This window comes from Cervus elaphus, chromosome 2, assembly GCF_910594005.1.
Source record: "Cervus elaphus chromosome 2, mCerEla1.1, whole genome shotgun sequence".
NCBI classification, from domain to species: Eukaryota; Metazoa; Chordata; class Mammalia; order Artiodactyla; family Cervidae; genus Cervus; species Cervus elaphus.
This window is the reverse complement of record NC_057816.1, coordinates 23,009,933-23,154,111: the sequence shown is the minus strand read 5'-3', so window position 1 is coordinate 23,154,111 and position 144,179 is coordinate 23,009,933. Positions and strand designations below refer to the sequence as shown.

The window sequence follows — 144,179 nt, the reverse complement described above, 5'->3', positions numbered from 1 at the left end:
GAAAGATAAAGATCATTACAGCATACTAACACATATATATGGAATTTGGAAAGATGGTAATGATAACCCTATATGCAAAACAGAAAAAGAGACACAGATGTACAGAACAGATTTTTGGACTCTGTGGGAAAAGGCGAGGGTGGGATGTTTCGAGAGAACAGCATGTATACTATCTATGGTGAAACAGATCACCGGCCCAGGTGGGATGCATGAGACAGGTGCTCGGGCCAGGTGCACTGGGAGGACCCAGGGGAATCGGGTGGAGGGGGGGGAGGTGGGAAGGGGGATCAGGATGGGGAATACATGTAACTCCACGGCTAATTCATATCAATGTATGACAAAACCCACTGCAATGTTGTGAAGTAATTAGCCTCCAATTAATAAAAATAATTGAAAAAAAAATTTATGGTAGGCCATATATATTTCATACTGTCTTTTTTCATTACTTTCTCCAATTAGCTACATATGATTTTTAAAAGTTAAAAGTAATTAAATTTATGTTTGAAGAGTTCTTCAAAATCTGCAGTAAAACTGATGACATCCTAAATTATTTCTCTACAAAAATTTAGAAGCATGAACTTGAGTACCTTCTGTATAAAACCCGAGTGCAGGGAAGGTAACTTGTGAACACCTGATTTCTTAAGTCACTGAATAAAGTCAGACACCCAAAATCCTTGAAGCAAAACTCTTGGTTATCAAGCATATGACACACATGCCTTTCAAAATAATATGCATATTTGTTTTCTGATGGGTCAACACAGCAAATCTGGAGATACAGTGGTACCTAGAACTCTGTGGGGCTGCCTGGGCTGGCAGGCGGCCCTGACCTGGGTTTGGGTTTCCCCTGAAATGGTGGAATTCCCCGCCCCCATCAGGTAACCTGGAGCCAGCCAATCAGTATGTGCCCAGTAAGAAACAAAGGGAGAGCTGAAAAGCCCGCGGATGCCTAAGTTTGAACAAAAGCCCGCGAAAGTTTGTACCAATAAAATTGCTTTGCAAACATGTAACCAATCCGCTTAAGCCAGCTACTAACCGCTTATGCATACCTTATAAATTTGGGTAATCGCCTCTGCTCAGGGCTTTCTGACCCTGCACCACTGCGATGGTTGTGGCAGAAGGCCCTGGCTCGAGTCAGTAATAAACTTCCCTTTTTTTGCGAGTTGCATTGTCTTGGAAGCCTTCTCTCTTCCCGCTCGGGGATTCGGACATCGGGCATAACAAACTCGAACACTCCAGTCTAAAATACCATGGTTTCCCATACCTATACTGGAAAAAAACTTCACTTTTATTGACATTGAGGAAATTCTTAGTATGTAGAATATTATCCATGTAAACTATAGTTCAATAAATTTAGTTTAAAGATTAAAAAAATAGGAGTTATATATACTGTTGCAGTCAGAGCTGTAGATCTTCCTAGATTGCCACATTGAACCAGGACATGATTTTTTTTATTACTCTATATGTTAAGCAAATTGTTTCACATTAAGTGACACATCTCTATATTATTCCTCAATATTTCTTTTATTTATAGAGTTAGATAAATTCATTAACTTATTCTACTTGTTAGGAACTTTTCATGGGGTAATGGCAGCAACCAGTTGAAACCTTCCTGCAGCCTAGCATGTTAAAATATTTCAAGTACTACTATTTTATAAATGTTTCATGGTATCTAAATATAGTTAAATATAGGTCAGTGAGAAAAAAATCATTCAACTATTGCACACAAAGATTTTTTCTGATTTTTTGTTTATCTCTTGAGTGAAATCACTTTAGAATGTTCCTTTAATACACGTCTTAAATATTTCCTAAAATTTTGAGTTTTTATATAGCTTGACAGGAAATTCACCAGAGTTCTAATAAGATCTATCACAGCCTTGCTTTCAACCTATAATCTAACGAAAAATGATAAATTACAATGATATGACACTATTAAACACCTGAGAGTCAAAGGAAGAAAAGGGAACTGCTAATTGCAACTTATCCCAAGAGTTGATACTTGTGGGATATGATCCTAATGGGAGATCATTAGCATTATCTGTTCCTCATCTGACTCTTAGCATCTATACTTAGAGTATAAATCACCATTCATATCAACCACCCTTTGCAGAGGGCCATTGACTTCAACAGAAGTCAGGACCAGTGACTCAAAATTTTTACAACAGTATCTTCTATGTTATGACACTACAAGAAGAAGTCCTACAAGGTTAGTACTCAGAACTATCCACCTGCATCACCAGACCATTATTCCATTCAGAGAAATAAAGGAGAAGAATACAGAGCACTGGTGTACTGGGGAGCAAGAGGGATGTATCTGAATCCCAGTCCTGGACTTTAAAAAGTTAGATCATCTGTTCTAGCTCCCTCACAGTGCACTAATTGATGTGAGTAGCTATTTTTCTGTCTCTATCTCTCCTCACTCTGATATTCACACTCCCTGAGGAGCTAAGGTTCCCTTATCATCTCTCTGTCCCCGCTGGAGAAAGTTTTGGCCAGTATTTCTTTGTTTACTCACCTCCACTCAGGCAGTGTGAGAGCTTTGTTCACTTGTGTTGGAGTCTATGTTAACTTATTACTACAATCCTTTCAATAATTTTATTAAAAAATCATATTTATTGATATTTGTATATAAGGCATTGTGCCAAGCACTGTATTGAGTTTACAGTCTAGTACAGAAGAAAAGCCAATAAGTAACTCCTAATAATTGATGCAGAATGAAGCATGTACTAAATGTAAACATGAGAAAGGTATCCTCAGCACATAGAAAACGGTCTTATTAACTGGGGTTTCCATTATTAAAGTCCTTAACTTAAGGGCCCTAGCTATTTCAGATTCACTGGGAATGTGTGAGAGAAGATAAGGAAATATAATGAGTCAAAAAAAAAAAGAGATTCTACCAAATGCTGTTTTGTGCAATAGTTAAATCATGTGATACCTGGTGGGACATAAAAATAAAATATTTTGTTGTTGGGTGAAATAAAATCATTGAATGACAGAAATTTATTCAAACTTTATTTGGAGACCTTTGAGAATATTGATATTTAAGAGTTAACATTGAGTAAAAATTTCCAATTTCAGTATCATTGTATATATTTAGGTAGAAAGGAGGAACAAGAAAATGTCTTGAGGAAAGAAAAAAACAAAAATCCCAGCCATCATAGCAGGAATGAAAATGCCACTGAAACAAAAGTTAAAATGGGAAGCAACTCAATAGATTAAAATTCAAATAACAATGACAGTAATAGGGTCTTTCCAAGGGTATGGGACTGTGCTAAACATTTCATAGGAATCAGTATTGTGAATTTACACAGAAGGTAGATTTTAGTGTTTCTGTTTTTTCAGAAAGTTGGAGAGTAGACATATTATCTCCAGATCACACAGCAAGAATGGGGTCGATCTGAGGCTTCAGTCCTCTACTGTCTACCACAATCAAGATCCATTAGAACGAAGATAATAGAAGTAATCTAATCCAACTACCCATTTGGTGTGTCCTTAAAGAACATCTATATGCACATGGTTATTCAGTCTGTGCTCCAACTTTTATGACAGTCAGCTAGGGTGCGTCTGGTGATAGGGATATTTGTCTTTGCTGTGAAACCAAATATTTCTTCCCACAGTTTGAAGCAGTTAATTTTACCCAATCTCTTGAATGTATACAATAAGTTCAGTACCTCTCACTGCCATGTGATGAACATTGAGATAACTTTCCTTTGCCACATGAATTTTTGCCTTGCTAGAAAATAATATCCTTGGTTGTTTTAGCCATCTTAAAATAATTGATTTCTTGATGACATTTTTTTATGAAACTGTTCAGCTTTACCTGTATCACACACAGTATTTTATTTCAAACTGAACACAATAGCCAAATACTACTTGAGTGTTAATATGAATTTCTGTGTTCTAGAACCTACTCATTTCCTTTGCAAATCTTAACTAAAGATATATTGGTCTTTAGAAAGCACATCACAATGTTGACTAGTATTGAATTGACGTTAAAATTACTTATTTTATTTTGCATGTACTTTACTCATCCACATCTCTCCCATCTTTGAATTCTATTGTGAGCACATGCAACATGCATGACTATATTTTTAAAAGGTCAGCATATCAAACACCTAGTGTTGTGTTCAAATGCATTTTACGATTTGGAGAACAGAATCATTTTCTCACCTCCACCATTTAAATCATGAAATCCAAATTGCACAGATCAATCTTGGTACACTGATGCCATAGTCACAGTGGTGGAGTATGTGACTTGTACTTAGGGCATTGTACTCTCACCCCTAAGATTACCCAAATTAGAATAAGAAGAATGGTTCCTGGGGTGGAAAAACCTATGGAGGTATAAGCATGATGTCTGCCAAGCAGTTACATTTCTGTCCCCTGGGGTAAAAGTCCAGGGAGAAGAAACTGGAACATTAAATCTTCAGATCTCAGGTGAATAACACTGGTCATCACATTTCAGATATTTTCAGTTGAGATGTTACTAAAGAAGACAGCCCCAACTAATATAACTACTTTCCACAGACTTGTGAATCCTCTCTGTATTAATTATAGAAAGCCTATACAACTATTAATTATTATAAAAGAAAGGAGAATGCTATGCCATTCAACAGACATGAAATTGATATATAAATATAGAAACTCGGAGGAAGGAACAGTACTCAGAAATAATACTAGAAATGTTCATGTTGACAAACTCTATAAATCCATAAAGTGTTGTTTCTTTTAAACTTTATGAAATTTCTTATTTGTAAATTTCTTGATGTTTATAATTTCTTTTCTAGTTCAACCAGATTCACTGTTTGTCCTAGAGTAGCAGCAAGAGATACTGGAGAAATCCCTGCATTATGTATGTCCTCTGCTGAAAGATAAAGAATGAGCTCCATAGAATTACTCTCTACCTCTCTCTCATACACACAAACATACACACATGCATAAACCACTCTCTCTCTCTCACACACACAAATATATACTCATTTTCTGATTTTTTTTTTTGTTTCGTTTTTTAAACTTAGAACCTGTGGAAAAGGTAATGGACCCTAGAAATCACACCTCAGTGACTGAGTTCATCCTCGCTGGGCTCACAGAACAGCCACAACTCCAGCTGCCACTTTTCCTCCTCTTCCTAGGAATCTATGTGGTCACGGTGGTAGGGAATCTGGGCATGATCACACTGATTGGGCTCAGTCCTCACCTGAAAACCCCCATGTACTATTTCCTCAGCAACTTGTCCCTTATTGATCTCTGTCAGTCCACTGTCATTACCCCCAAAATGCTGGTGAACTTTGTGACAGAGAAAAATATCATCTCCTATCCTGAATGTATGACTCAGCTCTATTTCTTTCTTCTTTTTATTATTGCAGAGTGCTATATATTGGCTGAAATGGCATATGACCGCTATGTTGCCATCTGTAACCCCTTGCTTTATAATGCTATCATGTCTTATTATAGGTGCTTCCAGCTCACAGCAGCAGTTTATATCTTGTGCATCATTCAATCGACATTCCATACTTGCCTTATGTTGAGACTCTATTTCTGCAAGGCCAATATTATTAACCATTATTTCTGTGATGTTTTTCCACTCATGGAGCTATCCTGTTCTAGTATCTATTTCACTGAGTTATTGGCTCTAGTCGGCAGTTCTTTCAATGCCCTGATTCCTGCCTTGACTGTTCTTATCTCCTACATCTACATCCTCTACAAAATCTTCCACATCCACTCCACGGAGGGAAGGTCCAAAGCCTTCAGCACTTGCAGTTCCCATATCTTGGCTGTTGCTGTTTTCTATGGATCTGCAGCATTCGTGTACCTGCAGCCATCATCTGTGAGCCCCATGGACCAAGGGAAAGTGTCCTCTGTGCTTTATACCTGCATTGTTCCCATGCTGAATCCTTTGATCTACAGTTTGCGGAATAAGGACGTCAAATTGGCCCTGAACAAAATTCTGGACCTTGGAAAATACAGATGAATAAACTCAATGTTGGTATCATATCAGAAATAAATGTTTGTTTTGCTGAGATATACAATGTTTTAGTTTTATTGTTCAAATTTTTGGAAATTCAGGATCATTTCCCCATACAATACATTTCCCAAATTCTTTCCAGGCTAGTTCCTTTGAATTTGTGTTATATTGATTATGTATGGAGAAATATCAAGAATAATGTCAGAGACTCTTGAGAATTACAGAAACTCCAGTGCAATATAAAAAATACAAATAACAAGAATATGATGATCATAATGTAATAATATATTATTATTGAGATAGTATAAAATAGCAAGTGCTTTACATTAGACAACTTTCTTTAATATTTATATCTCTCAAAGCAAGCCCTAGTATTGTTTCCATTTGAAAGATGAATAAATTGAAACTTGTTTACTTTGAGTAAATGCCCATAGTCCCAAACTTAATAAAGACAGAGGCTAGAATGGAACCAGGCTTCAGGAACTGTGAGTTTACTCAAAATAATCTATTGCCCCCAGGTAATTGTGGGTAAATGTAAGGTCTTCCCAATAATTTCCTTCTACATATTAAGCTTCTACTTTTCCTGTGAGATTGTATTTCTTTCTGCTAGATCTCTTCAACGTGATGTTCACTTTTATTTCATTTGATTTAATGAAAATAATCAAAATATTTCAAACTTGTGTTGATCAAGCAAAAAGACCAAATGCAGAGTTAATACAGAATCTTATGATAAGACTTATCAAAGAGATTCAAATTATCATGTTCAATACCAACCGTTTTTATTAAAATTGCCCAATATATTTTTATCTTTAAACCATTAGTGCTATACTATTTATGTAACAGGGCTTCCCTGGTGGTTCAGTGGTAAAGAATACAGTTGCCAATGCAGGGGATGTGGGTTCAGTCCTTGGGTGAGGAAGATACCCCGGAGAGGGAAATGGCAACCCACTCCAGTATTCTTGCCTGGGAAATCCCATGGAGAGAAGAGCCTTGCAGGCTAGAGTCCACAGGATCACAGAGCGTCCATCCACCACAACCTTACCACTAAAGTACAACAGTAAATTTATGTTAACAAGTGCTCATAATAAACCAATATTATGTAAGTTGCATCACTTTCATGAGGTTCATGCACTTTTGCCATGGAAGTTATAAACAATTGCTATTTCTTTTTTTATTTTTTTTTTATTTTTTTATTAGTTGGAGGCTAATTACTTCACAACATTTCAGTGGGTTTTGTCATACATTGATATGAATCAGCCATAGATTTACACGTATTCCCCTTCCTGATCCCCCCTCCCACCTCCCTCTCCACCCGATTCCTCGGGGTCTTCCCAGTGCACCAGGTTCGAGCACTTGTCTCATGCATCCCACCTGGGCTGGTGATCTGTTTCACCATAGATAGTATACATGCTGTTCTTTTGAAATATCCCACCCTCACCTTCTCCCACAGAGTTCAAAAGTCTGTTCTGTACATCTGTGTCTCTTTTTCTGTTTTGCATATAGGGTTATCGTTACCATCTTTCTAAATTCCATATATATGTGTTAGTATGCTGTAATGTTCTTTATCTTTCTGGCTTACTTCACTCTGTATAATGGGCTCCAGTTTCATCCAGCTCATTAGGACTGGTTCAAATGAATTCTTTTTAACGGCTGAGTAATATTCCATGGTGTATATGTACCACAGCTTCCTTATCCATTCATCTGCTGATGGGCATCTAGGTTGCTTCCATGTCCTGGCTATTATAAATAGTGCTGTGATGAACATTGGGGTGCACGTGTCTCTTTCAGATCTGGTTTCCTCAGTGTGTATGCCCAGAAGTGGGATTGCTGGGTCATATGGCAGTTCTATTTCCAGTTTTTTAAGAAATCTCCACACTGTTTTCCATAGTGGCTGTACTAGTTTGCATTCCCACCAACAGTGTAAGAGGGTTCCCTTTTCTCCACACCCTCTCCAGCATTTATTGCTTGTAGACTTTTGGATAGCAGCCATCCTGACTGGCGTGTAATGGTACCTCATTGTGGTTTTGATTTGCATTTCTCTGATAATGAGTGATGTTGAGCATCTTTTCATGTGTTTGTTAGCCATCTGTATGTCTTCTTTGGAGAAATGTCTGTTTAGTTCTTTGGCCCATTTTTTGATTGGGTCATTTATTTTTCTGGAATTGAGTTTCAAGAGTTGCTTGTATATTTTTGAGATTAATCCTTTGTCTGTTTCTTCATTTGCTATTATTTTCTCCCAACCTGAGGGCTGTCTCTTTACCTTACTTATAGTTTCCTTTGTAGTGCAAAAGCTTTTAAGTTTCATTAGGTCCCATTTGTTTAGTTTTGCTTTTATTTCCAATATACTGGGAGGTAAGTCATAGAGGATCTTGCTGTGATTTATGTCGGAGAGTGTTTTGCCTATGTTCTCCTCTAGGAGTTTTATAGTTTCTGGTCTTACATTTAGATCTTTAATCCATTTTGAGTTTATTTTTGTGTATGGTGTTAGAAAGTGTTCTAGTTTCATTCTTTTACAAGTGGTTGACCAGTTTTCCCAGCACCACTTGTTAAAGAGGTTGTCTTTTTTCCATTGTATATCCTTGCCTCCTTTGTCTGTTTTTTCATTGTTAGTATATAGGAATGCAAGGGATTTCTGTGTGTTAATTTTATATCCTGCAACTTTACTATATTCATTGATTAGCTCTAGTAATTTTCTGGTAGAGTCTTTAGGGTTTTCTATGTAGAGGATCATGTCATCTTCAAACAGTGAGAGTTTCACTTCTTCTTTTCCTATCTGGATACCTTTTACTTCTTTTTCTGCTCTGATTGCTGTGGCCAAAACTTCCAACACTATGTTGAATAGTAGTGGTGAGATTGGGCACCCTTGTCTTGTTCCTGATTTTAGGGGAAATGCTTTCAATTTCTCACCATCGAGGGTGATGCTTGCTGTGGGTTTGTCATATATAGCTTTTATTATGTTGAGGTATGTTCCTTCTATTCCTGCTTTTTGGAGAGTTTTAATCATAAATAGTGTTGAATTTTGTCAAAGGCTTTCTCTGCATCTATTGAGATAATCATATGGTTTTTATCTTTCAATTTGTTAATGTGGTGTATTACATTGATTGATTTGCGGATATTAAAGAATCCTTGCATTCCTGGGATAAAGCCCACTTGGTCATGGTGTATGATTTTTTTAATATGTTGTTGGATTCTGTTTGCTAGAATTTTGTTAAGGATTTTTGCATCTATGTTCATCAGTGATATTGGCCTGTAGTTTTCTTTTTTTGTGGCATCTTTGTCTGGTTTTGGAATTAGGGTGATGGTGGCCTCATAGAATGATTTGGAAGGTTACCTTCATCTGCAATTTTCTGGAAGAGTTTGAGTAAGATAGGTGTTAGCTCTTCTCTAAATTTTTGGTAGAATTCAGCTGTGAAGCCATCTGGTCCTGGGCTTTTGTTTGCTGGAAGATTTTTGATGACAGTTTCGATTTCCTTGCTTGTGATGGGTCTGTTAAGATCTTCTATTTCTTCCTGGTTCAGTTTTGGTAAGTTATACTTTTCTAAGAATTTGTCCATTTCATCCAAGTTGTCCATTTTATTGGCAGTTGTCTTCTGCCTCTTCTCAGTTCAAACCCTCTTATTCATTACTGACACATCGACATTCTTTGGGTAGTGTGCTGCCTTATTCACCTGCAGTGTCCAAATATACCACTAATAAATAAAACATAATTTTACTTACCACACACGTAATTTTATTATCCATTCTTTCATCAATGTCAAGTATTCATTTTCAATTATTTCATATTATTTTACTTAAATTTCATATTATTTGTCTTATATTTTCATATTATTTGACAATTTTCATCAGTACTATAAAAAGAAGGTAAAAAGGGTACAATTACAAATAGGCATGATTTGTAGTCTGCTCTATATAGTCCAGAATATATATAAATCAGCTAAATCAGAACATATACCCTGTCTGGACTGAAAGAATGGCTTCTATGGGTCTCTTCAAATTTTTAATTTCTGAATAATTATAGGAATGATTTGTTTACTCCTTGTTTACATTCTTTTTATATCTGACCTTTACCAAACTCCAGCTCTCTTTCTCACTTCTTTTACTTGGCACACTGAAGCAGCTTCAACCATCGTCTGTTCACTTATAAGGTGACATTCCAGACACACAGTATTCTTCTCCAAACATATCAGAATCCTGAAGACACAGCAAACCCTTAGTTAAAGTTTTTCAATGCATGGGTATGGTGGATTTTCCTTGAATCTGAAAGAACTCCAGTGGAAGGTATTTAAAACAAGAGATCCTCTAGCACCTTGTTTCTCAGAGTTGTCTATAGATGAGAAATAGTGGAAAAATCTGAGAGATTTTATTTAAAATGTATAATCTCAAAAAAAAAATGTATAATCTCAAGCCATACAAGAGACTGACTATCAGAATCTGCTTTTGATCAAGATCCTTAGGTTATTTCCATGCACATTAAAAGTTGAGAAGCTTTTGAAAAATATTGATATTTGACCTCACACACTAAAATTTTGACTTAATTGGTATAGTGTTCACCTTCGGTATTGAAATTAAGGAAAATTAAAACACTCCCTTGATAATTTTTTAAATGAGTTTAAATGAGTATCTAAAACTGAGAAGGACTAGCTTCCCTTGTGGTTCAGCAGGTAAAGAACCCACCTGTCATGTAGGAGACCTCGGTTTGATGTCTGGGTTTTAAAGATCCTGGGGAGAAGGGAAAGGTTACCCACTCCAGTATTCTGGCCTGGAGAAGTCCATGGACTCTAGAGTCCATGGGGTCACAAAGAGTCAGACACAACTGAGTGACTTTCACTTTCAATGTAACACAAGTATAAACTTTAAAAATAACTAAATCTTCTTATATTTAACTATAAGATCTCTCAATTGGAGTGTGCAATTTACCTTGACTCAATAATTTTATGTATACTTCCAAATTTCCTATTTGAGAATAAAAATTGAAAATCTGATATGTAAGAATAGAAGAAGCATGAAACATAAGTGCCTATTAAAACAGTTTATATATGCAACATAGAAGCTAGAATCATTAACAGTAAGCACCTAAAATATAAAAAAATTAAGCTAATATTCTGAATTTCTACCCCATAACTTTAAATCCAATAACATATAGATTTCACTTTGAATTAATATGTATATTACATATTTACATGTAAAATGGATAAAATACATTTTTGTACAAGGATAAGTGATTTGTTCATCATTTTAAAATTTGTTGCCTCATTAACATTAAGATAAGTTTTCAGAATGTTGTTTGATCCTCTAAAACCTTTTATTCACAGAGTGAACTGGGAACTGGTAACTCTGCCTAGGAGCCTGTAAAGATGCAGAATCACTAGGAGTTTTCAAGTTTCTGGTCTTACATTTAGATCTTTAATCCATTTGGAGTTTATTTTTGTGTATGGTGTTAGAAAGTGTTTGAGTTTCATTATTTTATAAGTGGTTGACCAGTTTTCGCAGCACCACTTGTTAAAGAGATTGTCTCTTCTCCATTGTATATTCTTGCCTCCTTTGTCAAAGATAAGGTGTCCATCGGTGTGTGAATTTATTTCTGGGCTTTCTATTTTGTTCCATTGATCTATATTTCTGTCTTGGTGCCAGTACAATACTGTCTTGAGGATTGTAGCTTTGCAGTATAGCCTGAAGTCAGGCAGGTTGATTCCTCCAGTTCCATTCTTCATTCTCAAGATTTCCTTGGCTATTCAAGGTTTTTGTATTTCCATACAAATTGTGAAATTATTTGTTCTAGTTCTGTGAAAAGTACTGTTGATAGCTTGATAGGGATTGCATTGAATCTATAGATTGCTTTGATTAATATACTCATTTTCACTATATTGATTCTTTCAATCCATGAACATGGTTTATTTCTCAATCTATTTGTGTCTTCTTTGATTTCTCTCATCAGTATTTTATAGTTTTCTATATATAGGTCTTTTGTTTCATTAGGTAGATATATCCCTATGTATTTTCTTTTCGTTGCAATGGTGAATGGAATTGTTTCCTTAATTTCTCTTTCTGTTTTCTCATTGTTAGTGTATAGGAATGCAAGGGATTTCTGTGTGTTAATTTTATATCCTGCAACTTTACTGTATTCATTGATTAGCTCTAGTAATTTTCTGGTGGAGTCTTTAGGGTCTTCTATGTAGAGGATCATGTCATCTGCAAACAGTGAGAGTGTTACTTCTTCTTTTCCAATCTGGATTCCTTTTATTTCTTTTTCTTCTCTGATTGCTGTGGCTAGAACTTCCAAAACTGTGTTGAATAGTAGTGATGAGAGTGGGTACCCTTGTCTTGTTCCTGACTTTAGGGGGAAATGCTTTCAATTTTTCACCATTGAGGATAATATCTGCTGGGGTTTATCATATATGGCTTTTATTATGTTGAGGTATGTTCCTTCTATGCCTGCTTTCTGGAGGGTTTTTATCATAAATGGATGTTGAATTTTGTCAAAGGTTTTCTCTGCATCTATTGAGATAATCATATGGTTTTTATCTTTCAATTTGTTAATGTAGTGTATCACATTGATTGATTTGTGAATACTGAAGAATCCTTGCATTGCTTGGATAAAGTCCATTTGGTCATGATGTATGATGTTTTTAATATGTTGTTGGATTCTGTTTGCTAGAATTTTGTGGAGGGTTTTTGCATCTATGTTCATCAACGATATTGGCCAGTAATTTTTTTTTTTTTTTGGTAGCATCTTTGTCTGGTTTTGGTATTAGGGTAATGGTGGCCTCATAGAATGAGTTTGGCAGTTTACTTTCCTCTGCAATTTTCTGGAACAGCTTGAGTAGGATAGGTGTTAGCTCTTCTAGGCAAAACACTCTCTGGCATAAATCACAGCAGGATCTTCTATGACCCACTTCCCAGAGTATTGGAAATAAAAGCAAAAATAAACAAATGGGACCTAATTAAACTTAAAAGCTTTTGCACAATGAAAGAAAACTATAAGCAAGGTGAAAAGACAGCCTTCAGAATGGGAGAAAATAATAGCAAACAAAGCAACTGACAAAGAATTAATCTCAAAAATATACAAGCAGCTCATGCAGCTCAATTCCAGAAAAAATAAATGACCAAGTCAAAAAATGGGCCAAAGAACTAAACAGACATTTCTCCAAAGAAGACCTACAGATGGCTACCAAACACATGAAAAGATGCTCAACATCACTCATTATCAGAGAAATGCAAATCAAAACCACAATGTGGTATGATCTCATGCCAGTCATAAGGGCTGTTATCAAAAAATCTACAAACAATAAATACTGGAGAGGGTGCAGAGAAAAGGGAATCCTCTTACACTGTTGTTGGGAATGCAAACTAGTACAGCTACTATGGAGAATAGCGTGGAGATTCCTTAAAAAAAACTGGAAATAGAACTGCCATATGACCCAGCAATCCCACTGCTGGGCATACACACCGAGGAAACCATAATTGAAAGAGACACATGTACCCCAACGTTCATCACAGCACTGTTCACAATAAGCTAGGATATGGAAGCAACCTAGATGTCCGTTGGCAGATGAATGGATAATAAAGCTGTGATACATATATATAATGGAATATTACTCAGATATTAAAAGGAATGCAATTGAATCAGTTCTAATGAGGTGGATGAAACGAGCCTATTATACAGGGTGAAGTAAGTCAAAAAGAAAAATACCAATACAGTATAATAATGCATATTTATGGAATTTAGAAAGATGGTAAAGATGACCCCATATGCGAGACAGAAAAGAGACACAGATGTAAAGAACAGACTTTTGGACTGTGTGGGAGAAGGCGAGGGTGTGATGATTTGAGAGAATAGCATTGAAACATGTATATTACCGTATGAGAAATAGATCGCCAATCCAGGCTTGATGCATGAGACAGGGTGCTCAGGGCTGGTGTTACTGGGATGACCCTGAGGGTTGGTTGGCATGGGGAGGGAAGTGGGAAGGGTTGTTCAGGATGAGAAACATATGTACACCCATGGCTGATTCATGTAAATATATGGCAAAAACCACTACAACTTTTTGAAGTAATTAGCCTTCTATTAAAATAAATTAATTTACAAAAAAAAAAAATATTCAGAATCTCAAATGCTCCTCAGAACTGCTGGTGAGGATCTGATTTTGAAAAAATCTCCAGGTAATTCTGTGAAGAAATCTTGATCACTAATTGATGAGTTCAGGATTGACAGAGAGCTCTTGAAGGAAAAAGTTAGACAACTGGGCACATGTCAACTGCAACTGCTTCTTTTCTCAACAGTTTGTCTCTTGAGAAATGGAAATCCTTGGAGAGTATTTGAATCCATGTTAATTATTGCCTGGCATATATGAAATCCAGAACACACCTTCATAACACAATGATCACAACCACTCAGGGGAGAACTGAGAAAGGTGCAGATATTTGCTACCTTGAAGCTGAAGAAACACACACTGAAGATTTAGAATTAGAGATGCTAACCTGTGATGCAGACTACCTTCAAAAGGGGTTCTGAGACCTGGGCTGTGCCGGCCCTCTCGACACTAAAGACAGCAGAATGCTGGGTACCTATTATTCCTGACACCAACACAGAGCTTTCTTCTGAGTCAAAGGAAGCCTGTTGAAAATAAAATTTGGTGTTGAGATTTCCAGCAAGGAGAAAGGTGAGTGTATTCATCTCACATTTGTGACTTGAGGCTATTAAGACTGGAAATAATACCGTGAAAATTCAGGTAAATATTCATCATATATTCATATATGGAATTACTTATAAAATCCCATTTATATCCTCCTATGTCCTAAACACTATGCAACTTACTTCTTATACAGAGGAGAATAAGTTTGATTCAGTGCCTCATATGACTTACAGTATAGCTCAGGTCTAAATATGTGCTGTTTAGAAATGACAGTTTTCTGAATTTGAAGTAAGAAGGTTAAATCAATTTCAAGGTGTTGAGAATGTTTTCACGATGACTTCTAACTTAAAGAAGATTAAAAAAGAAAATAGAACATATTTGCCACACAACAGAGACAAAGAGAGTTGCTAGGATTATTTCATGTGAGAAAAACAAATAAAAAGATAGACAGCTGAGAAAACATGACATGGTCCCCAAATTGAAAGAATTTGAAAGTTGGGTACCAGAGGAATTTGACTACAAAAACTAAGGATGTAGAGGGGCAAAAGAATGTGGCATTTTTTACTTTATTCTAAAATCATTAAAGGAAGTCTTTTCTCCAGTGTCCCTGAATGTGGATCGTCATCTGGTTTAGGGTTGAGTGCATTTTGTGATGAGAATTAGTAGTTCATTCCAGTTCTAGGCATTCAAATGTTAAAATATTTTTCTTACTTTGACTAAAGAGAGTGGTTTAATTCTTTCAAATACCATTCACAAAAAAAAAAAAAATTCTCTCTTTTTGCTTCTCTTAGAACATATGAAGATGCCTGCAAATTATCCCATTGCCTTCAAATATTTTCCAAGCTTTTCATAGGTGTTTGTATGTCCTCTCACTTATCTCTCCTTCAAAAAGATATCTGTAACTCAATACAGGACTCCAGATATAAGTCCAGTACGGTGTTTCCAAATCACATGGCACACATGTTCTTATTGTTCATCAGTCACTAAGTCATGTTGAATTCTTTGCAACCTCATGGACTACAGTAAAACCAGGCTCCTTTGTCCTCCACTGTCTCCCTGAATTTGCTCAAAATCATGTCAACTGAGTCAGTGATGCCTCCAACCATCTCATCTTGTACTGCCTGTTTCTCCTTTAGCCTTCAATTGAAAGAGTCAATTCCTAGGCAGGTTGATAAGAAGTCCTGGGGTCCCCAAGGAGATAGGGATCTGGAATTCTCAAGGAAGAGGAAAGGACAAGCATTTCTTTTCCCTTTCTTCATTCCTTATTCTTAGCCACATAAAACGTTTTTATCTTTAAGCCTTGACCTGATGATTACACAACAAGCAACTCAGTTTAAACTCTGTACTAAGGATTATATAACAACAACATATTCCTCTTGAGGATAGTTTCTCCTTCCTGAAAACCTTCTGGTTAATCATATTATCCTAAAAATGTAAATTGTGGGAGCGGCTCTAGTAAGATCTTTACAATCTCTAGCCATTCTTTTGATTCATTGCAATAACTGATTAAAAAGTCTATAAATCCATAGCTAACGCTACCGAGGGGGCACTCTTTCCGTCCTCTTCTGATGTCTACCTCAGAAGCTTTCTCTATCTCTTTTATACTTTAATGAAACTTTATTTCACAAAAGCTCTCAGTGATCAAGCCTTGTCTCTGGCCCTGGATTGAATTCTCCGGAGGCCAAGCATCCTGGCGTCTTTCGTGGTTCAACAACAACCTTTCACAATCTTTCCCAGCATCAGGGTCTTTTCCAATGAGTCAGGTGGCCAAAGTATTGGCGCTTCAGCTTTGGCAACAATTCCATCCAATGAGTATTCAGGGTTGATTTAGATGGCACACATCAGTCCAGTTCAGTCACTCAGTCGTGTTCAACTCTTTGCGACCCCATGAATCGCAGCACACCAGGCTTCCCTGTCCATCACCAGCTCCCGGAGTTTACCCAAACTCATGTCCCTCGAGTCGGTGATGCCATCCAGCCATCTCATCCTCTGTTGTCTCCTTCTCCTCCTGCCCCCCAATCCCTCCCAGCATCAGGGTTTTTCCAATGAGTCAACTCTTCGCATGAGGTGGCCAAAGTATTGGAGTTTCAGCTTCAGCATCAGTCCTTCCAATGAACACCCAGGACTGATCTCCTTCAGGATAGCCTGGTTGGATCTCCTTGCAGTCCAAGGGACTCTCAAGAGTCTTCTCCAACACCACAATTCAAAAGCATCAATTTTTCAGTGCTCAGCTTTCTTCACAGTCCAACTCTCACATCCATACATGACCACTGGAAAAACCATAGCCTTAATTAGATGGATCTTTGTTGGCAATGTAGTGTCTCTGCTTTTTAATATGCTATCTAGGTTGGTCACTGAAGAGTTGACTCATTGGAAAAGACCCTGATGCTGGAAGGGATTGGGGACAGGAGGAGAAGGGGATGACAGAGGATGAGATGGCTGGATGGCATCACCGACTTGATGGACATGAGTTTGAGTAAACTCCGGGAGTTTGTGGTGGACAGGGAGGTTTGGTGTGCTGCGATTCATGGGTTGCTAAGAGACAGACACAACTGAGTGACTGAACTGTACTGAACTGAACTGAGGTTGGTCATGACTTTCCTTCCAAGGAGTAAGTGTCTTTTAATTTCATGGTTGTGATCACCAGCTGCAGTGATTTTGGAGCCCCCAAAATAAAGCCTGATACTGTTTCCACTGATTCCCCATCTATTTCCCATGACATGATGGGGCCAGACGCCATGATCTTAGTTTTCTGAATGCTGAGCTTTAAGCCAACTTTTTCACTCTCCTCTTTCACTTTCATCAAGAGGCTTTTTAGTTCCTCTTCACTTTCTGCCATAATGGTGGTGTCATTTGCATATCTGAGGTTATTGATGTTTCTCCAAGCAATCTTGATTCCAGCTTCTGCTTCTTCCAGGCCAGCATTTCTCATGATGTACTCTGCATATAAGTTAAACAAGCAGGATGGCAATATACAGCTTTAACATACTCCTTTTCCTAGTTGGAACCAGTCTGTTGGTCCATGTCCAGTTCTAACTGTTGCTTCCTGACCTGCATATAGATTTCTCAAGAGGTAGGTCAGGTGATCTGGTATTCCCATCTCTTTCAGAATTTTCCGCAGTTTATTGTGATCTGCACAGTCAAAGGCTTTGGCATAGTCAATAAAACAGAAATAAATGTTTTTTTGGAACTCTCTTGCTTTTTCGATGATCCAGTGGATGTTGGCAGCTTAGAAAATGCTAATACTGATATGGCATCATGGGGTAGATGGCTGAGGCAGTTTGTGCCTGATGGTGACCAGTTAAAAGATTCTGAATGTCACACTTTAAATCTCATCTATAGATGCCGTCTGTATATGTCTCTATATAAGTATATCTATATCTATATATATATATATGCACACATATCCACATATGTATGTACATATCACACATGTATATATGTGGATATGCATTTGTTTATTCATTTATGTGTGTATACCTGGACTCATTTATCAGTTGATGGACATAAATCCAAATTATTTCCAAATTGGATTGTTATGCATAGAGCTGCCATGCACCTTTAATGATTATGCTGCTGCTGCTAAGTCACTTCAGTCATGTCTGACTGTGTGACCCCATGGACAGCAGCCCACCAGACTCCTCTCCACAGGTTTCTCTATGCAAGAATACTAGAATTGGTTGCCATTTCCTTCTCCATTAATGATTATACACATGGCTAAATTTTTAATAGAAAATATATTTATTATATTTGAAAATTTGGCTTTAAAAATATTGGATTGAGATATACTTGCTTACATGAGTGGACCCAGAGTAAAGTGATTATATAGGTCAAAAGGATGCCTAAACCATGAATCATTTATATGAAACACCCTATTCCCAATGAAAAGGAAAATAATGAATTCCCTCCAATGACCGTGTTTTTCTCTTTCCCCTCCAGAGACAATGCAGAGGGAAATGGCAGCAGAAAATCACTCTTCAGTGACTGAGTTCATCCTCACTGGGCTCACAGAATAGCCACGACTCCAGCTGCCTCTTTCCCTCCTCTTCCTGGGAATTTATGTGGACAGGGTGGTGGGGAACCTGGGCATGGTCATACTGACTGGACTCAGTTCTCCCCTGCACACCCCCATGTACTCTTTCCTAAGCAGTTTGTCCTTCATTGACCTCTGTCAGTCAGTCCACTGTCATTACCCCTAGAATGCTGGTGAACTTCATGACAGAGAAGAACATCATCTCCTACCCTGAATGCATGACACAGCTTTACTTCTTCCTCCTTTTTGCTATCTCTGAGTGTTACATATTGGCTGCAATGGCTTATGGACACTATGTTGCCATCTGTAGCCACTTGCTATATAATATTATCATGTCCCATCTGGTCTGTTTCTCCCTCATTTGGGGGGTGTATGTGATGGGGCTGATATGTGCATTCTTTCACACAGGCTGCAAGCTTAGGGTTCATTTCTGTAAATTAGATGGGATCAACCATTATTTCTGTGATCTTCTGTCCCTTCTAAAGCTCTCCTGCTCTAGCTCCTATGTCAATGAATTACTGGTTCTGTTTTAGTGCACTTGACATCTTTGCGCCCAGCCTGATCATCCTCAGCTCCTACATCTTCATTATTTCCAGCGTCCTCCACATTCCTTCCATGGAGGGCAGGTCCAAAATCTTCAGCACATGCAGCTCCCACATCTTAGCTGTTGCTGTTTTCTATGGGTCTGGAGCATTCATGTATCTGCAGCCATCATCGGTCAGTTCCATGGATGAAGGGAAAGTATCCTCTGTGTTTTACACTATTGTTGTACCCATGCTGAACCCCCTGATTTATAGTCTACAGAACAGGAATGTCAATGTTGCCCTAAAGAAAATGCTAGAGAGAAGAATATTCTTTTGATCAGAAATAATATGAGAATGATTTTTTAGTCTATATAACTGGCTATTTTATTGTGTACACTGATATTTAATTTTAGCCCAAATGCCAATACATATTTATCAACATATATACATACATTTAGTGGCATGTGGCATTATATTGACATTATTTCATATTGATTTGGCCTGTGATGCCATTTGTCTCTGAGTTTTTTCTCTCATAAACATCTCTGAGACACAGGATGATCTGGATCCATGGACCCACTAAAGTCATCAACACCATCTCTCCCTCTGTTCTTCTCTACAACTGATAAAAACCTTCAGTCGGTACCATACTGTCTTGATGACTGTGGCTTTGTAGTATAGTCTGAAGTCAGGCAGGTTGATTCCTCTAGTTCCATTCTTCTTTCTCAAGATTATTTTGGCTATTCGAGGTTTTTTGTATTTCCATACAAATTGTGAAATTATTTGTTCTAGTTCTGTGAAAAATACCGTTGGTAGCTTGATAGGGATTGCATTGAATCTATAGATTGCTTTGGGTAGAATAGCCATTTTGACAATATTGATTCTTCCAATCCATGAACACGGTATGTTTCTCCATCTGTTTGTGTCCTCTTTGATTTCTTTCATCAGTGTTTTATAGTTTTCTATGTATAGGTCTTTTGTTTCTTTAGGTAGATATACTCTTAAGTATCTTATTCTTTTTCTTGCAATGGTGAATCAAGACAGTATGGTACTGGCAGAAAGACAGAAATATAGATCAATGGAACAGAATAGAAAGCCCAGAGATAAATCCACGAACTTATGGACACCTTATCTTTGACAAAGGAGGCAAGGATATACAATGGAAAAAAGACAACCTCTTTAACAAGTGGTGCTGGGAAAACTGGTCAACCACTTGTAAAAGAATGAAACTAGAACACTTTCTAACACCATACACAAAAATAAACTCAAAATGGATTAAAGATCTAAATGTAAGACCAGAAACTATAAAACTCCTAGAGGAGAACATAGGCAAAACACTCTCTGACATAAACCACAGTGAGATCCTCTATGACTTACCTCCCAGTATATTGGAAATAAAAGCAAAACTAAACAAATGGGACCTAATGAAACTTAAAAGCTTTGCACTACAAAGGAAACTATAAGTAAGGTAAAGAGACAGCCCTCAGGTTGGGAGAAAATAATAGCAAATGAAGAAACAGACAAAGGATTAATCTCAAAAATATACAAGCAACTCTTGAAACTCAATTCCAGAAAAATAAATGACCCAATCAAAAAATGGGCCAAAGAACTAAACAGACATTTCTCCAAAGAAGACATACAGATGGCTAACAAACACATGAAAAGATGCTCAACATCACTCATTATCAGAGAAATGCAAATCAAAACCACAATGAGGTACCATTACACGCCAGTCAGGATGGCTGCTATCCAAAAGTCTACAAGCAATAAATGCTGGAGAGGGTGTGGAGAAAAGGGAACCCTCTTACACTGTTGGTGGGAATGCAAACTAGTACAGCCACTATGGAAAACAGTGTGGAGATTTCTTAAAAAACTGGAAATAGAACTGCCATATGACCCAGCAATCCCACTTCTGGGCATACACACTGAGGAAACCAGATCTGAAAGAGACACGTGCACCCCAATGTTCATCACAGCACTATTTATAATAGCCAGGACATGGAAGCAACCTAGATGCCCATCAGCAGATGAATGGATAAGGAAGCTGTGGTACATATACACCATGGAATATTACTCAGCCGTTAAAAAGAATTCATTTGAACCAGTCCTAATGAGCTGGATGAAACTGGAGCCCATTATACAGAGTGAAGTAAGCCAGAAAGATAAAGAACATTACAGCATACTAACACATATATATGGAATTTAGAAAGATGGTAACGATAACCCTATATGCAAAACAGAAAAAGAGACACAGATGTACAGAACAGACTTTTGAACTCTGTGGGAGAAGGTGAGGGTGGGATGTTTCGAAAGAACAGCATGTATATTATCTATGGTGAAACAGATCACCAGCCCAGGTGGGATGCATGAGACAAGTGCTCGGGCCTGGTGCACTGGGAAGACCCCGAGGAATCGGGTGGAGAGGGAGGTGGGAGGGGGGATCAGGAAGGGGAATACGTGTAAATCTATGGCTGATTCATATCAATGTATGACAAAACCCACTGGGGGGAAAAAAAAAAACCTTCAGTCAATGAAATATCTTCTAGCAGTTATCACTAATGTTCTTTCTTATATCCAATAAAAAACAACAAAACCGATATCAGTATAATGACTATAATCCCTAACTTTTGCACATCTAATCTGGAAAAGTATCTTTCCCAAATCATAACTTGTGAATATCTGACTTCTTAAGTCATTAAGTTGTGTTGAGAACCAACACTGGACTTGGAAAAAATTTCTAGATATGACCCCGAAAGCATAATTCATAATAATTGATAGTGTGAATTTCATCAAAATTAAAATATTTTGCTTTTCAAAGACAGTGTTAAGTGAATAAAACATGGTTTTAGGTAAGTGCATACACATATTTTTACATATATATATGTAGATAGATAAACAGTAATTTCTAAGTTTCATATTTTGTTTTAAGTTGCACTTTTTTATAATAAATGAAGGCTGTCTGACCTGCTATAATGCATTATCCTGTTTAGCACATCATGTATTCCTTTAAGTCTTTTTACAATATCTTTTTTTGTTAGTGTTAGGTGATACTTAAAGAATCCTAGAGTTTGCCTTGTTTTAGATGTGTGACTGGACTCTAGAAAACAAGTGTGAATCTATTGCATACTTCTGGCACTATACCAGAAGCCACATCAGCCACAATACATAGAGTGAACCCTAGATCTTCCTTTCCAAACTAGGATATTTCTTACATATGTATAACCATTCATATTTATTAATCATATGAAAAAGTATTCTTCCCTTCTGAGTCACATTCAATTCAACATCTTTGAGGTATCAAAAAACCATGCTTAACTTTTTCCTCTTTGATTTTCTTGACCAATTTCTACCACCCACCCACTTATAAAAGAAATAATATGTGAATACTTATTTTATATATTCATCATGTCAGGCTTACCATTACCAAGTCAGTGGGTTGCTAATCCAGGCAACTCAGGGTTACAAGTTGAAGATGCTGTCACTGGATGTGTGTGTGTGTGTGTGTGTGTGTGTGTGTGTGTGCACGCGCGCTCAGTTGCACAGTCATGTCCAACTCTTTGAGGCCCCACGGACTGTAGCCTACCAAGCTCCTGTGCCCATGGAATTTTTCAGGCAAGAATACTGGAGTGGAGTGCCATTTCTTACTCCAGGGACCTTCCAAATCTAGTATCCAACCCACGTCTTCTGTGGCCCCCAAAAGAGGAGCATCAAATCTATCATTCTATTTGACTTAATAATAGCTTCAATTGCTTTCTCACAAGCAGTTATTTATGCTGATGAGAGAGAACTGAATTACAAGTGGATTTTGAAGGTCATTTTAATACATGGAGGAAGTTAATTAGTACAAATTATTTGCGAAAATTTATTTCCTGTTGCTGGACTTAGGGTATTTCAATGCTCATACTCATAATTCACAAATCATCATGGATTCAATCAAGTCTGTTAGAATGTGAGAACCAGACACACTCATTTCTGTACTTTCTTTGTTACCTGATAATTCAAGGGTATCCAAAACCACTGGAAAGTGGCTTCAGAAATTTAATCAGAAATAGAGAAAGTTAATATTGTGATACATTTGGACTGAAATGCATTCATGAGCAGAAATCTTCTTCCTTCAGCTTTCTCATATTCTGAGAAGGGTTTGTTAGGTCAGTCATACATATCCTTAAAAACTTTATTACATAATATAACCTGTGATCTGCAAAATACATAGAATATAATGAAGATCTATATAAGATATACTCTGTATAGATCTAGAAGACAGATCTATAGACTCCTGAAAATAACTTGATTGCTGCCTAATTGGTATGTGAAAATAACATGATTTATAATAGATGCTACACTCTTACATTAGCACACTAAGACAAGTTGTTATGGACCAATGGTATCTCAGGAATAGTTGGAAATGTGTATAACATTTGAGATGTTATAGTTTATGAAATGTGGAAAGAAGATGACTTATAATGGCAAATAACAGTGTTTGCCCCTGCAGCCTCTTTTGTTGATGAAATTAGACATTTATTATTATAAATGAGTTTTTACAATGACAAAATGAGAGACATTTAGGGAAGGTAGGTATTATAATAATTAAAGTTTTGTACTTAAATGTTTGTGAAACTTTCCTTTTCTGAATTGTGCAAGATACACTACACTCAACTGTCTCCGTGATGTTGGTTAGAATCATAAGGATATATCATCTATTATGAAGATTTAGCCAGATCAGCTTATCTTCTTTTTGCTTTTCAGGAATGCTTGATGTCTATAAACCAAGGGAAGAAGAACTATGGCATTAATTGGTATTAATTCTGCAGCATGCTCATTCAGAGTTTCAGCTTTTATCCTGGAGAGGATAACATACAAATCTATACCATCATCCACAATACCTAGAGTGAACCCTAGATTTTCCTTTCCAAATTTGGATATTTTTTCCATATGTATAACGTTTCACATGTAAGAATCATGAAAATGTATCCTTCCCTTCTGATACACATTCAATTCATCAGTCTTTAAAGTATCAGGGTTCAAAGAACCATGCTTGACTTTTTCCTCTTTGATTTTCTTGACCAATTTCTACCACCCACCCATGCACTTATGAAATAAGTAAAACGTGAATACTTATTTTATATAAATGCTTTTGTGTTACTATAAATACACAGACTTGCACAAGTGAAACTTCAACTCCCAATTATAGAGGTAGGATTTATTTCTACGAGTGAGACCATTTCAGGCCAGTTGGGTGGGGAAAATATCTGCAAAACTTAAAAAATATTGCAACTCATAAATAGAAGTGAAATAAAGGGACAGGCTGGTATTTCTTAATGATGAAAATTTTCACTGATATTGCACCATAATCTGCGATATTCCCTTGGGAATCATCCTCAGGAAATGAAATTTCTCTGTAGCTATGGGACCTATTGAAATATAATATGGTATTGAGAGACTCACCTCCCTCTCTGGAGCTACAATCTAGTACCATAAACGTTTCAGTGAATAGTAGATAAAGACAGTTAATGGTTCTAGGGTGCCTGGAAGACTTCTCCAAATCATAAGAATGAATCTGTGAGTGGGTTTTCAGTCATAAACGGGCAATTTGCTTCTGTATTGTCTTTTCTTTTTGGCGGGGGGAGAACACTAAACTTGGAATCAGATTTGAGTATGACTTGCTCTTCACTTTTCAGTTTTAGTAAAGTTTCTAACTTTCTGAATGTCAGTGTTCTTTTTTAGAAATTGGGATTCATTACCACTACTTCACAAGGATTTTGCAAGAATTAAGAGATCATAAAATTACATTATAACAAATAAGAAATATAAACATATCTTTATTTTAAAGGTATTATTTTGAATGAATGTTAGAAAGGCAGAATTAGTAACTCAGCAGATGCTCCTATTGTTCTTTGTGGGAGAGCCAACTCTACCATCTAACAGATGTAAGAACTTGGTCAATTTTCTTAAACTCTTTGTGCCTCAGTTTCCTAATGTAAACAGGAATTAACCCTACCTGCCTCAGAGAATTGTAGTAAGGACTAAAGGTTGTAATGTACATGAAGTATTCAGTAGTGCCTGGACATATTTCTATTAACATAACTCAGGCTTTATCTCTTTTAATTAATTTTTATATTTTTTAAAAATTGGATTATAATTACTTTACAAGCATGTTGTGTTACTTTCTGCTATATCACAGCATGAATCAGATACATAGACATGTTCCCTCCCTCTTGAGCCTCCCTCTTACCTTCCCATCCCACACCTCTAGGTCATCACAGAGCACCGACCTGAACTCCCTCTGCTATACAGCAGGTTCCTACTTGCTTTAAAGAAAAATAAAAAACTACACACCAAACACAAAAGCATCCCAAAGAGTTTCTGTCATTTTAAAGGACTCGCTTAGTGGCATTCTGGCCTTCCCCATGGCATGTGTCTATCTTTTATTAAGATACATTAAGAATGGTAGTAAGTTGTTATTGTAACTTTTATGACTAAATTCATAATTCTTATTGTTATAGAGGCAGATAGATTTATCATATTTAAATCAAAGTCATCTGCTCACTAGGAGAATCACTTGTTAAATTTGTGCCTCTTCAGATATATTTGAGAAAATGAACAAAGCAATAAAGGCAAAGAATTACAGAGGATATTAAGGGTGCAGGTGGGAAAAAATTGCATTTAAATTGGGAATGCAAGTTCTTCATATCTGAAAGAATATCACCCTATAAATAATCAAACCCTTATCATGATGAGAACACAACACTTAACAAGGCAACTTAGCCATTAGCTTGTTCCTATACTGAAATAAAATCTAACTTCTTAGTTTAGATTTAGTTCCACTTTTGTATACATTATTTGCTATGGATGAGCACCCAGCACATCTACATAGCAGCTCTTCAATTACTTGAAGATGAAAATCAAGTCTCAGCTTCTCTAAGTAAAAATTCCTGGGAGCTTTCACAGTAGAAAAGTTAGAAATTTGACTCTGCAAACATGAGTTTTAATCTCAGATCAGTTATTTTCTAGCTACATGATCAGGTTACTAAAAACTCTCCATGCTTTTTATGTCTTCTTTAACTGAATAAGGTTGTTTCTGAGACTCAAATTTAAAAATAAAAGAAATTAGCATAACACTTGCAACTAGTCAAAAGCTGTTATTTTAATTAAAGCATTTTCATATGGAATAATTTCACTTAAATGGAATAATTTCAATAAAGTCACTTTATATATTTATAATGTTGCTTTAAAAGTACTTAGTTTATTAATGATGCTTTGTAAATTACACCTGCTAGAAGGACACATAAGGTGATAATTAAATAATTGCTTATCCTTTATTAAATAGCTTCTCAGTTTGACATCAGTGCTGACACTTTGGAGACCTGTATTCTATGTTGAAGTCCAACATTCTAACACAGATGAGGAACGCCTCACTGGTGACTGAGTTTATTCTGCTGGGCATCCTGCACACAGACCATGCTCTTTGTCCTGTTTCTGTCCTTCTACATCTTCACCCTTATGGGGAACCTGCTCATCCTACTGGCGATTGTCTCCTCTGCTCGGCTGCACACTCCCATGTACTTCTTCCTGTGTAAACTGTCTGTGTGTGACATATTTTTTCCCTCTGTGAGTTCCCCCAAGATGCTCTTCTACCTCTCAGGGAACAGCCGAGCCATCTCCTACTCAGGCTGCGTGTCCCAGCTCTTCTTCTACCACTTCCTGGGTTGTACCAAATGTTTCCTGTACACGGTAATGGCCTATGATCGCTTTGTTGCCATATGTTACCCTCTGCGCTACACAATAATCATGAGTCACAGAGTGTGTGCCATCCTGGCCATGGGCACCTCGTTTTTGGGGTGTATTCAGGCCACCTTTCCAACTACGCTCACATTCCAATTGCCCTACTGTGGCCCCAATGAGGTGGACTATTACTTCTGCGATATCCCAGTGATGCTAAAGCTGGCTTGTGCAGACACCTCGGCACTAGAGATGGTGGGGTTCATCAGTGTGGGTCTCATGCCCCTCAGCTGCTTCCTTCTCATCCTCACCTCCTATAGCTGCATCGTTTACTCCATTCTTCAAATCCGATCGACCGAAGGCCAACGGCGTGCCTTCTCCACCTGCAGTGCCCACCTCACTGCCATCCTCCTCTCCTTTATGCCAGTGGTTCTCATCTACCTGCAGCCCACCCCTAACCCCTGGCTTAATGCAACTGTTCAGGTCCTGAATAACCTTGTCACCCCCATGCTAAACCCCTTGATCTACAGTTTGAGAAATAAGGAAGTGAAATATTCTCTGAGGAAGGTGCTAGAGGAGATGGCCCTCATTCATGAGAAGTGATAGAGGTCATATCGTATTGCTTATGGAGGACTTTGCACAGAGATATTGTCTCTGCTCCCTTTTACAGATGAAGAAGCTAAGATTAGAAGATATGAAGTGAATTGCTCCAGGTCACATAACTAATAAATTACCCTGCTCAGGAGGGATAATAGGATATCCTACTGCTCCCATTTGGCAATGAAAAACCTAGGCCTTCTGTCGCTCACTCTTTGTCTTCCTCTCCTCCTAATCCTCTCCTGTTCCCTTCTTCCTTACCCTAGCACTTCCTCATCTTGGCTGACATGATTATATGATTAACCTCTCAAATGTCTGCATCAGATAAGCCCTCATTTGATGGTCTAGGGATTGTAGAAAAATGGGAAGGTTTCAACCATATGGCTTCCAGTGGTACTCTGTGACCTCTGAAATGAAAAGAAATTGTGTAGAGGAAAAAGACCTCTGGGTGAGACCTCAGGCCCTTTATCTCCTAATGACTGAATCAGAGGTATCAATGTGCTGTATCACCCACAAAGACTGTCTATTGGTCTTCAACCTGAAAATAAGCCTTGACTGTGATTTGAAGTCGTAGATGAAAGAGAATGTGAAGAATAGATGAAAGAGAATGTGAAGAAGGTAGCCAGGGGGCGTCTGTGAAGGGGTGACTAGCTCTGTTGTTTTTCAGTATTAGAAATTTTAGGTTGTCTTTATAATCCCAAGCACAACCAGCAGTCCATGTAAAATCTAAGCTGCTATTGTTCCATGGTTTTGGATACTCTGCTTACCAGAAAGCTGTGACTTTAGTGCTGCCCCTCTAACTTCCTTTTTTCCTCTGTCTAATGAGCTCAGCATAAGATATGTGCTATTCTAGCCTAGGCAGAAATTTGAAGGAAAGTGAAGGGTGAGATGAGAATAGAAGGCAGTGATGGGAAGAGAACGGAGTGATTGGAAGGGAAGAGAGTGAGTGGTGATTAAAAGAGAAGGGGGTAATGTGAAGAGAAAGATGTGATGAGAAGTTAAATGGGCTCTGGGATGAGAAGAAGAAGAGGTAGAGGCCAGTTGGCTCTCCTTTTGTTTATTTTCAGGATCAGAGTTTAGTCAGGGATTCTCCCACACTTGAACCAGTCACAACATTGTGTTTAAAAGCTCATATCAGGGTGATGAGCTGATGCGTGTTTTTAAAGGGAAGAACATTTTTCCTGCTCATTTCTCTTAAACCCTGTGCCTTTTATTCTAACAGAAATGCTCCTTCCAGAGTCTTTAGTAGAACAATTTCATTCTCATCACTGTTAGTTGCTCAGTCATGTCTGATTCTTTGTGACCCCATGGACTGTACCCCACCAGGCTCCTCAGTCCATGGAAAACTCCAGAGAAGAATACTGGAATGGTATTTCTCTACTCCAGGGGAGTAGATCTCTACTCCAGGGGATCTTCCCGACCCAGGGATGGAAACTGGGTCTCCTACACTGGAAGCATATTCTTTACAGTCTGAGCCATCAGGGAAGCCCACTAAAGACCCAGTTAAAATATTTCCTGTGTGAAACTTTATACTAAGCAAGTCAGGCTCTCATTTCTCTGTGTTTAAAATCAGATTTAGCAAAAACATCCCTCCCTCCATCATGCTAGGATAAGTTTTCGCAAAGCATTTTCCAACAGTGAAAGTAAAGTAGATTCAGGGAAGGTAAGGAGAAAACAAGAGTTAGCTGGGGATTGACTATATGGAATCAACAGTTCATTTGTTGAACAGAAGAAGTTCTGAGTCCCAGATGAGTTTTTTTGTTTGTTTGTTATTAATTTGAGGAAGCAGAACCTCAGTAACAAATCTGTCAGCTATTCCTTTTATTTAGTTATTTATTTTTTGGCTGTGCTGGTCTTTGTTGCTCCATGGGATTTTCTCTAGTTGCAGTGAGTGGGGCTTACTCTCCAGTTGGGATGTGTGGGCCTTTCATGGTGACTTCTCTTACTGTGGGCTTAGTTGCTCCATGGTATGTGGTTTCTCCCTGGATCAGGGATCAAATCCATGTCTCCTGCATTGGCAGGTGGATTCTTTTCCACTGGATCACCAGCGAAGCCCCTGTCAGTTATTTCTAATCTATCCAGTATCTTGAGAATCAAAAGGGCAGATACATCTTCTGGCTCTTGGGATGAAGCTGGAATGGAACAAACCCTTGTTCCCTAAAGAGTTTTTATCAAACAGAGAAAATATGGCAGAAGTCATGTTTTCTACTCATTCAGTAATAATTTTTGGATCCCACATTCCTACTTTGCTTTCCTAAATAAGGTGGTTTGCCTTCATTGCCAACTGGAACTCTTCCCAGAACTGGACTTCTCTCTTCTGTTTCAGGACTTTAAGGAGATAGAGTCCTGATCCTTTCCTCCAGACTCCATTAATTTTACTCTGTGCCTTGACCATGCTTAATTACATCTCTGGAGCCAAACTCTTCTAACTCTATTGCCACCTCTCATCTCAGACATCCATTTGGAAGCTATCAGCTATCACTGTCATTGGTCATCTATCTGTTTGAATTGTCTTTGGTTGCTTAGTCCCAGGATTATCTAAAATACCTACTCCAAACCAATAGATTACTCTTAGCCTTTCTACTAAAGTTTCCTACCTATTTGTAGCCCTTGTTCTGGTTAAAACAGAGGTATTTAACACAGCTTGTTAAGTGAGGCATGTTAAACTCTGAAAGTACAATGTGAGACAGAACTATATCATGACTCAAAACCAGTTCTGTAAAGAAAAGTAACAAAATAAGTTACATTGTTTAGTTTCTGACTATGTGCCAATAAATTCTCTTTAAAAATTTTGTACATTATTAATTGGCTATATTAACATCTCAACATGTTGAATACCATTCACATTTTTCCAGATGTAGGAACTGAACTCCAGAATGGGTAAATAACATCTCTAAAATCGTATTGAATCAGAGGAACTGTAATTGAAGGTGTGTGTGTGTGTGTGTGTGTGTGTGTGTGTGTTCTTAGTAGCTCAGTCATTTCTTACTCTTTGTGACCCCATTTATTGTATCATGCCAGAATCCTCTGTCCATGGGGATTCTCCAGGCAAGAATACTGGAGTGGGTAGCCATTTAATTCTCCAGGGGAATCTTCCAAACCCAGGGACTGAACCCAGGTCTCCAGCATTGCAGGTAGATTCTTTACCATCTGAGCCACCAAGGAAGGTAGGATATATCATACCCCAAATTAAAGATATTTTTTGGATTGTATATGAAACATTAATGTATAAGTAAAATCATGATGAAGCAGAAAGAAGTACACAAATTTTGTCTACGATTTTTAATTTGTGTAGTTCTGTGAGATCAAGCTACTTGAAAGTTTTCAAAGTGAGTAGACAATGTAGATATTAAAAAGAAATAGAGTTGTCATTTACATCAAGGACCTAGTATTGATGTGTATATACATATATTATATATATATATATATATATATATATACACACATATATACAATAAAATACATATACAATATTTCATGATGTGATAATTTTAAAAACAAGTAACATTTTCAAGTACTTGCTGTCTACCATCCAATATATTAAAACAGTTCAGTTCAGTTCAGTCGCTTAGTCATGTCCAACTCTTTGTGATCCAATGGACTGTAGCATGCCAGGCTTCCCTGTTCATCACCAACACCCAGAGCTTGCTCAAACTTATGTCCATCTAGTCAGTGATCTCATCCAACCATCTCATCTTCTGTTGTCCCCTACTCCTCATGTCTTCCATCTTTCCCAGCATCAGGGCCTTTTCTAATGAGTCAGTTCTTTGTATCAGGTGGTCAAAGCATTGGAGCTTCTGCTTCACTATCAGTCCTTCCGATGAAGATTCAGGATTGATTTCCTTTAGTATTGATTGGCTTGATCTCCTTGCATTCATAGGGACTCTCAAGAGTCTTCTCCACACCACATTTCAAAAACATCACTACTTTGGTGTTCAGCTTTCTTTATGGTCCAAATCTCACAACCATACATGACTCCTGGAAAAACCATAGCTTTGACTCTATGGGCCTTTGTCATACATATATTAAATATTCCACTCTATTTTTATTAAATATACTAATATTATTAATATTAACTATATTTAATATACTAAATATCCCACTCTATTTTTCTCATTTAATTCTTATAATTACTTTGTGAAGTTACAATTGTTACTATTCAACATTTAAATGGTCAGGGTATCAACATTTAAGGCAGTACTTTAGAAAAGAGCATAGCAGTGCTGAAAATTAGGAGGTGTAAAGCTAGTTATCATACACAGGTATGTCTAATAATAATTCTGTCAACATTCTATAGTGTCCTTTACAAAATAATGGATTTAAAATAATCTGGATAGGAAAACTATCACCTTCCTTTTGTACTGTTTCTTTGAATATTAAAGGAGGTCAGGAGAGAATGAGATGGCAGAGGAGTAGGTGGATGTGGAGTTCATCTCTGTTCACAGACACGTCAGGAATACACCTTCCGATACAGAAGCACATGCAAAACATCAGCTGAGAGAAGACAGGAGTACTTGACCAGTGGACAAAATATATAGAACCATACAAAACTCAGTAGAATGAAGAAACTAGGGAGCAAAACAGGAGTGTTAGTAGGATTGGACCTGCCCTTGGTGGGTGGGGGAACTGAAGCAGGGGTCCCATCACCACATTGGGGCAATTGTCTGAGTCAGAGGAGAAACATTTAAGGTTGAGAGAGAAACAGCTGATCTGTGGCAGCCTAAATGGAATAAGACTCAGACAGCCCTAGCTGCAACCATACATACTCCAGACAGGGATGCAGGTCTCATGGAAGGCACAGTAGCTGGCAGCTAGAGTTTAGGGATTGTGGAGCAATCCCAGGGCGAGTGGGCTGCTGTTGATTGCAGACAGATTGAGGGGATGTGAGGGAGGAGATTGTGGTGGGAAATGCCTGTGGAGGAGACCTGGGCAGCCATGGAAGCAAGGGGATACTGCTGAGTCACGTGTAGGGGGTGGAACCATCACTATAACCTCTCTCTCCCCATAGGCCAGCATCGGCAGCTGAACAGTAGAGAAGCTGGCCCATAAAACACCAGACACAATGAACTACAGAGTAGGACCCCAGCCAGGGGGGCCCTCTTTGTGTCTGATGTGCCGAACAACAGAAAAGGACCCCAGGTAAGGGAGCCCTCTAAGTGCCTGAATGGGCAGAGCTACAGAGGAAGACTGGCCAAAGAGGACTTTTGGTCGCCAGCTACAAGAGGCTTGAAAAAAAGACTTGATAGGGCCATAAGTCCTGTGGTGGAGGCAGTCCGTGTGCCTGCACATTTGGCACCCACAAGCAGCTGAACTACCTTCACACTCAACTCTCACTGGGGCAGTGCTGCCACAGGCAAAAAAAAAAAAAAAAAAACCCTTGTATCTATGTGAGCCGCTTTTCTTTGGCCGTGTCCAACTTTTTACAACCCTATCGACTGTGGCCTGCCAGGCTTCTCTGTCCAGGAGGTTCTCCAGGAAAGAATACTAAAGTATATTGGCCAATACTGATTGCCTTACCCTTCTAGAGCACTATATTTTCTGCTGCCCTAGCTGCCAACTCCCCTGAGGACCTGGTGCTGCCAGGACCCCTAGGCCCCAAGCAGCTGCACCACCTCCGCACCTGGCCCTCACAAGGGCAAACCCAAGTCCTCCAGGGCAGACTCAGGAGCAAACCCCAGTGGACGACCCACATGCAGAGGCGGAAATAAAACAGCAATTGAAACCCAGGGGCAGTGTGGCTAAGGAAAAAGCCTTCCCACCAGTGTACAGGCTTCAGATTAAGTCCACATGATCATCTAGGCAGACTCTGTGTCTGAATATAAAAAAGGTCATTGAGAGCTCCCACAAAAGAAAACACACTAGTTCTGATAGCTGTGGACATTGGAGGCAAGAACACATATGAGTAGGACCAGATTAGTATTTGAGCTGCCCCAGAGCAGGTCCAGAGGTCAGCACAGTGTTGGAGGGCATTCTAGGGAAGTAAGGTGAACTGTGATTCTCAGTGAAGGAAAGGACTCTGACAGTAGTGACTCAAGAAAAACATTTATTATTCTCATGTGTTGACTTGTTCTCTAAATTCTTTCAATTTTTTTTTCTTCTTCTTCTTCTTCTACCCCCCCACCCCGCCCCTTTGTATCCCCTCTGTTGCAGTTATCGACTTTATTGGTATTATGACACTATGAAATGCGATTAAGCTTTTGAGCCTTTTTTTTTTTTTCTTCTCAGTCACATTTTTTTTATTATTCTTATAAACCTCTGCCTCTACAATGGGCTTTTGCAGTTCTGTGGACTGCCCCACCCCCCATTTTTTCTTTCTTTTCTCTTTTCTTAATTTTAATTTTTAACTTTATAAATTTATTATTATTTCTTCTATATTTATTCCTTTGTTTGCTTTTCCTACTGTACTAGTCCCCTTGCAGTTAATCTTTAATGTATAAAAATCTTCTTTTCTATCTCTTTAACTTTGCATATCTATTATTTCCTTCTTTTCTTTGTTTCCTTTCCTCTCAACATATATGTTATTTTATTTTCATTGCTGTATTCCCCAACTGGAATCTTGCTTTACTTTTGTTTTCTAGTTTGTGCTTTAGTTAGTTTTGTTTTGGTAGATATGATTTTTAGTTTCCTTTGTTCACTGGGTCAATCTACTGCACTTTATTTTTGTTGGACTGTCTCAATTTTGTTTATGGGTATATATGCATATGTGTATATTCAGTCACAACTTTTATTGTTGCTATAAATCTCTGTCTTTGCGTCGGGCATTTGCAGTTCTGTGGAGTTTTCCTTTTTTTTTTTTTTTTCTATTTTCTCTCTACTTACATTTTTTTTTCTCTTTTTAAAACTTTAATTTATAATTTTTTTAAACCTATCATGTTTTTTCTATATTTATTTATTTGTTTGCCTTTCTAATTGTTATTTTCCCCTTGCAGTTAAACTCTAGTGTATATAAATCTTATTCATCTAACTGTCTTTAACTTTGCATACCTATTCTTTCTTTGTTTTCTTTCTTTCCTTTCCTCTCAACATATTTGTTAGTTTTGTTCTCGTTGCTTTATTCCACACTTGGCACATTGCTTTAGTTTTGTTTTCCAGTATGTGCTTTAGTTAACTTTGTTCATAACTGGTAAATATATTTTTTTTATTTCTTTTATTCATCAGGTCAATCTACAGTACTTTATTTTTGTTGAACTGATTTGACTTTGCTCATCAGTGTATATGTATATGAGTATATTCCATTATTTTAATTATTTGCCTAATTTTGTAACTGCCATTTGTCTGGAGCTCATCTTTGTTTTATCATTTTTGGGTATTTGTTTTATCTCACTTAATGCCATAACAAACCATTGTGGAATCTTTCTTCCTAGCCAGAGATCAAGCCCTGAGCCTTTGGAGTGGGAGCACTGACTCTAAGACCCTAGACTACCAGAGAACTAACACCAGGGAGAATCAAATAGTGAGAACTCACACTAAGGAAACCACTTGAATAAAAGACCTGGCATCACCCAACCACCAGTACCACCCTGTGCAAGACTCCTCATCTAAAAAACAGACAAAACAAAAGTACAAACCCAGTCATCAGAAGACAAATTCACTACCTCACTCAGCCTTTCCCATAAGAAGAAAAACAAACAAACACACAAAAAACCTCAGCACAAATCTCACCCTATGTGACAATTACACAAACCACTGGACCAACTTTAGAAAGGCAGAAACCAAAAGGAAGAAAGTATTCAACCTTGAAGCTGAGGAAAAGGAGACCTCAAACACTATAAGTTAAGAAAAATAATGAAAAGTCAGAGAAACACTACACAAATGAAGGAACAAACTAGAAATACAGAAGTCCAAGTAAATGGAGAGGAAATAGGCAAACTGCCTGAAAAAAATTCAGAATAATGATAGTAAAGATGATCAAAAACCTAGAAAACAGAATGGAGAAAATGCAAGAATGAATTAAAGATCCAGAAGACTTAGAGAATAAACATATGCACACAAACAACACAATTGCTGAAATTGAAAATGCTACAGAATGAATCAATAGCAGACTATCTGAAGCAGAAAAACAAATCCGTGAGCTGGAAGATAAAAGGTGGAAATAGCTTCTAAAGAGGAGAATAAGTGAAATGAAATACATGAATGAAAAAAATGCAAAGATCTGAGGATAGTCGCAGAGACCTCTGGAACAATATAAAACACAACAATATTGGAATCTCAGGGGTCCCAGAAGAAGAAGAGAAAAAGAAAGGATATGACAAAATTTTTGAAGAGATTATAGTTGAAAATTTCCCCAACATGGAAAAGGAAATAGTCAATCAAGACCAAGAGGCCAAAGAGTCCCATATAAGATAAACCCAAGGACAAACACAGCACACACATACTAATCAAACTAACAGAAGCTAAATACAAAGAAATAATATTAAAAGAAGCAAGAGAAAATCAACAAGTAACATTCAGGGAAACCCCATATGCTTAATACCTAATCTTTCAGCAGAAATGCTGCAGGCCAGAAACGAATGGCAGGATATATTTAAAGTAATGAAAGGGGAAAATCCAGAACCAAGATTACTGTACTCTGCAAGGATCTCATTCAGAATTGATGGAGAAATCAAAAGCTTTTCAGACAAGCAAAAGTTAAGAGAATTCAGTACCACCAAACCAGCTTTACAACAAATGTTAAAGGGAATTATGTAGTCAGGAAACATAAGAGAAGAAAAAAGGTCTATAAAATCAACCCCAAGGAATTAATAAAATGGCAATAGGAATATATATATATATATCAAGTAGCTATATAACATCCAGCTAAAGACTAGTGGTGGGGGGAGGAGGGCACTCTTTCTGCCCCCTTCTGATGTCTATGTCAAAAGCTTTTTCTATATCTTTTATACTTTAATAAAACTTTATTCAACAAAAGCTCTTAGCCATCTAGCCTCATCACTAGCCCTGGATTGAATTCTTCTCCTCCGGAGGCAAAGAATCCAGGTATCTTTCATGGCTCAGCAGCAACTTTTCAATTCCTTCCCTCAAAAGGTGTCAGTGTCATTCACATGGCTCAAAAAAGCAAAAATTACTAAGAAAAACTAACCTGTGCAAGTAAAATACTCTGACTTGATTTCCCTCCTTTTGAAGAAAATCCAAATGATAGACAGGCTTATTGTAAAATAAAAAGCACTTAAACTGATTAACTATCAGCAAACTTGCCTCTCTTAAATTTAAATTGCCACACTTAATTATTACAAACTGTATTTTTAAATATATTTATTAATTTTTTCAAATAAGTAAAATATAAAATTAATTGTCAAGACAGTTTACCTTCTCTGAAAATGAACACATTTACCTGAATTTTTAAGCTCATGAGATTAAACATTAGTGACCTCACTAACCCACCATTTGCTGTTGTTGTTGCTCAGTTGCTAAGTTGTGCCAACTGTTTTGCAACCACACAGACTGTAACCCGCCAGGCTCCTCTGTCCATGACATTCTTCAGGCAAGAATACTGGCGTGGGTTGCTATTTCCTCCTTCAAGGGATCTTCTCAACCCAGGGATTGAGCTCGAGTCTCTTGCATTGTCAGGTGGTTTCTTTATACTGAGCCACCAGGGAAGTCCTACCCTTGGGAAACCTCAAATATTTATAAAATACATAACAGAGTGAGTGGATGGAGATCTGAAACGTTTCCAAATGACTTGACATACGAACTTGCTTAGACACACCTTTGTTATTATAGGGGAAACAAGCTGGAAACAGAACATAAAAAATAAAAAAATAAAAAAAAAGGAAACTCCAACCAAGATCAACTATTTTAAATAAATATAACTGTTTCAGTGAAAAAGAAGCATGTTGATATTAGTGGTCAGGAGATGGGAGATGAGTGGTCATTTTAACCATAAGACAGAGATTTAGCCATGCCAAACAACTAAAAAATTTTTAAAAAATTTAAAAAATGCAACAAATCAGCTATGCTAAATTTCACAACACCCAAATATTGAGTGGAGATTAGGAAAATGATATATTAATATTGTTAAAGTATCTTGGAAATTATTTTCATTATATCTTCACACATCATATTGAGGGTTTTTAAGGTAGTATTTTTCCTTTTAAAAAAATCCAACATGCTTTTCAGTAAAGTCAGTGCCAAAATTTGGTGTATTCGCCAAAATTTGTTTCAAGCTATCATTATACTAACCAGCAGGACTTTGAGGCTTAGTACCAGGAACTGCATATGGAAGTAGCACTTGGAAATCCACAGAAACAGGAGTGATTTAGTTGTTCTCAAGTTCTCCAGTTCTGTTGATTTAACTGTTTCAAAAAGCCCAATAACTTGAGCTTTCATCCTATCCAAAGAAACCCTGTGAGCTCCATGATATATCTAGGCCCTTCCAGGAAGGAGAGGGGAGTCATACATAAGGACTTTATCCATCATTTTTCTTCTCTAAATTCCTATTGCCTAACTGAGTTTCAAATGCTCTTAACAATTTTATTACTTGTACCTGCTGCCTTCTTCTTTCCTGGTTCCAAATGCGACCACAACTTTTTTCACCTTCATTTCCCAAAACACTACTAATTTACAGTCATGTACATCATAGCTTTATCAAAGATTTATAGAAAGTGAAATACACTTACAGTCCTCTACAGAAAGCATACAGATTCAGAACAACATTTGTCTCCTAATGCTCATGAATACTTTCCACACAAGACCTCTTATTTGTTGACCATGTGTCTTGTTGAGGTCTGTCCTAATGACGTGACATATTCTCTTAATAAAAAAATCTCAAATTCAGTTTTCTTAATTAAAAAAAAAAAAAACAGTAGCTTCCTATTTGAGTCAATCATCTCACCAATACACTAGCCCAAAAGACCTTCTTTACGCACCCAAATAAACCCATGAAACTCTTTGCCTAAACAAGCAAACAACAAAAAAGCAACAAACAGCAGGAGAGAAATTCATGTATTTCCCTGAATAAACAAATGTTAAGCTTCAAATTTAAAATGTCTTCTCATTAATGATTGTACTGAAGGAAATAGAATAGAATGAAGTGGATGTAAACAAACTACAAAAGTAGCAGACTTAAAATTAGAAGGCTAACTGTTTAGTCCAGATTTTCTCTTTATGAAGCTGTGACATTAAATCATTAACCATTCTGAGCTTCATTTCACCATCTATAAAATAAATATATTGATATGATCTGTCATTTGCTGCTTTCATTGAACTAAAGTAAAAAGAAAACACTTGCCCAAAGAAGCTTGATGCAAAATATTTAGAGATGCAAAATAAATTATAGTCAATATCTTAATGAAGGCTTCAATCTCTGACATTTAAAGGAGACACAGTCTTCCTAGTCAGAGAATAGAAAACTGGGAGTAAAATCATAATAGTATTTGATACATGCTTCTAAAGCATGTGGAGGATATGCACAACTCCAATAAAATGATGATACTCTAGAAAATCTAGATGATTGCTGCTCTAGAAAATCTAGATGATTTTCATCATTGCTCCTTCATTATATTAAAGGGATCTCAAACTTGATCACTTGGAGACCATTTTTTTTTTCCAGTAAAAATTAAAACTTTGAAATGAAGTTAGAAAATAACAGATATGTTACATTTATAATTTAATTTTAATAACTAAGTGGAAAACTGGAGGAGATATTGTGCAAATCATTTGGGGAAAAAAGAAGTCCCAGACAGAAAAACTGGAAATATATTACTGAGAGAAAACTTAAATTTCCTTAGGCATGTTATTTTAAAAAAGAGAAAAACAAGGCCATGACTAAAAATATTTAATTGAACACACAGAATCTCCTTGTCCTGTACTATATGCACAGAAAGATAATGTCTCTGATCAAAACTCTGCCACACATAGGGTTTTTCTCAAAGCAAGTTTAAGATCTTTGTTCCTCAAGCTGTAAATTAAGGGATTCATCATCAGAAACATATTTGTGTAAAAGACAGGATATTTTCCCATCATCCGCAGATACAGAAGATGGTTTGAGATACACAAATGCACTTGATCCAAAGAACAGAGAAACAGCAATGATGTGGGAATTGCTGATGCTGAAGGCTTTGGACCTGCCCTCTGTGGACTTGATGTGGAGGATGTTGGAGAAGATGAGGCCATAAGAGATAAAGATGGTGAGCCTGGGCACAGTGGTATTGATGCCTGACATGATGATAACTTCCAGCTCAAGGATGTAGGTACCTGTGCAGGAGAGCTGGAGGAGAGGATAGATGTCACACAAATAATGGTTGATGGTGTTTGCATCACAGAAGGTCAGTCTCAGCATACATCCAATGAGGGTCATTGCTTTAAAAAATGCCATCAGGTAGGAACCAAACATAAGGCTGAAACACACTTTAGGGGACATGGCAATGTTATACAAGAGTGGGTTACAGATGGCCATGCAGCGATCATAGGCCATTGATGTCAGCACATAACTTTCAGAAATACCAAAAACCACAAAAAGTAAAGCTGGGTCATGCACCCCATGTAGGAGATAATCTTCTTCTCTGATATGATGTTGATCAGCATTTTCGGTGTAAAAACAGAAGAATAACAGAGACCTATGAAGGACAAATTAAAGAGGAAAAAGTACATAGGTGTGTGCAGGTGTGAACTCAGCCCATATAGGATGATCAAGCTCAAATTTGCCATCACGGTGACCATATACATTACTAGAAACAGGAGAAACAGGGGGAGTTGAAGAACTGATTGGTCTGTTAATCCCACTAAAATGAACTGAGTGTCAAAAGAATCATTCCCTGGAGCCATTTTTCTCTAAGGGGATCTGTGAAAACAGGGGAGAAAGTTTCATAGAAGAAAAAGAGTATTTCTCACATCTCCTCACATAAGTGATATATGCACTGGGAATGACGGTGGGTAGCCCAGACTGAACCCATAGAATTTACATACTATTACCATGGAAATGAGTGACAAGAATATCCTTTATAAATGCTTTATAAACTAAGTAGCAAAAAGCATCAAATTTAGCCTTTTACCCAAAAGTATAATGGAAAAGAAGTTTGAGCCAGGACAGAATCTTCATTCTCTCATCTCACCATTATTTCATTCATTTGGACTCCTCTTCTTTTGGTAGTAACCCCCAAAGCCTGCTTTTGTCTCTAGTGTGGATAAGAATTTACAGGGTAGGAACCAAAAAATTTTGCTTCTAATTAAAACAAAAAAGGAATGAAGAAAAAGAACACAAGAGCAACCAAAGTCTAGAAAAGGATAAGTCACTCCATGTATCACAGACTAAAAGCTATAAACGTAGAAGAAAGAGCATTCCATCCATGGAGAGGGAACTTACTAAGAAACTGCATCACATGTATCCCTTAATAATTCTGAACAATCTCTTCTCTCCTTTCAGACAAATTTCTCTGCAAGATTCAGTTGAATCTCAGGACTTCACAAATAGGAAATGAACTGTCATATCTGAGTCTCCATCTTGTCATATCCCAGTCTCCATCTTGGACAAGGAAAACATGAATATAAATGAAGTTTGGAAATTCACTCTCTTAAGCCAGAATATCCCAGGGCTTTCTTCTTAGTGATTTTACCCCATGGTCCTGGAAAGTCATTTTCAGATTCTGAGGCTTTGGTTTCATTTTTTTCTAAGAAAAAGTCACCTGTAATTAATTTCTGATATGTCAGGGAATGTTTGATGGGAGGATTCCTACGTGCTGTCTCTCATGAATCCTTTGTCCCTCTTCAAGCGGAACAGCACGCTGGTCCCAGGGACTGAGGTCATTGTGTGAGGCAGGCTTGGCTCTCCTTTAGTAACCATTCTCTTTAGGACAAAACTGCTTAGTCTCGTTCCCCTTTCTTGATATATGGATTGTGTCCTGACCTTGTGACTAACATTAGCCCTTGTTCCCTTGGTAATGGTTGCTGCACATTTGGTTTTCTGATCTCTATCATTCCCGAAAGAAGTTTCTTGTACCACAGCCTATATATACTCATAGGAAAATCATTAAAGCACGTTTGCTCCATCAGAGCTTAGGTCCCCTGGTCTTTTTCTCTCTCTCTCTCTGTCTCTCTTTTACTTTCTTATCGTCGACTCCGTACCACCAGGTTCTGGTCCATTAAAGGACCCCAACACTGATATACCTTAGAAATCTTTCAGAATTATAGATCATAATTTTGTTATGATTTTCATCCTATCCAGTAGCAGAAAACAATCAATGGACTCTAATATCATTTTTGGCACATAGTAAATCACAGAGGATTTTAATGTGAGTGTAATGATACAACGCATTCAGTTATAGCCATGGAAGCAGCTTGTCCAGTCTCTTCCCCTAGGGAACAGTTTCTACATTTAATAGGGAGCTATGGGGATTGTCTTTACAATCTGTCTTTAGTCCCTTATAGCTTCAATATTTTGCACAAGTTTTTCCTTCACTGTAGGGATTGTGCATCCTCCAAGGGACAGTCAAAAAAAAAAAAAAAAAAAAACAATTTCCCATCAAGAAGATGGCAGAACATCAAGCCTTAGAATCTCTTTCCCGTCATGAACACACTGACTCAAAAACAATTTATGTCAGATTCCCTCTGTAAAAAATCCAAAACTTAGTTGAAAGGATCTTGAGCACAGTTCAATCATGATACCAGTTATATTGACTCTGTTAAGAAAATTTAAGATATGTCTTCCATATACCTATGGACGTCCAGAACAAAGTGATTTGGACAAAATCACCATTTCCCAGGTTCTCCCTGGGAAGAGAGAAATACACAATACATCCAAAGCTCCAACTTTTCTAGGGGCCATCCAGAAGACTGGCTTCTGTATAGCCTGTGTCAGAAAGCAGGACAGGCACAGGATATGGCTTAATCTAGCTGTCTGAGGTGAGAGAAGAGAGACAGCGGTTTATGCTAAAACTCTCTGTAGCCACCCACCTCACTTTGGTTTAACACAGCTAGAAGTAGAAAACACTTTTACTACAGCTTCTCCTTATAAAGGAAAAGGGGCCCTGTGCAGCCACTAACACAACTTACCTAGGGGCTGCCAGAGGAATTGACTTTACTCTCCCATATTAACGGTCTAATGGGACCCTGACATTCTCCTGACTCCTGGGATCTACTAAAAACTAGGAAAGTGGATTGTACTATCACAAGATTGAGAGATCTGCCTTTTCTAACCATGCTTATTAATAGGGTCAGCTCCAGTACAAGGCCAGTTCATGAGGATTAAAATAGTCTGCTATTTTTGTCTGTGTGCAGATATGACTGCAGAAAGTCAAGGAAAAATAAAGAAAAGTTCAATAACATTTAAAAAAGAAACATTCCAAGAAAGTGAGCATATGGAGTGGACCCAATGAAATGGAGGTGTATTACTTACATGACAGAGAATTCCTTTAACTGTCATAAAGATGTTCAGTGTAGTCACAGAACAATAGATGAACAAAGTGTGACTTTTACCTTCAAAGAGTACCAAACAGAAATGATGAAGTAAAAAACATGATAATTGAACTGAAAATTTCACTGGAAGGTCAAAACCACAGACAGAACAAAAAAAGGAAAAGATTATAGAACTTGGGAAAATTGAAACAATTCAGTAAATGGAGTGACTAGATAAAAGAATGAAAAATAATGTCAAAAGTCTAAGATTTATGGAATGTATTATATCACATGACACACAGGAATTACAGGGATCACCAAAAGAGAAAAATGTGAGTAATAATCTAAAAGAGTTCCCAAAGAAAAACTAGCTGGAAAAAAAAAAAAATCCCCAAATCTCTGCAAGGAACTGGACATCCCAAACCAGGAAACAAAAATATTCCAAATAAGACAATCCCAAAGAAATCCACCACAAGGGACATTACAATTAAGTTATCAGAAGTCAAAGAAAGTTTTTTATTGAAATATATTTGATTTAAAATGCTACGTAATTTTAGGTGTACCATATAGTGATTCAGTATTTTTATAGAGTATACTGCACTTAAAGCTATGTAAAAATATTGACTATGTGCTTCACTGTATATCTTTGTTGTTTATTTATTTTGTACATACTGGTATGTATCTCCTAATCCCCTCCTTCTATATTTTCATTTACCCTTTCCCTCTCCTTATTGATAATCACCAATTTGGTCTCTATATCTGTGAGAATGTCTGTGTTCTGTTATATTCATTTTTTTCTTTTATTTTTTATATTACACATATAACTGATAACATACCATATTGATCTTTGTGTTAGCTCACTGAATATACTATTCTCTAGGGACCAGCTTTATGACTGCAAATGGCAAAATTTCATTCTTTTGCATGACAAGTATAATATATATATATATATATATATATATATATATATATATATATATTGAGCCATTAAATGTACTTGTGTATGATGTATGTATGTATATATATATATTATATATATATATATATATTCACATATATACATATAATTCATTTACTGATGCACATTTAGGTGGCCTCCACATCGTTGCTATTGAAAATAATGCTGCTGTGAACACTGATTGCATGTATTTTTTCATATTACTCTTTTCATTTTCTTCAGATATATACTGATTGTTGTATCATAAAGCAGGTTTATTTCTAGTTTTGTGATGAACTTCTGTACCTTTTTCCAAGGGCTTCCCTGGTGGCTCAGAAGGTAAAGAATCTACCCAAAATACAGGGGACCCGGGTTCGTCTTGTCCAACACCACAGTTCAAAAGCATCAATTCTTCACTGCTCAGCTCTCTTTATAGTCCAACTCTCACATCCATGCATGACTACTGGAAAAACCTAGCCTTGACTAGAGGGACCTTTGTTGACAAAGTAACATCTCTGCTTTTTAATATGCTGTCTAGACTGGTCATAACTTTCCTTCCAGGATTAAGTGTCTTTTAATTTCATGGCTATAATCATTATCTGCAGTGATTTTGAAGCCCCCAAAAAACAAAGTCAGCCATTGTTTCCATCGTTTCCCCATCTATTTGCCATGAAGTGATAGGACTGGATGCCATGATCTTAGTTTTCTAAATGTTGAGTTGTTAACTAAGTTTTTCACTCCCCTCTTTCACTTTCATCAAGAGGCTCTTTAGTTCTTCAGTTTCTGCCATAAGGGTGGTGTCATCTGCATACATGAGGTTATTGATATTTCTCCTGGCAATCTTGATTCCAGCTTGTACTTCCTCCAGCCCAACGTTTCTCATGATATACTATGCATATAAGTTAAATAAACAGGGTGACAATATACAGCCTTTATATACTTCTTTCCTGATTTGGAACCAGTCTGTTGTTCCATGTCCATTTCTAACTCTTGCTTCCTGACCTGCATACAGATTTCTCAAGAAGCAGATCAGATGGTCTGGTATTCCCATCTCATTAAGAATTTTCCAGAGTTTGTTGTGGTCCACACAGTAAAGCCTTTGGCATTGTCAATAAAGCAGAAATAGATGTTTTTCTGGAACTCTTTTGCTTTTTCAATGATCCAATGGATGTTGGCAAATTGATCTCAGGTTTGTCTGCCTTTTCTAGATGAAGCTTGAACTTCTGGAAGTTCACTGTTCACATACCGTTGAAGCCTGGCTTGGAGAATTTTGAGCTTTACTTTACCTGTGTGTGAGATGAGTACAATCATGTGGTAGTTTGAGCATTCTTTGGCATCGCCTTTCTTTGGGATTGGAATGAAAACTGACCTTTTCCAGTCCTGTGGCCACTGCTGACTTTTCCAAATTTGCTGGCATATTGAGTACAATACTTTCACAGCATCATCTTTTAGGATTTGAAACAGCTCAATTGGAATTACATCATCTCCACTAGTTTTGTTCATAGTGATGCTTCCTAAGGCCCACTTGACTTCACATTTCAGGATGTCTGACTCTAGGTGAGTGATCAAACCATCGTGATTATCTGGGTCGTGAAGATATTTTTTGTGTAGTTCTCCTGTGTATTCTTGCCACCTCTGTTAGTATCTTCTGCTTCTGTTAGGTCCTTACGATTTCTGTCCTTTATTGTGCCCATCTTTGCATGAAACGTTCCCTTGGTATCTCTAATATTCTTGAAGAGATCTCTAGTCTTTCCTATTCTATTGTTTTCCTCTATTTCTTTGCAGTGATCGCTGAGGAAGCCTTTCTTATCTCTCCTTGCTATTTTTTGGAACTCTGCATTCAAATGGGTATACCTCTCCATTTCTCCTTTGTCTTTCACTTCTCTTCATTCACTGCTATTTGTAAGGCCTCCTCAGACAACCATTTCGCCTTTTTGAATATCTTTTTCTTGGGGATGGTCTTGATCCCTGCCTCGTGTACAATGTCACGAACCTCCATCTGTAGTTCTCCAGGCGCTCTATCAGATCTAATCCCTTGAATCTGTTTGTCTCTTCTACTGTATAATCATAAAGGATTTAATTTAGGCCATACCTGAGTGGTCTAGTGGTTTTCCCTACTTTCTTCAATTTAAGTCTGAATTTGGCAATAAGGAGAATTTAGCAATGAGGGAGAATGTGCACATGTTCATGTATGGCTGAGTCCCTTCACTCTTCACCTGAAACTACCACAACACTGTTAACCAGCTATACCTCAATACAAAAGAAAAAGTTTAAAAAGTTTCAAAAAAAGAAAGAAAGAAAGCATCAAGTACATGGATGGATCTAGAAAATTTTATGATTAGTGAAATGTCTCATATAGAAACATAGTATAAGACTTATATGGGAATCTAAAATATAAAACAAGGATATGTATACATCAAAACAGAAAGAGGTTCACAAACAAAGGAACAAAAAAAAATAGAGCTGACCAGCAGGGAGAAGGGCAAGATAGGGGTATAGGATTAAGAAGTGCAAATTACTATGTATAAAGCAGATAAGCAACAAGGAGATTCTTTATAGCACAGAGAATCATACCATTATCTTGCAATAACTTTGAATGGAGTATAAATCTGTAAAAATACTGAAACACAATGCTGTGCACCTGAAAATAATGTTTTAGCTCAACTATATTTCAATAAAATAAATTTAAAAAATTAATTCCAACATGAAAATTTAGGAAATTATAACAAAAATGTCTTAGACAAACCAAAAGAAGTTAATACTATATTCTGAATGGCGTGATGTAAGATTTCAGGCACAGAAATCAAGGGAGGTAAATCCAACTGGCATGAGAAATTTAGAATGAAAGACCTATATAGCTATCTACACATCTAAATCCAAAATATTTTGTATACAATATTTACATGACTCTGTGTACTCTTAAAGTATATCTACCAAGTATTTATTTACAGAAACTAGCAAGAACTCACAAAGCTATAATATATGCTATTGTAGTTTTTAATTATAAATATGTCTATATACAAAATATTTCTCCAAGTAAAAAGACAGTCAGCAAAATCAATGACAGCATCAAATTCCCTCACTGATTTGACTAAATAAGCTCTTTTAAAACTTATCTATCTCATATCATTTAGCTAGATTTTTTTTTTTTTCATTTAGCTAGATTTTTAAGGTCAAATATATGGGGGAAAATATAGCTATAAGTATTGAATGAGCTATGTTGGAAACATTTCATGACCTTTGTAGATACTAAATTCAATTTAAATTATTTATTAAACCATAAATGAATGTTCAGTGAGCACTTTAGCATGCCTGTTATGTTTGATGATAAAGTAAGAAAAATAGGTATTTTTAACTTTTATCATATTAACATAAATTATCTAAAAACTGAAAATATTCTTATATTTAAAGTTGAATTGTGATGACTTTATCTACTAGATAACATTTACAAATAAGATAATCAAAATCCTAATGTCAGTTTGTGCTTGTTTGTGGAATGTAATTTGTCTGCTGGTTGTATGAATGAAATATCAATTACCCATCAAAAACTCTCTTTTTATTTATTTTATTGAAGTATACTTGATATAAAATATTATATAAGTTACAGGTGTACAATATAGTTATTCGCAATCTTAGAGGTTATTTTCCATTTATAGTTATTATAAAAATCCTGGTTATATCTCGTGTGTTGTACAATATATCCTTAAAGCTTATTTTATACATAATAGTTTATACTTCTTAATCACTTATCCCTTTATCCTCTTCCCACTTCTTTTTCCCCACAGGTAAACATAAATTTGTTCTCTACATCAGTGAGTCTGTATCTCTTTTGCTATATTCACCAATTTTTTACAGTTTTCTGATTTCACATATAAGTGTTATCATCTTTGTCTTTTTTTCCTGACTTACTCCACTTTGCATAATACCCTCCAAGTCCATCCATGTTGCTGTAAATGGGAAATTTTCATTCTTTTGATGGATGAGTAACACTCCATTGTATATATTTACCACATCTTATCTATTCATCTGTTGATGAACATGTATCAGTTGCTCCCATATCTTGGCAATGATAGATAATGCTGCTATGAGCATTGGAGTACAGAGATCTTTTTGAAATGGCATTTACATATTTTTCAGATATATACCCAGGAGTGGAACTGCTGGGGTATATTGTATTTCTATTTTTAGCTTTTCGAGATACATCCATATTGGAAAATCCCCATTGTGAAGCTCATTCAGAAACAGCTCTCCAGATGTTCTCTCTGTCCCTTCACAGCTTTTCTTTCCTTCCATTTTTTCATGAGGTGAACAGTGGGTTAAAAACTGGTCTCTACATTTTTAGCTATGTGATTCTCAGCAAGTAAGACAACTATTTACTCAGCAATTCCCCCCCCCGAAAAAAAAAGAAAAAACTTAGACTTGCATTTTAAGACCATTTGTAAGATTCTGACACACATTAACTACAGATTTAATTTTTCATCTAATAGACTAAAGGAATGAGTGGAATTTACAAATTAAAGACAAGATTTCTGCCAAATATTTTTGCTTTGCTCTGGAAAGCAGGAAAAACAACTTCTTTTGCAAAGGGGAGGCCCCCTTGCACAATGAGACAACAAATTCTGACCAAACATTTGATAACATATTCTGTAGCCAAAAATATCACTGTGTAAATTTAATCACAATTACAATCCACAGATAAATGGACAAGTTGATGACAATTTCAATTATATTTATGACAACATATCAATTGACCAATATAATAAAAAGAGGCATATGTTATTGGCCTGGATTGAGAAAGGTGAATAGAATACTGTAATTTATTCATTTTCAAGTATCTTCAAGAATAAAAGAAAGAACTACAGATGATTCAACAAACTATTCAATTTCTTTACCTATATTGCACTTAAAATATAGAATAGGAGATATTACTAAAAGAATCTTGAAATTTTGGGGAAACTTTTACAACTTACCATGTCCACATTTTTGTCATTCCATTTCTGTTTGAATGCAATGGTAAGTAAAGATACTATTGAAATAGGAAAGGGCTCAATGTAATGGAAGCAAGAAAGAGAAGAATTGTTTAGACTGAACGAACATCCATATCTTACCTTGGGTGAGAATGACCCCCAAGGAAAATAAGAGTGTTTTCATTAGATGGGAAAGGTTATTGGTCCCTTGTCTGCAACTGGTATGAGATCACTTAGGGCTGAGGATGAGTCTTCAGGCAAAGAATAGGTTCACAGAGTTATATTATGCGACAAGAGAAGAAAAGACATCAGACATTAGGGAGGAAGTCCTGTCAAGAAGACATTAGAAAGACAAGTGGTATGAAAAAAGAATGGAAGGACGAGGATAAAGTGGAGCAGAGAAAAGAAAAAAGGCAAAGAAAAGGAGATATAAATGGTTTGGTTCAGTTTGTAATTCTCTTCAGGATTTTCTTCACAGCAATTTTGACATCCTTGTTCCTGAGGCTATAAATGAGAGGGTTCAGCATGGGTACCACATTGGTGGAAAACACTGTGTAAAACTTTCCCTGCTCCACAAACCCAGAAGATGGTAGCCTGACATGAGTGAGCAGCGCAAATCCATAGAATAGACTAACTGTTGTAATGTGGGAACCACAGGTGCTCAAGGCTTTGGACCAACCTTTAGATGATGGCATATGACAGATATTGAAAAGAATCAAAGCATAAGAAATAAAGATAATGAGGCCAGACAATATGACAACTGTTCCCACAACAGCAGAAACCACAATCTCATTGGCATAAGTGCTGCTGCAGGAGAGCTGGAGCAGTGGGAAGATGTCACACAGGTAATGGTTGATGATGTTGGAATCACAAAATATCAGCCTCATCATAAATCCTGTGTGGACCATGGCTCCAGCAAACCCCATCACATATGAACCAGACATCAGCAGAGAACACACCTGAGGGGACATGGCCGTTGTGTAGAGCAAGGGCTTACAGATGGCCACATAGCGATCATAGGCCATGGCTGTCAACACATAGCACTCAGAGTTGACAAAAAAGCAGAAGAAAAACAGCTGGGACATACATCCTCTAAAGGAGATGACATTCCTGTCGGCAATAAAGCTTATTAGCATTTTGGGGGTAAAGACAGATGAGTAACAGTTATCAATGAAGGACAGATTGAAGAGATAAAAGTACATGGGTGTGTGCAGGTGTGAATTCAGACAAATTAGAATCATCAAGTATAAATTGCCCACCACAGTGACCAGGTAGATCAGCAGAAACAGGAAAAACAGAGGTAGCTGGAGTTTAGGTTGGTCTGTCAATCCCATAAGGATAAACTCACTCACGGAGGAGGCATTTTCCGTAGTCATTTACTCCACAGTCATGGTCTGGAGGAACAGGGGCAGAAATGGAGATTAACAATGGAACTTAATGGACTTTCCCTCTTTGTCTCTGGAGTGAGAGCTGGATCTCTTGGTTTATAACCCCAGGGTTTTCTAAACACTCAGCAAAGCATTCAAAATACAAGACTTCTGATGATTATTACTGCAGATTTCTCATTTCCTTCTTTCTGCCCTTACTCCTTTTGTTTGTCTCTGAGCTGAACAAGTGCAGATAAACTCCCAGTGTCTACACAACATTCCTGCCTCTCTCCAGGCTCTCTTCAGGATCAAGGCTGAAAAGAGCAATAAACAGGCAGTGTTCCCCCAAACCCTTCATTTGTATAGTTTGAGGTTTGAGGGGAATTGAGACAAAGGCAATTCAACACTCACCTGCTTTTTCCTCGATGTCTCAATGCCACTGAACCTTAAGGCTCCTTCTGCCCTACAGTTCTGTGAGGTTCAAAGTTTCTGACAATGAATGAGGCAGTATTCATCATGTGGTCCTCAGTCTTTGACATGCTACAGAACAGGCCATATATTTCAGCATTTTTCCAGAAGGTCTTCTTCATTTGCAAAGAGAAAAGCAACCTTATAGGATCTCCAAAAAATCAGGTGATGCAAATAAGAATCTATTCCACTCCTTGTCATTCTGGGAAAGTTGAGTAGAAAAACAGAAAATTGTTCTCTCCCTTGAGATTTCCTTTCATGTTAAATGAGCCCACTGAGGGTGGAAATTAATGAGTCTGTGTTTCCACCCTGTGTCATTGATCTTTTGGGACACAACGTTCAACTCAATTTACAGTTTCACAATAAGAATTCTTAGTCCCCCAAGAAGATGAGTGTGTGAGCTGATATTCAGTTCTTCATCATCTCCTGGAACTTATGCCCAGTTCTCAAAAGGAACATCTAGGGCATGATTATTTGCCATTATTAGCACTTTCCTAGAGTCTCTGGGACTGCATTAGTGAGACAGTATATCATAGTTTTAGCATCTTCTGTGCTTATGGATTTCATGTCTGTCAAGATGTGTAGCGAAATGGTTATGAGACTATTGGTGTGGCCCTAAAGTTTAATTCTTGAAGTTAAACTTCTTAATTGTGAGACTATAGACGATGATATAGTCTATCTGATCCTTGCATATATAGAGATAGATAGATAGATAGATAGATGTGTATCTATAAAATGAGACTTGCAAGTGAACTATCTCATAGGACCATTTTGAGGGTTAAATGAGTTATGTCACCCAGAGTGTTAGGAACACAGCTAACATGTAATAAGAGATTGAGAAATGTTGGTTCTTCTCCCCAACTGTATTCATAATATCAGGATTTCTCAGCTTGGCTCGAATGAAATCTGGCACTACTGACATTTTGGTCTGGATAATTTTGGGGGGATGATTCTGTGCATTACAGGATGCAAAGCATCCCTTTCTGCAACCCATTAGTGTCTCCCAATCACCAATTGTGAAAATGAAAATGTTCTCCAGACACTGTCATATGTTCCCTCAGTAGCAAAATCCTGTGTGTAAGAATTGTTGACCAATGTTTATTTATACCTGGTCTTCTAACATAATGGCCTTTGAGACAATTCTCTTACTTCTACTTATGTCCCTCCAGCTCAATGTACCCCAAATTGAATTCAGCATTTTCTTAGTTTCCACTGCTGGTCTTCTGGGTTACACTTTTCAAAGCTCTTTTCACCAATCTCCAAACAAGGAATCCATGAATTAAGCATTAGCAGTTCTCACTCATCATTTTCATCTAGTCTTCAAGAATCAGAGAATCCATCTCCTTGAAATTTTTGGCCTTTCTTCTCACTTACACAGCTTCTGCAGTGTCTCTTCATCTCAAATTTCAATTACTGTAAGAGTTTTCTAATGTGGATCCCTATGGAATTTGACAATAGGTACCACTGTCACCTGCTCATCATCACTATACAAATGCTCATTGAAACACACACACACAAACACACACAAATATCCATCTTTCTCTTCCTGTTCTCCATCCCTAATTCATACCTGTATGATTTTCAACATAAATTAGGTGGGATCAATATTCTTGTGGTACCTTATTAATACCATTTACGCTCTAATCATAGTGAATCCATCTTGCTAATGATTGCTTTTATTTCCATATTCTTTCTTGTTTTTCTTTTTATTCCCCAGACTAGCCCAGATTTTCCTCTGACTTCTTCTCCAGCTTTTGTAAGTTCTTCTCTGTATGTTCAACAGTTTCTTAGAGGAGGAAGAAGGTTAATGATGTTAACATTCCTTAAATTTCTACTTTCATGCCCGGTTTTCAGTTTGGTAAAGCCTCCCTCAAATGTGCAGGTACTTGCCTAAATTGGAGAGTGTTTGAGCCTTTTTAAGGAATAAATCTCTAGATTTTACTGGGTGATAATGGCGGCAGTTAACTTACTACATGGAGAGGTAGGAATATCTGAACATCCAATTACTTCTTTTTTTCCTTTTATTTATTTTTAATGGAAAGATAATTGCTTTATAGAATTTTGTTGTTTCTTGTCAAACTTAACATGAATCAGCCAAAGGTATACATATATCTCCTCCCTTTTGAATCTCCCTCCCCATCCCACACTTCTAGATTGATACAGAGACCCTGTTTGAGTTTCCTGAGTCATACATCAAATTCCCATTGGCTATCTATTTCACATAAGGTAATGCAAGTTTCCATGTTACTCTTTCCATACATCTCCCCCTCTCCTCCCTTCTGCCCATGTCCATAAGTCTATTCTCTATGTCTGTTTCTCAACTGCTTCCCTGTGAATACATTCTTCTATACCATTTTTCTAGATTCTGTATACATGTGTTAGAATATGACATTTATCTTTCTCTTTCTGACGTACTTCATTCTGTATAACAGGCTCTAAGTTCATCCACCTCATTAGAAGTGACTCAAATGCATTTCATTTAATGGCTGAGTAATATTCCAATGTGTATATATACCACAATTTCTTTATCCATTCATCTGTCGATGGACATCTAGGTTGCTTCCATGTTCTAGCTATTGTAAATAGTACTGCAATGAACAATGGGATACTTGTGTCTTTTTCAATTTTGGTTTCTTCAGGGAATATGCCTAGGAGTGGGATTGCTGGGTCATATGGTGGTTTTATTCCTAGTGTTTTTAAGGAATCTCCATACCATCTTCCATAGTGGCTGTATCAAATTACATTCCCACCAACAGTGCAAGAGCATTCCCTTTTGTCCACACCCTCTTCAGCGTTTATTGTTTGTATACTTTTTGATAACGGTCATTCTGACTGGTGTGAGGTGATATTTCAGTGTACTTTTGATTTGTATTTCGCAAATAATGAGTGATGTTAAGCTTCTTTTCATGAGTTAGGTAGCCATCTGTATGCCTTCTTTGGAGAAATGTCTGATTAGGTCTTTTCCCCACTTTTTTCTTTCTTCTGCTATTGAGTTGTATGAGCTGTTTGCATATTTTAGAAATGAATCCTTTGTCATTTGCTATTATTTTCTCCCATTCTGAGGGTTGCCTTTTCACCTTGCCTGTAGTTTCCTTTGTTATGTAAAATGTTTTAAGTTTAATCATGTCCCACTCGTTTACTTTTGTTTTTATTTCCATTACTTTAGGAGGTGGTTCATGGAGGATCTTGCTTTGATTTATGTCATCAAGTGTTCTGCCTATGTTTTTCTCTAAGAGTTTTATAGTTTCTGGTCTTACCTTTAGGTCTTTAATCCATTTTAACTTTTATCTTCATGTGTGGTGTTAGGAAGTGTTCTAAATTTCATTCTTTTACATTTAGCTGTCCAGGTTTCCCAGCACCATTTATTGAAGAGGCTGTCATTGCCCTATTGTATATTCTTGCCTCCTTTGCCAAAAATAAGTTACCTGTATGTGCATGGGTTTATTTCTGGGCTTTCTGCCTTATTCCATTTGTCTATATTTCTGATTTTGTGCCAGTACCATAATGTCTTGATGACTGTATCTTTGTAGTATAATCTGAAGTCAGGAAGGTTGATTCCTCCAGCTCCATTCTTCTTTCTCAAGACTGCTTTTGCTATTCAGGGTCTTTTGTGTTTCCATATGAATTGTGAAATTTTTGTTCTAGTTCTGTGAACATTTTCTTTGGTAATTTGATAGGTATCACATTGCATCCATAGATTGCATTTGGTAGTAGCTATTTTCACAATATTGATTCTTCCTACTGAGGAACATGGAATATCTCTTCATGTCTTTATGACTTCTTGGATTTCTTTCATCAGTGTCTCATAATTTAGAGTGTATAGTTCTTTTATCACATTAGGCAAGTTTATTCCTAGATATTTAATTCTTTCTGTTGCAATGGTGAATGTGATTGATTCCTTAATGTGTCTTTCTGATTTTTCATTGTTAGTATATATGTATATATAGAAATGCAAGTGATTTCTGTGTATTTTGTATCCTGCAACTTTGCTAAATTCACTGATTAGCTCTAGCAATTTTCTGATACTACCTTTAGGGTTTTCAATGTTCAGTATCATGATATGTGCAAACAGTGAGACCTTTACTTTTTCTTTTCTGATCTGGATTCGTTTTACTAATTTTTATTCCCTGATTGCTGCAGCTACAACTTCCAAAACTATGTTTAATAATAGTAGGAAAGTGGACACCCTTGACTTGTTCCTGATCTTAGGTGGAATGCTTTCAGTTTTTCACCAGAGAATAATATTTGCGGAAAGGCTTATTTCAGTAATTTCAGCTTAGTTACTATTTTGAGATAGGCTCCTTCTCTGACCATTTTGTGAAGAGTTTTAATCATTAATGGGTGCTGAATTTTGTCAAAGGCTTTTGCTGCATCTATTGAGATTATCATATGGTTTTTAATCTTTCAATTTGTTAATATGGGGTATCATATTGATTGATTTGTGTATATTGAAGAATCCTTGTATCCCTTGAATAAACCCAACTTCATCATCGTGTATGAACTTTTTGATGTGTTGCTGAATTTTTTTTGCTAAAATTTTGTTGAGGATTTTGCATCTATGTTCATCAGTGATATTGGCCTGTAGTTTTCTTTTTTATATTGGGTGGGGGTTATCTGGCTTTGGTATCAGGGTGATGGTGGCCGTGAAGAATGAGTTTGGAAGTGTTCCTTCCTCTGCAATTTTTCGAAGGAGTTTTAGTAGGATAGGCAGTAGCTCTTCTCTAAATGTTTTGTAGAATCCTCCCGTGAAGCCATCTGGTCCTGGGCTTTTGTTTTTTGGGAGATTTTTGATCACAACTTCAATTTCAGTGCTTGTAATTGGGTTGCTCATAATTTCTATTTATTCCTGGTTCAGTCTTGGAAGATTGAACTTTTCTAAGAATCTGTCCATTTCTTCCAGGTTATCCATTTTATTGCCATATAGTTCTTCATAATAGTCTCTTATAATCATTTTTATTTCTGCATTGCCTGTTGTAACCTCCCCTTTTCCATTTCTAATTTTATTGAATGGAGTCTTCTCTCCTTTTGTCTTGATGAGTCTGGCTAAAGACTTGTCAATTTTGTTTATCTTCTCAAAGAACCAGCTTATAGGTTTATTAATCTTTACTATTGTTTCTTTCATTTTTTTTCATTTATTTTTGCTCTGATCTTTATGATTACTTTCCTTCTACTAATTTTGTTTTTGTTGTTGTTGCTGTGGTTGTTCTTTTTCCAGTTGTTTTAGCTGTAGAATTAGGTTGTCTATTCTATGTTTTTCTTGTTTCTTGAGGTAGGACTGTATTGCTATAAACTTCCCTCTTAGAATTGTTTTTGCTGCATACGTTTTGAGCTGTCATGTTTTTATTGTCATTTGTTTCTAAAAACTTTTTGATTTCCCTTTTGATTACTTCAGTAATCTATTGACTATTTAGAAACATATTGTTTAATCTCCATGTGTTTGTGCTTTTTACAGTTTTCTTTTTTTCCTTGTTACTGATATCTAGTCTCATAGCACTGTGGTTGGAGAAGATGCTTGACATGATCTCAATTTTCTTAAATTTATTGGGGCTTGATTTGTGACCCAATATGTGATCTATATTGAAGAATGTTGCATGTGCACTTGAGAAAGTGTATTCTTCAGCATTTGGATAGAATGTCCTAACATATTAATGAGATCCTTCTCATTTAATGTATCATTTAAGACGTGTTTCCTAATGAATTTTCTGTTTTGATGATCTGTCCATTGGTGTGAGTGGGCTGTTAAAGTCTCCTACCATTTTTGTGTTACTTTCAATTACTCCTTTTATCTCTGTTAGTGTTTGTCTTATGTATTGAGGTGCTTCTATGTTGGGTTCATCAGTTCAGTTCAGTTCAGTTCAGTCGCTCAGTCTTGTCCGACTCTTTGTGACCGCATGAATCACAGCACGCCAGGCCTCCCTGTCCATCACCAACTCTCGGAGTTTACTCAGACTCATGCCCATCAAGTTGGTGATGCCATCCAACCATCTCATCCTCTGTCATCCCCTTCTCCTCCTGCCCTCAATCCCTCCCAGCGTCAGGGTCTTTTCCAATGAGTCAACTCTACGCATGAGGTGACCAAAGTATTGGAGTTTCAGCTTCTGCATCAGTCCTTCCAATGAACACTCAGGACTGATCTCCTTAAGGATGGACTGGTTGGATTTCCTTGCTGTCCAAGGGACTCTCAAGAGTCTTCTCCAACAACACATTTCAAAAGCATCAATTTTTCAGCACTCAGCTTTCTTCACAGTCCAACTCTCACATCCATACATGACCACTGGAAAAACCATAACCTTGACTAGACGGACCTTTGTTTGCAAAGTAATGGCTCTGCTTTTTAATATGCTGTCTAGGTTGGTCATAACTTTCCTTCCAAGGAGTAAGTGTCTTTTAATTTCATGGCTGCAATCACCATCTGCAGTGATTTTGGAGTCCCCCAAAAATAAAGTCTGACACTGCTTCCACTGTTTACCCATCTGTTTGCCATGAAGTGATTGGACCAGATGCCGTGATCTTAGTTTTCCGAATGTTAAGCTTTAAGCCCACTTTTTCACTCTCCTCTTTCACTTTCATCAAGAGGCTTTTTAGGTTCTCTTCACTTTCTGCCGTAAGAGTGGTGTCATCTGCATATCTGAGGTTATTGATATTTCTCCTGGCAATCTTGATTCCAGCTTGTGCTTCATCCACCCCAGCTTTTCTCATGATGTACTCTGCATATAAGTTAAATAAGCAGGGTGACAATATACAGCCTTGACGTACTCCTTTTCCTATTTGGAACCAGTCTGTTGTTCCATGTCCAGATCTAACTGTTGCTTTCTGACCTGCATATAGGTTTTTCAAGAGGCAGGTCACGTGGTCTGGTATTCCCATCTCTTTCAGAATTTTCCACAGTTTATTGTGATCCACACAGTCAAAGGTTTTGGCATAGTCAATAAAGTAGAAATAGATGTTTTTCTGGAACTCTCTTGCTTTTTCAATGATCCAGTGGATGTTGGCAATTTGATCTCTGGTTCCTCTGCCTTTTCAAAAACCAGCTTGAACATCTGGACGTTCTCGGTTCACGTATTGCTGAAGCCTGGCTTGGAGAATTTTGAGCATTACTTTACTAGCGTGTGAGATGAGTGCAATTGTGCAGTAGTTTGAGCATTCTTTGGGATGTCCTTTCTTTGGGATGGTATGAAAACTGACCTTTTCGCAGTCCTGTGGGTGCATAGATATTTACAATTGTTATGTCTTCCTCTTGGGTTGGTCACTTTATTATCATGTAATGTCCTTCCTTATATCTTGTAATCTTTATTGTACAGTCTATTTTGTCTGATATGAAGATTGCTACTCCAGCTTTCTTTTGCTTCCCATTTACATGGAATATATTTTTCCATCCTTTCACTTTCAGTCTATAAGTGTCTTTTGGTGTGTGGTGGGTTTCTTGTGGACAGCATATGTATTGGTCTTGTTTTTGTATCCATTCAACCGGTCTGTGTCTTTTGTTTGGAGCATTTAATCCATTTATATTTAAAGTAATTGTTGATAAATATGTTCCTATTGCCATTTTCTTAAGTATTTGGGGTTGATTTTGTGGCTCTTTTTCTTCTCTTGTATTTCTTGACTATTTAAGTCCCTTTAACATTTATTTTAAAGCTGGTTTGCAGTTACTGAATTCTCTTAACTTTTGTTTGTCTGAAAAGCTTTTGATTTCTCCATCAATTTTGAATGAGATCTTTGCCGGGTAGAATAATCTTGGTTGTAGCTTTTTCCCTTTCAGTACTTTAAATATATCCTGACATTCCCTTCTGGCCTGCAGAGTTTCTGCAGAAATATTAGCTGTTAAACATATGGGGTTTCCTTTGTATGTTACTTGTTCCTTTTCCCTTGCAGCTTTTAATATTCTTTCTTTGTGTTTATTCTTTGGTAGTTTTATTAGCGTGTATCTTGGTGTGTTTCTCCTGGGTTTACCCTGTATGGGATTCTTTGTGCCTCTTGAACTGATTGAGTATGTCCTTTTCCATCCTGGGAAAATTTTCAACTATAATCTCTTCAGAAGTTTTCTCATACCCTTTCTTTTTCTCTTCTTCTACTTGGACCCTTATAATTCCAGTATTGCTGTGTTTGATATTGTCCCAGAGGTCTCTGAGATTATCCAAATTTCTTTTCATTCTCTTTACTTTATTCTGCTCTTCAGAAGTTATTGCCACCATATTATCTTCCAGCTTACTAATTCGTTCTTCTGCTTCAAATATTCTGCTATTGATTCCTTCGAGCATATATTTAACCAGTATTTGTGTTGTTTGTCTCTGTACATTTATTCTTTATTTCTTCTATATCTTTGTTAATCGATTTTTGTATTTTCTCCATTCTGTTTTCAAGGTTTTTGATCATCTTTGGTATCATGATTCTGAATTTTTTTTCAGGTTCTTTTCCTATTTACTCTTCATTTATTTGGACTTCTGTGTCTAGTTTGTTCCTTCATTTGTGTAACATTTCTCTGCCTTTTTATTAAATTTTTTTAAACTTATTGCATTTTAGGTCTCTTTTTCCCAGGCTTCAAGTTTGAGTTCTTTCTCCTTTTGGTTTCTACTCTCCTAAATTCATCCAGTGGTTTATGTAAGCTTTGTATAGGGTGAGATTTGTACTGAGTTTTCTTTTTGTTTGTTTGTTTTTCCTCTGATGGCCCAGGCTGAGTGAATTGGTAATCCTGTCTGCTGATGGTTGCGTTTGTATTTTTGTTTTGTTTTTTGTTTAGATGAGGAGTCCTGACAGGGTGCTACTGGTGGCTTGTGATGCTGGTCTTGTATTCAAGAGATTTCTTTAGTATGAGTTCTCACAATCTGACACGTCCTAGGGTTAGTTCTTTGGTAGTCTAGTCTTGAAGTCAGTGCTCCCACTCCAAAGGCTCAGGGCTTTATCTCTGGTCAGGAATGAAGATTCCACAAGTGCTTTGTTATGGCATTATGTGAGATTAAAACAAATACCCCCAAGTGAGAAACCAAAGATCAATCCCAGACAAATGGCAGTTTCAAAATTAGGCAAATAATAATTAAAATAATGGAGTATATACATATACATATACACCCATAAGCAATATCAAAACAGTCCAACTAAAGTACAGTACAGTAGATTGACATGGTGAACAAAGGAAATAAAAAGTTATATCTACCAGTTAAGAGAAAATCTAACTAAAGCACAAACTGGGAAACGAAACTAAAGCAAGGTGCCAAGTTGGGAATAAAGCAATGAAAGAAAAACTAACAAATATGCTGAGAGGAAAGGAAAGAAAAAAATGAAAGAAAGAATATATATGCAAAGTTAGATAGAAGTAGATAAGGAAGATTATATATATTAAAGATTAACTGCAAGGGGAAAAGAGCAGTAGGAAAAGCAAAAGAATAAATGTAGAAAAACTAATAATACACATTAAAAAATTAAAAATTAAATTAAAAATTAAGAAAAAAAAAAGGAAAACTCCACAGAATTACAAAAGTCCAATGTAGAGGCAAAGGATTATAATAACAATAACATTTGTGGCTGAGGAAAAAAAAAAGCCCAAAAACTTAATTAGATTTCATAGTGCCAATAAAATTGACAATTACAATGGGGAGGGGGTGGGAAGGAAAAAAAAAACAGAAAAGAATCTAAAGAAGAAATGAAAAAACGTAAGAATAATAAATGTTTTCCTTGAGTCACTTCTGTCAGAGTCCTTTCTCTTGCTGGGAGTCACAGTCCAGCGCAACTTTCTAGGTTGCCCTTCAACACTGTGCTGGTCTCTGGACCTGCTGTGGCAGCAACTCAGATTCTAATTTGGTCCTACTCCTGTGTATTGTTGCCTCCAATGTCCACAGCTATCAGAACGAACGTGTTTTCTTTTGTGGGAGCCCTCAATGTCCTTTTATATAGTCCACAGACACAGAGTCTGCCTTGTTGAGCATGTGGATTTAATCTGCAGCTTGTACAATTGGCGGGAAGGTTTTGGGTCTTCTTCCTTAGCCACACTGCCCCCTGGGTTTCATTTGTGGCTTTATTTCCACCTCTGCACATGGGCTGTCCACTGGGGGTTGCTCCTGAGGCTGTCCTGGAGGACTTGGGTCTGCCCCAGTGAGGTTCAGGTGTGGAGCTGGTGCAGCTGCTTGGGCTGCAGGGGTTCTGGCAGCACCGGGAACTCAGGGGAGTTGGCAGCTAGGGCAGCAGGAAATATAGCGGTCCAGAAGGGTATGACAACCAGTATGGGCCAATACACTCCAGTATTCTTACCTGGAGAACCTCCCCCACCCCCCAGCAGAGAAGCCTGGCAGACCACAGTCCTCAGGGCCGTGGAGAGTTAGACATGATCAATGTGACCTGCATGCTTAGACGAAAGACTTTTTTTGCCTGTGGCAGCTCTACCCCAGTGAGATTTGAGCATGACGGTGGCACCGCTGCTTGGCTTGCAGGGACCGTGGGGGCACCAAGTGTGCAGGGACACGGACTGCCTCCGCCACAGGAGTTATGGCTCTATCAGAGTCTTTTTTAAAGCCTCTGGTAGCTGGCGATCAGAAGGCCTCTTTCTCTGTAGCTCTGCCCACTCAGGCACTTAGAGGGCTCCCTTGCCTAGGTCCTTCTCTGTTGTTCAGCCTGTCAGGCACTTAAAGGAGCACCCTGGGTAGGGTCCTACTCTTGTAGTTCAGTGCCTGAGGGGGTTGATGAGCCAGCCTCTCTCTTTTTCAGCTGCAGATGCTGATCTGTGGGGATAGAGAGGCTATGGTGATGGCTTCACCCCCTACGCATGACTCAGCAGTAACACCTTGCTTCCACGGCTGCTTGGCTTTCCTCCAGTCATTTCCCAGCAAAATATCCTCTGTCACATTCCCTCAATCCATTTCTCCACAGTCAACAGCAGCCCTTGTCCTGGGATTGCTCCCCAGTCCCTAAACTCCAGCTCCCAGCTTCTTCCCCTTCTAGGGGACCTGCGTTCCCATCTGGGGTATGTGTGGCTACAGCAAGAACTGTCTGATTCTCATCCCATTTAGGCTCCCACAGATCAGCTATTTCACTTTCAGCCTTAAATGTTTCTCCTCTGGCTCAGACAACTTCCCCGATGTGGGGAACAGACCCTTGCTTCAGTTCCCCCACCTGCAGAGGGCAGGTGCACTCCTACTAACATTCCTGTTCTTCCTCCTAGTTCCTCCATCCTACCAAGTTTTGCATGATTCTATATATTCTTTCCACTGGCCAGGTACTCCTGTCTGCTCTCAGCTGATGTTCTGCATGCACTCTGTCTGAAGTCATATTCCTGATGTATCCGTGGAGAGAGAGGTACTCCACATCCACCTACTCCTCTGCCATCTTGTTCTGCCTCTTACCAAGAACCAGGAACTATGCTAAGAAACCAGTGGGCAGCATTTAATTTAGTTTTCAAACAAAGCAGATATTTAAGTTTTTGCGTTTTAGAGATCTGGAGAGAGAGGGGATTATCCCCGGGTCACACAGCAAGCAAGAGATTGAATTAAAATTTCAATTCACTACTATCTATCTTGGTATCATAACCATTAAGAATTATGAAATAGAAAAAAAAAGAATTATGAAATCATGAAGTTTGGGAACTGGAATAAATGTTAAAGGTAATTGAATCCAACCAGGTGATTGTATCTTTAAACAATATTTGCTAAGCAATTGACCATTCAAGTCGACCACAACATTTTGACTATAAGATCACAGTGTGTCTGGTGATTGGAATGTTAAACCTTTGTTGTGAAACCAAATATTTCTCCCTACAGTTTCAAGCAATTAGTTTTACTTTAATCTCTTAAGACATACAAAGATATGCCTCTAAAATAAGTCCATATGTTTAACAGTGCAATGACTGTCACGGGCCACGTGCAGTTTTGCTCTGCTAAAAAATATCTTCAGTTATTTCAACCATTCTAAAATGACCAATTTCTAGTTCATGTTTCTGAAGTTATCCAGTATTTCCCTATCGCATAAAGTATTGTACCTCAAAGTGAGCATACTAACCCAACTCTTGCTTGTGCATTAAGTAGGAACATGGGTTTCCGCTTTCTGCGATCTACTAATCTTTGTAAATTTAAACTAAAAACATACTGGTCTTTTAAAAAAAATACACTAACTAGTTAATGTAACTGTTGACTAATATTAATTAAAATTTCTACTTCTATTTTGCATGTGCTCTACTAATTCATATCCCCACCGTCTTTGAATTCTATGGAGAACATATGTAAAATGCATGATTATTTTTAAAAAGCACAGCATAAATGACCCTTAGTGTTTGTCTTCAAAAACCATTATTATATTTTGGAGATATGAACAATTATTTGACTGCCAGTACTTCAACCATGAAGCTCAAATTGCCTAAACCATTCTTAGTGCACTGCTCCCGGGTTCAGAGTGGTGGGATATATGACTTAAATATATGCCATTCCTTTATGTTCCCTTAGAGTATTCAAATTAGAAATAGGAGCAGGGTTTTTCTGGGACTTGGAAAATCTGTTGAGATATAAATATGATGCCTGCTAAGCAGTTGTGTTTCTAAACTCCTGGGTCATGGTCCGGGTTGGAAGAAGGTGAGCTCTAAAGCAGATCTCAGCTGAAATGAAGCTGATAGTTGACCAGTCCTTCTGAAATTCTAGGGCTTCCCTGATAGCTCAGTTGGAAAAGAATCTGCCCGCGATGCAGGAGATCTGGGTTTGATCCCTGAGTTGGGAAGATCTCCTGGAGAAGGGACAGGCCACCCACTCCAGTATTCTGGCCTGAAGAGCTCCATGGAGTCACAACGAGTTGGACGTGACTGAGCGACTTTTACTTTCACTTTTCTGAAATTCTGAGTGGATTTTCTGTAAGAAATATCTCAGACGAATACAACTACTTTTCACAGCCTTATGTAACCTTTGTTTACAACTTACAGAAAGCATACCTTACTATCATTTATTCTGAGTGAAATGAAAATACTGGCCATTTGACATGCATTATATTAATATAGGCACATAGGGTATGAAAGGAAAACAAAAAGTCCTCAGAAATAAGAGTAGTCACATTTGCTGTGAATGACTTTAAAAATCCAGAATCAGTATCTTCTTTTAAAATGTTATTTGATATCTTAATTATAACTTTCTTGAAGTCTATAATTTCTATTCTGGTACAACAAGAATCATTGTTTTTCAAGAGATCCCCACATTATGAACTTCTTCTGATGAGGGATAAATTAATGATATCCCCAGAATTACTCTTCCTCACACATAAACATGTACATACACACAGAAGGGAGCACAAAAGAACACTCATCTACTCTTCTTATACTTAGAAACTCAGACAGGATAATGGACCCTGGAAGTCACTCTTCAGTGACTGAGTTCATCCTCTCTGAGGTCACAGAACAGCCACAACTGCAGCTGTCACCTTTCCTCCTCTTCCGAGGCATCTATGTGGTCATGGTGGTGGGGAACCTGGACATGATTACATTGATAGGGCTCAGTTCTCACCTGCACACTCCCGTGTACTATTTCCTCAGCAATTTGTCTTTATTGACTTCAGTCAGTCCACTGTCACTACCCCCAAAATGCTGGTAAACTTTATGACAAAGCAGAACATCATTTATTTCTCTGAATGCATGACTCAGCTCTACTTCTTCAGCACTTTTGCTATTGCAGAGTGTCACACGTTGGCTGCAATGGTATATGACTGCTAAGTTGCCATCCACAATCCCTTGCTTTAAAATGTTATCATGTCTTACCACATCTGCCTCTGCCTCACAGTGGGAGTTTATATTTTGGCCATCATTGGATCCACAATCCATACAGGATTTATGTTGAGACTCCTTTTCTGCAAGAACAAGGTGATTAACCATTATTTCTGTGATCTCTTCCCACTCTTGGAACTATCCTGTTCCAGCATCTTCATCAATGAATTATTGGTTCGAGTCTTGAGTGCATTTAACATCCTGACTCCTGCCTTAACCATCCTTACATCCTACATCTTCATCCTCTCCAGGACTCCAAATCCACTCCACTGAGGGCAAGTCCAAAGCCTTCAGTACATGCAGCTCTCACATCTTAGCTCTTGTTGTTTTCTTTGGATCTGCAGCATTCATGTACCTGAAACCATCATCTGCGAGCTCCATGGATCAAGGGAACGTGTCCTCTGTGTTTTATACCTGTATCGTTCCCATGCTAAATCCTCTAATTTACAGTCTGTGGAATAATGATGTCAGATTTGTCCTGAAGAAAATTCTGGAAAGAGGAAAATGCATATGAATAGAATCAATAGCATGATGTAATAGAAGTCATTTGGTTTGCTGGACTCTGCAGTGTGTTAGATATATTGTTCAAATTTTTGGAAATTTATTGATACTTCTCTATATAACTCATCTCCAAAATTCTCTTCCTGGCTACTTCTTTGAACATACATTACAATGATTATATAAGGAAAAATACAATAATAGAATTTTTAAAAAACCTTGAATGCTAAAGAAGTTTACTTTCATTTTTAATAATAATATATCTAGGAAGAACAGCAATGTTTATGATGATTATGGTGAAAATCACAGCAATGCATATTACCAAGATTTAGGAAATGTAAAGCACTACGGCCAGTACTTTAAATGGATAGCTTTATTTACTATATTCCTTCAGGACAAATTCTAGTATTATTTTCCTTTGAAAAGAAGAAATGGAATGTTATTTCGCTTGTGTATTTGCCATGGTCCCAAACATAATAAATGATAGAGAAAACATAATAAGTGATACTTTTGCACAAGAAGATTGTGAATAGGTCCAATGCCTCCCTGAGAATTTTCTTCTATATGTCAAGCATCATCACTTTCCTATAAGATTGTGTTTCTTTTCTCTAGATACCTTCTATTCTATTTTCACTTTTATTTCCTTTGATAAAATGAAAATAATCAAAATCTTTCAAACTGTGTTGGTCAAAGCAAAATTGCAAAGATGGAGATTTATTGCAGAGTTTCACAGTAGACAGTCATTAAAGAGATTCAAATTATAATTGAAATGTAAATATTTATAACAGCAACCTAAACAACATTGTCTTATCTTTATACCAATAGCGCTATAACTATTTTTGAAGCAGCTGTTCATAAAAGAAAGAAATCCTGCTGAGTTATATCACTTCCATATTGTTAATGCTCCTCTGTTCCATACTTTATTGAGCTGTCATTTCATGTTCAGTTCAGTCCCTCAGGTTGTGTCCGACTCTTTGCAACCCCATGGACTGCAGCACACCAGGCTTCCCTGTCCCTCACCAACTCCTGGAGCTTGCTCAAACTCATGTCCATTGAGTCAGTGATGCCATCTAACCACCTCAGCCTCTATTGGCCCCTTCTCCTCCTGCCTCCAATCTTACCCAGCATCAGAGTCTATTCCAATGAGTCAGTTCTTTGCATCAGGTGTCCAAAGTATTGGTGCTTCAGCTTCAGCATCATTCCTTCCAATGAATATCCAACATTGATTTCCTTTAGAATTAACTGGTTTGATCCCCTTGCAGTCCAGGGGACTCTCAAGAGTCTTCTCCAACATCACAGTTCAAAAGCATCAATTCTTTGGTGCTCAGCTTTTTTGTACTTCAACTCTCACATCCATACATGACTAATAGAAAAAATATAGTTTTGACAATGGTGGCAAAGTAATATCTCTACTTTTTAACATGCTTTCTAGGTTGGTCATAGCTTTTCTTCCAAGGAGCAAGCATCTTTTAATTTCATGGTGGCAGTCACCATCTGCAGTGATTTTGGAGCCCAAGAAAAGAAAAAGTCTGTCTGTTTCCATTGTTTCCCCATCAATTTGCCATGAGGTGATGGGGCCGGATGCCATGGTCTTAGTGTTTTGAATGTTGAGGTTTAAGCCAGCTTTACTTTCATCAGGAGACTTTAGTTCCTCTTCACTTTCTGCCATAAAGGTGGTGTCATCTGTGTTTCTTGGGTTATTGATATTTCTCCTGGCAATCTTGATTCCAGCTTGTGCTTCATCCACCCTAACATTTTGCATGATGCACTCTGCACATAAGTTAAATAGGCAAGGTGACGATATACAGCCTTGACATATGTTAATGCTCTTTTGTCCCATAATTTATATAGTTGCCATTTCATGTTATGTTTTCTTTAAAACATCTCTTCTTTTCCCTCATACTATTGCTTTTATGATTGTGAGTCTTAAACATCTTATAATTATAAATTCTCATGTTATTCTAAATGCTCAGTTGTATTCCGTCTTTTGCTAATTCAAACCATCCTATTCATTATTGTCATATCAATATCCTTTAAATTGTGTGCTGTCTATTCACCTCATATAACAAGCTGCAGTGTTTACTTATAGTATCCAAATATTAGACAAATATATAACACAACTTTGTTGCTTTTTACTCACTAAATTCTATCCAACTCTTTGCAAACCCATGGATTGTAGCCTGCCATGTTTTCTGTCTACAGGGTTTTCCAGGTAGGAATTCTGGAGTGGGTTTCTATTTCCTTCTTCAAGGATCTTCCCAAAGGATCATCCCGATGCAGTGGAAGATGCACAACTCCTGCATTTGCAAGTGGATTCTTTACTGCTGAGCCACCAGAGAACCCCATAATATAACTTTACCCCCTTGTATTTCATTAAACATTAATTCAATATCAGATAATCTTTTTCAAAGAACACTCATATTTATCATTTGACTTAATTTTCATCAGTCCTATTTGCTCAGTCATGTCCAACTCTTTGCAGCCCCATGGACTGTAGCCCACCAGGCTCCTCTGCTGATGGAATTTTCCAGGCGAGAATAGTGTGGTGTGGTGCCATTTCCTACTTCAGAGGATCTTCCCAAACCCGCATCTCCATCACTCATTATCAGAGAAATGCAAATCAAAACCACAATGAGGTACCATTACACAACAGTCAGGATGGCTGCTATCCAAAAGTCTACAAGAAATAAATGCTGGAGAGGGTGTGGAGAAAAGGGAACCCTCTTACACTGTTGGTGGGAATGCAAACTAGTACAGCCACTATGGAGAACAGTGTGGAGATTTCTTAAAAAACTGGAAATAGAACTGCCATATGACCCAGCAATCCCACTTCTGGGCATACACACTGAGGAAACCAGATCTGAAAGAGACATATGCACCCCCAATGTTCATCACAGCACTATTTATAATAGCCAGGACATGGAAGCAACCTAGATGCCCATCAGCAGATGAATGGATAAGGAAGCTGTGGTACATATACACCATGGAATATTACTCAGCCATTAAAAAGAATTCATTTGAATCAGTTCTAATGAGATGGATGAAACTGGAACCCATTATACAGAGTGAAGTAAGCCAGAAAGATAAAGATCATTACAGCATACTAACACGTATATATGGAATTTAGAAAGATGGTAATGATAACCGTATATGCAAAACAGAAAAAGAGACACAGATGTACAGAACAGACTTTTGGACTCTGTGGGAGAAGGCGAGGGTGGGATGTTTCGAGAGAACAGCATGTATATTATCTATGGTGAAACAGACCACCGGCCCAGGTGGGATGCATGAGACAGGTGCTCGGGCCAGGTGCACTGGGAGGACCCAGGGGAATCGGGTGTGGGGGGAGGTGGGAAGGGGGATCGGGATGGGGAATACATGTAACTCCACGGCTGATTCATGTCAATGTATGACAAAACCCACTGCAATGTTGCAAAGTAATTAGCCTCCAACTAAAAAAAATAATTGAAAAAAAAATTTATGGGAGGCCATATATATTTCATACTGTCTTTTTTCATTACTTTCTCCAATTAGCTACATATGACTTTTAAAAGTTAAACGTAATTAAATTTATGTTTGAAGAGTTCTTCAAAATCTGCAGTAAAACTGATGACATCCTAAATTATTTCTCTACAAAAATTTAGAAGCATGAACTTGAGTACCTTCTGTATAAAACCTGAGTGCAGGGAAGGTAACTTGTGAACACCTGATTTCTTAAGTCACTGAATAAAGTCAGAAACCCAAAATCCTTGAAGCAAAACTCTTGGTTATCAAGCATATGACACACATGCCTTTAAAAATAATATGCATATTTGTTATCTGATGGGTCAACACAGCAAATCTGGAGATACAGTGGTACCTAGAACTCTGTGGGGCTGCCGGGGCTGGCAGGCGGCCCTGACCTGGGTTTGGGTTTCCCCTGAAATGGTGGGATTCCCCGCCCCCATCAGGTAACCTGGAGCCAGCCAATCAATATGTGCCCAGTAAGAAACAAAGGGAGAGCTGAAAAGCCCGCGGACGCCTAAGTTTGAACAAAAGCCAGCGAAAGTTTGTACCAATAAAATTGCTTTGCAAACATGTAACCAATCCGCTTAAGCCAGCTACTAACCGCTTATGCATACCTTATAAATTTGGGTAATCGCCTCTGCTCAGGGCTTTCTGACCCTGCACCACTGCGATGGTTGTGGCAGAAGGCCCTGGCTCGAGTCAGTAATAAACTTCCCTTTTTTTGCGAGTTGCATTGTCTTGGAAGCCTTCTCTCTTCCCACTCGGGGATTCGGACATCGGGCATAACAAACTCGAACACTCCAGTCTAAAATACCATGGTTTCCCATACCTATACTGGAAAAAAACTTCACTTATATTGACATTGAGGAAATTCTTAGTATGTAGAATATTATCCATGTAAACTATAGTTCAATAAATTTAGTTTAAAGATTAAAAAAAATAGGAGTTATATATACTGTTGCAGTCAGAGCTGTAGATCTTCCTAGATTGCCACATTGAACCAGGACATGATTTTTTTTATTACTCTATATGTTAAGCAAATTGTTTCACATTAAGTGACACATCTCTATATTATTCCTCAATATTTCTTTTATTTATAGAGTTAGATAAATTCATTAACTTATTCTACTTGTTAGGAACTTTTCATGGGGTAATGGCAGCAACCAGTTGAAACCTTCCTGCAGCCTAGCATGTTAAAATATTTCAAGTACTACTATTTTATAAATGTTTCATGGTATCTAAATATAGTTAAATATAGGTCAGTGAGAAAAAAATCATTCAACTATTGCACACAAGATTTTTTTCTGATTTTTTGTTTATCTCTTGAGTGAAATCACTTTAGAATGTTCCTTTAATACACGTCTTAAATATTTCCTAAAATTTTGAGTTTTTATATAGCTTGACAGGAAATTCACCAGAGTTCTAATAAGATCTATCACAGTCTTGCTTTCAACCTATAATCTAACAAAAAATGATAAATTACAATGATATGACACTATTAAACACCTGAGAGTCAAAGGAAGAAAAGGGAACTGCTAATTGCAACTTATCCCAAGAGTTGATACTTGTGGGATATGATCCTAATGGGAGATCATTAGCATTATCTGTTCCTCATCTGACTCTTAGCATCTATACTTAGAGTATAAATCACCATTCATACCAACCACCCTTTGCAGAGGGCCATTGACTTCAACAGAATTTGAATTTGAATTCAAAATTTTTACAACAGTATCTTCTAGGTTATGACACTACAAGAAGAAGTCCTACAAGGTTAGTACTCAGAACTATCCACCTGCATCACCAGACCGTTATTCCATTCAGAGAAATAAAGGAGAAGAATACAGAGCACTGGTGTACTGGAGAGCAAGAGGGATGTATCTGAATCCCAGTCCTGGACTATAAAAAGTTAGGTCTTCTGTTCTAGCTCCCTCACTGTGCACTAATTGATGTGAGTAGCTATTTTTCTGTCTCTATCTGTCCTCACTCTAATATTCACACTCCCTGAGGAGCTAAGGTTCCCTTATCATCTCTCTGTCCCCGCTGGAGAAAGTTTTGGCCAGTATTTCTTTGTTTACTCACCTCCACTCAGGCAGTGTGAAAGCTTTGTTCACTTGTGTTGGAGTCTATGTTAATTTATTACTACAATCCTTTCAATAATTTTATTAAAAAATCATATTTATTGATACTTGTATATAAGGCATTGTGCCAAGCACTGTATTGAGTTTACAGTCTAGTACAGAAGAAAAGCCAATAAGTAACTCATAATAATTGATGCAGAATGAAGCATGTACTAAATGTAAACATGAGAAAGGTATCCTCAGCCCATAGAAAACGGTCTTATTAACTGGGGTTTCCATTATTAAAGTCCTTAACTTAAGGGCCCTAGCTATTTCAGATACACTGGGAATGTGTGAGAGAAGATAAGGAAATATAATGAGTCAAAAAAAAAAAAAGAGATTCTACCAAATGCTGTTTTGTGCAATAGTTAAATCATGTGATACCTGGTGGGACATAAAAATAAAATATTTTGTTGTTGGGTGAAATAAAATCATTGAATGACAGAAATTTATTCAAACTTTACTTGGAGACCTTTGAGAATATTGATATTTAAGAGTTAACATTGAGTAAAAATTTCCAATTTCAGTATCATTGTATATATTTAGGTAGAAAGGAGGAACAAGAAAATGTCTTGAGGAAAGAAAAAAAAAAAATCCCAGCCATCATAGCAGGAATGAAAATGCCACTGAAACAAAAGTTAAAATGGGAAGCAACTCAATAGATTAAAATTCAAATAACAATGACAGTAATAGGGTCTTTCCAAGGGTATGGGACTGTGCTAAACATTTCATAGGAATCAGTATTGTGAATTTACACAGAAGGTAGATTTTAGTGTTTCTGTTTTTTCAGAAAGTTGGAGAGTAGACATGTTATCTCAAGATCACACAGCAAGAATGGGGTCGATCTGAGGCTTCAGTCCTCTACTGTCTACCACAATCAAGATCCATTAGCACGAAGATAATAGAAGTACATCTAATCCAACTACCCATTTGGTGTGACCTTAAAGAACATCTGTATGCACGTGGTTATTCAGTCTGTGCTCCAACTTTTATGACAGTCAGCTAGGGTGCGTCTGGTGATAGGGATGTTTGTCTTTGCTGTGAAACCAAATATTTCTTCCCACAGTTTGAAGCAGTTAAGTTTACCCAATCTCTTGAATGTATATAATAAGTTCAGTACCTCTCACTGCCATGTGATGAACATTGAGATAACTTTCCTTTGCCACATGAATTTTTGCCTTGCTAGAAAATAATATCCTTGGTTGTTTTAGCCATCTTAAAATAATTGATTTCTTGATGACATTTTTTTATGAAACTGTTCAGCTTTACCTGTATCACACACAGTATTTTATTTCAAACTGAACACAATAGCCAAATACTACTTGATGTTAATATGAATTTCTGTGTTCTAGAACCTACTCATTTCCTTTGCAAATCTTAACTAAAGATACATTGGTCTTTAGAAAACACATCACAATGTTGACTAGTATTGAATTGACGTTAAAATTACTTATTTTATTTTGCATGTACTTTACTCATCCACATCTCTCCCATCTTTGAATTCTATTGTGAGCACATGCAACATGCATGACTATATTTTTAAAAGGTCAGCATATCAAACACCTAGTGTTTGTGTTCAAATGCATTTTACGATTTGGAGAACAGAATCATTTTCTCACCTCCACCATTTAAATCATGAAATCCAAATTGCACAGATCAATGTTGGTACACTGATGCCATAGTCACAGTGGTGGAGTATGTGACTTGTACTTAGGGCATTGTACTCTCACCCCTAAGATTACCCAAATTAGAATAAGAAGAATGGTTCCTGGGGTGGAAAAACCTATGGAGGTATAAGCATGATGTCTGCCAAGCAGTTACATTTCTGTCCCCTGGGGTAAAAGTCCAGGGAGAAGAAACTGGAACATTAAATCTTCAGATCTCAGGTGAATAACACTGGTCATCACATTTCAGATATTTTCAGTTGAGATGTTACTAAAGAAGACAGCCCCAACTAATATAACTACTTTCCACAGACTTGTGAATCCTCTCTGTATTAATTATAGAAAGCCTATACAACTATTAATTATTATAAAAGAAAGGAGAATGCTATGCCATTCAACAGACATGAAATTGATATATAAATATAGAAACTCGGAGGAAGGAACAGTACTCAGAAATAATACTAGAAATGTTCATGTTGACAAACTCTATAAATCCATAAAGTGTTGTTTCTTTTAAACTTTATGAAATTTCTTATTTGTAAATTTCTTGATGTTTATAATTTCTTTTCTAGTTCAACCAGATTCACTGTTTGTCCTAGAGTAGCAGCAAGAGATACTGGAGAAATCCCTGCATTATGTATGTCCTCTGCTGAAAGATAAAGAATGAGCTCCATAGAATTACTCTCTGCCTGTCTCTCACACACACAAACATACACACATGCATTAACCTCTCTCTCTCTCTCACACACACACAAATATATACTCATTTTCTGATTTTTTTTTTTGTTTCCTTTTTTAAACTTAGAACCTGTGGAAAAGATAATGGACCCTAGAAATCACACCTCAGTGACTGAGTTCATCCTCGCTGGGCTCACAGAACAGCCACAACTACAGCTGCCACTTTTCCTCCTCTTCCTAGGAATCTATGTGGTCACGGTGGTAGGGAATCTGGGCATGATCACAGTGATTGGGCTCAGTTCTCACCTGAAAACCCCCATGTACTATTTCCTCAGCAACTTGTCCCTTATTGATCTCTGTCAATCCACTGTCATTACCCCCAAAATGCTGGTGAACTTTGTGACAGAGAAAAATATCATCTCCTATCCTGAATGTATGACTCAGCTCTATTTCTTTCTTCTTTTTATTATTGCAGAGAGCTATATATTGGCAGAAATGGCATACGACCGCTATGTTGCCATCTGTAACCCCTTGCTTTATAATGCTATCATGTCTTATTATAGGTGCTTCCAGCTCACAGCAGCAGTTTATATCTTGTGCATCATTCAATCGACATTCCATACTTGCCTTATGTTGAGACTCTATTTCTGCAAGGCCAATATTATTAACCATTATTTCTGTGATGTTTTTCCACTCATGGAGCTATCCTGTTCTAGTATCTATTTCAACGAGTTATTGGCTCTAGTCTGCAGTTCTTTCAATGCCCTGATTCCTGCCTTGACTGTTCTTATCTCCTACATCTACATCCTCTACAAAATCTTCCACATCCACTCCACGGAAGGCAGGTCCAAAGCCTTCAGCACTTGCAGTTCCCATATCTTGGCTGTTGCTGCTTTCTATGGATCTGCAGCATTCATGTACCTGCAGCCATCATCTGTGAGCCCCATGGACCAAGGGAAAGTGTCCTCTGTGCTTTATACCTGCATTGTTCCCATGCTGAATCCTTTGATCTACAGTTTGCGGAATAAGGATGTCAAGCTGGCCCTGAAGAAAATTCTGGACCTTGGGAAAATATAGGTGAATAGACTCAATGTTGGTATCATATCAGAAATAAATGTTTGTTTTGCTGAGATATACAATGTTTTAGTTTTATTGTTCAAAATCTTGGAAATTCAGGATCATTTCCCCATACAATACATTTCCCAAATTCTTTCCAGCCTAGTTCCTTTGAATTTGTTTTATATTGATTATGTATGGAGAAATATCAAGAATAATGTCAGAGACTCTTGAGAATTACAGAAACTCCAGTGCAATATAAAAAATACAAATAACAAGAATATGATGATCATAATGTAATAATATATTATTATTGAGATAGTATAAAATAGCAAGTGCTTTACATTAGACAACTTTCTTTAATATTTATGATATCTCTCAAAGCAAGCCCTAGTATTGTTTCCATTTGAAAGATGAATAAATTGAAACTTGTTTACTTTGAGTAAGTGCCCATAGTCGCAAACTTAATAAAGACAGAGGCTAGAATGGAACCAGGCTTCAGGAACTGTGAGTTTACTCAAAATAATCTATTGCCCCCAGGTAATTGTGGGTAAATGTAAGGTCTTCCCAATAATTTCCTTCTACATATTAAGCTTCTACTTTTCCTGTGAGATTGTATTTCTTTCTGCTAGATCTCTTCAACGTGATGTTCACTTTTATTTCATTTGATTTAATGAAAATAATCAAAATATTTCAAACTTGTGTTGATCAAGCAAAAAGACCAAATGCAGAGTTAATACAGAATCTTATGATAAGACTTATCAAAAAGATTCAAATTATCATGTTCAATACCAACCGTTTTTATTAAAATTGCCCAATATATTTTTATCTTTAAACCATTAGTGCTATACTATTTATGTAACAGGGCTTCCCTGGTGGTTCAGTGGTAAAGAATACAGTTGCCAATGCAGGGGGTGTGGGTTCAGTCCTTGGGTGAGGAAGATACCCTGGAGAGGGAAATGGCAACCCACTCCAGTATTCTTGCCTGGGAAATCCCATGGAGAGAGGAGCCTTGCAGGCTAGAGTCCACAGGATCACAGAGCGTCCATCCAACACAACCTTACCACTAAAGTACAACAGTAAATTTATGTTAACAAGTGCTCATAATAAACCAATATTATGTAAGTTGCATCACTTTCATGAGGTTCATGCACTTTTGCCATGGAAGTTATAAACAATTGCTATTTCTTGTCAGTTTTATGTTGGAAACGTCTTTTCTCTCCCCTCATATTGGTCTTTTTTAGCTTCTGGGCATTAACATCTGGTAAGTATAAATTCACATGAAACTGTAAATATCCAGTTGTCTTCTGCCTCTTCTCAGTTCAAACCCTGTTACTCATTATTGACACATTGACATTCTTTGGGTAGTGTGCTGCCTTTTTCACCTGCAGTGTCCAAATATACCACAAATAAATAAAAAATAATTTTACTTACCACCCATGTAATTTTATTATCCATTCTTTCATCAATGTCAAGTATTCATTTTCAATTATTTCATATTATTTTACTTAAATTTCATATTATTTGTCTTATATTTTCATATTATTTGACAATTTTCGTCAGTACTATAAAAAGAAGGTAAAAAGGGTACAATTACAAATAGGCATGATTTGTAGCCTGCTATATATAGTCCAGAATATATATAAATCAGCTAAATCAGAACATATGCCCTGTCTGGACTGAAAGAATGGCTTCTATGGGTCTCTTCAAATTTTTAATTTCTGAATAATTATAGGAATGATTTGTTTACTCCTTGTTTACATTCTTTCTATATCTGACCTTTACCAAACTCCAGCTCTCTTTCTCACTTCTTTTACTTGGCACACTGAAGCAACTTCAATCATAGTCTGTTCACTTATAAGGTGACATTCCAGACACACAGTATTCTTCTCCAAACATATCAGAATCCTGAAGACACAGCAAACCCTTAGTTAAAGATTTTCAATGCATGGGTATGGTGGATTTTCCTTGAATCTGAAAGAACTCCAGTGGAAGGTATTCAAGACAAGAGATCCTCTAGCACCTTGTTTCTCAGAGTTGTCTATAGATGAGAAATAGTGGAAAAATCTGAGAGATTTTATTTAAAATGTATAATCTCAAGCCATACAAGAGACTGACTATCAGAATCTGCTTTTGATCAAGATCCTTAGGTTATTTCCATGCACATTAAAAGTTGAGAAGCTTTTGAAAAATATTGATATCTGACCTCACACACTAAAATTTTGACTTAATTGGTATAGTGTTCACCTTCGGTATTGAAATTAAGGAAAATTAAAACACTCCCTTGATAATTGTTTAAATGAATTTAAATGAGTATCCAAAACTGAGAAGGACTTGCTTCCCTTGTGGTTCAGCAGGTAAAGAACCCGCCTGTCATGTAGGAGACCTCGGTTTGATGTCTGGGTTCGAAAGATCCTGGGGGGAAGGGAAAGGTTACCCACTCCAGTATTCTGGCCTGGAGAAGTCCATGGACTCTAGAGTCCATGGGGTCACAAAGAGTCAGACACAACTGAGTGACTTTCACTTTCAATGTAACACAAGTATAAACTTTAAAAATAACTAAATCTTCTTATATTTAACTATAAGATCTCTCAACTTGAGTGTGCAATTTACCTTGACTCAATAATTTTATGTATACTTCCAAATTTCCTATTTGAGAATAAAAATTGAAAATCTGATATGTAAGAATAGAAGAAGCATGAAACATATGTGCCTATTAAAACAGTTTATATATGCAACTTAGAAGCTAGAATCATTAACAGTAAGCACCTAAAATATAAAAAAATTAAGCCAATATTCTGAATTTCTACCCCATAACTTTAAATCTAATAACATATAGATTTCACTTTGAATTAATATGTATATTACATATTTACACATAAAATGGATAAAATACATTTTTGTACAAGGATAAGTGATTTGTTCATCATTTTAAAATTTGTTGCCTCATTAACATTAAGATAAGTTTTCAGAATGTTGTTTGATCCTCTAAAACCTTTTATTCACAGAGTGAACTGGGAACTGGTAGCTCTGGCTAGGAGCCTGTAAAGATGCAGAATCTCTAGGAATTTTACAGTTTCTGGTCTTACATTTAGATCTTTAATCCATTTGGAGTTTATTTTTGTGTATGGTGTTAGAAAGTGTTTGAGTTTCATTATTTTATAAGTGGTTGACCAGTTTTCGCAGCACCACTTGTTAAAGAGATTGTCTTTTCTCCGTTGTATATTCTTGCCTCCTTTGTCAAAGATAAGGTGTCCATAGGTGTGTGAATTTATTTCTGGGCTTCCTATTTTGTTCCATTGATCTATATTTCTGTCTTGGTGCCAGTACAACACTGTCTTGAGGATTGTAGCTTTGCAGTATAGCCTGAAGTCAGGCAGGTTGATTCCTCCAGTTCCATTCTTCATTCTCAAGATTTCCTTGGCTATTCAAGGTTTTTGTATTTCCATACAAATTGTGAAATTATTTGTTCTAGTTCTGTGAAAAGTACTGTTGATAGCTTGATAGGGATTGCATTGAATCTATAGATTGCTTTGATTAATATACTCATTTTCACTATATTGATTCTTTCAATCCATGAACATGGTTTATTTCTCGATCTATTTGTGTCCTCGTTGATTTCTCTCTTCAGTATTTTATAGTTTTCTATATATAGGTCTTTTGTTTCATTAGGTAGATATATTCCTATGTATTTTCTTTTCGTTGCAATGGTGAATGGAATTGTTTCCTTAATTTCTCTTTCTGTTGTCTCATTGTTAGTGTGTAGGAATGCAAGGGATTTCTGTGTGTTAATTTTATATCCTGCAACTTTACTGTATTCATTGATTAGCTCTAGTAATTTTCTAGTGGAGTCTTTAGGGTCTTCTATGTAGAGGATCATGTCATCTGCAAACAGTGAGAGTTTTACTTCTTCTTTTCCAATCTGGATTCCTTTTATTTCTTTTTCTTCTCTGATTGCTGTGGCCAACACTTCCAAAACTATGTTGAATAGTAGTGATGAGAGTGGGTACCCTTGTCTTGTTCCTGACTTTAGGGGGAAATGCTTTCAATTTTTCACCATTGAGGATAATATCTGCTGGGGTTTATCATATATGGCTTTTATTATGTTGAGGTATGTTCTTTCTATGCCTGCTTTCTGGAGGGTTTTTATCATAAATGGATGTTGAATTTTGTCAAAGGTTTTCTCTGCATTTATTGAGATAATCATATGGTTTTTATCTTTCAATTTGTTAATGTAGTGTATCACATTGATTGATTTGTGAATACTGAAGAATCCTTGCATTGCTTGGATAAAGCCCATTTGGTCATGATGTATGATGTTTTTAATATGTTGTTGGATTCTGTTTGCTAGAATTTTGTGGAGGGTTTTTGCATCTATGTTCATCAATGATATTGGCCAGTAATTTTTTTTTTTTTTTGGTAGCATCTTTGTCTGGTTTTGGTATTAGGGTAATGGTGGCCTCATAGAATGAGTTTGGCAGTTTACTTTCCTCTGCAACTTTCTGGAACAGTTTGAGTAGGATAAGTGTTAGCTCTTCTAGGCAAAACACTCTCTGGCATAAATCACAGCAGGATCTTCTATGACCCACTTCCCAGAGTATTGGAAATAAAAGCAAAAATAAACAAATGGGACCTAATTAACCTTAAAAGCTTTTGCACAATGAAAGAAACTATAAGCAAGGTGAAAAGACAGCCTTCAGAATGGGAGAAAATAATAGCAGACAAAGCAACTGACAAAGAATTAATCTCAAAAATATACAAGCAGCTCATGCAGCTCAATTCCAGAAAAAAATAAATGACCAAGTCAAAAAATGGGCCAAAGAACTAAACAGACATTTCTCCAAAGAAGACCTACAGATGGCTACCAAACACATGAAAAGATGCTCAACATCACTCACTATCAGAGAAATGCAAATCAAAACCACAATGTGGTATGATCTCACGCCAGTCAGAATGGCTGCTATCAAAAAATCTACAAGCAATAAATGCTGGAGAGGGTGCAGAGAAAAGGGAATCCTCTTACACTGTTGGTGGGAATGCAAACTAGTACAGCTACTATGGAGAATAGCGTGGAGATTCCTTAAAAAAACTGGAAATAGAACTGCCATATGAGCCAGCAATCCCACTGCTGGGCATACACACCGAGGAAACCATAATTGAAAGAGACACATGTACCCCAATGTTCATCACAGCACTGTTCACAGTAAGCTAGGATATGGAAGCAACCTAGATGTCCATTGGCAGATGAATGGATAATAAATCTGTGATACATATATATAATGGAATATTACTCAGATATTAAAAAGAATGCAATTGAATCAGTTCTAATGAGGTGGATGAAACGAGCCTATTATACAGGGTGAAGTAAGTCAAAAAGAAAAATACCAATACAGTATAATAATGCATATTTATGGAATTTAGAAAGATGGTAAAGATGACCCCATATGCGAGACAGAAAAGAGACACAGATGTAAAGAACAGACTTTTGGACTCTGTGGGGGAAGGCGAGGGTGGGATGATTTGAGAGAATAGCATTGAAACATGTATATTACCATATGTAAAATAGATCGCCAATCCAGGCTTGATGCATGAGACAGGGTGCTCAGGGCTGGTGTTACTGGGATGACCCTGAGGGTTGGTTGGCATGGGGAGGGAGGTGGGAAGGGTGGTTCAGGATGAGGAACATATGTACACCCATGGCTGATTCATGTGAATATATGGCAAAAACAACTACAACTTTTTGAAGTAATCAGCCTTCTATTAAAATTAATTTACAAAAAAAAAAAATATTCAGAATCTCAAATGCTCCTCAGAACTGCTGGTGAGGATCTGATTTTGAAAAAATCTCCAGGTAATTCTGTGAAGAAATCTTGATCACTAATTGATGAGTTCAGGATTGACCAAGAACCCCTCTTGAAGGAAAGTTAGACAACTGGGCACATGTCAACTACAACTGCTTCTTTTCTCAACAGTTTGTCTTTTGAGAAATGGAAATCCTTGGAGAGTATTTGAATCCATGTTAATTATTGCCTGGCATATATGAAATCCAGAACACACCTTCATAGCACAATGATCACAACCACTCAGGGGAGAACTGAGAAAGGTGCAGATATTTGCTACCTTGAAGCTGAAGAAACACACACTGAAGATTTAGAATTAGAGATGCTAACCTGTGATGCAGACTACCTTCAAAAGGGGTTCTGAGACCTGGGCTGTGCCGGCCCTCTCGACACTAAAGAGAGCAGAATGATGGGTACCTATTATTCCTGACACCAACACAGAGCTTTCTTCTGAGTCAAAGGAAGCCTGTTGAAAATAAAATTTGGTGTTGAGATTTCCCGCAAGGAAAAAGTGTATTCATCTCACATTTGTGACTTGAGGCTATTAAGACTGGAAATAATACCGTGAAAATTCAGGTAAATATTCATCATATATTCATGTATGGAATTACTTATAAAATCCCATTTATATCCTCCTATGTCCTAAACACTATGCAACTTACTTCTTATACAGAGGAGAATAAGTCTGATTCAGTGCCTCATATGACTTACAGTATATCTCAGGTCTAAATATGTGCTGTTTAGAAATGACAGTTTTCTGAATTTGAAGTAAGAAGGTTAAATGAAGGTGTTGGAGAATGTTTTCAGGATGACTTCTAACTTAAAGAAGATTTAAAAAGAAAATAGAACATATTTGCCACACAACAGAGACAAAGAGAGTTGGTGGGGTTATTTCATGTGAGAAAAACAAATAAAAAGATAGACAGCTGAGAAAACATGACATGGTCCCCAAATTGAAAGAATTCAAAAGTTGGGTACCAGAGGAATTTGACTACAAAAACTAAGGATGGAGATGGGCAAAAGAATGTGGCATTTTTTACTTTATTCTAAAATCATTAAAGGAAGTCTTTTCTCCAGTGTCCCTGAATGTGGATCGTCATCTGGTTTAGGGTTGAGTGCATTTTGTGATGAGAATTAGTAGTTCATTCCAGTTCTAGGCATTCAAATGTTAAAATATTTTTCTTACTTTGACTAAAGAGAGTGGTTTAATTCTTTCAAATACCATTCACAAAAAAAAAAAAAAAAAAAATTCTCTCTTTTTGCTTCTCTTAGAACATATGAAGATGCCTGCAAATTATCCCATTGCCTTCAAATATTTTCCAAGCTTTTGATAGGTGTTTGTATGTCTTCTCACTTATCTCTCCTTCAAAAAGATATCTGTAACTCAATACAGGACTCCAGATATAAGTCCAGTACAGTGTTTCCAAATCACATGGCACACATGTTCTTATTGTTCATCAGTCACTAAGTCATGTTGAATTCTTTGCAACCTCATGGACTACAGTAAAACCAGGCTCCTTTGTCCTCCACTGTCTCCCTGAATTTGCTCAAAATCATGTCAACTGAGTCAGTGATGCCTCCAACCATCTCATCTTGTACTGCCTGTTTCTCCTTTAGCCTTCAATTGAAAGAGTCAATTCCTAGGCAGGTTGATAAGAAGTCCTGGGGTCCCCAAGGAGATAGGGATCTGGAATTCTCAAGGAAGAGGAAAGGACAAGCATTTCTTTTCCCTTTCTTCATTCCTTATTCTTAGCCACATAAAACGTTTTTATCTTTAAGCCTTGACCTGATGATTACACAACAAGCAACTCAGTTTAAACTCTGTACTAAGGATTATATAACAACAACATATTCCTCTTGAGGATAGTTTCTCCTTCCTGAAAACCTTCTGGCTAATCATATTATCTTAAATATGAAAATTGTGGGAGCGGCTCTAGTAAGATCTTTACAACCTCTAGACATTCTTTTGATTCATTGTAATAACTGATTAAAAGTCTATAACTCCATAGCTAACACTAGCGAGGGGGCACTCTTTCCGTCCTCTTCTGATGTCTACCTCAGAAGCATTCTCTATCTCTTTTATACTTTAATGAAACTTTATTTCACAAAAGCTCTCAGTGATCAAGCCTTGTCTCTGGCCCTGGATTGAATTCTCCGGTGGCCAAGCATCCTGGCGTCTTTCGTGGTTAAACAACAGCCTTTCACAATCTTTCCCAGCATCAGGGTCTTTTCCAATGAGTCAGGTGGCCAAAGTATTGGTGCTTCAGCTTTGGCAACAATTCCATCCAATGATTATTCAGGGTTGATTTAGATGGCACACATCAGTCCAGTTCAGTCACTCAGTCGTGTTCGACTCTTTGCGACCCCATGAATCACAGCACACCAGGCTTCCCTGTCCATCACCAACTCCCAGAGTTTACCCAAACTCATGTCCCTCGAGTTGGTGATGCCATCCAGCCATCTCATCCTCTGTTGTCTCCTTCTCCTCCTGCCCCCAATCCCTCCCAGCATCAGGGTCTTTTCCAATGAGTCAACTCTTCGCATCAGGTGGCCAAAGTATTGGAGTTTCAGCTTCAGCATCAGTCCTTCCAATGAACACCCAGGACTGATCTCCTTCAGGATAGCCTGGTTGGATCTCCTTGCAGTCCAAGGGACTCTCAAGAGTCTTCTCCAACACCACACTTCAAAAGCATCAATTTTTTGGCACTCAGCTTTCTTCACAGTCCAACTCTCACATCCATACATGACCACTGGAAAAACCATAGCCTTGATTAGATGGATCTTTGTTGGCAATGTAACGTCTCTGCTTTTTAATATGCTATCTAGGTTGGTCACTGAAGAGTTGACTCATTGGAAAAGACCCTGATGCTGGAAGGGATTGAGGGCAGGAGGAGAAGGGGATGACAGAGGATGAGATGGCTGGATGGCATCACCGACTCGATGGACATGAGTTTGAGTAAACTCCGGGAGTTTGTGGTGGACAGGGAGGCTTGGTGTGCTGCGATTCATTGGTTGCTAAGAGTCGGACACAACTGAGCGACTGAACTGTACTGAACTGAACTGAGGTTGGTCATAACTTTCCTTCCAAGGAGTAAGTGTCTTTTAATTTCATGGTTGTGATCACGAGCTGCAGTGATTTCGGAGGCCCCAAAATAAAGCCTGATACTGTTTCCACTGATTCCCCATCTATTTCCCATGACATGATGGGGCCAGACGCCATGATCTTAGTTTTCTGAATGCTGAGCTTTAAGCCAACTTTTTCACTCTCCTCTTTCACTTTCATCAAGAGGCTTTTTAGTTCCTCTTCACTTTCTGCCATAATGGTGGTGTCATTTGCATATCTGAGGTTATTGATGTTTCTCCCAACAATCTTGATTCCAGCTTCTGCTTCTTCCAGCCCAGCATTTCTCATGATGTACTCTGCATATAAGTTAAACAAGCAGGGTGGCAATATACAGCCTTAACATCTCCTTTTCCTAGTTGGAACCAGTCTGTTGGTCCATGTCCAGTTCTAACTGTTGCTTCCTGACCTGCATATAGATTTCCTAAGAGGTAGGTCAGGTGATCTGGTATTCCCATCTCTTTCAGAATTTTCCGCAGTTTATTGTGATCCGCACAGTCAAAGGCTTTGGCATAGTCAATAAAACAGAAATAAATGTTTTTTTGGAACTCCCTTGCTTTTTCGATGATCCAGTGGATGTTGGCAGCTTAGAAAATGCTAATACTGATATGGCATCATGGGGTAGATGGATGAGGCAGTTTGTGCCTGATGGTGACCAGTTAAAAGATTCTGAATGTCACACTTTAAATCTCATCTATAGATGCCATCTGTATATGTCTCTATATAAGTATATCTATATCTATATATATATATATGCACACATATCCACATATGTATGTACATATCACACATGTATATATGTGGATATGCATTTGTTTATTCATTTATGTGTGTATACCTAGACTCATTTATCAGTTGATGGACATAAATCCAAATTATTTCCAAATTGGATTGTTATGCATAGAGCTGCCATGCACCTTTAATGATTATGCTGCTGCTGCTAAGTCACTTCAGTCATGTCTGACTGTGTGACCCCATGGACAGCAGCCCACCAGACTCCTCTCCACAGGTTTCTCTATGCAAGAATACTAGAATTGGTTGCCATTTCCTTCTCCATTAATGATTATACACATGGCTAAATTTTTAATAGAAAATATATTTATTATATTTGAAAATTTGGCTTTAAAAATATTGGATTGAGATATACTTGCTTACATGAGTGGACCCAGAGTAAAGTGATTATATAGGTCAAAAGGATGCCTAAACCATGAATCATTTATATGAAACACCCTATTCCCAATGAAAAGGAAAATAATGAATTCCCTCCAATGACCGTGTTTTTCTCTTTCCCCTCCAGAGACAATGCAGAGGGAAATGGCAGCAGAAAATCACTCCTCAGTGACTGAGTTCATCCTCACTGGGCTCACAGAATAGCCATGACTCCAGCTGCCTCTTTCCCTCCTCTTCCTGGGAATTTATGTGGACAGGGTGGTGGGGAACCTGGGCATGGTCATACTGACTGGACTCAGTTCTCCCCTGCACACCCCCATGTACTCTTTCCTAAGCAGTTTGTCCTTCACTGATCTCTGTCAGTCAGTCCACTGTCATTACCCCTAGAATGCTGGTGAACTTCATGACAGAGAAGAACATCATTTCCTACCCTGAATTCATGACACAGCTTTACTTCTTCCTCCTTTTTGCTATCTCTGAGTGTTACATGTTGGCTGCAATGGCATATGACCGCTATGTTGCCATCTGTAGCCACTTGCTGTATAATATTATCATGTCCCATCAGGTCTATTTCTCCCTGATTTAGGGAGTGTATGTGATGGGACTGATATGTGCATTCTCTCACACAGGCTGCAAGCTTGGGGTTCATTTCTGTAAATTAGATGGGATCTACCATTATTTCTGTGATCTTCTGTCCCTTCTAAAGCTCTCCTGCTCTAGCTCCTATGTCAATGAATTACTGGTTCTGTTTTAGTGCACTTGACATCTTTGAGCCCAGTCTGATCATTGTCAGCTCCTACATCTTCATTATTTCCAGCATCCTCCACATTCCTTCCATGGAGGGCAGGTCCAAAATCTTCAGCACATGCAGCTCCCACATCTTAGCTGTTGCTGTTTTCTATGGGGCTGCAGCATTCATGTATCTGCAGCCATCATCAGTCAGTTCCATGGATGAAGGGAAAGTATCCTCTGTGTTTTACATTATTGTTGTACCCATGCTGAACCCCCTGATTTATAGTCTACAGAACAGGAATGTCAATGTTGCCCTAAAGAAAATGCTAGAGAGAAGAATATTCTTTTGATCAGAAATAATATGAGAATGATTTTTTAGTCTATATAACTGGCTATTTTATTGTGTACACTGATATTTAATTTTAGTCTACATGCCAATACATATTTATCAACATATATCCATACATTTAGTGGCATTATATTGACATTATTTCATAATCATTTGGCCTGTGATGCCATTTGTCTCTGAGTTTTTTCTCTCATAAACATCACTGAGACACAGATTAAAAGAAATACTAAGGATGATCTGGATCCATGGACCCACTAAAGTCATCAACATCATCTCTCCCTCTGTTCTTCTCTACAATTGATAAAGACCCTCAGTCGATGAAATATCTTCTAGCACTTATAACTAATGTTCTTTCTTCTATCCGATAAAAAAAAAAACAAAACCGATAGCAGTATAATGACTATAATCTCTACCTTTTGCACATCTAATCTGGAAAAGTATCTTTCCCAAATCATAACTTGTGAATATCTGACTTCTTAAGTCATTAAGTTGTGTTGAGAACCAACACTAGACTTGGAAAAAATTTCTAGATATGACCCCGAAAGCATAATTCATAATAACTGATAGTGTGAATTTCATCAAAATTAAAATATTTTGCTTTCCAAAGACAGTGTTAAATGAATAAAATGTAGTTTTAGGTAAGTGCATACACATATTTTTACATATATACATATATGTAGATAGATAGATAAACAGTAATTTCTAAGTTTCATATTTTGTTTTCTTAAGTTGCAATTTTTATAATAAATGAAAGCTGTCTGACCTGCTATAATGCATTATCATGTTTAGCGCATCATGAATTACTTTAAGTCTTTTTACAATATCTTTTTTTGTTAGTGTTAGGTGATACTTAAAGAATCCTAGAGTTTACCTTGTTTTAGATGTGTGACTGGACTCTAGAAAACAAGTGTGAGTCTATTGCATACTTCTGGCACTATACCAGAAGCCACATCAGCCGCAACACCTAGAGTGAACCCTAGATATTTCGTTCCAAACTAAGGTATTTCTTACATATGTATAACCTTTCATATTTATGAATCATATGAAAAAGTATTCTTCCCTTCTGAGTCACATTCAATTCAACATCTTTGAGGTATCAAAGAACCATGCTTAACTTTTTCCTCTTTGATTTTCTTGACCAATTTCTACCACCCACCCACTTATAAAAGAAATAATATGTGAATACTTACTTTATATATTGGTCATGTCAGGCTTACCATTACCAAGTCAGTGAGTTGCTAATCCAGGCAACTCAGGGTTACAAGTTGAAGATGCTGTCATTGGATGTGTGTGTGTGTGTGTGGGTGTGTGTGTGTGAGAGAGCGCGCTCAGTTGCACAGTCATGTCCAACTCTTTGAGGCCCCATGGACTGTAGCCTACCAAGCTCCTGTGCCCATGGAATTTTTCAGGCAAGAATACTGGAGTGGAGTGCCATTTCTTACTCCAGGGACCTTCCATATCTAGTATCCAACCCACGTCTTCTGTGGCCCCCAAAAGAGGAGCATCAAATCTATCATTCTATTTGACTTAATAATAGCTTCAATTGCTTTCTCACAAGCAGTTATTTGTGCTGATGAGAGAGAACTGAATTACAAGTGGATTTCGAAGGTCATTTTAATACATGAAGAAAGTAAATTAGTACAAATTATTTGTGAAAATTTATTTCCTGTTGCTGGACTTAGGGTATTTCAATGCTCATACTCATAATTCACAAATCATCATGGATTCAATCAAGTCTGTTAGAATGTGAGAACCAGACACACTCATTTCTGTACTTTCTTTGTACCCGATAATTCACGGGTATCCAAAACCACTGGAAAGTGGCTTCAGAAATTTAATCAGAAACAGAGAAAGTTAATATTGTGATACATTTGGACTGAAATGCATTCATGAGCAGAAATCGTCTTCCTTCAGCTTTCTCATATTCTAAGAAGGGTTTGTTAGATTAGTCATACATATCCTTAAAAACTTTATTACATAATATAACTTCTGTGATCTTCAAAACACATAGAATATAATGAAGATCTATACAAAATGTACTCTGTATATATCTAGAAGACAGATCTATAGACTCTTGAAAATAACTTGATTGCTGCCTAATTGGTATATGAAAATAACATGATTTATAATAGATGCTACACTCTTACATCAACACACTAAGACAAGTTGTTATGGACCAATGGTATCTCAGGAATTGTTGGAAATGTTGTATAACATTTGAGATGTTATAGTTTATGAAATGTGGGAAGAAGATGACTTATAATGGCAAATACCAGTGTTTGCCCCTGCAGCCTCTTTTGTTGATGAAATTAGACATTTATTATTATAAATGAGTTTTTACAATGACAAAATGAGAGACATTTAGGGAAGGTAGGTATTATAATAATTAAAGTTTTGTACTTAAATGTTTGTGAAACTTTCCTTTTCTGAATTGTGCAAGATACATTACACTCAACTGTCTCCGTGATGTTGGTTAGAATCATAAGGATATATCATCTATTATGAAGATTTAGCCAGATCAGCTTATCTTCTTTTTGCTTTTCAGGAATGTTTGATGTCTATAAACCAAGGGAAGAAGAACTATGGCATTAATTGGTATTAATTCTGCAGCATGCTCATTCAGAGTTTCAGCTTTTATCCTGGAGAGGATAACATACAAATCTATACCATCATCCACAATACCTAGAGTGAACCCTAGATTTTCCTTTCCAAATTTGGATATTTTTTCCATATGTATAATGTTTCACATGTAAGAATCATGAAAATGTATCCTTCCCTTCTGATACACATTCAATTCATCAGTCTTTAAAGTATCAGGGTTCAAAGAACCATGCTTGACTTTTTCCTCTTTGATTTTCTTGACCAATTTCTACCACCCACCCATGCACTTATGAAATAAGTAAAACGTGAATACTTATTTTATATAAATGCTTTTGTGTTACTATAAATACACAGACTTGCACAAGTGAAACTTCAACTCCCAATTATAGAGGTAGGATTTATTTCTACGAGTGAGACCATTTCAGGCCAGTTGGGTGGGGAAAATATCTGCAAAACTTAAAAAATATTGCAACTCATAAATAGAAGTGAAATAAAGGGACAGTCTGGTATTTCTTAATGATGAAAATTTTCACTGATATTGCACCATAATCTGCGATATTCCCTTGGGAATCATCCTCAGGAAATGAAATTTCTCTGTAGCTATGGGACCTATTGAAATATAATATGGTATTGAGAGACTCACCTCCCTCTCTGGAGCTACAATCTAGTACCATAAACGTTTCAGTGAATAGTAGATAAAGACAGTTAATGGTTCTAGGGTGCCTGGAAGACTTCTCCAAATCATAAGAATGAATCTGTGAGTGGGTTTTCAGTCATAAACGGGCAATTTGCTTCTGTATTGTCTTTTCTTTTTGGCGGGGGGAGAACACTAAACTTGGAATCAGATTTGAGTATGACTTGCTCTTCACTTTTCAGTTTTAGTAAAGTTTCTAACTTTCTGAATGTCAGTGTTCTTTTTTAGAAATTGGGATTCATTACCACTACTTCACAAGGATTTTGCAAGAATTAAGAGATCATAAAATTACATTATAACAAATAAGAAATATAAACATATCTTTATTTTAAAGGTATTATTTTGAATGAATGTTAGAAAGGCAGAATTAGTAACTCAGCAGATGCTCCTATTGTTCTTTGTGGGAGAGCCAACTCTACCATCTAACAGATGTAAGAACTTGGTCAATTTTCTTAAACTCTTTGTGCCTCAGTTTCCTAATGTAAACAGGAATTAACCCTACCTGCCTCAGAGAATTGTAGTAAGGACTAAAGGTTGTAATGTACATGAAGTATTCAGTAGTGCCTGGACATATTTCTATTAACATAACTCAGGCTTTATCTCTTTTAATTAATTTTTATATTTTTTAAAAATTGGATTATAATTACTTTACAAGCATGTTGTGTTACTTTCTGCTATATCACAGCATGAATCAGATACATAGACATGTTCCCTCCCTCTTGAGCCTCCCTCTTACCTTCCCATCCCACACCTCTAGGTCATCACAGAGCACCGACCTGAACTCCCTCTGCTATACAGCAGGTTCCTACTTGCTTTAAAGAAAAATAAAAAACTACACACCAAACACAAAAGCATCCCAAAGAGTTTCTGTCATTTTAAAGGACTCGCTTAGTGGCATTCTGGCCTTCCCCATGGCATGTGTCTATCTTTTATTAAGATACATTAAGAATGGTAGTAAGTTGTTATTGTAACTTTTATGACTATATTCATAATTCTTATTGTTATAGAGGCAGATAGATTTATCATATTTAAATCAAAGTCATCTGCTCACTAGGAGAATCACTTGTTAAATTTGTGCCTCTTCAGATATATTTGAGAAAATGAACAAAGCAATAAAGGCAAAGAATTACAGAGGATATTAAGGGTGCAGGTGGGAAAAAATTGCATTTAAATTGGGAATGCAAGTTCTTCATATCTGAAAGAATATCACCCTATAAATAATCAAACCCTTATCATGATGAGAACACAACACTTAACAAGGCAACTTAGCCATTAGCTTGTTCCTATACTGAAATAAAATCTAACTTCTTAGTTTAGATTTAGTTCCACTTTTGTACACATTATTTGCTATGGATGAGCACCCAGCACATCTACATAGCAGCTCTTCAATTACTTGAAGATGAAAATCAAGTCTCAGCTTCTCTAAGTAAAAATTCCTGGGAGCTTTCACAGTAGAAAAGTTAGAAATTTGACTCTGCAAACATGAGTTTTAATCTCAGATCAGTTATTTTCTAGCTACATGATCAGGTTACTAAAAACTCTCCATGCTTTTTATGTCTTCTTTAACTGAATAAGGTTGTTTCTGAGACTCAAATTTAAAAATAAAAGAAATTAGCATAACACTTGCAACTAGTCAAAAGCTGTTATTTTAATTAAAGCATTTTCATATGGAATAATTTCACTTAAATGGAATAATTTCAATAAAGTCACTTTATATATTTATAATGTTGCTTTAAAAGTACTTAGTTTATTAATGATGCTTTGTAAATTACACCTGCTAGAAGGACACATAAGGTGATAATTAAATAATTGCTTATCCTTTATTAAATAGCTTCTCAGTTTGACATCAGTGCTGACACTTTGGAGACCTGTATTCTATGTTGAAGTCCAACATTCTAACACAGATGAGGAACGCCTCACTGGTGACTGAGTTTATTCTGCTGGGCATCCTGCACACAGAGGACCTAGAGACCATGCTCTTTGTCCTGTTTCTGTCCTTCTACATCCTCACCCTTATGGGGAACCTGCTCATCCTACTGGCGATTGTCTCCTCCGCTCGGCTGCACACTCCCATGTACTTCTTCCTGTGTAAACTGTCTGTGTGTGACATATTTTTTCCCTCTGTGAGTTCCCCCAAGATGCTCTTCTACCTCTCAGGGAACAGCCGAGCCATCTCCTACTCAGGCTGCGTGTCCCAGCTCTTCTTCTACCACTTCCTGGGTTGTACCGAATTTTTCCTGTACACGGTAATGGCCTATGATCGCTTTGTTGCCATATGTTACCCTCTGCGCTACACAATAATCATGAGTCACAGAGTGTGTGCCATCCTGGCCATGGGCACCTCGTTTTTTGGGTGTATTCAGGCCATCTTTCTAACTACATTCACCTTCCAGTTGCCCTACTGTGGCCCCAATGAGGTGGACTATTACTTCTGTGATATCCCAGTGATGCTAAAGCTGGCTTGTGCAGACACCTCGGCACTAGAGATGGTGGGATTCATCAGTGTGGGTCTCATGCCCCTCAGCTGCTTCCTTGTCATCCTCACCTCCTACAGCTGCATCGTTTACTCCATTCTTCAAATCCGATCGACCGAAGGCCAACGGCGTGCCTTCTCCACCTGCAGCGCCCACCTCACTGCCATCCTCCTCTCCTTTATGCCAGTGGTTCTCATCTACTTGCAGCCCACCCCTAACCCCTGGCTTAATGCAACTGTTCAGGTCCTGAATAACCTTGTCACCCCCATGCTAAACCCCTTGATCTACAGTTTGAGAAATAAGGAAGTGAAATATTCTCTGAGGAAGGTGCTAGAGGAGATGGCCCTCATTCATGAGAAGTGATAGAGGTCATACCGTATTGCTTATGGAGGACTTTGCACAGAGATATTAGCTCTGCTCCCTTTTACAGATGAAGAAGCTAAGATTAGAAGATAAGAAGTGAATTGCTCAAGGTCACATAACTAATAAATCACCCTACTCAGGAGGGATAATAGGATATCCTACTGCTCCCATTTGGCAATAAAAAACCTAGGCCTTCTGTCGCTCACTCTTTGTCTTCCTCTCCTCCTCATCCTCTCCTGTTCCCTTCTTCCTTACCCTAGCACTTCCTCATCTTGGCTGACATGATTACATGATTAACCTCTCAAATGCCTGCATCAGATAAGCCCTCATTTGATGGTCTAGGGATTGTAGAAAAATGGGAAGGTTTCAACCATATGGCTTCCAGTGGTACTCTGTGACCTCTGAAATGAAAAGAAATTGTGTAGAGGAAAAAGACCTCTGGGTGAGACCTCAGGACCTTTGTCTCCTAATGACTGAATCAGAGGTATCAATGTGCTGTTTCACCCACAAAGTCTGCCTATTGGTCTTCAACCTGAAAATAAGCCTTGACTGTGATTTGAAGCTGTAGATGAAAGAGAATGTGAAGAAGGTAGCCAGGGGGAGTCTGTGAAGCGGTGACTAGCTCTGTTGTTTTTCAGTATTAGAAATTTTAGGTTGTCTTTATAATCCCAAGCACAACCAGCAGTCCATGTAAAATCTAAGCTGCTATTGTTCCATGGTTTTGGATACTCTGCTTACCAGAAAGCCGTGACTTTAGTGCTGCCCCTCTAACTTTCTTTTTCCCTCTGTCTAATGAGCTCAGCATAAGATATGTGCTATTCTAGCCCAGGCAGAAATTTGAAGGAAAGTGAAGGGTGAGATGAGAATAGAAGGCAGTGATGGGAAGAGAAAGGAGTGACTGAAAGGGAAGTGAGTGAGTGGTGATTAAAAGAGAAGGGGATAATATGAAGAGAAAGATGTGATGAGAAGTTAAATGGGCTCTGGGATGAGAAGAAGAGGTTGAGGCCAGTTGGCTCTCCTTTTGTTTATTTTCAGGATCAGAGTTTAGTCAGGGATTCTCCCACACTTGAACCAGTCACAACATTGTGTTTAAAAGCTCATATCAGGGTGATGAGGTGATGCGTGTTTTTAAAGGGAAGAACATTTTTCCTGCTCATTTCTCTTAAACCCTGTGCCTTTTATTCTCTCTAACAGAAATGCTCCTTCCAGAGTCTTTAGTAGAACAATTTCATTCTCATCACTGTTAGTTGCTCAATCATGTCTGATTCTTTGTGACCCCATGGACTGTACCCCACCAGGCTCCTCAGTCCATGGAAAACTCCAGAGAAGAATACTGGAATGGTATTTCTCTACTCCAGGGGAGTAGATCTCTACTCCAGGGGATCTTCCCGACCCAGGGATGGAAACTGGGTCTCCTACACTGGAAGCAGATTCTTTACAGTCTGAGCCATCAGGGAAGCCCACTAAAGACCCAGTTAAAATATTTCCTGTGTGAAACTTTATACTAAGCAAGTCAGGCTCTCATTTCTCTGTGTTTAAAATCAGATTTAGCAAAAACATCCCTCCCTCCATCATGCTAGGATAAGTTTTCGCAAAGCATTTTCCAACAGTGAAAGTAAAGTAGATTCAGGGAAGGTAAGGAGAAAACAAGAGTTAGCTGGGGATTGACTATATGGAATCAACAGTTCATTTGTTGAATAGAAGAAATTCTGAGTCCCAGATGAGTTTCTTTGTTTGTTTGTTTGTTTTTTAATTTGAGGAAGCAGAACCTCAGTAACAAATCTGTCAGCTATTGCTTTCATTTAGTTATTTATTTTTTGGCTGTGCCGGTCTTTGTTGCTCCATGGGATTTTCTCTAGTTGCAGTGAGTGGGGTTTACTCTCCAGTTGGGATGTGTGGGCCTCTCATGGTGACTTCTCTTACTGTGGACTTAGTTGCTCCATGGTATGTGGTTTCTTCCTGGATCAGGGATCAAATCCATGTCTCCTGCATTGGCAGGTGGATTCTTTACCACTGGATCACCAGCGAAGCCCCTGTCAGTTATTTCTAATCTATCCAGTAGCTTGAGAATCAAAAGGGCAGATACATCTTCTGGCTCTTGGGATGAAGCTGGAATGGAACAAGCCCTTGTTCCCTAAAGAGTTTTTATCAAAGAGAGAAAATACGGCAGAAGTCACGTTTTCTACTCATTCAGTAATAATTTTTGGATCCCACATTCCTACTTTGCTTTCCTAAATAAGGTGGTTTGCCTTCATTGCCAACTGGAACTCTTCCCAGAACTGGACTTCTCTCTTCTGTTTCAGGACTTTAAGGAGATAGAGTCCTGATCCTTTTGTCCAACTCCAATTGTTTTCCATTAATTTTACTCTGTGCCTTGACCATGCTTAATTACATCTCTGGAGCCAAACTCTTCTAACTCTATTGCCACCTCTCATCTCAGACATCCATTTGGAAGCTATCAGCTATCACTGTCATTGATCATCTATCTGTTTGAATTGTCTTTGGTTGCTTAGTCCCAGGATTATCTAAAATACCTACTCCAAACCAATAGATTACTCTTAGCCTTTCTACTAAAGTTTCCTACCTCTTTGTAGTCCTTGTTCTGGTTAAAACAGAGGTATTTAACACAGCTTGTTGAGTGAGGCATGTTAAACTCTAAAAGTACAATGTGAGACAGAACTATATCATGACTCAAAACCAGTTCTGTAAAGAAAAGTAACAAAATAAGTTACATTGTTTAGTTTCTATGTGCCAATAAATTCTCTTTAAAAATTTTATACATTATTAATTGGCTATATTAACATCTCAACATGTTGAATACCATTCACATTTTTCCAGATGTAGGAACTGAACTCCAGAATGGGTAAATAACATCTCTAAAATCGTATTGAATCAGAGGAACTGTAATTGAAGGTGTTTGTGTGTGTGTGTGTTCTTAGTAGCTCAGTCATTTCTTACTCTTTGTGACCCCATTTATTGTATCATGCCAGAATCCTCTGTCCATGGGGATTCTCCATGCAAGAATACTGGAGTGGGTAGCCATTTCCTTCTCCAGGGGATCTTCCCAACCCAGGGACTGAAGCCAGGTCTCCAGAATTGCAGGTGGATTCTTTACCATCTGAGCCACCAAGGAAGGTAGGATATATCATACCCGAAATTCAAGATATTTTGTGGATTGTATATGAAACATTAATGTATAAGTAAAATCATGATGAAGCAGAAAGAAGTACACAAATTTTGTCTATGATTTTTAATTTGTGTAGTTCTGTGAGATCAAGCTACTTGAAAGTTTTCAAAGTGAGTAGACAATGTAGATATTAAAAAGAAATACAGAGTTGTCATTTACATCAAGGACCTAGTATTGATGTGTATATACATATACGTATATATATACACACATATATACAATAAAATACATATACAATATTTCATGATGTGATAATTTTAAAAATAAGTAACATTTTCAAGTACTTACTGTCTACCATCCAATATATTAAAACAGTTCAGTTCAGTTCAATCGCTTAGTTATGTCCAACTCTTTGTGATCCAATGGACTGCAGCATGCCAGGCTTCCCTGTTCATCACCAACACCCAGAGCTTGCTCAAACTTATGTCCATCTAGTCAGTGATGCCATCCACCCATCTCATCCTCTACCATCCCGTACTCCTCATGTCTTCAATCTTTCCCAGCATCAGGGCCTTTTCTAATGAGTCAGTTCTTTGTATCAGGTGGTCAAAGCATTGGAGCTTCTGCTTCACTATCAGTCCTTCCAATGAAGATTCAGGATTGATTTCCTTTATATTGATTGGCTTGATCTCCTTGCACTCATAGGGACTCTCAAGAGTCTTCTCCACACCACATTTCAAAAACATCACTACTTTGGTGTTCAGCTTTCTTTATGGTCCAAATCTCACAACCATACATGACTGCTGGAAAAACCATAGCTTTGACTCTATGGGCCTTTGCAATACATATATTAAATATTCCACTGTATTTTTATTAAATATAATAATATTATTAATATTAAATATATTTAATATACTAAATATCCCACTCTATTTTTCTCATTTAATTCTTATAATTACTTTGTGAAGTTGCAATTGTTACTATTCAACATTTAAATGGTCAGGGTATCAACATTTAAGGCAGTACTTTAAAAAAGAGCATAGCAGTGCTCAAAATTAGGAGGTGTAAAGCTAGTTATCATACACAGGTATGTCTAACAATAATTTTGTCAACATTCTATAATGTCCTTTACAAAATAATGGATTTAAAATAAGCTGGATAGGAAAACTATCACCTTCCTTTTGTATTGTTTCTTTGAATATTAAAGGAGGTCAGGAGAGAAGGAGATGGCAGAGGAGTAGGTGGATGTGGAGTTCATCTCTGTTCACAGACACGTCAGGAATACACCTTCAGATACAGAAGCACATGCAAAACATCAGCTGAGAGAAGACAGGAGTACTTGACCAGTGGACAAAATATATAGAACCACGCAAAACTCGGTAGAATGAAGAAACTAGGGAGCAAAATAGGAGTGTTAGTAGGATTGGACCTGCCCTTGGTGGGTGGGGGAACTGAAGCAGGGGTCCCATCACCACATTGGGGCAATTGTCTGAGTCAGAGGAGAAACATTTAAGGTTGAGAGAGAAACAGCTGATCTGTGGCAGCCTAAATGGAATAAGACTCAGACAGCCCTTGCTGCAGCCATACATACTTCGGGCAGGGGTGCAGGTCTCATGGAAGGCACAGTAGCTGGCAGCTAGAGTTTAGGGATTGTGGAGCAATCCCAGGGCGAGCGGGCTGCTGTTGATTGCAGACAGATTGAGGGGATGTGAGGGAGGAGATTGTGGTGGGAAATGCCTGTGGAGGAGACCTGGGCAGCCATGGAAGCAAGGGGATACTGCTGAGTCACGTGTAGGGGGTGGAACCATCACTGTAACCTCTCTCTCCCCATAGGCCAGCATCGGCAGCTGAACAGTAGAGAAGCTGGCCCATAAAACACCAGACACGATGAACCGCAGAGTAGGACCCCAGCCAGGGAGGTCCCTCTTTGTGTCTGATGTGCCGAACAACAGAAAAGGACCCCAGGCAAGGGAGCCCTCTAAGTGCCCGAATGGGAAGAGCTACAGAGGAAGACTGGCCAAAGAGGACTTTTGATCGCCAGCTACAAGAGGCTTGAAAAAAAGACTTGATAGGGCGGTAACTCCTGTGGTGGAGGCAGTCCGTGTGCCTGCACATTTGGCACCCACAAGCAGCTGAACTACCTTCACACTCAACTCTCACTGGGGCAGTGCCGCCACAGGCAAAACAAAAACAAAAACAAAAACCCTTGTATCTATGTGAGTCGCTTTTCTTTGGCCGTGTCCAACTTTTTACAACCCTACTGACTGTGGCCTGCCAGGCTTCTCTGTCTGGGAGGTTCTCCAGGAAAGAATACTAAAGTATATTGGCCAATACTGATTGCCTTACCCTTCTAGAGCACTATATTTTCTGCTGCCCTAGCTGCCAACTCCCCTGAGGACCTGGTGCTGCCAGGACCCCTGTGCCCCAAGCAGCTGCACCACCTCCGCACCTGGCCCTCACAAGGGCAAACCCAAGTCCTCCAGGGCAGACTCAGGAGCAAACCCCAGTGGACGACCCATGTGCAGAGGCAGAAATAAAACAGCAATTGAAACCCAGGGGCAGTGTGGCTAAGGAAAAAGCCTTCCCACCAGTGTACAGGCTTCAGATTAAGTCCACATGATCATCTAGGCAGACTCTGTGTCTGAATATATAAAAGGTCATTGAGAGCTCCCACAAAAGAAAACACACTAGTTCTGATAGCTGTGGACATTGGAGGCAAGAACACATATGAGTAGGACCAGATTAGTATTTGAGCTGCCCCAGAGCAGGTCCAGAGGTCAGCACAGTGTTGGAGGGCATTCTAGGGAAGTAAGGTGAACTGTGATTCTCAGTGAAGGAAAGGACTCTGACAGTAGTGACTCAAGAAAAACATTTATTATTCTCATGTGTTGACTTGTTCTCTAAATTCTTTCAATTTTTTTTTCTTCTTCTTCTTCTTCTACCCCCCCACCCCGCCCCTTTGTATCCCCTCTGTTGCAGTTATCGACTTTATTGGTATTATGACACTATGAAATGCGATTAAGCTTTTGAGCCTTTTTTTTTTTTCTTCTCAGTCACATTTTTTTTATTATTCTTATAAACCTCTGCCTCTACAATGGGCTTTTGCAGTTCTGTGGACTGCCCCACCCCCCATTTTTTCTTTCTTTTCTCTTTTCTTAATTTTAATTTTTAACTTTATAAATTTATTATTATTTCTTCTATATTTATTCCTTTGTTTGCTTTTCCTACTGTACTAGTCCCCTTGCAGTTAGTCTCTAATGTATAAAAATCTTCTTTTCTATCTCTTTAACTTTGCATATCTATTATTTCCTTCTTTTCTTTCTTTCCTTTCCTCTCAACATATATGTTACTTTTATTTTCATTGCTGTATTCCCCAACTGGAATCTTGCTTTACTTTTGTTTTCTAGTTTGTGCTTTAGTTAGTTTTGTTTTGGTAGATATGATTTTTAGTTTCCTTTGTTCACTGGGTCAATCTACTGCACTTTATTTTTGTTGGACTGTCTCAATTTTGTTTACGGGTATATATGCATATGTGTATATTCAGTCACAACTTTTATTGTTGCTATAAATCTCTGTCTTTGCGTCTGGCATTTGCAGTTCTGTGGAGTTTTCCTTTTTTTTTTTTTCTATTTTCTCTCTACTTACATTTTTTTTTCTCTTTTTAAAACTTTAATTTTTAAGTTTTTTAAACCTATCATGTTTTTTCTATATGTATTTATTTGTTTGCCTTTCTGATTGTTATTTTCCCCTTGCAGTTAAACTCTAGTGTATATAAATCTTATTCATCTAACTGTCTTTAACTTTGCATACCTATTCTTTCTTTGTTTTCTTTCTTTCCTTTCCTCTCAACATATTTGTTAGTTTTGTTCTCGTTGCTTTATTCCACACTTGGCACATTGCTTTAGTTTTGTTTTCCAGTATGTGCTTTAGTTAACTTTGTTCATAACTGGTAAATATATTTTTTTTATTTCTTTTGTTCATCAGGTCAATCTACAGTACTTTATTTTTGTTGAACTGATTTGACTTTGCTCATCAGTGTATATGTATATGAGTATATTCCATTATTTTAATTATTTGCCTAATTTTGTAACTGCCATTTGTCTGGAGCTCATCTTTGTTTTATCATTTTTGGGTATTTGTTTTATCTCACTTAATGCCATAACAAACCATTGTGGAATCTTTCTTCCTAGCCAGAGATCAAGCCCTGAGCCTTTGGAGTGGGAGCACTGACTCTAAGACCCTAGACTACCAGAGAACTAACACCAGGGAGAATCAAATAGTGAGAACTCACACTAAGGAAACCACTTGAATAAAAGACCTGGCATCACCCAACCACCAGTACCACCCTGTGCAAGACTCCTCATCTAAAAAACAGACAAAACAAAAGGACAAACCCAGTCATCAGAAGACAAATTCACTACCTCACTCAGCCTTTCCCATAAGAAGAAAAACAAACAAACACACAAAAAACCTCAGCACAAATCTCACCCTATGTGACAATTACACAAACCACTGGACCAACTTTAGAAAGGCAGAAACCAAAAGGAAGAAAGTATTCAACCTTGAAGCTGAGGAAAAGGAGACCTCAAACACTATAAGTTAAGAAAAATAATGAAAAGTCAGAGAAACACTACACAAATGAAGGAACAACCTAGAAATACAGAAGTCCAAGTAAATGGAGAGGAAACAGGCAAACTGCCTGAAAAAAATTCAGAATAATGATAGTAAAGATGATCAAAAACCTAGAAAACAGAATGGAGAAAATGCAAGAATGAATTAAAGATCCAGAAGACTTAGAGAATAAACATATGCACACAAACAACACAATTGCTGAAATTGAAAATGCTACAGAATGAATCAATAGCAGACTATCTGAAGCAGAAAAACAAATCCGTGAGCTGGAAGATAAAAGGTGGAAATAGCTTCTAAAGAGGAGAATAAGTGAAATGAAATACATGAATGAAAAAAATGCAAGGATCTGAGGATAGTCTCAGAGACCTCTGGAACAATATAAAACACAACAATATTAGAATTACAGGGGTCCCAGAAGAAGAGGAGAAAAAGAAAGGATATGACAAAATTTTTGAAGAGATTATAGTTGAAAATTTCCCCAACATGGAAAAGGAAATAGACAATCAAGACCAAGAGGCCAAAGAGTCCCATATAAGATAAACCCAAGGACAAACACAGCACACACATACTAATCAAACTAACAGAAGCTAAATACAAAGAAATAATATTAAAAGAAGCAAGAGAAAATCAACAAGTAACATTCAGGGAAACCCCATATGCTTAATACCTAATCTTTCAGCAGAAATGCTGCAGGCCAGAAACGAATGGCAGGATATATTTAAAGTAATGAAAGGGGAAAATCCAGAACCAAGATTACTGTACTCTGCAAGGATCTCATTCAGAATTGATGGAGAAATCAAAAGCTTTTCAGACAAGCAAAAGTTAAGAGAATTCAGTACCACCAAACCAGCTTTACAACAAATGTTAAAGGGAATTATGTAGTCAGGAAACATAAGAGAAGAAAAAAGGTCTATAAAATCAACCCCAAGGAATTAATAAAATGGCAATAGGAATATATATATATATCAAGTAGCTATATAACATCCAGCTAAAGACTAGTGGTGGGGGGAGGAGGGCACTCTTTCTGCCCCCTTCTGATGTCTATGTCAAAAGCTTTTTCTATATCTTTTATACTTTAATAAAACTTTATTCAACAAAAGCTCTTAGCCATCTAGCCTCATCACTAGCCCTGGATTGAATTCTTCTCCTCCGGAGGCAAAGAATCCAGGTATCTTTCATGGCTCAGCAGCAACTTTTCAATTCCTTCCCTCAAAAGGTGTCAGTGTCATTCACATGGCTCAAAAAAGCAAAAATTACTAAGAAAAACTAACCTGTGCAAGTAAAATACTCTGACTTGATTTCCCTCCTTTTGAAGAAAATCCAAATGATAGACAGGCTTATTGTAAAATAAAAAGCACTTAAACTGATTAACTATCAGCAAACTTGCCTCTCTTAAATTTAAATTGCCACACTTAATTATTACAAACTGTATTTTTAAATATATTTATTAATTTTTTCAAATAAGTAAAATATAAAATTAATTGTCAAGACAGTTTACCTTCTCTGAAAATGAACACATTTACCTGAATTTTTAAGCTCATGAGATTAAACATTAGTGACCTCACTAACCCACCATTTGCTGTTGTTGTTGCTCAGTTGCTAAGTTGTGCCAACTGTTTTGCAACCACACAGACTGTAACCCGCCAGGCTCCTCTGTCCATGACATTCTTCAGGCAAGAATACTGGCGTGGGTTGCTATTTCCTCCTTCAAGGGATCTTCTCAACCCAGGGATTGAGCTCGAGTCTCTTGCATTGTCAGGTGGTTTCTTTATACTGAGCCACCAGGGAAGTCCTACCCTTGGGAAACCTCAAATATTTATAAAATACATAACAGAGTGAGTGGATGGAGATCTGAAACGTTTCCACATGACTTGACATACGAACTTGCTTAGACACACCTTGGTTATTATAGGGGAAACAAGCTGGAAACAGAACATAAAAAATGAAAAAAGGAAACCACAACCAAGATCAACTATTTTAAATAAATATAACTGTTTCAGTGAAAAAGAAGTGTGTTGATATTAGAGGTCAGGAGATGGGAGATGAGTGGTCATTTTAACCATAAGACAGAGATTTACCCATGCCAAACAACTAAAAAAAATTTTTTTTAAATTAATTTATTTATTTTTTCAGTGGGTTTTGTCATACATTGACATGAATCAGCCATAGATTTACACGTATTCCCCATCCCGATCCCCCCTCCCACCTCCGTCTCCACCCGATTCCTCTGGGTCTTCCCAGTTCACCAGGCCCGAGCACTTGTCTCATGCATCCCACCTGGGCTGGTGACTTGTTTCACCATAGATAATATACATGCTGTTCTTTCAAAACATCCCACCCTCACCTTCTCCCACAGAGTTCAAAAGTCTGTTCTGTACATCTGTGTCTCTTTTTCTGTTTTGCATATAGGGTTATCGTTACCATCTTTCTAAATTCCATATATATGTGTTAGTATGCTATAATGTTCTTTATCTTTCTGGCTTACTTCACTCTGTATAAGGGGCTCCAGTTTCATCCATCTCATTAGAACTGGTTCAAATGAATTCTTTTTGATGGCTGAGTAATATTCCATGGTGTATATGTACCACAGCTTCCTTATCCATTCGTCTGCTGATGGGCATCTAGGTTGCTTCCATGTCCTGGCTATTATAAACAGTGCTGCGATGAACATTGGGGTGCACGTGTCTCTTTCAGATCTGGTTTCCTCAGTGTGTATGCCCAGAAGTGGGATTGCTGGGTCATATGGCAGTTCTATTTCCAGTTTTTTAAGAAATCTCCACACTGTTCTCCATAGCGGCTGTACTAGTTTGCATTCCCACCAACAGTGTAAGAGGGTTCCCTTTTCTCCACACCCTCTCCAGCATTTATTGCTTGTAGACTTTTGGATAGCAGCCATTCTGACTGGCGTGTAATGGTACCTCATTGTGGTTTTGATTTGCATTTCTCTGATAATGAGTGATGTTGAGCATCTTTTCATGTGTTTGTTAGCCATCTGTATGTCTTCTTTGGAGAAATGTCTGTTTAGTTCTTTGGCCCATTTTTTGATTGGGTCATTTATTTTTCTGGAATTGAGCTTCAGGAGTTGCTTGTATATTTTTGAGATTAATCCTTTGTCTGTTTCTTCATTTGCTATTATTTTCTCCCAATCTGAGGGCTGTCTTTTCACCTTACTTATAGTTTCCTTTGTAGTGCAAAAGCTTTTAAGTTTCATTAGGTCCCATTTGTTTAGTTTTGCTTTTATTTCCAATATTCTGGGAGGTGGGTCATAGAGGATCTTGCTGTGATTTATGTCGGAGAGTGTTTTGCCTATGTTCTCTAGGAGTTTTATAGTTTCTGGTCTTACATTTAGATCTTTAATCCATTTTGAGTTTATTTTTGTGTATGGTGTTAGAAAGTGTTCTAGTTTCATTCTTTTACAAGTGGTTGACCAGTTTTCCCAGCACCACTTGTTAAAGAGGTTGTCTTTTTTCCATTGTGTATCCTTGCCTCCTTTGTCAAAGATAAGGTGTCCATAAGTTCGTGGATTTATCTCTGGGCTTTCTATTCTGTTCCATTGATCTATATTTCTGTCTTTGTGCCAGTACCATACTGTCTTGATGACTGTGGCTTTGTAGTAGAGTCTGAAGTCAGGCAGGTTGATTCCTCCAGTTCCATTCTTCTTTCTCAAGATTATTTTGGCTATTCGAGGTTTTTTGTATTTCCATACAAATTGTGAAATTATTTGTTCTAGTTCTGTGAAAAATATCGTTGGTAGCTTGATAGGGATTGCATTGAATCTATAGACTGCTTTGGGTAGAATAGCCATTTTGACAATATTGATTCTTCCAATCCATGAACGCGGTATGTTTCTCCATCTGTTTGTGTCCTCTTTGATTCCTTTCATCAGTGTTTTACAGTTTTCTATGTATAGGTCTTTTGTTTCTTTAGGTAGATATACTCCTAAGTATTTTATTCTTTTTGTTGCAATGGTGAATGGTATTGTTTCCCTAATTTCTCTTTCTGTTTTTTCATTGTTAGTATATAGGAATGAAAGGGATTTTTGTGTGTTAATTTTATATCCTGCAACTTTACTATATTCATTGATTAGCTCTAGTAATTTTCTGGAAGAGTCTTTAGGGTTTTCTATGTAGAGGATCATGTCGTCTGCAAACAGTGAGAGTTTCCCTTCTTCTTTTCCTATCTGGATTCCTTTTACTTCTTTTTCTGCTCTGATTGCTGTGGCCAAAACTTCCAACACTATGTTGAATAGTAGTGGTGAGAGTGGGCACCCTTGTCTTGTTCCTGATTTCAGGGGAAATGCTTTCAATTTTTCACCATTGAGGGTGATGCTTGCTGTGGGTTTGTCATATATAGCTTTTATTATGTTGAGGAAACACAAACATTGAATGACACAATGGACCAGCTAGACCTAATTGATATCTATAGGACATTTCACCCCAAAACAAGCAACTTCATCTTTTTCTCAAGTGCACACGGAACCTTCTCCAGAATAGACCACATCCTGGGCCATAAATCTGGTCTTGGAATGTTAAAAAAATTGAAATCATTCCAGTCATCTTTTCTGACCACAGTGCAGTAAGATTACATCTCAATTACAGGAAAAAAATTGTTAAAAATGCAAACATATGGAGGCTAAATAACACGCTTCTGAATAACCAACAAATCATAGAAGAAATAAAAAAAAAGAAATCAAAATATGCATAGAAATGAATGAAAATGAAAACACAACAACCCAAAACCTATGGGATACTGTAAAAGCAGTGCTAAGGGGAAGGTTCATAGCATTACAGGCTCACATCAAGAAACAAGAAAAAAGCCAAATAAATAACCTAACTACACCTAAAGCAATTAGAGAAGGAAGAAATGAAGAACCCCAGGGTTAGCAGAAGGAAAGAAATCCTAAAAATTATGGCAGAAATAAATGCAAAAGAAACTAAAGAGACCATAGCAAAAATCAACAAAGCTAAAAGCTGGTTTTTTGAAAAAATAAACAAAATTGAGAAACCATTATTAGCAAGACTCATTAAGAAGCAAAGACAGAAGAACCAAATTAACAAAATTAGAAATGAAAATGGAGAGATCACAACAGACAACACTGAAATACAAAGGATCATAAGAGACTACTACCAGCAGCTATATGCCAATAAAATGGACAACTTGGATGAAATGGACAAATTCTTAGAAAAGTATAACCTTCCAAAACTGAACCAGGAAGAAATAGAACATCTTAACAGACCCATCACAAGCAAAGAAATTGAAACTGTAATCAAAAATCTACCAGCAAACAAAAGCCCAGGACCAGATGGCTTCACAGCTGAATTCTACCAAAAATTTAGAGAAGAGCTAACACCTATCTTACTCAAACTCTTCCAGAAAATTGCAGAAGAAGATAAACTTCCAAACTCATTCTATGAGGCCACCATCACCCTAATCCCAAAACCAGACAAAGATGCCACAAAAAAAGAAAACTACAGGCCAATATCACTGATGAACATAGATGCAAAAATCCTTAACAAAATTCTAGCAAACAGAATCCAACAACATATTAAAAATTGTTTTTAAAAATTTAAAAAATGCAACAAATCAGCTATGCTAAATTTCACAACACCCAAATATTGAGTGGAGATTAGGAGAATGATATATAATAATATTGTTAAAATATCTTGGAAATTATTTTCATTATATCTTCACACATCATATTGAAGATTTTTAAGGTAGTATTTTTCCTTTAAAAAAAAAATCCAACATGCTTTTCAGTAAAGTCAGTGCCAAAATTTGGTGTATTCACCAAAATTTGTTTCAAGATATCATTATACTAACCAGCAGGACTTTGAGGATTAGTACCATGAAATGCATATGGAAGTAGCACTTGGAAGTCCTGCTTCTGTGGATTTAGTTGTTCTCAGGTTCTCCACTTCTGTTGATTTAACTGTTTCAAAAAGTCCAATAACTTGAGATTTCATCCTATCCAAAGAAACCCTGTGAGCTCCATGATATATCTAGGCCCTTCCAGGAAGGAGAGGGGAGTCATACGTAAGGACTTTATCCATCGTTTTTCTTCTCTAAATTCCTATTTCCTAACTGAGTTTCAAATGCTCTTAACAATTTTATTACTTGTACCTGCTGCCTTCTTTCCTGGTTCCAAATGCGACCACAACTTTTTCACCTTCATTTCCCAAAACACTACTAATTTACAGTCATGTACATCATAGCTTTATCAAAGATTTGTAGAAAGTGAAATACATTTACAGTCCTGTACAGAAAGCATACAGATTCAGAACAACAGTTGTCTCCTAATGCTCATGAATACTTTCCACACAAGACCTCTTATTTGTTGACCATGTGTCTTGTTGAGGTCTGTCATAATGACATGACATATTCTCTTAATAAAAAACATCTCAAATTCAGTTTTCTTAATTAAAAAAAACAAAAAGCAGTAGCTTCTTATTTGAGTCAATCATCTCACCAATACACTAGCCCGAAAGGCCTTCTTTATGCACCCAAATAAACCCATGAAACTCTTTGCCTAAACAAGCAAACAACAAAAAAAGCAACAAACAGCAGGAGAGAAATTCACATATTTCCCTGAATAAACAAAAGTTAAGCTTCAAATTTAAAATGTCTTCTCATTAATGATTGTACTGAAGGAAACAGAATAGAATGAAGTGGATGTAAATAAACTACAAAAGTAGCAGACTTAAAATTAGAAGGCTAACTGTTTAAGCCAGATTTTTTCTTTATAAAGCTGTGACATTAAATCATTAACCATTCTGAGATTCATTTCACCATCTATAAAATAAATATATTGATATGATCTGTCATTTGCTGGTTTCATTGAACAAAAGTAAAAAGAAAACACTTGCCCAAAGAAGCTTGATGCAAAATATTTAGAGATGCAAAATAAATTATAGTCAATATCTTAATAAGGCTTCAATCTCTGACACTTAAAGGAGACACAGTCTTCCAAGTCAGAGAATAGAAAAATGGGAGTAAAATCAGAATAGTATCTGATACACGCTTCTAAAGCATGTGGAGGATACACACAACTCCAATAAAATGATGCTGCTCTAGTGGTATCTAGCTGATTTTCATCATTGCTCTTTCATTATATCAAATGTATTTCAAATTTGATCACTTGGAGACTTTTTTTTTTCAGTAAAATTTAAAACTTTGAAATGAAGCTAGAAATGAACAGAGATGTTGCATTTATTCTTTAATTTTATTAAATAAAAGGAAACTGGAGGAGATAGTGTGCAAATCATTTGGGAAAAAAAGAAATCCCAGACAGAAAACCTGGAAATATATTACTGAGAGAAGGCTTAAATTTTCTTAAGCATGTTATTTTAAAAAAGAGAAAAAAAAGGCCATGACTAAAAATATTTAATTGAACACACAGAATCTCCTTATCCTGTACTATATGCACAGACAGATAATGTCTCTGATCAAAACTCTGCCACACATAGGGTTTTTCTCAAAGCAAGTTTAACATTTTTGTTCCTCAAGCTGTAAATTAAGGGATTCATCATGGGAATCACAATTGTGTAAAAGACAGAGGATATTTTCCCATCATCCGCAGACACAGAAGATGCTTTGAGATACAAAAATGCACTTGATCCAAAGAAGAGAGAAACAGCAATGATGTGGGAATTGCTGATGCTGAAGGCTTTGGACCTGCCCTCTATGGACTTGATGTGGAGGATGTTGGCAAGGATGAGGCCATAAGAGATAAAGATGGTGAGACTGGGCACAGTGATATTGATGCCTGACATGATGACAACTTCCAGCTCAAGGATGTAGGTACCTGTGCAGGAGAGCTGGAGGAGAAGGTAGATGTTACACAAATAATGGTTGATGGTGTTTTCATCACAGAAGATCAGTCTCAGCATGCATCCAATGAGGGTCATTGCTTTAAAAAATGCCATCAGGTAGGAACCAAACATAAGGCTGAAACACACTGTAGGGGACATGGCAATGTTATACAAGAGTGGGTTACAGATGGCCACATAGCGGTCATAGGCCATTGATGTCAGCACATAACTTTCAGAAATACCAAAAACCACAAAAAGTAAAGCTGGGTCATGCACCCCATGTAGGAGATAATCTTCTTCTCTGATATGATGTTGATCAGCATTTTAGGTGTAAAAACAGAAGAACAGCAGAGATCTATGAAGGACAAACTAAAGAGGAAAAAGTACATAGGTGTGTGCAGATGTGAACTCAGCCCATATAGGATGATCAAGCTCAAATTTGCCATCACGGTGACCATATACATTACTAGAAACAGGAGAAACAGGGGGAGTTGAAGAACTGATTGGCCTGTTAATCCCACTAAAATTAACTGAGTTATGAATGAATCATTCTCCGAAGCCATTCTTCTCTAAGGGGATCTGTAAAAACAGGGGAGAAGGGTTTCATAGAAGAAAAAGTATTTCTCACATTTCCTCACATAAGTGATATATGTGCTGGGAATGACTATGGGTAGCCCAAACTGAACCCATAGAATTTACTTACCAGTACCATGGAAATGGATGACAAAAATTTTCTTGATAAATGCTTCATAAACTAAGTAGCAAAACACATCAAAATTTAGCCTTTTACCCAAAAGTAAAATGGAGAAGTTTGAACCAGGACAGAATCTTCATTCTCTCATCTCACCATTATTTCATTCACTTGGACTCCTCCTCTTTTGGCAGCAAACCCCCAAAGCCTGCTTTTGTCTCTAGTGCAGATAAGAATTTACAGGGTAGGAACCAAAAATTTTTGCTTCTAATTTGAAAAAAAAGGGGGGAAAGAAAGAAAAAGAAACACAAGAGCAACCAAAGTCTAGAAAAGGATAAGTCACTCCATGTATCACAGACTAAAAGCTATAAACGTAGAAGAAAGAGCATTCCATCCATGGAGAGGGAACTTACTAAGAAACTGCATCACATGTATCCCTTAATAATTCTGAACAATCTCTTCTCTCCTTTCAGACAAATTTCTCTGCAAGATTCAGTTGAATCTCAGGACTTCACAAATAGGAAATGAACTGTCATATCTGAGTCTCCATCTTGTCATATCCCAGTCTCCATCTTAGACAAGGAAAATATGAATATAAATGGAGTTTGGAAACTCACTCTCTTAAGGAAGAATATCCCACGGCTTTCTTCTTAGTGATTTTACCCCATGGTCCCGGAAAGGCAATTTCAGATTCTGAGACTTTGGTTTCATTTTTTCTAAGAAAATGTCACCTGTAATTAATTTCTGATATACCTTAGAAATCTTTCAGAATTATAGATCATAATTTTGTTATGATTTTCATCCTATCCAGTAGCAGAAAACAATAAATGGACTCTAATATCACATTTGGCACATAGTAAATCACAGAAGATTTTAATGTGAGCGTAATGATACAATGCATTCAGTTATAGACATGGAAGCAGCTTGTCCAGTCTCTTCCCTAGGGAACAGTTTCTACATGTAATAGGGAAGTAAGGGGACTGTCTTTACAATCTGTCTTTAGTCCCTTATAGCGTCAATATTTTACACAAGTTTTTCCTTCACTGTGGGGATTGTGCATCCTCCAAGGAACAGTCAAAAAAACAATTTCCCATCAACAAGATGGCAGAACATCAAGCCTTAGAATCTCTTTCCCGGCATGAACACACTGACTCAAAACCAATTTATGTCAGATTCCCTCTGTAAAAAATCCAAAACTTACTTAAAAGGATCTTGAAGAGTTCAATCATGATACCAGTTATATTGACGCTGTTAAGAAAAGTCAAGATATGTCTTCCATATACCTATGGAGGTCCAGAACCACATGGCTGGGACAAAATTGCCAATTCCCAGGTTCTCCCTGGGAAGAGAAAGAGATGCATGATACATCCAAAACTCCAGCTTTTCTAGGGGCCATCCAGGAGACTGGTTTCTGTTTAGCCTGTGTCAGAAAGCAGGACAGGCACAGGAAACGGCATAATCTAGCTGCCTGAGGTGAGAGAGAAGAGAGATAGCAGTTTACGCTAAAACTCTCTGTAGCCACCCACCTCACTTTGGTTTAACACAGCTAGAAGTAGAAAATACTTTTCCTACAGCTTCTCCTTATAAAGGAAAAGGGGCCCTGTGCAGCCACTAACACAACTTACCTCGGGGCTGCCAGAGGAATTGACTTTACTCTCCCATATTAATGGTCTAATGGGACCCTGACATTCTCCTGACTCCTGGGACCTACTAAAAACTAGGAAAGTGGATTGTACTATCACAAGATTGAGAGATCTGCCTTTTCTCACCAAGCTTATTAATAGGATCAGCTCCAGTACAAGGCCAGTTCATGAGGATTAAAATAGTTAGCTATTTTTGCCTGTGTGCAGACATGAGTGCAGAAAGTCAAGGAAAAATAAAGAAAAGTTCAATAACATTAAAAAAAGAAGCATTCCAAGAAAGTGAGCATATGGAGTGGACCTAATGGAATGGAGATATATTACTTACATGACAGAGAATTCCTTTACCTGTCATAAAGATGCTCAGTGTAGTCACAGAACAATAGATGAACAAAGTGTGACTTTTAACTTCAAAGAGTACCAAACAGAAATCATGAAGTAAAAAACACTATAATTGAACTGAAAAGTTCACTAGAAGGTCAAAATCACAGAGTAAACAAAAAAAGCAAAGGATTATAGAATTTGGGAAAAAGGACAATTGAAACAATTCAGTAAATGCAGTGAATAGATAAAAGAATGAAAAATAATGTCAAAAGTCTAAGATTTATGGAATGTATTATATCACATGACACACAGGAATTACAGGGATCACCAAAAGAGAAAAATGTGAGTAATAATCTAAAAGAGTCTCCAAAGAAAAACTAGCTGAAAAAATCCCCAAATCTCTGCAAGGAACTGGACATCCCAAACCAGGAAACAAAAATATTCCAAATAAGACAATCCCAAAGAAATCCACCATAAGGGACATTACAATTAAGTTATCAGAAGTCAAAGAAAGTTTTTTTTTTTATTGAAGTATATTTGATTTAAAATGCTATGTAATTTTAGGCGTACAATATAGTGATTCAGTATTTTTATAGATTATACTTCACTTAAAGCTATGTAAAAATATTGGCTATATGCATCACTGTATATCCTTGGTGTTTATATATTTTATACATACTGGTATGTATCTCCTAATCCCCTCCTTCTATATTTTCTTTTACCCCTTCCCTCTCCTTATTGATAACCACCAATTTGGTGTCTACGTCTGTGAGAATGTCTCTGTTCTGTTATATTCATTTTTTTTCTTTTATTTTTTTATATTACATATATAACTGATAACATACCATATTGATCTTTGTGTTAGCTCACTGAAAATACTATTCTCTAGGGACCAGCTACATGACTGCAAATGGCAAAATTTCATTCTTTTGCATGACGAGTATAATATATATATATATTATTGAGCCATTACATGTATGTGTGTATGATAAATGTGTGTGTATATATATATATATATCCATATAATTCATCTGTTGATGCACATTTAGGTGGCCTCCACATCTTTGCTATTGAAAATAATGCTGCTGGGAACACTGGTCGCATGTATTTTTTCATATTACTATTTTCATTTTCTTCAGATATATACTGATTGTTGGATCATAAGGCAGTTTTATTTTTAGTTTTGTGATGAACCTCTGTACCTTTTTCCAAGGGCTTCCCTCGTGACTCAGAACTTAAAGAATCTACCCAAAATACAGGGGACCCGGGTTCGTCTTCTCCAACACCACAGTTCAAAAGCATCAGTTCTTCACTGCTCAGCTCTCTTTATAATCGAACTCTCACATCCATACATGACCACTGGAAAAACCATAGCCTTGACTAGATGGACCTTTGCTGACAAAGTAACATCTCTGCTTTTTAATATGCTGTCTAGGTTGGTCATAACTTTCCTTCCAGGGGTAAGCGTCTTTTAATTTCATGGCTGTAATCACTATCTGCAGAGATTTGGAGCCCAAAAAAGTCAGCCACTCTTTCCACCGTTTTCCCATCTGCCGGGAGCCGTTATGGGAGGTCCTGCCCGTGACGAGGTCATGAAGAAAATACCAGGCAAGCAAGGCCGTCCGGGACCCCATCCATGACGAGGTCACGAGGAGAAAACCTGACAGGCAAGGCCGTCTAGGATAAGGGACCCTCCAGGTTGGCCTCGGCCTCTACCCCACCCTGTATCCTCCACCCTTTTCTGCTGTTGTTCTTGTTTGCCCTGCTGCAGATTCTTGTGTTGCCTGCTGAGAGCTCTCCTGCTCCTCTTTCACTGAATGAGGACCAACTTAAAACCCTAATTAATAAATCTCCTGGATGCTGGTACACTATGAAAGGGCCAGGGATGAAGGAAATGCTTCAATTCAAACCCTTTTGCTGGCATTCTGGCTTGTTTGATAAATGTGTGCTCTCATTGCAAAAAATGCTCATGATTGTTCTAAACATCCTAAGCACAGTACGCTAACAAAAGAAACCATTAAGCATAGGTCCCTCTGTGGGGTGAGAAAAGCCCCACAAACATTATAGCCACAAATGTGCCTAATAGAAAATAGTTTAGATAGACACGAGCTGGTGACTTCTTGCAGGTAATTAACTTTTAGACTAAGAGCCTGTTTTGTGCCATATCTGCTGTTTTTGCAATCTTTTGCATTTCTGTTCTGTAAAAATGTAATCCTATCTAGTTCCCATGGCGATGACACCTAATAGAAAGAAAATAGATTAACCACAAAAAAAGACAGGGTCGGCTACTGAAGTTGCTTAAAGTTGCACCAGGTGCAAGCCATAAATTGTCAACAGGCCTGATAGCCAAAAGATATTATACATAGAGATTAACCTTACAAAAGGCCCTAATAGGCACAGAGCCCTTTGGGGGGTGAGGATGCCCTATTAGATAATACAAAAAATATTATTTTAAAAGTGGTTATTGGATCAACGTTTAATTGCTGTTAATGTGCTGAGGTTGTGCAGTGGAAACTATTGTTGATATAGTTAAAGATATAAAAAATAAGAGTTTAGCCCTAGTGTAAAAACAATAAGATGATAATTGTTAATTTTAACCAGGAGTGCTAAACAGGGGCTGCCTCACTGGAGCTGCAGAGTCTTTGTGTGCTGAACTTTTTAGATAAATTTAGCTGAGAATTTCTGCAAAAAGACTGACTTTTATGTTAACAGGATTGTATTTCTATTATGTTGCAACCTGCTGTATCATGAGACTGTCACTTTTCTGTTTTCTGCTAAGCTCAAGGCCAAAAGATAATGTACAAAAAATCTACGGGAAAAGACTCTCATAAACAAAAAATATACAGAGCACACCTGGTTTCGTGAAGGACAAGCTGATGTAATGTTAAACTAAGTCTGCATGCTTATCTGTCCCTTAGAAATGTACCAACTTAGGGTGTAAAGGCTACGGTGAAAAATAAAGCAACTGCCAGACTCTGCTGCATATCCTGGTCTGGTCTCTCTCTCTCTCTCTCTCTCGCAGACTTGGCCCTATCAAGGCTGGTCTCACGGGTCTTCTCTTGCCGACGCCGTTCATCCTGAGGGTTCCCCTGGATCATGCTGGGGCTGGACCCCGGCACCCATCTATTTGCCATGAAGTAATGGGACCAGATGCTATGATCTTAATTTTCTGAATGTTGAGTTTTAAACTAAGTTTTTCACTCCCCTCTTTGACTTTCATCAAGAGGCTCTTTAGTTCTTCTTCATTTTCTGCCATAAGGGTGGTGTCATCTGCATATATAACGTTATTGATATCTCTCCCGGCAATCTTGATTCCAGCTTGTACTTCCTCTAGCCCAGCGTTTCTCACAATGTACTGTGCATATAAGTTAAATAAGCAGGGTGACAATATACAGCCTTTATATACTCCTTTCCTGATTTGGAACCAGTCTGTTGTTCCATGTCCATTTCTAACTGTTGCTTCCTGACCTGCATACAGATTTCTCAAGAGGCAGATCAGATGGTCTGGTATTCCCATCTCTTTAAGAATTTTCCAGAGTTTGTGTGAGGCTGTCACGGCTAACGCCATGGCAGGCAGCCCAGATTAGGAGTAGGCCTGGTTTCCCAGGGTAACATAATAATCAGGCCTCCTAGAGCCAGCCAATCAACATATGCCTAGCCAGAGAAAAGGGAACCTATCAGGGGAAAGCTGAAAGCCCCACGTTGGGCCAACAAAAATTACCTTGCAACTGTGTAACCAATCCGCTTATGCCAACTACCCACTGTGTAACCAATCCCATTGCGCCAACTACCTGCTGCTTATTTTGACCTAATAAATACCCGAGAGAACTGGGGCTCGGGGCCTTTCGTCCTCACACACCTGGTGAGGGCGGGAGGCCCTGGCTCGAGTCAGTAATAAATTCCCCTATTGCGAGTTGCATTGTTTCGAGGAGTCTTCTTTCCTGACTGGGGACTCGGACTACGGGCAAAACAGTTTGTTGTGGTCCACACAGTAAAGCCTTTGGCATAGTCAGTAAAGCAGAAATAGATGTTTTTCTGGAACTCTCTTGCTTTTTCAATGATCCAGTGGATGTTGGCCAATTGATCTCAGGTTTGTCTGCCTTTTCTTAATGAAGCTTGAACTTTGGAAGTTCACTGTTCACATAGTGTTGAAGCCTGGCTTGGAGAATTTTGAGCTTTACTTTATCTGTGTGTGAGATGGGTACAATCGTGTGGTAGTTTGAGCATTCTTTGGCATTGCCTTTCTTTGGGATTGGAATGAAAACTGACCTTTTCCAGTCCTGTGGCCACTGCTGACTTTTCCAAATTTGCTGGCATATTGAGTACAATACTTTCACAGCATCATCTTTTAGGATTTGAAACAGCTCAAATGGAATTACATCACCTCCACTAGTATTGTTCATAGTGATGCTTCCTAAGGCCCACTTGACTTCACATTCCAGGATGTCTGACTCTAGGTGAGTGATCAAACCATCGTGATTATCTGGGTCGTGAAGATTTTTTTTTTTTATAGTTCTCCTGTGTATTCTTGCCACCTCTCTTAGTATCTTCTGCTTCTGTTTGGTCCTTACCATTTCTGTACTTTATTGTGCCCATCTTTGCATGAAACGTTCCCTTGGTATCTCTAATATTCTTGAAGAGATCTCTAGTCTTTCCTATTCTATTGTTTTCCTCTATTTCTTTGCAGTGATCGCTGAGGAAGCCTTTCTTATCTCTCCTTGCTATTTTTTGGAACTCTGCATTCAAATGGGTATACCTCTCTATTTCTCCTTTGTCTTTCACTTCTATTCACAGCTATTTGTAAGGCCTCCTCAGACAACCATTTCGCCTTTTTGAATATCTTTTCCTTGGGGATGGTCTTGATCCCTGCCTCGTGTACAATGTCACGAACCTCCATCTGTAGTTCTCCAGGCACTCTATCAGATCTAATCCCTTGAATCTGTTTGTCTCTTCTACTGTATAATCATAAAGGATTTAATTTAGGCCATACCTGAGTGGTCTAGTGGTTTTCCCTACTTTCTTCAATTTAAGTCTGAATTTGGCGATAAGGAGAATTTGGCAATGAGGGAGAATGTGCACATGTTCATGTATGGCTGAGTCCCTTCACTCTTCACCTGAAACTACCACAACACTGTTAACCAGCTATACCTCAATACAAAAGAAAAAGTTTAAAAAGTTTCAAAAAAAGAAAGAAAGAAAGCATCAAGTACATGGATGGATCTAGAAAATTTTATGATTAGTGAAATGTCTCATATAGAAACATAGTATAAGACTTATATGGGGATCTAAAATATAAAACAAGGAAATGTATACATCAAAACAGAAAGAGGCTCACAAACAAAGGGAAAAAAAAAAAAATAGAGATGACCAGCACAGAGAAGGGCAAGATAGGGGTATAGGATTAAGAAGTGCAAATTACTATGTATAAAGCAGATAAGCAACAAGGAGATTCTTTATAGCACAGAGAATCATACCATTATCTTGCAATAACTTTTAATGGAGTAAAATCTGTAAAAATACTGAAACACAATGCTGTGCACCTGAAAATAACGTTTTAGCTCAACTATATTTCAATAAAATAAGTTTTAAAAATTAATTCCAACATGAAAAGTTAGAAAATTATAATAAAAATGTCTTAGACAAACCAAAAGGAGTTAATACTATATTCTGAATGGCCTGATGTAAGATTTCAGGCACAGAAATCAAGGGAGGTAAATCCAACTGGCATGAGAAATTTAGAATGAAAGACCTATATAGCTATCTACACATCTAAATCCAAAATATTTTGTATACAATATTTACATGACTCTGTGTACTCTTAAAGTATATCTACCAAGTATTTATTTACAGAAACTAGCAAGAACTCACAAAGCTATAATATATGCTACTGTAGTTTTTAATTATAAATATGCCTATATACACAAATATTTCTCCAAGTAAAAAGACAGTCAGCAAAATCAATGACAGCACCAAATTCACTCACTGATTTGACTAAATAAGCTCTTTTAAAACTTATCTATCTCATATCATTTAGCTAGATTTTTAAGGACAAATACATGGGGGAAAATATAGCTATAAGTACTGAATAAACTATGTTGGAAACATTTCATGACCTTTGTAGATACTAAATTCAATTTTAAATTATTTATTAAACTATAAATGAATGTTCAGTGAGCACTTTAGCATGCCTGTTATGTTTGATGATAAAGTAAGAAAAATAGTATTTTTAACCTTTATCATATTAATATAAATTATCTAAAAATTGAAAATATTCTTATATTTAAAGCTGAATTGTGATGATTTTATCTACTAGATAACATTTACAAATAAAATAATCAAAATCCTAATGTCAATTTGTGCTTGTTTGTGGAATGTAATTTGTCTGCTGGTTGTATGAATGAAATATCAATCACCCATCAAAAACTCTCTTTTTATTTAATTTATTGAAGTATACTTGATGTAAAATATTATATGAGTTACAGGTGTACAATAGAGTTATTCACAATCTTAGAGGTTATTTTCCATTTATAGTTATTATAAAAATCCTGGTTATATCTCCTGTGTTGTACAATATATCCTTAAAGCTTATCTTATACATAATAGTTTATACTTCTTAATCACTTATCCCTTTATCCTCTTTCCACTTCTTTTTCCCCACAGGTAAACATAAATTTGTTCTCTACATCAGTGAGTCTGTATCTCTTTTGCTATATTCACCAATTTTTTACAGTTTTCTGATTTCACATATAAGTGATATCATCTTTGTCTTTTTTTCCTGACTTACTCCACTTTGCATAATAACCTCCAAGTCCATCCATGTTGCTGTAAATGGGAAATTGTCATTCTTTTGATGGATGAGTAACACTCCATTGTATATATTTACCACATCTTATCTATTCATCTGTTGATAAACATGTATCAGTTGCTCCCATATCTTGGCAATGATAGATAATGCTGCTGTGAGCATTGGAGTACAGAGATCTTTTTGAAATGGCATTTACATATTTTTCAGATATACACCCAGGAGTGGAACTGCTGGAGTATATTGTATTTCTATTTTTAGCTTTTCGAGATACATCCATATTGGAAAATCCCCATTGTGAAGCTCATTCAGAAACAGCTCTCCAGATGTTCTCTCTGTCCCTTCACAGATTTTCTTTCCTTCCATCACTGTGTAAATTTAATCACAATTACAATCCACAGATAAATGGACAAGATGATGACAATTTCAATTATATTTATGACAACATATCAATTGACCAATATAATAAAAAGAGGCATATGTTATTGGCCTGGATTGAGAAAGGTGAATAGAATACTGTAATTTATTCATTTTCAAGTATCTTCAAGAATAAAAGAAAGAACTACAGATGATTCAACAAACTATTCAATTTCTTTACCTATATTGCACTTAAAATATAGAATAGGAGATATTACTAAAAGAATCTTGAAATTTTGGGGAAATTTTTACAACTTACCATGTCCACATTTTTGTCATTACATTTCTGTTTGAATGCAATGGTAGGTAAAGATACTATTGAAATAGGAAAGGGCTCAATGTAATGAAAGCAAGAAATAAAAGAATTAGTTAGACTGAACAAACATCCATAGCTTACCTTGGGTGAGAATGACCCACAAGGAAAAGAAGAGTGTTATCATTAGATGGGAAAGGTTATTGGTCCCTTGTCTGCAACTGGTATGGGATCACTTAGGGCTGAGGATGAGTCTTCAGGCAAAGAATAGGTTCACAGAGTTATATTATGCGACAAGAGAAGAAAAGACATCAGACATTAGGGAGGAAGTCCTGTCAAGAAGACATTAGAAAGACAAGTGGTATGAAAAAAGAATGGAAGGAAGAGGATAAAGCGGAGCAGAGAAAAGAAAAAAGGCAAAGAAAAGGAGATATAAATGGTTTGGTTCAGTTTGTAATTCTCTTCAGGATTTTCTTCACAGCAATTTTGACATCCTTGTTCCTGAGGCTATAAATGAGAGGGTTCAGCATGGGTACCACATTGGTGGAAAACACTGTGTAAAACTTTCCCTGCTCCACAAACCCAGAAGATGGTAGCCTGACATAAGTGAGCAGCGCAAATCCATAGAATAGACTAACTGTTGTAATGTGGGAACCACAGGTGCTCAAGGCTTTGGACCAACCTTTAGATGATGGCATATGACAGATATTGAAAAGAATCAAAGCATAAGAAATAAAGATAATGAGGCTGGACAATATGACAACTGTTCCCACAACAGCAGAAACCACAATCTCATTGGCATAAGTGCTGCTGCAGGAGAGCTGGAGCAGTGGGAAGATGTCACACATATAATGGTTGATGATATTGGAATCACAGAATATCAGCCTCATCATAAATCCTGTGTGGACCATGGCTCCAGCAAACCCCATCACATATGAACCAGACATCAGCAGAGAACACACCTGAGGGGACATGGCCGTTGTGTAGAGCAAGGGCTTACAGATGGCCACATAGCGATCATAGGCCATGGCTGTCAACACATAGCACTCAGAGTTGACAAAAAAGCAGAAGAAAAACAGCTGGGACATACATCCTCTAAAGGAGATGACATTCCTGTCGGCAATAAAGCTTATTAGCATTTTGGGGGTAAAGACAGATGAGTAACAGATATCAGTGAAGGAGAGATTGAAGAGATAAAAGTACATGGGTGTGTGCAGGTGTGAATTCAGACAAATTAGAATCATCAAGTATAAATTGCCCACCACAGTGACCAGGTAGTTCAGCAAAAACAGGAAAAACAGAGGTAGCTGGAGTTTAGGTTGGTCTGTCAATCCCATAAGGATAAACTCACTCACAGAGGAGGCATTTTCCATAGTCATTTACTCCACAGTCATGGTCTGGAGGAACAGGGGCAGAAATGGAGATTAACAATGGAACTTAATGGACCTTCCCTCTTTGTCTCTGGAGTGAGAGCTGGATCTCTTGGTTTATAACCCCAGGGTTTTCTAAACACTCAGCAAAGCATTCAAAATACAAGACTTCTGATGATTATTACTGCAGATTTCTCATTTCCTTCTTTCTTCCCTTACTCCTTTTGTTTGTCTCTGAGCTGAACAAATGCAGATAAACTCCCAGTGTCTGCACAACATTCCTGCTTCTCTCCAGGCTCTGTTCATGATCAAGGCTGAAAACAGCAATAAACAGGCAGTGTTCCCCCAAACCCTTCATTTGTATAGTTTGAGGTTTGAGGGGAATTGAGACAAAGGCAATTCAACACTCTCCCGCTTTTTCCTCAATGTCTCAATGCCACTGAACCTTAAGGCTCCTTCTGCCCTACAGTTCTGTGAGGTTCAAAGTTTCTGACAATGAATGAGGCAGTATTCATCATGTGGTCCTCAGTCTTTGACATGCTACAGAACAGGCCATATATTTCAGAATTTTTCCAGAAGGTCTTCTTCATGTGCAAAGAGAAAAGCAACCTTATAGGATCTCCAAAACAATCAGGTGATGCAAATAAGAATCTATTCCACTCCTTGTCATTCTGGGAAAGTTGAGTAGAAAAACAGAAAATTGTTCTCTCCCTTGAGATTTCCTTTCATGTTAAATGAGCCCATTAAGGGTGGAAATTAATGAGTCTGTTTCCACCCTGTGTCATTGATCTTTTGGGACACAACATTCTACTCAATTTACAGTTTCACAATAAGAATTCTTAGTCCCCCAAGAAGATGAGTGTGTGAGCTGATATTCAGCTCTTCATCATCTCTTGGAACTTATGCCCAGTTCTCAAAAGGAACATCTAGGGCATGATTACTTGCCATTGTTAGCACTTTCCTAGAGTCTCTGGGACTGCATTAGTGAGACAGTATATTATAGTTTTAGCATCTTCTGTGCTTATGGATCTCATCTCTGTAAAGAGGTGTAGCGAAATGGTTATGAGACTATTGGTGTGGCCCTAAAGTTTAATTCTTGAAGTTAAACTTCTTAATTGTGAGACTATAGACAATGATATAATCTGTCTGATTCTTGCATATATATATATATGCAGCTATAAGTATATAGTCTATATATATATGTATATATATACTCTCTCTCTATATATATAATATATATATACTATATAGTATATATATATTATACATATATAGCATATATATACATATACATATATAGTGTATATATATATATAGAGAGAGAGAGAGAGAGAGAGATAGACAGACAGACAGATAGATAGATAGATGTATATCTATAAAATGAGACTTGCAAGTGAGCTATCTCATAGGACCATTTTGAGGATTAAATGAGTTATGTCACCCAGAGTATTAGGAACACAGCTAACATGTAATAAGAGATTGAGAAATGTTGGTACTTCTCCCCAACTGTATTCATAATATCAGGATTTCTCAGCTTGGCTCGAATGAAATCTGGCACTACTGACATTTTGGTCTGGATAATTTTGGGGGGATGACTCTGTGTATTACAGGATGCAAAGCATCCCTTTCTGCAACCCAGTAGTGTCTCCCAATCACCAGTTGTGAAAATGAAAATTTCTCCAGACACTGTCATATGTTCCCTCAGTAGCAAAAACCTGTGTTTAAGAATTGTTGACTAATGTTTATTTATACCTGGTGTTCTAAAATAATGGCCTTTGAGACAATTCTCTTACTTCTACTTTTGTCCCTCCAGCTCAATGTACCCCAAATGGAATTCAGCATTTTCTTAGTTTCCACTGCTGGTCTTCTAGGTTACACTTTTCAAAGCTCTTTTCACCTATCTCCAAACAAGGAATCCATGAATTAAGCATAAGCAGTTCTCACTCATCATTTTCACCTAGTCTTCAAGAATCAGAGAATCCATCTCCTTGAAATTTTTGGCCTTTCTTCTCACTTACATAGCTTCTGCAGTGTCTCTTCATCTCAAATTTCAATTACTCTAAGTTTTCTAATGTGGATCCCTATGGAATTTGACAATAGGTACCACTGTCACCTGCTCATCATCACTATACAAATGCTCATTGAAACACACACACACAAACACACACAAATATCCATCTTTCTCTTCCTGTTCTCCATCCCTAATTCATACCTGTATGATTTTCAACATAAATTAGGTGGGATCAATATTCTTGTGGTACCTTATTAATACCATTTAAGCTCTAATCATAGTGAATCCATCTTGCTAATGATTGCTTTTATTTCCATATTCTTTCTTGTTTTTCTTTTTATTCCACAGACTTGCCCGGATTTTCCTCTGACTTCTTCTCCAGCTTTTGTAAGTTCTTCTCTGTATGTTCAACAGTTTCTTAGAGGAGGAAGAAGGTTAATGATGTTAACATTCCTTAAATTTCTACTTTCATGCCCGGTTTTCAGTTTGGTAAAGCCTCCCTCAAATGTGCAGGTACTTGCCTAAATTGGAGAGTGTTTGAGCCTTTTTAAGGAATAAATCTCTAGATTTTACTGGGTGATAATGGCGGCAGTTAACTTACTACATGGAGAGGTAGGAATATCTGAATATCCAAATACTTCTTTTTTTCCTTTTATTTATTTTTAATGGGAAGATAATTGCTTTATAGAATTTTGTTGTTTCTTGTCAAACTTAACATGAATCAGCCAAAGGTATACATATATCTCCTCCCTTTTGAATCTCCCTCCCCATCCCACACTTCTAGATTGATACAGAGACCCTGTTTGAGTTTCCTGAGTCATACATCAAATTCCCGTTGGCTATCTATTTCACATAAGGTAATGCAAGCTTCCATGTTACTCTTTCCATACATCTCCCCCTCTCCTCCCTTCTGCCCATGTCCATAAGTCTATTCTCTATGTCTGTTTCTCCACTGCTTCCCTGTAAATACATTCTTCTATACCATTTTTCTAGATTCTGTATACATGTGTTAGAATATGACATTTATCTTTCTCTTTATGACTTACTTCATTCTGTAAAACAGGCTCTAAGTTCATCCAACTCATTAGAACTGACTCAAATGCATTTCATTTAATGGCTGAGTAATATTCCAATGTGTATATATACCACAATTTCTTTATCCATTCATCTGTCAATGGACATCTAGGTTGCTTCCATGTTCTAGCTATTGGAAATAGTGCTGCAATGAACAATGGGATACTTGTGTCTTTTTCAATTTTGGTTTCTTCAGGGAATATGCCTAGGAGTGGGATTGCTGGGTCATATGGTGGTTTTATTCCTAGTGTTTTTAAGGAATCTCCATACCATCTTCCATAGTGGCTGTATCAAATTACATTCCCACCAACAGTGCAAGAGCATTCCCTTTTGTCCACACCCTCTTCAGCATTTATTGTTTGTATACTTTTTGATAGTGGTCATTCTGACTGGTGTGAGGTGATATTTCACTGTACTTTTGATTTGTATTTCACAAATAATGAGCGATGTTAAGCTTCTTTTCATGAATTAGGTAGCCATCTGTATGCCTTCTTTGGAGAAATGTCTGATTAGGTCTTTTCCCCACTTTTTTCTTTCTTCTTCTGCTATTGAGTTGTATGAGCTGTTTCCATATTTTAGAAATTAATCTTTTGTCATTTGCTATTATTTTCTCCCATTCTGAGGGTTGCCTTTTCACCTTGCCTGTAGTTTCCTTTGTTATGCAAAATGTTTTAAGCTTAATCACGTCCCACTTGTTTACTTTTGTTTTTATTTCCATTACTTTAGGAGGTGGTTCATGGAGGATCTTGCTTTGATTTATGTCATCAAGTGTTCTGCCTATGTTTTTCTCTAAGAGTTTTATAGTTTCTGGTCTTACCTTTAGGTCTTTAATCCATTTTAACTTTTATCTTCATGTGTGGTGTTAGGAAGTGTTCTAAATTTCATTCTTTTACATTTAGCTGTCCAGGTTTCCCAGCACCATTTATTGAAGAGGCTGTCATTGCCCTATTGTATATTCTTGCCTCCTTTGCCAAATATAAGTTACCTGTATGTGCATGGGTTTATTTCTGGGCTTTCTGCCTTATTCCATTGGTCTATATTTCTGATTTTGTGCCAGTACCATACTGTCTTGATGACTGTAGCTTCTTGGTATAATCTGAAGTCAGGAAGGTTGATTCCTCCAGCTGCATTCTTCTTTCCCAAGACTGCTTTTGCTATTCAGGGTCTTTTGTGTTTCCATATGAATTGTGAAATTTTTGTTCTAGTTCTGTGAAAAATGTCTTCAGTACTTTGATAGGTATCACATTGCATCCATAGATTGCATTTGGTAGTAGCTATTTTCACAATATTGATTCTTCCTACTGAGGAACATGGAATATCTCTTTATGGCTTTATGACAACTTGGATTTCTTTCATCAGTGTCTTATAATTTAGAGTGTATAGTTCTTTTATCACATTAGGCAAGTTTATTCCTAGATATTTAATTCTTTTTGTTGCAATGGTGAATGTGATTGATTCCTTAATTTGTCTTTCTGATTTTTCATTGTTAGTATATATGTATATATAGAAATGCAAGTGATTTCTGTGTATTTTGTATCCTGCAACTTTGCTAAATTCACTGATTAGCTCTAGCAATTTTCTGATACTACCTTTAGGGTTTTCAATGTTCAGTATCATGATATGTGCAAACAGTGAGACCTTTACTTTTTCTTTTCTGATCTGGATTCGTTTTACTAATTTTTATCCCCTGATTGCTGCAGCTACAACTTCCAAAACTATGTTTAATAATAGTAGGAAAGTGGACACCCTTGACTTGTTCCTGATCTTAGGTGGAATGCTTTCAGTTTTTCACCAGAGAATAATATTTGCTGAAAGGCTTATTTCAGTAATTTCAGCTTATTTACTATTTTGAGATAGGCTCCTTCTCTGACCATTTTGTGAAGAGTTTTAATCATAAATGGGTGCTGAATTTTGTCAAAGGCTTTTGCTGCATCTATTGAAATTATCATATGGTTTTTAATCTTTCAATTTGTTAATATGGGGTATCATATTGATTGATTTGTGTATATCGAAGAATCCTTGTATCCCTTGAATAAACCCAACTTAATCATGGTGTATGAACTTTCTTATGTGTTGCTGAATTTTGTTTGCTAAAATTTTGTTGAGGATTTTGCATCTATGTTCATCAGTGATATTGGCCTGTAGTTTTCTTTTTATATTGGGTGGGGGTTATCTGGCTTTTGTATCAGGGTGATGGTGGCCGTGAAGAATGAGTTTGGAAGTTTTCCTTCCTCTGCAATTTTTCGAAGGAGTTTTAGTAGGATAGGCAGTAGCTCTTCTCTAAATGTTTGGTAGAATCCTCCCGTGAAGCCATCTGGTCCTGGGCTTTTGTTTTTTGGGAGATTTTTGATCACAACTTCAATTTCAGTGCTTGTAATTGGGTTGCTCATAATTTCTACTTATTCCTGGTTCAGTCTTGGAAGATTGAACTTTTCTAAGAATCTGTCCATTTCTCCCAGGTTATCCATTTTATTGCCATATAGTTGTTCATAATAGTCTCTTATAATCATTTTTATTTCTGCATTGCCTGTTGTAACCTCCCCTTTTCCATTTCTAATTTTATTGAATGGAGTCTTCTCTCCTTTTGTCTTGATGAGTCTGGCTAAAGACTTGTCAATTTTGTTTATCTTCTCAAAGAACCAGCTTATAGGTTTATTAATCTTTACTATTGTTTCTTTCATTTCTTTTTCATTTATTTTTGCTCTGATCTTTATGATTACTTTCCTTCTACTAATTTTGTTTTTGTTGTTGTTGCTGTGGTTGTTCTTTTTCCAGTTGTTTTAGCTGTAGAATTAGGTTGTCTATTCTATGTTTTTCTTGTTTCTTGAGGTAGGACTGTATTGCTATAAACTTCCCTCTTAGAACTGTTTTGGCTGCATACGTTTTGAGCTGTTGTGTTTTTATTGTCATTTGTTTCTAGAAACTTTTTGATTTCCCTTTTGATTACTTCAGTAACCTATTGACTATTTAGAAACATATTGTTTAATCTCCATGTGTTTGTGCTTTTTACAGTTTTTTTTTTTCCTTGTTACTGATATCTAGTCTCATAGCACTGTGGTTGGAGAAGATGCTTGACATGATCTCAATTTTCTTAAATTTATTGGGGCTTGATTTGTGACCCAAGATGTGATCTATATTAAAGAATGTTGCATGTGCAGTTGAGAAAGTGTATTCTTCAGCATTTGGATAGAATGTCCTAACATATTAATGAGATCCTTCTCATTTAATGTATCATTTAAGACGTGTTTCCTAATGAATTTTCTGTTTTGATGATTTGTCCATTGGTGTGAGTGGGCTGTTAAAGTCTCCTACCATTTTTGTGTTACTTTCAATTACTCCTTTTATCTCTGTTAGTGTTTGTCTTATGTACTGAGGTGCTTCTATGTTGGGTTCATCAGTTCAGTTCAGTTCAGTTCAGTCGCTCAGTCGTGTCCGACTCTTTGTGACCCCATGAATCACAGCACGCCAGGCCTCCCTGTCCATCACCAACTCTCAGAGTTTACTCAGACTCATGTCCATCAAGTCGGTGATGCCATTCAGCCATCTCATCCTCTGTCATCCCCTTCTCTTCCTGCCCCCAATCCCTCCCAGCATCAGGGTCTTTTCCAATGAGTCAACTCTATGCATGAGGTGACAAAAGTATTGGAGTTTCAGCTTCTGCATCAGTCCTTCCAATGAACACTCAGGACTGATCTCCTTAAGGATGGACTGGTTGGATTTCCTTGCTGTCCAAGGGACTCTCAAGAGTCTTCTCCAACAACACATTTCAAAAGCATCAATTTTTCAGCACTCAGCTTTCTTCACAGTCCAACTCTCACATCTGTATATGACCACTGTAAAAACCATAGCCTTGACTAGACGGACCTTTGTTTGCAAAGTAATGGCTCTGCTTTTTAATATGCTGTCTAGGTTGGTCATAACTTTCCTTCCAAGGAGAAAGTGTTTTTTAATTTCATGGCTGCAATCACCATCTGCAGTGATTTTGGAGTCCCCAAAAAATAAAGTCTGACACTGCTTCCACTGTTTACTCATCTATTTGCCATGAAGTGATTGGACCAGATGCCGTGATCTTAGTTTTCCGAATGTTAAGCTTTAAGCCAACTTTTTCACTCTCCTCTTTCACTTTCATCAAGAGGCTTTTTAGTTTCTCTTCACTTTCTGCCATAAGAGTGGTGTCATCTGCATATCTGAGGTTATTGATATTTCTCCTGGCAATCTTGATTCCAGCTTGTGCTTCGTCCAGCCCAGCGTTTCTCATGATGTACTCTGCATATAAGTTAAATAAGCAGGGTGACAATATACAGCCTTGACATACTCCTTTTCCTATTTGGAACCAGTCTGTTGTTCCACGTCCAGTTCTAACTGTTGCTTTCTGACCTGCATATAGGTTTCTCAAGAGGTGGGTCAGGAGGTCTGGTATTCCCATCTGTTTCAGAATTTTCCACAGTTTATTGTGATCCACACAGTCAAAGGTTTTGGCATAGTCAATAAAGTAGAAATAGATGTTTTTCTGGAACTCTCTTTCTTTTTCAATGATCCAGTGGATGTGGCAATTTGATCTCTGGTTCCTCTGCCTTTTCAAAAGCCAGCTTGAACATCTGGAAGTTCTCGGTTCACGTATTGCTGAAGCCTGGCTTGGAGAATTTTGAGCATTACTTTACTAGCGTGTGAAATGAGTGCAATTGTGCAGTAGTTTGAGCATTCTTTGGGATGTTCTTTCTTTGGGATGGTATGAAAACTGACCTTTTTGCAGTCCTGTGGGTGCATAGATATTTACAATTGTTATGTCTTCCTCTTGGGTTGGTCACTTTATTATCATGTAATGTCCTTCCTTATATCTTGTAATCTTTATTTTAAAGTCTATTTTGTCTGATATGAAGATTGCTACTCCAGCTTTCTTTTGCTTCCCATTTACATGGAATATATTTTTCCATCCTTTCACTTTCAGTCTATAAGTGTCTTTTGTTGTGTGGTGGGTTTCTTGTGGACAGCATATGTATTGGTCTTGTTTTTGTATCCATTCAACCAGTCTGTGTCTTTTGTTTGGAGCATTTAATTCATTTATATTTAAGGTAATTGTTGATATATATGTTCCTATTGCCATTTTCTTAAGTATTTGGGGTTGATTTTGTGGCTCTTTTTCTTCTCTTGTATTTCTTGACTATTTAAGTCCCTTTAACATTTATTTTAAAGCTGGTTTGCTGTTACTGAATTCTCTTAACTTTTGTTTGTCTGAAAAGCTTTTGATTTCTCCATCAATTTTGAATGAGATCTTTGCCGGGTAGAATAATCTTGGTTGTAGCTTTTTCCCTTTCAGTACTTTAAATATATCCTGACATTCCCTTCTGGCCTGCAGAGTTTCTGCAGAAATATTAGCTGTTAAACATATGGGGTTTCCTTTGTATGTTACTTGTTCCTTTTCCCTTGCAGCTTTTAATATTCTTTCTTTGTGTTTATTCTTTGGTAGTTTTATTAGCGTGTATCTTGGTGTGTTTCTCCTGGGTTTACCCTGTATGGGATTCTTTGTGCCTCTTGAACTGATTGAGTATGTCCTTTTCCATCCTGGGAAAATTTTCAACTATAATCTCTTCAGAAGTTTTCTCATACCCTTTCTTTTTCTCTTCTTCTTCTTGGACCCCTATAATTCCAGTATTGCTGTGTTTGATATTGTCCCAGAGGTCTCTGAGATTATCCAAATTTCTTTTCATTCTCTTTACTTTATTCTGCTCTTCAGAAGTTATTGCCACCATATTATCTTCCAGCTTACTAATTCGTTCTTCTGCTTCAAATATTCTGCTATTGATTCCTTTGAGCATATTTTTAACCAGTATTTGTGTTGTTTGTCTCTGTACATTTATTCTTTATTTCTTCTATATCTTTGTTGATTGATTCTTGTATTTTCTCCATTCTGTTTTCAAGGTTTTTGATCGTCTTTGGTATCATGATTCTGAATTCTTTTTTCAGGTTCTTTTCCTATTTACTCTTCATTTATTTGGACTTCTGTGTCTAGTTTGTTCCTTCATTTGTGTAGCATTTCTCTGCCTTTTTATTAATTTTTTTTAAACTTATTGCATTTTAGGTCTCCTTTTCCCAGGCTTCAAGTTTGAGTTCTTTCTCCTTTTGGTTTCTGCTCTCCTAAATTCATCCAGTAGTTTATGTAAGCTTTGTATAGGGTGAGATTTGTACTGAGTTTTCTTTTTGTTTGTTTGTTTTTCCTCTGATGGCCCAGGCTGAGTGAATTGGTAATCCTGTCTGCTGATGGTTGGGTTTGTATTTTTGTTTTGTTTTTTGTTTAGATGAGGAGTCCTGACAGGGTGCTACTGGTGGCTTGTGATACTGGGTCTTGTATTCAAGAGATTTCTTTAGTATGAGTTCTCACAATCTGACACTTCCTAGGGTTTGTTCTTTGGTAGTCTAGTCTTGAAGTCAGTGCTCCCACTCCAAAGGCTCAGGGCTTTATCTCTGGTCAGGAATGAAGATTCCACAAGTGCTTTGTTATGGCATTATGTGAGATTAAAACAAATACCCCCAAGTGAGAAATGAAACATCATTCCCAGACAAATGGCAGTTTCAAAATTAGGCAAATAATAATTAAATTAATGGAGTATATACATATACACCCATAAGCAATATCAAAACAGTCCAACTAAAGTACAGTACAGTAGATTGACATGGTGAACAAAGGAAATAAAAAGTTATATCTACCAGTTAAGAGAAAATCCAACTAAAGCACAAACTGGGAAACAAAACTAAAGCAAGGTGCCAAGTTGGGAATAAAGCAATGAAAGCAAAACTAACAAATATGCTGAGAGGAAAGGAATGAAAAAAAGAAAGAAAGAAAGAATATATATGGAAAGTTAAATAGAAGTAGATAAGGAAGATTTATATATATTAAAGATTAACTGCAAGGGGAAAAGAGCAGTAGGAAAAGCAAAAGAATAAATGTAGAAAAACTAATAATACACTTTAAAAGATTAAAAATTAATTTAAAAATTAAGAAAAAAAAAAGGAAAACTCCACAGAATTACAAAAGTCCAATGTAGAGGCAAAGGATTATAATAACAATAACATTTGTGGCTGAGGAAGAAAAAAAGCCCAAACACTTAATTAGATTTCATAGTGCCAATAAAATTGACAATTACAATGGGGAGGGGGTGGGAAGGAAAAAAAAAAAACAGAAAAGAATCTAAAGAACAAATGAAAAACGTAAGAATAATAAATGTTTTCCTTGAGTCACTTCTGTCAGAGGCCTTTCTCTTGCTGGGAGTCACAGTCCACCTCAACTTTCTAGGTTGCCCTTCAACACTGTGCTGGTCTCTGGACCTGCTGTGGCAGCAACTCAGATTCTAATTTGGTCCTACTCCTGTGTATTGTTGCCTCCAATGTCCACAGCTATCAGAACGAACGTGTTTTCTTTTGTGGGAGCCCTCAATGTCCTTTTATATAGTCCACAGACACAGAGTCTGCCTTGTTGAGCATGTGGATTTAATCTGCAGCTTGTACAATTGGCGGGAAGGTTTTGGGTCTTCTTCCTTAGCCACACTGCCCCCTGGGTTTCATTTGTGGCTTTGTTTCCACCTCTGCACATGGGCTGTCCACTGGGGGTTGTTCCTGAGGCTGTCCTGGAGGACTTGGGTCTGCCCCAGTGAGGTTCAGGTGTGGAGCTGGTGCAGCTGCTTGGGCTGCAGGGGTTCTGGCAGCACCGGGAACTCAGGCGAGTTGGCAGCTAGGGCAGCAGGAAATATAGTGGTCCAGAAGGGTATGGCAACCAGTATGGGCCAATACACTCCAGTATTCTTACCTGGAGAACCTCCCCCACCCCCCAGCAGAGAAGCCTGGCAGACCACAGTCCTCAGGGCCGTGGAGAGTTAGACATGACCAATGTGACCTGCATGCTTAGACGAAAGACTTTTTTTGCCTGTGGCAGCTCTACCCCAGTGAGATTTGGGCATGAAGGTGGCACCGCTGCTTGGCTTGCAGGGACCGTGGGGGCACCAAGTGTGCAGGGACACGGACTGCCTCCACCACAGGAGTTATGGCCCTATCAGAGTCTTTTTTAAAGCCTCTGGTAGCTGGCGATCAGAAGGCCTCTTTCTCTGTAGCTCTGCCCATTCAGGCACTTAGAGGGCTCCCTTGCCTAGGTCCTTCTCTGTTGTTCAGTCTGTCAGGCACTTAAAGGAGCACCCTGGGTAGGGTCCTACTCTTGTAGTTCAGTGCCTGAGGGGGTTGATGAGCCAGCCTCTCTCTTTTTCAGCTGCAGATGCTGATCTGTGGGGATAGAGAGACTATGGTGATGGCTTCACCCCCTACACATGACTCAGCAGTAACACCTTGCTTCCATGGCTGCTTGGCTTTCCTCCAGTCATTTCCCAGCACAATATCCTCTGTCACATCCCCTCGATCCATTTCTCCACAGTCAACAGCAGCTCTTGCCCTGGGATTGCTCCCCAGTCCCTAAACTCCAGCTCCCAGCTTCTTCACCTTCTAGGGGACCTGCGTTCACATCTGGGGGTATGTGTGGCTACAGCAAGAACTGTCTGATTCTCATCCCATTTAGGCTCCCACAGATCAGCTATTTCACTTTCAGCCTTAAATGTTTCTCCTTTGACTCAGACAACTTCCCCGATGTGGGGAACAGACCCTTGCTTCAGTTCCCCCACCTGCAGAGGGCAGGTGCACTCCTACTAACATTCCTGTTCTTCCTCCTAGTTCCTCCATCCTACCAAGTTTTGCATGATTCTATATATTCTTTCCACTGGCCAGGTACTCCTGTCTGCTCTCAGCTGATGTTCTGCATGCACTCTGTCTGAAGTCATATTCCTGATGTATCCGTGGAGAGAGAGGTACTCCACATCCACCTACTCCTCTGCCTTCTTGTTCTCCCTCTTACCAAGAACCAGGAACTATGCTAAGAAACAAGTAGGCAGCATTTAACTTAGTTTTCAAACAAAGCAGATATTTAAGTTTTTGCGTTTTAGAGATCTGGAGAGTAGAGGGGATTATCCCCAGGTCACACAGCAATCAAGAGGTTGAATTAAAATTTCAATTCACTACTGTCTATCTTGGTATCATAACCATTAAGAATTATGAAATAGAAAAAAAAAAGAATTATGAAATCATGAAGTTTGGGAACTGGAATAAATGTTAAAGGTAATTGAATCCAACCAGGTGATTGTATCTTTAAACAATATTTGCTAAGCAATTGACCATTCAAGTCGACCACAACATTTTGACTATAAGATCACAGTGTGTCTGGTGATTGGAATGTTAAACCTTTGTTGTGAAACCAAATATTTCTCCCTACAGTTTCAAGCAATTAGTTTTACTTTAATCTCTTAAGACATACAAAGATATGCCTCTAAAATAAGTCCATATGTTTAACAGTGCAATGACTGTCACGGGCCACGTGCAGTTTTGCTCTGCTAAAAAATATCTTCAGTTATTTCAACCATTCTAAAATGACCAATTTCTAGTTCATGTTTCTGAAGTTATCCAGTATTTCCCTATCGCATAAAGTATTGTACCTCAAAGTGAGCATACTAACCCAACTCTTGCTTGTGCATTAAGTAGGAACATGGGTTTCCGCTTTCTGCGATCTACTAATCTTTGTAAATTTAAACTAAAAACATACTGGTCTTTTAAAAAAAATACACTAACTAGTTAATGTAACTGTTGACTAATATTAATTAAAATTTCTACTTCTATTTTGCATGTGCTCTACTAATTCATATCCCCACCGTCTTTGAATTCTATGGAGAACATATGTAAAATGCATGATTATTTTTAAAAAGCACAGCATAAATGACCCTTAGTGTTTGTCTTCAAAAACCATTATTATATTTTGGAGATATGAACAATTATTTGACTGCCAGTACTTCAACCATGAAGCTCAAATTGCCTAAACCATTCTTAGTGCACTGCTCCCGGGGTCAGAGTGGTGGGATATATGACTTAAATATATGCCATTCCTTTATGTTCCCTTAGAGTATTCAAATTAGAAATAGGAGCAGGGTTTTTCTGGGACTTGGAAAATCTGTTGAGATATAAATATGATGCCTGCTAAGCAGTTGTGTTTCTAAACTCCTGGGTCATGGTCCGGGTTGGAAGAAGGTGAGCTCTAAAGCAGATCTCAGCTGAAATGAAGCTGATAGTTGACCAGTCCTTCTGAAATTCTAGGGTTTCCCTGATAGCTCAGTTGGAAAAGAATCTGCCCGCGATGCAGGAGATCTGGGTTTGATCCCTGGGTTGGGAAGATCTCCTGGAGAAGGGACAGGACACCCACTCCAGTATTCTGGCCTGAAGAGCTCCATGGACTGTATCGTCCATGAAGTCACAACGAGTTGGACACGACTGAGCGACTTTTACTTTAACTTTTCTGAAATTCTGAATGGATTTTCTGTAAGAAATATCTCAGACGAATACAACTACTTTTCACAGCCTTATGTAACCTTTGTTTACAACTTACAGAAAGCATACCTTACTATCATTTATTCTGAGTGAAATGAAAATACTGGCCATTTGACATGCATTATATTAATATAGGCACATAGGGTATGAAACGAAAACAAAAAGTCCTCAGAAATAAGAGTAGTAACATTTGCTATGAATGACTTTAAAAATTCAGAATCGGTATCTTCTTTTAAAATGTTATTTGATATCTTAATTATAACTTTCTTGAAGTCTATAATTTCTATTCTGCTACAACAAGAATCATTGTTTTTCAAGAGATCCCCACATTATGAACTTCTTCTGATGAGGGATAAATTAATGATATCCCCAGAATTACTCTTCCTCACACATAAACATGTACATACACACAGAAGGGAGCACAAAAGAACACTCATCTACTCTTCTTATACTTAGAAACTCAGACAGGATAATGGACCCTGGAAGTCACTCTTCAGTGACTGAGTTCATCCTCACTGAGGTCACAGAACAGCCACAACTCCAGCTGTCACTTTTCCTCCTCTTCCGAGGAATCTATGTGGTTATGGTGGTGGGGAACCTGGACATGATTACTTTGATAGGGCTCAGTTCTCACCTGCACACTCCCATGTACTATTTCCTCAGCAATTTGTCTTTATTGATCTCTGTCCGTCCACTGTCATTACCCCCAAAATGCTGGTAAACTTTATGACAAAGCAGAACATCATTTATTTCTCTGAATGCATGACTCAGCTCTACTTCTTCAGCACTTTTGCTATTGCAGAGTGTCACACGTTGGCTGCAATGGCATATGACTGCTAAGTTGCCATCCACGATCCCTTGCTTTAAAATGTTATCATGTCTTACCACATCTGCCTCTGCCTCACAGTGGGAGTTTATATTTTGGCCATCATTGGATCCACAATCCATACAGGATTTATGTTGAGACTCTTTTTCTGCAAGAACAAGGTGATTAACCATTATTTCTGTGATCTCTTCCCACTCTTGGAACTATCCTGTTCCAGCATCTTCATCAATGAATTATTGGTTCTAGTCTTGAGTGCATTTAATATCCTGACTCCTGACTCAATCATCCTTACATCCTACATCTTCATCCTCTCCAGGACTCCAAATCCACTCCACTGAGGCAGGTCCAAAGCCTTCAGCACCTGCAGCTCTCACATCTTAGCTCTTGTTGTTTTCTTTGGATCTGCAGCATTCATGTATCTGAAACCATCATCTGTGAGCTCCATGGATCAAGGGAACGTGTCCTCTGTGTTTTATACCTGTATTGTTCCCATGCTAAATCCTCTAATTTACAGTCTGTGGGATAAGGATGTCAGATTTGTCCTGAAGAAAATTCTGGAAAGAGGAAAATGTATATGAATAGAATCAATAGCATGATGTAATAGAAGTCATTTGGTTTGCTGGACTATGCAGTGTGTTAGATATATTGTTCAAATTTTTGGAAATTTATTGATGCTTCTCTATATAACTCATCTCCAAAATTCTGTTCCTGGCTACTTCTTTGAACATACATTACAATGATTATATAAGAAAAAATACAGTAATAGAATTTTAAAAAAACCTTGAATGCTAAAGGAGCTTACATTTATTTTTAATAATAATATATCTAGGAAGAACAGCAATGCTTATGATGATTATGGTGAAAATCACAGCAATGCATATTACCAAGATTTAGGAAATGTAAAGCACTATGCCCAGTACTTTAAATGGATAGCTTTATTTACTATATTCCTTCAGGACAAATTCTAGTATTATTTTCCTTTGTAAAGAAGAAATGGAATGTTGTTTCATTTGTGTATTTGCCATGGTCCCAAACATAATAAATGATAGAGAAAACATAATAAGTAATACTTTTGCACAAGAAGATTGTGAATAGGTCCAATGCCTCCCTGAGAATTTTCTTCTATATGTCAAGCATCATCACTTTACTATAAGATTGTGTTTCTTTTCTCTAGATATCTTCTATGCTATTTTCACTTTTATTTCCTTTGATAAAATGAAAATAATCAAAATCTTTCAAACTGTGTTGGTCAAAGCAAAAATTGCAGAGATGGAGATTTAGTGCAGAGTTTCACAGTAGACAGTCATTAAAGAGATTCAAATTATAATTGAAATATAAATATTTATAAAAGCAGCCTAAACAACATTGTCTTATCTTTATACCAATAGCCCTATAACTATTTTTGAAGCAGCTGTTCATAAAAGAAAGAAATCCTGCTGAGTTATATCACTTCCATATTGTTAATGCTCTTCTGTTCCATACTTTATTGAGTTGTCATTTCATGTTCAGTTCAGTCCCTCAGGTTGTGTCCGATTCTTTGCAACCCCATGGACTGCAGCACACCAGGCTTCCCTGTCCCTCACCAACTCCTGGAGCTTGCTCAAACTCATGTCCATTGAGTCGGTGATGCCATCCAACCATCTCATCCTCTACTGGCCCCTTCTCCTCCTGCCTTCAATCTTACCCAGCATCAGAGTCTATTCCAATGAGTCAGTTCTTTGCATCAGGTGTCCAAAGTATTGGTGCTTCAGCTTCAGCATCATTTCTTCCAATGAATATCCAACATTGATTTCCTTTAGGATTAACTGGTTTGATCCCCTTGCAGTCCAGGGGACTCTCAAGAGTCTTCTCCAACATCACAGTTCAAAAGCATCAGTTCTTTGGTGGTCAGCTTTTTTGTACTTCAACTCTCACATCCATACATGACTAATAGAAAAAATATAGTTTTGACAATGTTGGCAAAGTAATATCTCTACTTTTTAACATGCTTTCTAGGTTGGTCATAGCTTTTCTTCCAAGGAGCAAGCATCTTTTAATTTCATGGTGGCAGTCACCATCTGCAGTGATTTTGGAGCCCAAGAAAAGAAAAGTCTGTCTGTTTCCATTGTTTCCCCATCTATTTGCCATGAAGTGATGTGACCTAATAGAAAAAATATAGTTTTGACAATGTTGGCAAAGTAGTATCTCTACTTTTTAACATGCATTCTAGGTTGGTCATAGCTTTTCTTCCAAGGAGCAAGCATCTTTTAATTTCATGATGGCAGTCACCATCTGCAGTGATTTTGGAACCCAAGAAAAGAAAAGTCTGTCTGTTTCCATTGTTTCCCCATCTATTTGCCATGAAGTGATGGGACCCGATGCCATGGTCTTAGTGTTTTGAATGTTGAGGTTTAAGCCAGCTTTACTTTCATCAAGAGACTTTAGTTCCTCTTCACTTTCTGCCATAAAGGTGGTGTCATCTGTGTTTCTTAGGTTATTGATATTTCTCCTGGCAATCTTGATTCCAGCTTGTGCTTCATCCACCCTAACATTTTGCATGATGCACTCTGCATGTAAGTTAAATAAGCAGGGTGACAATATACAGCCTTGACATATGTTAATGCTCTTTTGTCCCATAATTTATATAGTTGCCATTTCATGTTATGTTTTCTTTAAAACATCTCTTCTTTTCCCTCATACTATTGCTTTTATAATTGTGGGTCTTAAACATCTTATAATTATAAATTCTCATGTTATTCTAAATGCTCAGTTGTATTCTGTCTTTTCCTAATTCAAGCCATCCTATTCATATTGTCATATCAATATCCTTTAAGTAGTGTGCTGTCTATTCACCTCATATAACAAGTTGCAGTGTTTACTTATAGTATCCAAATATTGGACAAATATATAATACAGCTTTGTTGCTTTTTACTCACTAAATTCTATCCAACTCTTTGCAAACCCATGGATTGTAGCCTGCCATGTTTTCTGTCTACAGGGTTTTCCAGGTAGGAATTCTGGAGTGGGTTTCTATTTCCTTCTTCAAGGATCTTCCCAAAGGATTGTCCCAATGCAGTGGAAGATGCATGACTCCTGCATTTGCAAGTGGATTCTTTACTGCTGAGCCACCAGGGAACCCCATAATATAAATTTACCCCCTTGTATTTCATTAAACATTAATTCAATATCAGATAATCTTTTTCAAAGAACACTCATATTTATCATTTGACTTAATTTTCATCAGTCCTATTTGCTCAGTCATGTCCAACTCTTTGCAGCCCCATGGAATGTAGCCCACCAGGCTCTTCTGCTGATGGAATTTTCCAGGTGAGAATAGTGTGGTGTGGTGCCATTTCCTACTTCAGAGGATCTTCCCAAACCCACATCTCCATCTCCTGCATTGGCAGTGGGATGCTTTACCCCTAGAGCCACCTGGGAAGCCAGTTGTACAAAAGAGGGGAGGTGGTTACAATCACAACTCCTGTCATAGGCAAGATTCCTAGGCCAGTGCTTTTCTCAACAAGCACAAATGGATTAACAGAGAACAAATACTAAGAATTCTGGTGGAAAATCCTTGAAATACCGGGGCTTAGGCACCTAAATAAAACATAGGTAAGGGACAGGAAATGGTCTTGCTAGACAAGAAAAGCATATATAGATCCAGAAAAAACAGGTCATACCTCACATATGATTGATCATTCTACTGGACTAGAAAAGTAGATAGCAGACAGTTCATGAATCACGTGTGCATCACTCTAAGATGTCATTTTTTTTTTTTTTTTTTTTGGTGACGGGAGATGCTAAATGTTTTTGTTTTTTTAAATAAGGAAGTGACACAATTTTGAGCGTTAATAAAATCACACATGCCAAAGAATGCTCAAACTACCACACAATTGGACTTGTCTAACACACTAGTAAAGTAATGCTCAAAGTTCTCCAAGCCAGGCTTCAACAGTATGTCAACTGTGAACTTCCAGATGTTCAAGCTGGATTTAGAAATGTCAGAGAAATCAGAGATCAAATTGATAAACATCTGTTGGATTATTGAAAAAGCAAGGGAGTTCCAGAAAAACATCTATTTCTGCTTTATTGATTATGCCAAAACCTTTGAATGTATGGATCACCACAAACTGGAAAATTCTGAAAGAGATGGGAATACCAGACCACCTGACCTGCCTCTTGAGAAACCTGTATGCAGGTCAGGAAGAAACAGTTAGAACTGGACATAGAACAACAGACTGGTTCCGAATAGGAAAAGGAGTATGTCAAGGCTGTATATTGTCAGCCTGCTTATTTAACTTATATGTAGAGTACATCATGAGAAATGCTGGGCTGGATGAAGCCCAAGTTGGAATCAAGTTTGCCAGGGGAAATATCAATTATCTCAGATATGCAAAATCACCATCCTTATGGCAGAAAGCGAAGAACTAAAGAGCTTCTTGATGAAAGGGAAAGAGGGGGGTGGAAAAGTTACCTTAAAGCTCAACATTCAGAAAACTAAGATCATGGCCTCTGGTCCTATCCTTCATGGCAAATAGATGGGGAAACAGTGACAGACTTTATTTTGGGGGGCTCAAAAGTCACTGCAGATGTTGACTGCAGCCATGAAATTAAAAGTCTCTTGCTGTATGGAAGAAAAGCTGTGACCAACATAGACAGCATATTTAAAAGCAAAGACATTACTTGGCCAAGAAGTGTCTGTCTAGTCAAAGCTATGGTTTTTCCATTGTCATATATGGATGTGAGAGTTGGACTATAAACAAAGCTGAGGACCAAAGAATTGACGCTTTTGAACTGTGATGTTGCAGAAGATTCTTGAGGGTCCCTTGGACTGCAAGGAGACCCAACCAGTCCATTCTAAAGTAAATCAGTACTGAATATTCATTAGAAGGAGATGCTGAAGCTGAAACTCCAATACTTTGGCCACCTGATGTGAAGAAGTGACTCATTGGAAAAGACCCTGATGCTGGTAATGATTGAGGCCAGAAGGAGAAGGGGATGGCAGAGTATGAGATTTTTGAATGGCATCACTGAGTTGATGGACATGAATTTGAGTAAGCTGCTGGAGTTGATTTTGGACAGGGAAAACTGGCATGCTGCCATCCATGGGGTCACAAAGAGTTGGGCGTGACTGAGCAACTGAACGGAATTGAACTGCACTGAACCATTGTTGCTATGGTCTTCTGCCCCTCCTCAAGCTCTCCTACTCTAGCACCTATCACAATGAATTACTGGTTCTATGTTTTGGTGCACTTAACATATTTGTCTGCATCCTGATCATCTTCAGCTCCTACATCTTCAGCATTTCCAGCAGCATCCACATTTGTTCCACAGTTGGTGGGTCTAAAGACTTGAGCACATGCCACTCTTGCATCTCAGATGCTGTTTTCTATGAATCTGCAGCATTCATATGCCTGAAGCCATCACCTGTGAGATCCATGGACCAAAGGAAAATGTCCTCTGTGTTTTATACTATTGTTTTGCCCATGCTGAATCCCCTGATCAACAGCCTCAGGAATAAAGATGTCAATGTTTTCCTGATGAAAATACTTGACAGAAGAATATTTTTGTGATCAGACACATAACATGAACATGATATTTTAGATCTAGTCTTTGCTTATTATACTGTATGGATATATGGTTCTCTTACTTCAAAATCTTTACCAGAGCTTACAATCTGAGTTAAGATCTCCTTCATGCTTTGTAACATTTCTCAAGCCAGTATGCCTCCTACTATACCATTTATTGTTTTGGGTGTGTACTTGCCTGCTTATTGTCCAAAATATACTTTACTGTAGTGTTCATGAAGATTATCCCAATGCACGTATTTCATTGCCATATCTGCAGGACATAAGATAGTTCCTGCCACTAGAAACACCTTGGTAATTTTCTTATTTTCTTTTAAAAAATATTTATGGGAAGCCACATGTATTTTATACTGTCTTTTTTCATTACTTTCTCCAATTAGCTACATACGACTTTTAAAAGTTAAAATTAATTAAATTTATATTTGAAGAGTTCTTCAAACTCTGCAGTAAAACTGATGACATCCTAGATTATTTCTATACAAAAATTTAGAAGCATGAACTTGAGTACCTTTTGTATCGAACCCGAGTGCAGGTAAGATAACTTGTGAACACCTGATTTCTTAAGTCATTGAATAAAGTCAGAAACCCAAAATCCTTGAAGAAAAACTCTTGGTTATCAAGCATACAACTTACATGCCTTTAAAAATAATATGCATATTTGTTATCTGATGGGTCAACACAGCAAATTTGGAGATACAGTGGTACCTAGAACTCAAACACTCCAGTCTAAAATACCATGGTTTCCCATACCTATACTGGAAAAAAAATTTCACCTATATTGACACTGAGAAAATTCTTAGTATGTAGAATTTTATCCATGTAAATTATAGTTCAATAAATTTAAAGGTTAAAAAATAATATGAGTTATATATACTGTTGCAGTCAGAGTTGTCGATATTCCTATATTGCCACATTGAACCAGGACATGATTTTTTTTTTATTACTCTATATGTCAAGCAAATTTTTTCACATTAAGTGACACATCTCTATATTATTCCTCAATATTTCTTTTATTTATAGAGTTAGATAAAGTCATTAACTTATTCTACTTGTTAGGAACTTTTCATGGGGTAATGGCAGCAACCAGTTGAAGCATTCCTGCAGCCTAGCATGTTAAAATATTTCAAGTACTATTATTTTATAAATGTTTCATGGTATTTAAATATAGTTAAATATAGGTCAGTGAGAAAAAAATCATTCAACTATTGCACACAAAGATTTTTTTTGATTTTTTGTTTATCTCTTGTGTGAAATCACTTTAGAATGTTCCTTTAATACAGATCTTAAATATTTCCTAAAATTTTGAATTTTTATATAGCTTGACAGGAAATTCACCAGAGTTCTAATAAAATCTATCACAGCCTTGCTTTCAACCTATAATCTAACAAAAAATGATAAATTACAATGATATGACACTATTAAACACCCGAGAGTCAAAGGAAGAAAAGGGAACTGCTAATTGCAACTTATCCCAAGAGTTGATGCTTGTGGGATATGATCCTAATGGGAGATCATTAGCATTATCTGTTCCTCATCTGACTCTTAGCATCTATACTTAGAGTATAAATCACCATTCATACCAACCAACCTTTGCAGAGGGCCATTGACTTCAACAGAAGTCAGGACCAGTGACTCAAAATTTTTACAACAGTATCTTCTAGGTTATGACACTACAAGAAGAAGTCCTACAAGGTTAGTACTCAGAACTATCCACCTGCATCACCAGACCATTATTCCGTTCAGACAAATAAAGGAGAAGAATACAGAGCACTGGTGTACTGGGGAGCAAGAGGGATGTATTTGAATCCCAGTCCTGGACTATAAAAAGTTAGACCTCCTGTTCTAGTTCCCTCACAGTGCACTAATAGATGCGAGTAGTTATTTTTCTGTCTCTATCTGTCCTCACTCTAATATTCACACTCCCTGAGGAGCTAAGGTTCCCTTATCATCTCTCTGTCCCTGCTGGAGAAAGTTATGGCCAGTATTTCTTTGTTTACTCACCTCCACTCAGGCAGTGTGAAAGCTTTGTTCACTTGTGTTGGAGTCTATGTTAACTTATTACTACAATCCTTTCAATAATTTTATTAAAAAATCATATTTATTGATACTCGTGTATAAGGCATTGTGCCAAGCACTGTATTGAGTTTACAGTCTAGTACAGAAGAAAAGCCAATAAGTAACTCATAATAATTGATGCAGAATGAAGCATGTACTAAATGTAAAGATGAGAAAGGTATCCTCAGCACATAGAAAACGGTCTTATTAACTGGGGTTTCCATTATTAAAGTCCCTAACTTAAAGGCCCTAGCTATTCAATAGATTTCATCAGATACACTGGGAATGTGTGAGAGAAGATAAAGAAATATAATGAGTCAAAAAAAAAAAAAAGAGATTCTATCACATGCTGTTTTGTGCAATAGTTAATCATGCGATACCTGGTGGGACATAAAAATAAAATATTTTGTTGTTGGGTGAAATAAAATCATTGAATGACAGAAATTTATTCAAACTTTATTTGGAGACCTTTGAGAATATTGATATTTAAGAGTTACAATTGAGTAAAAATTTCAAATTTCAGTATCATTGTATATATTTAGGTAGAACGGAGGAACAAGAAAATGTCTTAAGGAAAGAAAAAAAAAAATCCCAGCCATCATAGCAGGAATGAAAATGCCACTGAAACAAAAGATAAAATGGGAAGCAACTCAATAGATTAAAATTCAAATAACAATGACAGTAATAGGGTCTTTCCAAGGGTATGGGACTGTGCTAAACATTTCATAGGAATCAGTATTGTGAATTTACACAGAAGGTAGATTTTAGTGTTTCTGTTTTTTCAGAAAGTTGGAGAGTAGACATATTATCTCAAGATCACACAGCAAGAATGGGGTCGATCTGAGGTTTCAATCCTCTACTGTCTACCACAATCAAGATCCATTAGAATGAAGATAATAGAAGTACATATAATCCAACTACCCATTTGGTGTGTCCTTAAAGAATATCTGTATGCACGTGGTTATTCAGTCTGTGCTCCAACTTTTATGACAGTCGGCTCGGGTGTGTCTGGTGATAGGGATGTTTGTCTTTGCTGCGAAACCAAATATTTCTTCCCATAGTGTGAAGCAGTTCATTTTACCCAATCTCTTGAATGTATACAACAAGTTCAGTACCTCTCACTGCCATGTGATGAACTTTGAGATAACTTTCCTTTGCCACATGAATTTTTGCCTTGCTAGAAAATAATATCCTTGGTTGTTTTAGCCATCTTAAAATAATTGATTTCTTGATGACATATATGAAACTGTGCAGCTTTACCTGTATCACACACAGTATTTTATTTCAAACTGAACACAATAGCCAAATACTACTTGAGTGTTAATATGAATTTCTGTGTTCTAGAACCTACTCATTTCCTTTGCAAATCTTAACTAAAGATATATTGGTCTTTAGAAAACACATCACACTGTTGACTAGTATTGAATTGACGTTAAAATTACTTATTTTATTTTGCATGTACTTTACTCATCCACATCTCTCCCATCTTTGAATTCTATTGTGAGCACATGCAAAATGCATGACTATATTTTTAAAAGGTCGGCATATCAAACACTTTATGTTTGTGTTCAAATGCATTTTACAATTTGGAAAATAGAATCATTTTCTCACCTCCACCATTTAAATCATGAAATCCAAATTGCACAGATCAATCTTGGTACACTGATGCCATAGTCACAGTGGTGGAGTATGTGACTTTTACTTAGAGCATTGTACTCTCACCCCTAAGATTACCCAAATTAGAATAAGAAGAATGGTTCCTGGGGTGGAAAAACCTATGGAGGTATAAGCATGATGTCTGCCAAGCAGTTACATTTCTGTCCCCTGGGGTAAAAGTCCAGGGAGAAGAAACTGGAACATTAAATCTTCAGATCTCAGGTGAATAACACTGGTCATCACATTTCAGATATTTTCAGTTGAGATGTTACTAAAGAAGACAGCCCCAACTAATATAACTACTTTCCACAGACTTGTGAATCCTCTCTGTATTAATTATAGAAAGCCTATACAACTTTACTTATTATAAATGAAAGGAAAATACTATGCCATTCAACAAACATGAAATTGATATATAAACATAGAAACTTGGAGGAAGGAACAGTACTCAGAAATAATACTAGAAATGTTCATGTTGACTACCTCCATAAATTGTTGTTTCTTTTAAACTTTATGAAATTTCTTATTTGTAAATTTCTTGATGTTTATAATTTCTTTTCTAGTTCAACCAGATTCACTGTTTGTCCTAGAGTAGCAGCAAGAGATACTGGAGAAATCCCTGCATTATGTGTGTCCTCTGCTGAAAGATAAAGAATGAACTCCATAGAATTACTCTCTGCCTCTCTCTCTCACACACAAACATACACACATGCATAAACCTCTCTCTCTCTCTCACACACAGACACAAATGTATACTCATTTTCTGATTTGTTTTTTTGTTTGTTTGTTTGTTTTTTTAAACTTAGAACCTATTGAAAAGATAATGGACCCTAGAAACCACACCTCAGTGACTGAGTTCATCCTCTCTGGGCTCACAGAACAGCCACAACTCCAGCTGCCACTTTTCCTCCTCTTCCTAGGAATCTATGTGGTCACGGTGGTAGGGAATCTGGGCATGATCACACTGATTGGGCTCAGTTCTCACCTGAAAACCCCCATGTACTATTTCCTCAGCAACTTGTCCCTTATTGATCTCTGTCAATCCACTGTCATTACCCCCAAAATGCTGGTGAACTTTGTGACAGAGAAAAATAACATCTCCTATCCTGAATGTATGACTCAGCTCTATTTCTTCCTTCTTTTTATTATTGCAGAGTGCTATATATTGGCTGAAATGGCATACGACCGCTATGTTGCCATCTGTAACCCCTTGCTTTATAATGCCATCATGTCTTATTATAGGTGCTTCCAGCTCACAGCAGCAGTTTATATCTTGTGCATCATTCAATCAACATTCCATACTTGCCTTATGTTGAGACTCTATTTCTGCAAGGCTAATATTATTAACCATTATTTCTGTGATGTTTTTCCACTCATGGAGCTATCCTGTTCTAGCATCTATTTCAATGAGTTATTGGCTCTAGTCTGCAGTTCTTTCAATGTCCTGATTCCTGCCTTGACTATTCTTATCTCCTACATCTACATCCTCTACAAAATCTTCCACATCCACTCCACGGAGGGAAGGTCCAAAGCCTTCAGCACTTGCAGTTCCCATATCTTGGCTGTTGCTGTTTTCTATGGATCTGCAGCATTCATGTACCTGCAGCCGTCATCTGTGAGCCCCATGGACCAAGGGAAAGTGTCCTCTGTGCTTTATACCTGCATTGTTCCCATGCTGAATCCTTTGATCTACAGTTTGCGGAATAAGGATGTCAAGCTGGCCCTGAAGAAAATTCTGGACCTTGGGAAAATATAGGTGAATAGACTCAATGTTGGTATCATATCAGAAATAAACTTTTGTTTTGATGAGATATACAGTGTTTTAGTTTTATTGTTCAAATTTTTGGAAATTCAGGATCATTTCCCCATACAATACATTTCCCAAATTCCTTCCAGGTTAGTTCCTTTGAATTTGTGTTATATTGATTATGTATGGAGAAATATCAAGAATAATGTCAGAGACTCTTGAGAATTAAAGAAACTCCAGTGCAATATAAAAAATACAAATAACTAGAATATGATGATCATCATAATGTAATAACATATTATTATTGAGATAGTATAAAATAGCAAGCACTTTACATTAGACAACTTTCTTTAATATTTATGATATCTCTCAAAGCAAGCCCTAGTATTGTTTCCATTTGAAAGATGAATAAATTGAAACTTGTTTACTTTGAGTAAGTGCCCATAGTCCCAAACTTAATAAAGACAGAGGCTAGAATGGAACCTGGCTTCAGGAACTGTAATTTTACTCAAAATAATCTGTTGCCCATAGGTAATTGTGGGTAAATGTAAGGTCTTCCCAATAATTTCCTTCTACATATTAAGCTTCTACTTTTCCTGTGAGATTGTATTTCTTTCTGCTAGATCTCTTCAATGTGGTGTTCACTTTTATTTC

At 37.4% G+C, this 144,179-nt stretch overlaps 6 protein-coding genes and 7 pseudogenes across 6 annotated transcripts; 9 read left to right on the top strand and 4 right to left on the bottom strand.

The window, feature by feature from the left end:
* The first annotated feature begins 5,032 nt into the window (after positions 1 to 5,032).
* Positions 5,033 to 5,968, top strand: LOC122705154. The gene has a single exon (XM_043920374.1). The coding sequence runs from the start codon at positions 5,033 to 5,035 to the stop codon at positions 5,966 to 5,968; it is 936 nt and encodes a 311-aa protein (XP_043776309.1).
* Positions 5,969 to 18,514: 12,546 nt separating this feature from the next.
* On the top strand, positions 18,515 to 19,504 carry LOC122705147 (annotated as a pseudogene).
* Positions 19,505 to 26,552: 7,048 nt separating this feature from the next.
* LOC122705139 lies at positions 26,553 to 27,474 on the top strand (annotated as a pseudogene).
* An 11,829-nt stretch (positions 27,475 to 39,303) lies between these two features.
* LOC122675588 lies at positions 39,304 to 40,230 on the bottom strand (annotated as a pseudogene).
* An 8,912-nt stretch (positions 40,231 to 49,142) lies between these two features.
* On the bottom strand, positions 49,143 to 50,078 carry LOC122675601 (olfactory receptor 143-like). Its single transcript, XM_043874553.1, has one exon. The coding sequence runs from the start codon at positions 50,073 to 50,075 to the stop codon at positions 49,143 to 49,145; it is 933 nt and encodes a 310-aa protein (XP_043730488.1). The 5' UTR covers positions 50,076 to 50,078.
* A 13,757-nt stretch (positions 50,079 to 63,835) lies between these two features.
* LOC122675569 lies at positions 63,836 to 64,768 on the top strand (annotated as a pseudogene).
* An 8,094-nt stretch (positions 64,769 to 72,862) lies between these two features.
* LOC122675576 lies at positions 72,863 to 73,795 on the top strand. Its single transcript, XM_043874503.1, has one exon. The coding sequence runs from the start codon at positions 72,863 to 72,865 to the stop codon at positions 73,793 to 73,795; it is 933 nt and encodes a 310-aa protein (XP_043730438.1).
* Positions 73,796 to 84,012: 10,217 nt separating this feature from the next.
* Positions 84,013 to 85,002, top strand: LOC122675592 (annotated as a pseudogene).
* Positions 85,003 to 90,185: 5,183 nt separating this feature from the next.
* On the top strand, positions 90,186 to 91,118 carry LOC122675581 (olfactory receptor 149-like). The gene has a single exon (XM_043874516.1). The coding sequence runs from the start codon at positions 90,186 to 90,188 to the stop codon at positions 91,116 to 91,118; it is 933 nt and encodes a 310-aa protein (XP_043730451.1).
* Positions 91,119 to 106,319: 15,201 nt separating this feature from the next.
* Positions 106,320 to 107,248, bottom strand: LOC122705132 (annotated as a pseudogene).
* Positions 107,249 to 117,258: 10,010 nt separating this feature from the next.
* On the bottom strand, positions 117,259 to 118,194 carry LOC122705122 (olfactory receptor 143-like). Its single transcript, XM_043920333.1, has one exon. The coding sequence runs from the start codon at positions 118,189 to 118,191 to the stop codon at positions 117,259 to 117,261; it is 933 nt and encodes a 310-aa protein (XP_043776268.1). The 5' UTR covers positions 118,192 to 118,194.
* Positions 118,195 to 132,146: 13,952 nt separating this feature from the next.
* On the top strand, positions 132,147 to 133,078 carry LOC122705112 (annotated as a pseudogene).
* Positions 133,079 to 142,574: 9,496 nt separating this feature from the next.
* On the top strand, positions 142,575 to 143,534 carry LOC122705103. Its single transcript, XM_043920312.1, has one exon. It carries the CDS (start codon positions 142,602 to 142,604, stop codon positions 143,532 to 143,534), a length of 933 nt encoding a protein of 310 aa, XP_043776247.1. The 5' UTR covers positions 142,575 to 142,601.
* Positions 143,535 to 144,179: the final 645 nt, after the last annotated feature.

Excerpts from the sequence above, each read along its gene's own strand:
- LOC122705122 (XM_043920333.1), bottom strand. The coding sequence starts at position 118,191 with ATGACTATGGAAAATGCCTCCTCTGTGAGTGAGTTTATCCTTATGGGA.
- LOC122705154 (XM_043920374.1), top strand. The coding sequence starts at position 5,033 with ATGGACCCTAGAAATCACACCTCAGTGACTGAGTTCATCCTCGCTGGG.
- LOC122675581 (XM_043874516.1), top strand. The coding sequence starts at position 90,186 with ATGAGGAACGCCTCACTGGTGACTGAGTTTATTCTGCTGGGCATCCTG.
- LOC122705103 (XM_043920312.1), top strand. The coding sequence starts at position 142,602 with ATGGACCCTAGAAACCACACCTCAGTGACTGAGTTCATCCTCTCTGGG.
- LOC122675601 (XM_043874553.1), bottom strand. The coding sequence starts at position 50,075 with ATGACTACGGAAAATGCCTCCTCCGTGAGTGAGTTTATCCTTATGGGA.
- LOC122675576 (XM_043874503.1), top strand. The coding sequence starts at position 72,863 with ATGGACCCTAGAAATCACACCTCAGTGACTGAGTTCATCCTCGCTGGG.